This window comes from Pogona vitticeps, chromosome ZW-PAR (genome assembly GCF_051106095.1).
Source record: "Pogona vitticeps strain Pit_001003342236 chromosome ZW-PAR, PviZW2.1, whole genome shotgun sequence".
NCBI lineage: Eukaryota > Metazoa > Chordata > Lepidosauria > Squamata > Agamidae > Pogona > Pogona vitticeps.
In genome coordinates, this window is record NC_135800.1 from 8,251,648 (window position 1) to 8,394,736 (window position 143,089).

Genomic DNA, 143,089 nt, shown 5'->3' on the forward strand with positions numbered 1-143,089 from the left:
AATGTAAAAAGACCAGGTCAAACAAAACAGTCCAGGTTTTCACGGACTCCAGTTCCCATTATCCTTCACCAGGACCTCTGCCGACTGGGAACAATAGGAGTTGCGGTTGAATAAGATCTGGAGGATGAGATACCGCCAAGCCTGGTTTTAGGAAATCCTTTCATCATATTTTATTTCATTCTAAATTCTGCGCTGGGGACCTGGTTAATGCCTCTCCCCCCTCTTGCCCTTAGTCAAAATGGATGCCTCCACTTCCCGCCCTCTCACTGGCGAGGCCCAGGGCGCCCGCTCGTTGGCCTTCCGTCTCGCCTTCCGCGCAGGCGTGCCCTGAACAAGCATGGCGGCCTCACCCGTCCTCCTCCTCCTCCACGCGCCGGCTCCTCCCCTGCCACATCTCTTTCCCTCAACCAAGATGGCGCCCAAAACGCCCTCGAAGGGCGTGTCCCCGGCGGGGAAAGCGGCGGCGCGGCCGCGGCTTTCCCTCGGCTGCCCTTCTCAGGGCGGCTTCGAAGGCTTCACCAAGATGGCGGCCGCCGCTGCCGTGAGGGGCCTGTTTGCGGCCGTTTGAATTCCAAAGCCGGGCGCTCGAGTCGGACAAGACCAGCCGGCCGCCGCCGCCTCCTTCCTCCCTTCTCCTCCTCCTTTCTTTCTCCTCCGCCCGCCATGGACTCCTTGCCGGCCGAAGACCCCTCCTTACCCTTGGGCTTCAACGGCAGGTACGGCCGGGGCGGGGGGCGGGCGGGCGGGCGCGCGACGAAAGAGGGCGGGGCGGCGGCCGTTAAAAACCGTTAGGCGGCGGGGCCGGGGGGGGGGGAGGGGCGCGTTAACCCTTTTCTGCCCGGCGGGCTCTGTATTAAAAAAAAATACCTGTATTATGTCGTTCAATAGATGTTCGTCTGCGTCGGTGGGCTAAGAAAGGCTCTACTAAGTCCTACTACGTACTTGTGTGGGTGTGTGTGTTGTAAATATGACACTCACCCACACCCCAGACAAAACAAAACACACACACACACGAACTTATATGTGTGGGAACATAACACAGAAGCAGATATTTAATAAATATTCGGATGCTTAAATCTATGACACGTTTTTGTGGTATATGTAACACTTTAATAGAATATATGTAATATGCATTTATGTGTCATTCATTACTTTTTTTTAGTATATCCTATATTTGTGTGCATGTCTACACTAAACATGTTTATATACGTACGTGCCTTGTCATTCATGCATACAAACACACACATGTAAAAATGTGTCTGAATACAAGATATGTATGCAAACATGTATAGTATGTATCTCTCTCTGACTGAACAACTAAACAACAGCAACAATATACACTGTATATATAAAGAGAGAGACACGGGGGAGTTGTTTGTGTTTTTATTTCAGAAAGACAGGAGCGGCTTTGGGAAAGCTCCCCTGAAGAGGCCGTGAGACAAGCTATTTAAAGGAGAGCCTCCCAGTTTAGGGGCAGTCTAGCTGGGGATGCCATAGGCTGCCTTTGAGCGAGTGGATGGAGGGGCTTCTTTGTTGTACTCTTGAGGCTAGCCGGGGTGGCGGGTGACCTGGTTCCTTCCTCCCATTTAAACTTTTGGATTATTTATTTAATTTGTCTCCCCTCCCGACTTTCTCTCACATAATGGGACCCAAGGTAGCCTGGAAAAAAAAAAGGGGTGAATAAGGAAATGAAACAGAAACGTTTTTAAAAACAACAACACAAATTTGGATTCCGGCTCCCATCGTCCCCTCCCTTGGGTTTAGGCCTCACGGGATGTTCACTCCAGCACTTACGTACAGGGCTACAACGGTGGCCTCTTCTCCTCCTCCTCCTCCTAGTAGAGTTGATGTAAGTGAGCTTTCTCCTATATCCTGTTCTTTGTGCGATTTCACACATGCATCTGAAAAAACATGGGCTCCCTGAAAAGAGGGATCCTAAATCTTTTTGGGAACGGGGTTGCCATGAGGCGGTGTATGTATGACTTTGGAAAGCATGCCATAAAAGAACCGTCTTCTTTCTTCACAGCGTCAATTTTTCCCAACTTCCGGATGTCTCAGGGGATGAAATTCGTGGACGCCTGGGAGGTGGCGGAGGTAAAGTTTTCAGAAAAAGCCACTTTTCCCTCCCTCTCCTTTAAATTTCCTAAGTGCTTCTCTTCTTCGAAAAGCAAAACTTGAAATGGGAGAGTGGATATGGGACACAGATTTGATGCACACCTATTCTTTCTGGCGGGTTCTTTCACTGTGTTGGAGTCAGTGTAATAATCTGCAACTCATTTTTGTGTAATCTGTTGTTGGACTCCTGTTAGGTCCTCAGGTTTCATATGGTGTGCTTTCTGCAGTTTTACTGTGTGCATTTTTATTTTTTTGGAGCTCAGCACATGAAGCAAGAGGATCATCATGGCCAAGATCTAAAGCAGTAGTTTTCAAACATGGAGCCCCAGGTATTCTTGGACTACAGTTCCCAGAAGCCTTAGCTGGCTCAGCCAAAGGTCAGGGCTTCTAGGGCAGTGGTTCCTAACCTTGGTTCACCCAGGTGTTCTTGGATTATAAGTCCCAGAAGCCTTCCCTGCCAGCTGTGCTGGTTAGGATCTCTGGGAGTTGTGGTCCAAGAACATCTGGGGACCCCAAGCACTGATCTAGAGCAGCGAGGGAGAAAAATGAGGCCGCGGAAGCGAGGCAAACGGCTCCACTGTGCCGCTGTTAACTGTAAGAGCAGTACGATGATGGAACCCATTATCTCAGGGGTAGGTGGTGAGTGCTGCAACACTGGAGATCATCAAGAGAAAATTGGACCACCCTCTGTCCGATCTGCTTGGACGTGGATTCCTGCCTTGAGCGGGAGGGTTTGGACTCTATGGCCTTCGAGGCTCCTTCCGACTCCATCATTCTAGGAGTCGATGATCCACAACTCTGCAGTGCTGCTCACGTTGAGACCACGTTAGTCCTTCAGCATGCTGGAGGGGTCTTTGTGATTACATTTCCCAAAGGCCACTGGACCCCTTTCCCCTCCAGCCCTTCAAAACCCCCAAACGGCTTTCAAAGCCGAGTGGGTGAGGTGGTTCAAAACCTGGTTTCCGACAGAGATCAGGCGTCTGTTATAAAAGGAATAGAAAAACATCGAAACGTATTGTTTTATTTTTATTTACATGCCACATTTCTCTCAACGAGGGACCCAATACTGGGCGAACCAATGCACTTGCACTAGCTCTAGGCATTGTGACCGATTCAAAGCTTGTGTTGCAATCAGAACTTGTGAGTTTTGAAGGGCGGCAGGAGATATTTTTTGGTTGCTTTTGCTGTGGCAGACTGACATGGTTCCCCTCCCACCTTGAAATTTCTGCTAAATATAGAACACGAATTATGGCTGGAGTCCAGCACGTTTTAATTGTTTTGTCCATCTTCCAGCGTTACCAGATGTGGCGGAAGACACTGTTTCACCCACGAGGGCGCGGACCATGAAGGATTTTGAAAACGTGAGTTCCAGAGTCTTGGAGACCTATTTTCTAGCGCCTAGGTGGTTCAGCCTGCTGTAGACTGAAGGCATTCCCTGTTCACCCGTCGCAAGAGAAAGAGATTTTCAAGGCCGAAGTTCATGGCCGAAGCTGAAGTCCTGGAGAGCTGCTGCCAGTATTAAACCAGGTGGTCATGAGTCTAACTCAGCCTCTGTCCCTGCTTAGTTCATCCTTTTTATTCAGACCCATGAGGACTACAACCTTGACTACTTTTAGGTGAAAAGACCAAAGACCAGTGGTTAGAGCTGTGGCCCTGTTGCGTTGTAGGTAACATTTTATACCTGCTCATTCCTTTGATGGCCCAGAAGGCGTCAATACTTTATGAGCGTCGTATTAGATTTCTCCGTTCGGAAAGCACCTGGAAAGCCGAGGGCGGAAGGGGGGGGGGCTGGTTGCTTGATTGGAATGAATGTTTCATACTCTTTAAAAATTTAACAGGCCGTTTCGCTTCCCTCGAATGCAGCTCTCTTGATTTGCCTCCTGTCCTGGGAGAATGTTAAGTTACACGCAGTGCAAGGCAGTGGGATAAGAAGTCCTCTTCGGTGTGTGTGTGTGTGTGTGTGTCTTTATCAGCTTGTCATTGCTGTTGATCTTCAATGGGATATGATCAGTTTACTTGCTGGTCTTTGCCGTTTCCTGTCTCCCTCTCCCAAGGATCATCCGGAGTGTCCTAAAGTGGTTTAAAGTGGCGAACCCCTCTCAGCTCTTTTCTTCCCAAAAAGAGGAAATCCCGTCTCCCTTGTGAAATATTTTCTCAGTTTCAGAAAGTTTTATTCTGTGAAAGCGATGGAAAAATTGGCTCCTTTCTGGGCGGAAGTCACACTTGTGAGGGGGGGGAGCCTCCTCTTAGCTTCCATTGACGAGTTGTTTTAAAAAAAGATGTGTTAGCTGCAATGGGCTGGCTGGATAGCTCGGTGAGTTAGAGGTCTCTGGCTGTGGAGCCAGAGGTCACGAGTTCGATTCCCCCCCGGGCCCTCCTGGAAGAAGAACCAGCCAGGGTGGCCTGGGGCAAACTGCACACTAGTCCCAGGGAAGGGGAAACCATTTCTGAGAATTCTCTGTATGGAAAACCCCGAAAAGGTTTTAAAAATAAAATAAGAATTTTCAATGGGAGGCTTTTTTCTTTTTAAAGATGATTCCCATCTAGGGAGGATTATTCTTTAGTCATCATTTTAGGTTATGGAAGTACTGCTTTTCCTTCTGTTTTTAATGTTTGTGTCCTTACTGTAAGAGGCCTTGAGTCGCTTTAAGAAAAAAGCATTTAACAAACAATTAACAATAACCTTGATCTGCATTTGTGTGCATCAGGTGTCATCTAGGGTGGGCGGATGTTACCAGAGGACATTTTGACAAGGAATATTCTCAGAGCTGAAGCCACCCATGCTGTGAAAAGCAAGAGGCAGCAGGGGAGGTAGAACCAAACACACTTGCTATGCAAAGAATCCAGTAGATATGAGAGATGGATAAATAAGTGTGTGTATGTCAGTGGTTCCCACCCTTCGGTCCCCTGATGTGCTTGGACTGCAACTCCCAGAAATCCTGGCCAGCACAGCTTGCGGTGAAGGCTTCTGGGAGTTTTAGTCCAAGAACATCTGGGGACTCCAGGCTGGGAGTCACGGATCTACGATATTAGCATTGGACATCTTTTGAACTGTGGCAAAAAGCAAAGATAGTTATATAGGTCATAAGAATGATCCCCGGTTTTCGAGGGATCTCTTCCCTTCTTTCCAAATTGCGTGTTTGCGGGGCGTGGGGCTGTCTTTCACCCCGTCTTCCTTCCTCCCCTGTAGCAAATCACTGAGCTGCGGAAGGAGAACTTCAACCTCAAGCTGCGCATCTACTTCCTGGAAGAGCGCATGCAGCAGAAATTTGATGGCCCCAATGAAGACGTCTACCGAATTGTAGGTATTCAGAAACGGTTGCGATTTGCTGTAAAGCCCAGAGGTGGTGTCGCCGTTAAGAAGATGGCGCCCCTTGGAACTGCAGCTCTAACCAGTGGGTGTGATGTCTCAGGATGATGGACGTTGAGGCAGGGAATGCTCTTCCAGCCTTCTTAGAAGCACAGTTGCCCCATTCACCTGATTGTTTAAATCACTGGCCAAAATCCTCTTGCTTGATGTAATAAATCACACTAAGGAAGGCCCCTGAATCCATAGGGATTTCGTAAGATTTTCAGTTGATTCAGATAGGCCAACTTTGTGACTTATTTTTCTGTAGTAAGTCACAGTTAGAGTAGATCCATTTGAATCAAAAGAGCTGGTGCACCAGATTCCCCCTCATTCAGTGGGCCTGCTCCAATGCAATTTGCTACACACGGCAACAAGATTTGCGTCATGGTCTCATTTCATTTTTCCGAACTCAGCAATATTTTATTTTATTTATTTACAATAATTTACCTCATCTTTCTTCTTCTTAGAGAGGACCCAAGGTGGCTTCCATCATTAATAGGCAAGATTTAAAAGCTAAAACCAGTAAATATTAAATATTAAAAAGGGATCAAACCATACCATGTTAAAAGTATCCTTTTGCCAGTGGTAGAGATGTAAAGCCCTCGATGTTTTCCCAGCTGGTGGATCCATAGAAGGGCAAACCATCCTGATAGTCTTTGAGTTCAGTCCACCTAGACCTAATTAGTGTAGCCCCATGAAATCAATGGAGAGATTCGTCAAGTCAGAACTCAGGGGAGACCCATTGATTCAGTAGGTCTCCTCACATTAGGAGTATCTGAAGAGTTTGGCCGCTACCCTTTTGACGTTGTGGGTATGGAGAGGCATAAATTGCCACCACAGAAGGATTTACTTCTAAATACCCTTGTGTAAGGTTGCGCTCTATGTGCTTCTTTTGCACCCCATTTCTCCCCCCCCCGCATTTTCATCCTGGATCCGCGCGGACCCTAATCCTTGGGTATCCGAGTTTTCGAGGGAGTGACTTCTTTCCGTTTCAACTGTGAAACATCCAGCAATAAAGGGTTTGGCGTGACCTTATAGGGTGTGTGTGGGATTACTTCTTAAGCGACACTTTCTTGATGCAGAAACAAAACACTTGCATTAGTAGGAAGTCCTAATCAAAGGGCTGCCTTCCCACTTAATCTAAATTGCTTGTTCGGCGTGACTCTCTTATCAGTAAGACAAAGGCTCTCTGAAATTACATTATAATCCACCCACATCAAACCAACTGCAGCAGAACGACGATGCGTGTTAATAGAAGCTGTCAGCTTCTCTTGCGTGTGTTTCTTGGGCTTCTTAGTTCTGGAAGGATGTAGAAGGAGGCGATGAAATGAAGGCTAGAGATAGTCCTCTCCTTCCATTTTTTTTGGGGGGTGGTGCAGATGTTGATGGGGAGGCTCGAAGGGAGTGCCAAAGAATCCAGCTGTTTATGCATAGCCTTTAATGCCCTCAGAAAGCTGAGGTCTCTTCCAGATGTTTCGAACGAGCACTTACTCATTTATTTCAATTATTTATAGGCTGCCTTTCTCCCTGTAGGGGACCCAGGCTGGCTTCCAGCAGGTAAAATAAGACATTTAAAAACACTATATAAACTCTGCAGCCAGACAACTGATTGGAGCCTGCTACAGGGAGTATATAATGCACCAGTTACAAGAGCTACACTGGCTACCAGTCTGTTTCTGGGCCCATTTCAAAGTGCTGGACTTTACCTATAAAGCCGTATACAGCTTGGGTCCACGCTGCCTGAAGAACCCTATCTCGCCATATGCACTTTCTCGACAATTAAGATCAGCGGAGGAGACCCTCGGTCCCGTTGCCAGGCCAAACCCAGCTGATGGGGACACAGGAGAGGGCCTTCTCGGTGGTAGCTCCCAGGCTATGGAACGCTCTCCCTCGGGAGATCAGGAGGGCCCCTTCCTTGTTATCCTTCTGAAGACTCATCTCTTCAGGCAGGCTTTTAACGATTACCACTGAATCCCTGAACCCGGTTTCAGCAGACAATTCTAATCTTTTCCATGTTTTAATCTTTTAATTGTATTTTAAATCATATATTGTTTAATTTATCTTTTAATATTTAACATTGTGTTTTAAAATTATGTGAATTTTAATGTGAGCCGCTTTGGGTCCCTTGTTGGTAAAAATGCGGCATATAAATAAAGCTGATAATCATCATCATATTTAAAGCACAGTGAAGCATCCGCGAAGGTTAAATCAATCAAGAGTAAGAACAACGAAAATACATTTCACGCCTGTCAGTTAAGAACCAGCATTGCTGAGATAACTTTACTCCCTCCCGGAAGAGGAAGGTCTTTGCCTGATGACGGGAGGACAAAAGGGAAGGGGATCAACCTGGCTTCTCGGGGCAGGGCATTCCGAAGCCGGGGAGCCGCCACCGAGAAGGCCCTCTTGCGTGGCTTCACCAAGCAAGCCCGGGAAGGTGGTGGAAGGGCCTCCCTAGAAGATCTTAAAGGCGGAGAAAAGGCTCCTGGGATTTCAAGACTGGCCAAAGTTTGCCCTCCTCCCTCAACTTTTATAACAGCTGCTTATTCTTTTCTGAGGGATGCTTGTCGTTCGCGCCAGATGTTTGCTCAATCCCAGGTGGGATCTCCCTTCAGCCTCCGTGAGCAGTTCCAGTTGTGCTCTACTAAAGCCTGAATTTTGACCTGCAGGCCTCCTTTGATTTCTGTGTTCTTCTAAGCCTCACGGGCTGGCCGAGCTCTGTGTGATTATGGAGCAGAACCGTGGCCGCGCCAGTTGCCAACGATGGTTTGTTCAAGGCTGTTGTCCGGTTCCTTGACCCACAACCTGCTTCGTGATCACTGCTCCCCGAGTGAGCGGGACTCAAAGCAGCCTGCTTAAGGATCTCTTATTAGTATCTGGGGAGGGGAAGGATCTGTAGATAGCAAAACAGCCGAGGCTGTGCTTTCGTGAAGTGTCATTGAACAGAAAGAATGAGGTGGCCCGGATGGGAAGGAAAACGGTCCCAAGAGGCTGGCACGGAGATAACAGAAGGGATGACTAATGACCAGGCGATTAAATCGGTGTGGGAATGAAGGACATCCATCTTAAAATACTTTGCAGATGGTACCTTCTGACCCCTAGGAAATGGTGTGGAGCTGTGTTTGGGGAGAGGTGGGCTCTGGAGGTGTGATGGTAAGAATGATGACTACCTTCAAGAGGAAATTGGACAACTACTTGGTAGATATCTGTTAATTTCTATTCCTGCCTTGAGCAGGGGGTTGGACTTGATGACCTCGTAATCCCCTTCCAACTTCACTATTCTATGATTGTCAAGATGTATTTCCTTTTATGTTTCCTGAATCTTCCACTTTGGCAGACAATCTCGTTGGGGTCTAGAATTATGAGAGCAGGGAGAGGAGCCCCATGTCAGTTTTCTTCCCACCGTGCATAGTCTTGCATACCTCTCTTGGATTTCCCCAGTTGCTGGACATGAAACAGTCAATCTGCACGCTCACCGCCCGTTCTGGCGCTGGGGAGGCAGGGGGAAAATCGTAACCTTCCGGAGCCAAGCCAGCTGACGGGGTTCCCCCTTTTTCTCTTTCCCCACCAGAACATTGAGCTGAAAGTCGAATTGGAAAGCCTGAAGCGAGAACTGCAGGAGCGGGACTGGCTGCTTGTCAAAGCTTCGTAAGCGCTCCCTTGCTTTGCAGTGTTTTTCATTCTCATTCCCACCAAAGATGTGCCCGTCTCTCCGTTGGGTGGCCTTTCCCTCCTCACTCCGCCGCTTGACTTAGATCCAGGCATTACCCTGTGCCCTCTTCATCCAGTTGGGGCTGGTGCCTGGATTTTCTCGTGTGAAAGACACCCTCCTATCCAACGAGCCGCATTTCCCTCCTTGGAAAGTCTGGCCAAGACAGCCTCAGGCCTTTTGCTGGGAGCCACTTCCTCCGGTTGGCTGTTGGCGGATCATCTCCCCTGACAACTTGGTTATTTCTGTCCGTTCCCCCAGATTTTTACAGCAAGAGTCAACACAAGAACGCTTTTGTGGGTGGGTGTACAGGGGAATCTGGGATAGGCTGGGAAGGATTTTGGACTCTGGTTATGTAATAACCGCCCAGAGTGGTCGACCAGACCAGATGGGCGGGATATAAATCAAATAAATCAAATCAAATCAAATAAAGAGAAAAGAAGATGAGAAAAAAACAAAACAGTTCATGTTGATGACAAAGAAAGCTTGAGCATAGCTGGATAGCGTGCCTAGGTCATTTCCTCACTTTATCAATGTTACAACAACCTTTCGAGGTGTAACGTGAGGGCATGATTAGGATGTAATCAGATTGTCACAGAGAAAGTGACAAAGAATCTTGTGATACCTTAAAGTCTGCTCTCTTTTGCTTGTTTGGCATAGGTTTCCGTGACTTGCAGCTCCTTTGCCCAATGCAAGCTGGCTTCCTAAGGCCGTATAGGCGGCTGTGCCCAAAGCTTAGGCCGAATGAAACATGGCAGTCTTTCCGATGTCAGTAGACATTTGTCGCTTCTGGCACTCCATTGTATTCTTTTTTGTTGCTGCCGCTAGCTAGTCGATCAGCACTGTTGGCGACTTTCTGCGCTGAACGGGGATCTGTGTTTTGGTTCTTCTAGCAAAGCGTTGGAGAGCTTGTCGCAGGGCGGCGATGCCGAGATTCAGCGCCTGAAGGAGGAGGCCCATCAGAACATCCAGCAGGTGGAAGAATCGTTGGCACGACGGATAAGCCTTTTAGAGGAGGTGAGCCTCTTGGTGTCTGTCAGGTTTCTGCCGGAAATTTTATTTATTTATTTATTTATTTATTTGATTTTTACCCCGCCCCTCTAGACCATGTCTACTCGGGGCGGCTTACAAAATAAAACAAAACAGTATAAAAATATATAAAATCATAAAAATTACAACTACAGTTTCAATTTAAAACAATTAATTTAAAGAGAGGATTACCAAGATGGAATAGCAAAGAAAAAGAAAAAGAGAAAGACTTAATTGACTGGAGGGAAGGCCTGCTTGAATAACCAAGTTTTTAACTGGCTTTTAAAAACACCCAGCGAGGGTGCCAGCCGAATTTCTGTTGGAAGGGCGTTCCACAGCCGAGGAGCCACCGCCGAGAAGGCCCGGTTTCTTGTTTTTTCCTTCCGGGCCTCTCTCGGCGTCAGACCCCTCAGCCGCCCCTGCTGGCTATGTCGGGTGATTCGGGTAGATCTGGGTGGGAGAAGACGGTCTGCCAAATATTGAGGTCCCAAACCGTTTAGGGCTTTATAAGTGATCATTAGCACTTTGAAGTCAACGCGGAAACGGATGGGTAACCAGTGCAAAGCAGCCAGGGTGGGGGAGATATGCTGGTGTTTTCTCACCCCACTAAGGAGCCTGGCTGCTGCATTCTGGACCATCTGAAGTTTCCGCGTCAGCCTCAAAGGCAGCCCCACGTAGAGTGCATTACAATGGTCTAATCTCGAGATTACGAGCGCGTGGACTAGAGTAGTGAGGGCCCCCCGATCAAGATATGGTCGCAGCTGGGCAATCCGCCATAGATGAAAATAGGCAGAGCGGACCACGGACGCCACCTGGGTTTCCATGGTAAGCGCCGGGTCCAGATGTATTCCCAAGCTGCGGACCTCACTCTTTGCGGCAAGGGTCGTCCCTCCAAAGGAGAGGGAGTCACCTATGCCGCTGACGGAAGGGCCGCCCACCCTCAAGACCTCCGTCTTGTCCGGATTCAGCCTCAGTCCATTTGACTGCATCCATTCCAGTACAGTGTCCAGGCAGCGCTGCAGGGACCGGACGGCATCCACTGAAGTTGGTGTAAAGGAGATGTAGAGCTGTGTGTCATCAGCGTACTGATGACACGATGCCCCACACCCCCTGATGACATCTCCCACACCCCCTGAAGACATCTCCATAGGCGTCGCGGGACCCGTCTGCAACCTACAGTATCGATGGAGGTCTCTTAACGTCGCCGTTTGCCCCTAAAAGTTACACTGTCGGCAGCATGGTGGGACAGAATTTCAGCCCAGTTACGGTACTCTAGTTGGGACTAGCGACAAGATGCTGGGCCATAGGGCGACTGGAGGGCTTCAGCTGTGTCTTCTCTAGAGCAAACCATTAGATTTCACTCTTCTTCTATTTCCTGGCTCACCCATCTTCTACTTTGAGGAATGGGGTTCTGGAAATTCATTCTCTAGGCTGATGTAGGACACTGGATCACATCTTATTATTATTTTACTCACTGGATACCCACCAACTCACCCCTGAGGCCTGGGAGGGGTGATGATACCTGAAAAAAAAGTTACGCATGATCCTGGCCTCAACAGCTTGTTGACTGGGCTGTTTTCCTTTCTGGACTCAGGAGCTAAAAATGGCGCACGAGGAAGCCGCGAAATCCTTTGCGATGACGGAGCGGGAGAGGGTGCTGAGGCTAGCCGCTGAGCAGCAGCTTGCGCTGATAACAAACATGCAGGCGAAGGATATGGACGTGGTGGCGGCGCTCGAAGAGAAAAATCGGTGCGGATCTACGTGGCCAAAGAGCACGGGTTACTTTTTCATCAGGTCACATTGGTTGGTTCTCTGGGTTGTCCCAGAGTCAGACTGTTAGATACCCATCCCGTTTTTGACAGAGATGCTTCCTCAAGTGGGGGATACGGTCATAGCACCCAGTTTTCTCCAACTAGATATTTCCTTGCTTGCTTGCTTTGTATAGACTCTGTGACCTGATTGGTCATTGAAGGGTAAATATGGACTTAATTTGCAACTCTGAATGCAGAGGCATGTACTTCTGAGGATATCCCATAGTGGGAGGAAAAATACATTAACTTGAGAGAAAGATGCATTTGTCCTTAATATTAATGTGGACCTTTGGTCTTTAGTTCAGAAGTAACAGGAAACCATGGTTTCTCACTGTGCATGTAGGTTTAGCAAATCCTGAGCTTTTGTGCTGTTTCTTTTTGTTTGCATGCCACAAATAAAATATCAGCAGCGCTCCTCTCCACTTCTTAACCTGTTACAGCTGGGTTTTCTTTAATGTTCAGGCTTAGTAACTTTGGCATATGTAAACCATGGTTTGTAGGAATAAGCCAGCATCTGAAACCATGGCTTGATCCTGGCTTCTTCGTACCAACAAGCTCCATCCAGGTGTGTCAGTTGAATGTTATGCTGTGATGTGTCAGTCCTGCCTGTGTCGTAACATTTCAACTTTGTTGTTTTAGACAAATAGAGCAACTGAGTCTGTCGCTGAAAAAGCAAGAGGCCCTAATCCAGCGCTTGGAAGAGGCTGCATCTCAAACGCAGCCGTCGGAGGAGAGTTTGTCAGCAGAGAAAGCCCATGCGCAGCCTGTCACCTGCGTGCGGGAAAAAGAGGAGGAACTTGAGGTGAGGTGACTGCTGGGAAGGTTTAGGGGTATTTCCAAAAATGGTGGATCCTTTTCCTAGAGAAGACCGCTTTGTCTTCACCTCCTCTGTTCTCCTCTTTCTGCACCCTGTGAAAACTTAGCTGAATTTTCAAGTATCGTTCCGTATCATTCAAGGATAGAACGGTAGTTTCTATGATTATTTCGCTGGGACTTTACCATCTCTGATGACCGTTTCTGGCTGGAAGATGGGATAATTGCAAACAAACACATCTGCTCTCGTTCAGTGTTTTAAATCTGTTTTGCAAATACAGTTTCAAAACAGAATGACAGTTACGACTCCTATGTTCTCTCCAGCGTTTACTGCAAAGCTGCAGGGTCTACAGTCAATCCAGAAGCCTCTTGTATTTTACCCTCCCACTATCACAGCTTTTAGGGCAGGGGTGAGCAACTCTGTTAATGGACATAAACCTCAAACACTCCTCGCTTGTAGTTATGCTGGCTGGGGATGGTAGGAATTGTAGGCCACAAACATCTGGAGGGCTGTTAAGATCTTATAGAAGAAGCCCCTGTCCCACATAAACTGTTTAATCCTGGATTTTCCTTTTCAAAGTTCTAGTCCTCATGATCTTCTGTCAACTGTTAAAGATAAAGAAAATGATTTCCCATCTCAGAGTTTTTGCTGTGTTGGTGATTACGAATGCACAAACCTCATGTGTGATGCTGTTGTCATTTGCAATTTGGGTGGGATTAAAAACACAACATTGCGATTTTTTTTTTTTAGGCTCTCAGAATGGAATTCTGCAATCAAAAAAATGACTTAGAAAAAAGAATTCAGGTGTGTTTTAAGCTCTTCCCCTTTCTTCCATAGTTTTTAAGTATTATCGGATGCTTCTAAAATTTCTGCTTGCCGTTTTTTGGGCTGAGCAAGGTCCAGTATTTCTGGTTTCACCTCCCAGCATCTGTGCACACCTGTGTTAAAATAAAAGGGGTCAGAACATCTGGAGCCTTCCAGGGTAACAAGGGCATTGATTCAAATACGTAGGATGCCTTCAAGTTCAAAGGAGCGCAGCAAGGATGATCAGGGGTCTGGAAACCAGTCTCTGTGAGGAAAGACGGAAAGAACTGGGCCTGTTTAGCTTTGAGAAAAGAAGACGGAGGGAAGATAGGAGAACACTTCTCAAATACTTGAAAGGTAGTTATTCAAAGCAGAAGCAGGATCTCTTCTTGATCGTCCCAGAGTGAAGGACAATCAACAGTGGGGTGAAGCGACAGGAAGCCAGATTTAGGCTGAATATCACAAAAAAACCTCTTAACTGTTAGAGCCGTACGACAGTGGGACCCGTGACCTCGGGAGGTGCTGAGCGCCCCAACACTGGAGGCCTTCAAGAGGACACTGGATCACCCCCTGTCCAGTCTGCTTTGATGTGGACTCCTGCCTTGAGCAGGGGGTTGGGCTGGATGACCATACAGGTCCCTTCAAACTCCATTATTCGATGATTTTAAATTTGCAGTCACTCCAGGAGGAACTTTGTGCAAGGGAGACGGAGCTTTTGGAGGAGAAGAGAAACGCTTTGAAGCGGGACAAAACCATCCAAGGGTTAACCCTGGCTTTGAAAACGAAGGAAAGTGAGGTATGTGGGTTAGGTTTTTCTGTTCAAAATACTTAAAAGCCATGTGCCCCTGAAAAGAGACTAAGCAGAAGTCCATGGCAGACCTGTGATTCAGTCCCAGAGGTTAAGGATATCTGAAAAAAGGAAAGAGGGAAGTTGCTGACTCAGTCTTTATTCAGCATCCTCCCCTCCACCCCCATGTTGGCTAGTGAAATGGGAAGCCTATGATCAGGAGTTGAGGGCTATAGGCTTCTCCCACTGTTTCTTTCTTGTAGCTGGTAATATGTGGTATACTGCTCCTGGAGATGGAGGCTTCATTTAGCTATTAGAGCTGCTTAGAGCTAGAAGGTGTGCAGTTTGTCAGGACAAGCACAGAGGGTGTGTGGGAAGGTAGCAGGAGGTGGCCGTCAGCTAGAAAAATAGCATTTCCAGACTTGAAACAGCTGGATCAGAGAAGAGACCGTCAGAATTCATCCAAGGGTACCGGACATCTGTGCTTGAGTTAGAAGGGAGTCCGGATCTGTTCTGTATGTCTCGTCCTGAAGTCTTTGTTCCCTGTTCAGTTCTTCCATGATCCGTATGGTGGGTACCCCCTTTCTTGTCTTGGCTTTGCCTTCATCTCCTTCCTTCCTGTTTCTTAAGTAAACTGGCGATGATGATGCGCCGCGGAGACCCTTGTGAGGTGGAGGGGGGCCTTCGGGTGTCCGTCGGTGCCCGCCTCTGTCCCACCTCCCAGGCTCAACTCGCCTCCCTGCCCCTCCCTCTGCAGGGTTAGAAATGGGACATGCCCCTCCCCTACAGAAGTGCCGAGATGGGTACAAACCAAGGCCACCCTGCTTGAGAAGGACGTCGGGCAAGGCTGGTGCCTCCCAAGGATATCGGGGACACAACAGCCCCAGCAGGTCTTGACAGGGGAAAACTGGGGTCCTGAACATGCCGAGCCCTGACCTGTAGGACGGGAGTCCCCGTTTCATTTCCCCCTATGGGATTGCTGGACCCCCATCATTTTTCCCCCTTTCCGTCCTCAGAATGAAGAACTCGCGTCTGAAATGGAAGTCTTCAACGCGTCCTTGGCCAAAGCCCGGGAGGCGGCCCATAAAGCCCAGCTGCAGAAATACAAGGTAAGACGTTCAGGGCGGCGCGACTCTTTGGAGCCCTTCTGGGCCGAAGAGGGTCTGTTGTCTGACGAAAGGGTTTGTTCTCGAATAAAGCCATTAAATGCTGTCGCTTGGCGGTCCCGCAGATGCTGTGCTTTCCCCTCGCCTCCAGAGAATGTGCTTTCCGTGGGCACATGTCTTCAGAGAGAGCCCACGTGGCATCTCCTAGCTGGGATTCTGGGCAACACGGATGGGACTGTAAGCAAGATCTTGACCCGTGTTCCCATGCCTAATCAGGGCAGCATTTTTAAAAAGGCCCCATCACTTCCCTGTTTATGGCTTGCCTCTGCCGTAATTTGACCTGGAAGGCATTCATGGTCTCCCAATGAGATTACTTTGGCACTCCAGCGTGTGTGTGCCTGGGGTCTTCGGTTAGCTTGACGATTTGCATCGGTGTATGTCTGAGGCCGGGCTCTTCTCCGAGCCAAGGTTGGGATCCTTGCCCCCCGCCTTGCATTGGGTGACTTTCACTACCGCTCACACGCCTGCTTGTTTGCTTGCTCGCTCCAGGGGGCGGAAGATTCCCAGGTCCTCTTGATGGAAAAAGAGAGCCTGCTGGCAGACCTGCGGTCCGAAAACCTGACCAAAGATACGGAGAACCGTAAACTCCAGAGGAGGATGAAGAGGACCGAGCAACAGCTGAGCGATCTGCATCTCGAGAGGGAGAAGCTGGTGAAGGAACTGGAGGAAGCTCAGCTCCAGAAGAACAAAAGCGACAAGACCATTAATGTAAGTCCTGTATCCGTCCCTGTGCTTCCTAGTCCTCCTGGGCAGGAGGAGATGTGGGTGCTGGAGGCGGCCGACTCGTGGCCTTCCAGATCAGCCCTGGCTAGCCTTGGTCTGGGTAGGATTTGTAGGCAGATACCGGATCTGTAGCGGCCCACGGCGGCCTGATGGCTTCTTCTATGCAGAAGGTCGTGGATGCAGGACAAGAATCCCGACTTTGCATGCGGAGATCTTAATTCCAACCCTGAATTTGCCTCCCAAACAGCCCGGCTGCACAAGCCACAACGGCTTCTCTGCCATTGGCTGCCTGACGGTAATGTGGATCTCTAGATGAGCCGTAAAGACTTAGACAAGAGAGTGTGGCATAAAGTAATTCAACTGCCCTTACTCTTCTTTCTCCCCCTTTCTCAAGGTACAGTTACTCATCCTCGCTCTGCTTTCTGTGTAAACAGGCCAGGCCTCCTGCACTCTTGTTTCCCTCCAGCAGAGGGAGGTCTCCATCCACAGATGAGCGGCTGGTGATCCCCTTCGCTCTGCGGCTCTGGGTTGCTCTGAGACGCTTCCACCATTCACCCAGGGTGGTTTTCAGTGGACCAGGGGCTGCCCGGCTCCCGAGACACATGTCCATCCTTGATTGCAGTTTCTGTTCTTTGCCTTTTGCTTGTGAATTTAGAAATCTGCATTTGCGTGGACTTGGCGCTTCCGGTCCTGCCTTTCACGCCGGTTGGAAAAAGTAAAGACTTAGCAGCAGATATGCCAAATGCTAAGGTCGGGACGGGGGCGGCTCGGCCCTCTCTGTGTTGCTGGACGACAACACCCATCGGCCACACCATCAGAGATGGTGGCGAGGGATCATAGGCATTGTAGTCCCAAGTAGAACTGGAGGGCCGTGTGTCTCCTTTCCTTGCCCTGAGCCAGAACGAGGTGTGTAAAGGTTACTGTCCAGACTTCAAGGCCCCAAATCCCCCTATTTGGGCACATGGCCTGATCTACAGAGTCCCTCCCGCAAGCAGAAGCAGCTGACCTACAGGGAGCAGCTGATCGGTCATTCTCCAGAGGTTGAGGATGACAGCGGTTATCCTCCCTGAAGAATATGAGCGGGCTGGGACGCAGGAGCTGTATAGCTTTAACAGCATTCCCCAGGCACCCGGTGGCTGATCCCAACATTAAGCTTACCAGAAACATAACTGAGTGAATAAGGTTAATGTTAAGTTTGAACATCTGCTTTCTCACTCCTTTATGTAGCTCACCTTACTCTAGAGCAGGGATTCCCAACCTTGGGAACATCCCCAGGTATCCTTGGATGACCACTTCCAGAAATCCTGGCCAGCACAGCGAGCGGCGGAGGCTTCTGGGAGTTGTAGTCCAAAAACACCTGGGGACCCAAGGCCGGAAGCCACGGCTCTAGAGAATCCCGAACAATCACATTGTCACTGTTTGGTAAGATGGAAAGCCCCTTAAAATAAAATCTTTGGCTCGTCCTGGAATACTTTCTGAAGTACCAGCCTCTCCGTAGGTTCGTCACTGGCATGTCCGGTCTCTAGCTGATTTAGAAGGGGACACGTATGAGGGCCAGTCAACCCAGCTGGAGCAGCCTCTTAGAATGGGGTTCTGTCGTGGAGGGTGGCGGGGTGCCGTAGAACGGGGAATGTGTGATTCAGTCCTATGGCTCTTTGGTTGCTTCTTTTCACAGCATCAAAGCAGCAGCGGTAGTTAAAGTTCAATGTAAAAATAGCCCAAATGCCGGAGTTTTGCCATCTGATTTAGCTAAGCTTACTGATGTGGCGATTGCTTTGTGAGATTACATGTATAAATCTAGGGAAGGGCATGGCCACTATCCTTCAGAGGCTTCCTGCATTTCTGCTTGAGAGAGGACACGATCCTGCGATGCTCTGTTGATTAAATGATTAAAGAAGGGAGGCTTCCGGTTTGAAACAGCTCTTCCTATTCATTGGGTTCTAGAAGAGTTTCCACATTCTTTTTTCAGTACTTGGTCTTAAAATCCGTATATAACAAGCTTCTGAGGGCACCCACCCGCTCAGCTAAAGTCAGTCCGTGGGCTCATCAGCTGACTGCAGGGATCCCAATTAGAGTAGATCTGTGGTCACTTGATAACGCTTGTGCCAGCCCTATCGATCTAGTGGGTCTACTCTGCTTAGGGCTAGCGGTTAGGTTTAGCTCCAGATACCACAGAATTGCTGGATCGCTCAGGGGCTGAGGTCTCTGGCTGTGGAGCCAGAGGTTGGGAGTTTGATTCCCCCACTAGGCCTCCTTGAGGGGCTGGAGTCCATGATCCATTGCGGTCCCTTCCAGCAGTGCAGTTCTGAGATTACGGTGATCATGATGATATCATTTCCCTTTGCATGAGGATCATTTATATAGGCAAACTTCAGGGAAGACATATCGTTGATAAGCTGGTTAACCAGTTGATCTTTAAAAACCTTAAGACATTTTTTGTTATCTGTCTCAACCTTGCTCAGATCTGCACTCTGATGGCTGTTCCTTTGGAAGGAGGCTCAGAATTTCCAAGTATGGGCAGCGTCAGGGAGAGAGCCTCGCCCAAAAATGCTTTGTCCCTCCCTTAAATTAGAATTGCAGGAAATTTGGGATGGGGGTAGGGCAGGATGGGACGGTTAAACCATCAGACAGTGATAATGTAAATAGTGGGGAATAGGTAGATGTGTTTGGAGTAGACCATTTAATTCCATTTGGTTTAATCCTGTTGACTTCAGTGGATCTACTCTAAGAATATGGCTATCTGGCTCCCGGCCGTTTTCATTTTTCTCCATTCCTTTTTCTCCTTCTTTGACTTTCTCTAAAAGAACGATCAGACAACTAATCCCAACGATGACGGTCCCTGTCCTGTCAGTTCCCAGCGATGTGTTGGAAATCTGACACTCCCCCAAGACTTCCCCAAAGCGCTGTCGCGATTTGAAGATTTGCTTTCCTTTAATTTCATTCCCCCCCCCCCACCTACCAAGTGCTAAACATTTCAAGCTTGGACTGGATTTCCTGCATGTGGTGTAATACTCCCACCAAGACAAAGCAACTTTGAGTGAGGGTTTTTTTTTTTAAGGACAGAGCGGAAAACACGAGAGGACCCTCTCCGTCCAGGGAATAGTGCTTAAGCTTTTCTTAGACAAATCCCCTCCATCCAGGCGTTTTTTCCCCCCAGCTTCCAGGTTGACGGTTCCTTCACTGGCTCTTTTCCGTTGACCCAAATACAGCCGATTTAATAAAGCAGCTGTCGTCCTTGAGCGGTAAGACCTGGCCGTACGTCATTGGGTTGGATGGCTAACCCAGTGGGGTTCTCCTTGCCGGGCCTTCTCTTTCAGTTAAAAGGGGTGTGTGTTTTATTTTGATTATTCATACTCCCATCCGCCGCCCCCCTCCAGTTTTGATTTGACCAAGGGTCGGGCTGTCTCTGTGACCTTCAGAGGGCATTCGTGGAGTGCAACTTTTCCCATTCATTTACCCAATCTAGTAGTTATTAATTGCCGAGGTGGATTGTCTCTGGAGATGGGGACTGGGAGAGTGGGGCCAAAAAGTGCCTCTGCACTGGGTTGGCGAGAACCGTAGCCGCCTCTCCCTCAACGTGGGGAAAACCAATTGACTTTCTCTTAAGTGCTTCATGATGGATGATTCGGCTGGTTCCGCAGGACCTTGGATCAGGGAGAGAAAATAATTTTTCAGCCGAGGTTGAAGAGGAGGGAGTTGGGGAACCGTGTCCTGTTAGCGTTTCCAACAACCCGAATTGTATAACTGGGATTGTAAGGTTTCTTATTCCGGGGCCCCTCATTTCGCTGTGTTGCTCATCCTTCAAGCCCGGGCCGATTGATTTCCATGGGAGATGCTTCCCGATCTCACACGTATCAGAGGAAGTTTGGTTCTCCATTGACAGGGTTTGGTCCCTCTGCTGTTTCGTTCAGTGTTGTGGGTAAAAAGTGAGACATGGAGAATGAGTGAGAATTCGTATGGAAGAAATAAAGAGTTTATCAGAGGTAATAGGATGCAGTGGTTGGTCTGGGGCTCATGTTCTTATCCCTGCTCACCGGGTGACCTGGGGTCCTTTCCCCACCAGTCTGGTCTACCTCGCAGGGTTCTTATGAAGATCAAGTGAAGGGGAGGGCTCTGTACGCCACCTTGAGCTTCTCGAAGGAGTATAAGTGTAACACATATTCAATCATTTTAAACACATCCGCTCACAAGGCGGTCCCACTGATTTCACTTGTGCTTACTCCAAGTAAATGATTCTGGGATGTTTATTTTGGTTTCCGAAAGACAAGGGCTTGAAAGCTTTCTTCGGAACTTGCGAGAATATAAAACAGGGGAAAGTCAACCGTAAAATAAACTGTGACTTGAAAGGATTTTTACAACATTGTTTTTAACGTAAATGGTTGTTAAGGGTTTTGGTCTTGCTTCACATTTCTCTCCTCCACTCTTTCCCTCTCCCCGCTCCTCCCCGGCCAGGACCTTCGGAACCAGCTTGAGAAAATGCACGACGAAATGGCGGAGAAGGGAAAGGCCATGGAGCGTCATTACAGCATCCTCTTGAGTGAAGGCAATCAGAAATTGCAGAGTCAAGAGGCGATCATTGCACGGCTCATGGACAGCGTGGCTCAGAAAGATGAGTTGCTTCAGGTACCCTGTTGTCCCCCAAAATAAGACACCTAGCCTTAAAAATAAGCCCTAGTAGGATTTTTCAGGATGCTCGTCATGTAAGCACTACCCCCAAAATAAGCCCCAGTGAAGTGAAACCCCGTCCTCCACTCTTGTGCAGCAACCAGATCAGCGTAGATGGTTGTACATGAAAAAAATAAAACATCCCCTGAAAATAAGCCTTAATGCGTTTTTTTGGAGCAAAAATTAATAGAAGACCCTGTCTTGTTTTTGGGGAAACATGGTAGCTAATGCGAAGGGCTAGCTATTGTACGAGGGGTGTTACTCATGAGAGAGAGAGAGCTAGGCTTTACACCTCAGATTTTCTGTGACGGCCTGTGAATCCTGATGATTTTTCAGGGCCCATTTTGTAAGTTCTCGTCCTGGAATCCAGGATTTCTTTATTATTACAGTGGTACCTTGCAAGACGAACGCCTCGCGCCACGAAAAACTCGCAAAACGAAAGCGTTTTGCAATGTCCTAGGTGCTTCACAAGATGGTTTTTCCTCTGGCCATGCTTCGCAAGATAATTTTTTTTGTCTTGCAGTGATGCTCGCAAGACGAAAAAATGGCATTCGTCTTGCAAGGTGTTTCATAGGAATGCATTGAAGGCAATTTCAATGCATTCCTATAGGAAACCGCACTTCACAAGACGATTGTTTTCGTGATACAAAGGGACTCGTGGAACGAATTATTTTCGCCTTGTGAGGCACCACTGTATTATTGTTGTTGTTGTTGTTGTTGTTGTTGTTGTTGTTGTTGTTGTTGTTGTTGTTGTTGTTGTTGTTTGGCAGGTGCTCCTCTCAAGGGGTTTTCTTCCTCCACTTTGGCCTGCCTAATGAAAACTGGGCTGAGGAATTGTCTGTACATTTGCCCTCTTTTATTTTCTTTTCGGAAATCCACGCTTAGAGCAGAACGTAATGGTCCTCTGCTAGCGTTCTACACTCAGAGATGGGATTGTGGTACGCAGGCGGTCCTTCCTGTCTCCGCTGAAACGACATTTCTCTGCTTGTGCTCTGCAACAAGCCTATGTGCAGATCTCAGCTGTCCTTTTTGCTTGCCTGTTTAGAAACTGGACGGAGTGGTCAAAGAAAAGGACACAGAACTTCAAGGATGGTGTGCCAAGTTTCAGAGTCTTTTAAAAGATCAAGAGCTTCTTCGGAAGGAGAACGAAGACTTGATCAAGGAGAAAAGCACTCCTTCAGACCAGCGGCCAATGTCCCCTGAGATGGAGGCAAGTCATGACACTTTCCCCCATTGTTTGGTCCTTTGAAATAGAAGCAAAGTCTGATGGGGAGGAACATTTGGAAGATAAATCTATGTTACATGCTAGACATGCCCCTAGCTGGGTGTCTGCCTGCTTCAGTTTAGAGCAGCTTCTCTCATGGACCACAGACAAGAAGATATTTCGGCTCGAGCTGATTCTTTCATCCTTCTAAATCAGGAGGTCCCAAAGTCACGTCTCCAGATGTTTTTAGACTCAAGTCTTCGAAGTCCTTGCCAGCATGGTCACTGTTGATGATGTTTGGCACCTGTCATGTAACACAAGTTAGGGATCTACTGTATTTTTCTGTGTATAAGACGCCCCCATGTATAAGACACCCTCCACTTTTCTAATCCAAAATTAAGAAATCTAAGTGGGGATTAGCAAGTGCAGGGGGAAAGGGATCAAAGCACTGCAGGATCGCTTTGATGCCTGCTTTCCCCTCCACTTGTTTCTGTTCTCTCCTCAGCTTACTTCTGTGTATAAGACGACCCTCAATTTTTAGTCTAAAGATTTTAGACAAAAGTATAGTCTTATACACAGAAAAATACGGTAAGTTCGGGAACCACTTGTTCTCATTCAAAGCTTCCAACAGCCGGGATAGTTTTTGTCTTTTGGTCTGATCTATTTTAGAAGGTTGTGAGGCGAGAAAAGTTGGAAGGCAATGAATGAGTGCTTAGAGCAGTGGTTCCCCACCTCGGGTCCCCAGATGTCCTTAGACTGCAACTCCCAGAAATCCTGGCCAGCACAGCTAGTGGTGGAGGCTTCCGGGAGCTGTAGTCCAAGAACATCTGGGGACCCGAGGTTGGGAATCATGGATAAAGGTTAGGTACTAGCCCAAACTAAGCTGTGGAACTCACAGGCTGATCTTGGGACAGTCACACTCTTTCTGTCTTGCCTACTTTATAGGATCATTGTGAGCTAAAAGGGCAGGAGGAGAACTCTGCATAAGCTCATTGCAGGGAAGGAAGGTCACGCAACTGTAACTTATAAACAGTTGAACCACCAAAGAGAAGACACTTTGTGGGCTCTTGCCTTCCCTGCCAGACAGAGGGGCTTCCCCCCTTTGCAAACCTGAGATGGTCTTGCATTCAGTGACTTGCTAACCTGTTTGATCCAGGAGAAGAAATCTACACTAAGTAGAACGAGGCTCGTTTTGAAAAATGAAGAGGCCTCTTCCGGTCTCTGGACTGGGGACAAAGCTGACGTCAATGAGCTGAGCTGAGCGTTGTGGCAAATGAAGCCTTTCACGGCAGGGCCCTAGCCGAGTTCAATAATCAGGAGCCATTATCTCCTGTGCCCGTTCCTACACGGTGGAGACAAAGGGCTAATCACAGCACACTCTCCGCAAAGTGCCTCCATCATCATCCCTTAATGGCCCACAACGGCGTGTTCATACACCCTTGGCGGGAGCATTAGAAACTCCCTTGGGGTGAGCCAGATCTGTGCTCTGCCCTACCCAGTACGGTTGACTCTTGATTCTTGGGTTGACTGACTTGACTGTCCAGGGATGGCCCTCCAGGGTTGCAGGTGGGATTGTTAAATAGGTCTCCCCAGGCCCATGGTTTTCCTTAGTGGTCTCCTTGCTTCGCTTCCAAAGTTGGTTGTGATCAGGTGCAACCTGGGCCAGCTTTCTCACGGCTCGGTGCCTTGGTGGCCTCGCCAAACCGTGGTCTCGGTGCAATCCGAGTTTGACCAACCAACATGCTGCTTTATTTTAAGTCAGCTCATTGGCTGTTCCTTCCACTCTTGTCTTCTTCAAGGGTTGGGAAGCCTAGAGCTCTCTCGATGTTTTGGACATCCTCTGTCATCAGCCCCCATCCCACGGCAAGGGATTCTGGTCTTTGGAGTCCAAAACATCTAGACGGCCCACGGTCCCCACCTCTGATCTTTCTTTACTCTCAGCTGATCTCTGAAGAATTGTTTCCAGAAGTTGAACCTGGGAGCTCCTGTGCAGAAGCCTGGGCTGGGTCACCGAGAGGTGGCTTTTTACAAGCCTTTAGCAATTATTCTTAAAGGCCTAAGGCTTTTCGGAACAGAGGCTCAGACCTCCAAATGTCTCTAGCTGCTGGGGAGGAGAGTCCCCCTCTTGCAAGGGGAATGGGGCCGAGAATGTCCTGGTCAGGTTTTGGTTTCGCCCAGCAAGGCTGTGTCTTCAAGCCAAGATTGCCCCTAAGTAGAGGATGGGTTGGACCTCTTTGGTCTGGATGGCCACCTTTGATCACGGGGAAGTTCTCGGGGGCCACGTTCCCTAGGCGTCTGAGCCCCAAATGCCGGGTTCTTATAGCTTTAGGTTCTCATTGCTAGTACTGAGTCTCGGGAAGAGCGTTTTAGGGTTGTAGTACAAGGGAGAAAGGTCGCCCGGAAGCTGGGAGATCACCAAACCGTTGGTGTTGCGAAGAATTCCTGTCCCTAGGATTCCAGGGTCTTGAGGTTCTTCTCTGTAATGAGGACGGCCACAGTGGACTGTGTGTTGGAGCCCCAGCGAGTACTCTGTCTCCTTCACCACTGTTTCCTTGGCAAAGGTGCGCCCCAACACCTCTTGACTCTCGCTGTGTTCTTGGAAGCCAAAGTGCCGCCACTGAGAAGGTAGGAGGGAGAGTGGTCCTCGTCCTTTGTGCTTTAGATGGGGGAAGATCAGACAAGGGAGCATCCATGTGTAGGCGACTGTTGTCGGAGAATTGACTTGGCTAGAGTCAATGTAAAATGTTAAGGAGTCCTGCTGGGTTGGCCTGTTGGGGTAGCTGCCCTAGTGGGGGAGCCTACACCCCCCCCGGGATTCTTCCCCAGCAATTCCCGGGTAAATAAGACCTTGGCGGATCAGATCAGTGACTCCTGTTTATCTGCTTTTCCCCAATAACTGGTGGCAGTGTGCGATCCCTCATTTTAAAGCACCCTATTAATCATCCGAAAAAACCAGCGAGCCTTAAAACTGAATATCTTTGTCAGCCAAGATCCATCATCTTCCATCAGCTGCACCGCTGGGTCACTTTGAGCAGCCTCTCGGCGGGAGGAATCCGTGGAGATGGCCTCTGAGAGCTTGCTTGGATCTAGGGAAGGAAACCTCGCGTCCTCTGTGAGCGTTTCGATCTGCGGCGCCCGCCGACCGAGCCCGCCGGCAGGATTGGCTTGGCCCTGCCATTTGGAGACAAAAACATTCTCTCCTGCCGTGTTCCCTAATGATGATCAAGGTGTGTTTTGTTTCCGATCCAGAAATCGAAGGAATCTCAATACGCCGACATGCTGGAAGCCCTCCGGAAAGAGCGTGATGTTTTTTCGGCTCTCATCGAGTCCCTGAAGGAGGCGGATGGGTGAGCGTCCCATTCCGTCTTTGAGCCTGACCCGGAAAAGGCTGCTGGGCAGCTGGTCCGCCAGCCGGCCGCTCCACCGTTTCAGTGGAATCTTGTGCCCATCAATCTAGAACTCAATTAAATAAAGAAATGAACTGGAAGCACTCCAGAATGTAATTGCGGGCTGGCCTCTGCTGCCCTGAATCTCCAGGTCTTTTGTGGAGAAAAATATAAATGTTGTGCGGTGACATAGCTACTGCGGTTTTATAACAGAGGGCCAGTGTCAGCACCAGCAGAGTTATGGTTTGGCTCCATTTGCATTGTTGATTTCTGAAACCCAAGGAGAAAAGGAGGAGGGAGCGAGCAGAAAAATGGGCTCTGGGTGTCTGGCCTCTTTTTCCTTATTTCACAAGCATCCCCTCGATCAATTTGTCCTTGAGGTTGACCCCTAGATTTCTGATCCTCCATCTTCCAGAGTTCCAGGTGTCACCTCCAACAATTCCTTCATTAAGCAAATGAGTTTTAGGCAAAGCCGGCGGCCTGTTTTTGATTTAGCTTTTAGCATCGCTCCCCCATCCCCCTTTCCCGAGAACTTCCTGTAATTCTGGAATCCATACTTTTCACGCCGATCTTCCCTCCTTTGGCCTTCTCCGGGCTGAGGCTTTGATGCCCGCAGCCAGGGGCAGCGCTGATCTCCAAACGGTGATGGATCCGTGCCTTTTCTCGGCGAAAGCAATCCATGTGAAGGATTGACTTCTGAAGAGCTCGTATTGTGGTTTTGCTTAGACTTTTTAAAAATTATCTTCCTGCTTGCTTGTTTTGAGAGCAGAGCTTTTAATAGCATTGAATAATCTTTCTGCTTTGAAGGTGCCCCCCCACCCCCAATAAGTGAAGGAAGCTTGCATTAAAAAAATCTACTCCATCAATTGTGCTGTGAGCGTCGTACTTTTCTATCTGGGTTGTTACTTAGACTGTTCTGTCTAAGAACGAAAAATTGCACTCTTAAACTCCCCCCCATCTCTCTGCATGTACTTGGGACTTAATGTCTTTAAGATTCTGGTGAGGAATTTTCAGCCTTTCAGGGTTGTCAAGTTCAAGTTTATTATATTAGCTAAAAGCTGTCACAATTGTTTAAAATACAAATATGATCAAATAAAATCACAGACATATAAAATCTGTCAGTGAACAACAACTCCCATTATGTTTCACTCTTGGCCCGGCCAGCCACCGGACTGATGGGAATCGAAGTTCAATTAATTAAAAGTAATTAATACATATAAATAAAACACAAGTTTGATCTGATTAGTTTCCCCCCTACATTTATCCCCAGTGACTTTTTCGTCTGGAGTTTTGTAACCTGGCTCCATCTGCAGGTCCTTTGCGTCCAGCACCCTGAACGTCTATTAGAAGTCAAGCAGTGTGGTGTAGTGGTTACAGCACTGGAGCCGTGTAGATTTAAGTCTCTGTTGGGTCATAAAATAGATCCTGGCCTCTTTCTCAGCCTGATCTTCCCTGCTAATCATGTTGTGAAGATAAGCATCACAGAACCTGTATGGACCAGGTTGTAGGACTAGATGATCTCTTAAGGTTTTCCCGAACTCTGTGAGTCTATAAGACACAAACACCACGGTGCTGGTACTCCAGTTATTTCAGCCTCAACATGTTTTTTTAAAAAGTGCACACAGATTCAAGTTGGTTCTGAAAGAATCATCTTCAGAAACGGCTTCAGAAGACCCTGTCACTGACGACACGTCTTGTAATCCTGCAGTTTCTCTATATCTGCTGCCTGGGGGATTGTGGGAGCTGTAGTCCCACCCCACCCCTCCCCATGTTTTCCAGTTTCTGGTCTGAAATTACCTTGGAGGTTCTGGCTGATGCACAAAAGAGAACCCCGCAGGCCTTTTATATTTTTTTTTCATTTTTGTCTTATGTAAAGATTTGTTTACGCACCATATCTCCAAGATGAGAGGGTTCTGTGATTTAAAGAGTGTTTAGGACTTTTCTGCTTGGGAGCAGACTCGTTTATGGAAGCCTTGATGTATAAAAGATGCGAGAGGTCCATCAGCAAATGCTCTCAAGTGTTTGATGAACCTTGAGCTATATATCCTTACAACTTGCAGCTTACTACATATATATGTAGTGTATATATATAATTCTCTCTCTCTCTCTCTCTCTTAAAGCATAAGTAACCTGCAAGAGGAGATGAACAGCATCATCTCATTGCGGAAGCAACTGGAGGAGGACATCTTGGCTACCTGGCATTTGCGGAAAGTTCTGGAAGAGCAAATCAAGGAAAACAGAAGGGAAGGTAAGATGGCAAAGGTGCTTTGCGTCCGCACCAGGAATGCTCTGGATGTCACCTGCTAAATTAGAAGCAACAGCATGTGAATAGCTAAGCTCCAGCCCATAGGATTGTTTTTAGAGGCTCGGTCAGGACTGACATCAGCTTTCAAACCATTCTGAGCGTGGGGGGAGAGGAGGTCTGTGTGCCTGTGCTTTTTTGAAGAGGTAGCCCAAGGAATCTCTGGTTCCATCCACAGTTCTTCTGGTTCACAGTCCATTTTGTTTAATGGTGCAAATCTGTCCTTTATGTGGACTTCAAATTCATCACAAATGTTGTTGAGATTATATTTTGGCACTATGATTCTTACAGTGTTCTTCTTCAGCTTTACTGTAATGTTGGCTATTAACAGTTCCTCATCAGTTTCCCGGTCCACTCCTGGTCTTGTTTTGGCTGAGAGAATAGAGCTTCTCCATCTCGTGCTTCCAGTTATATCATCTATTTGGTTTCTCTGTTGCCTTCTACTAGTTCAGAGCATGGTCCAGACAGCCTAGTATGGTCAACTCTGATTGAGGACAGCAGCTCTCTAGAGTTTGATACAGGATTGTTTCCTAGCCCTGTCTTTGGAGGCTCTCAGTATTGGTCTCCCATCCAGTTTCTGAACAGGCTTGACTCTGCTTAGCTTCTGAAATCAGATGGGAAGCGGTGTGTCACGGAGGTGGCATCACCTCACGTTCCAGGTTGTCCACGTTGAGCCCTTTTCATCTCTTGGTCGGCCACTCAGCACCCAAAGCAATAATGAAGAAGTCAACATAATGTACGAACGTTAACAGTTCCATTCGGAGAAGGAGCCGGGTGGGCAGCGGACTAGCTTTCCTATAGCAGTCCTGCTCACTGGGCTGGATCCTGGCCTCCTTGACTCAGGATCTGGGCCATTGCTCATGCTAGGCAACTGTGTGGCTGGATCATTTCAGCTCAACCTCCTGATGAGATACTCTGCGGAGTGGATCATTTGGGGGAGCCCGTGTCTGTTGTAAAATGCCGTCTGCCCCACCCAGCGTGGCTGGTGGTTTAGGATGATGGATGCTGCCGTCTAACAATTCCCAGGTTCTTACCCTTGGAAAAAGCAAAGGAAAAGGGGAGCTGATGGAACTAAGGTGTCCCTCGCTCATCATCCTGATGCCCTGCTGAGCGTTGGGAACGGATGTAAAAAGGATTCTCAGCTTCCATCCATTCCCTGCCTCCCTGTTTTGCCTCAAGAAAGGGATCTGGGAAGTTGGAAATAAGTCCATCGCAACAGGCTTCCTTCCCCCAAACGGCTCCTTTATATAGCCAAAGCCTCCCCCCTTTTTTCTTCTTCTTCTGCTACTGAAATCTGTGGTGCCGGTAGCTAAAATAAAAAAATTCAGTCCTGTTGCTTAACCTGGCTTTTTCTTCACCCTCGAGACTCTTGGTTGATTTTCGCCAGATCTCGACGACAGCGGAATAATCCATGTCTCCCTTTGCTTCTCCTCATCCTGCCTGAAATGGTTTCAAAATTCAAGGCTCGATATGCAAATGAGCCTTCTGCATTCGATGCGTGCTGATAGCGGGCAGGGATGAAAAGAAGCTTGTACAGTAAATGGGAGATGGGAGAAGAAACTGAAAAAAGAGTGAGAGTGCATGCTTTAAAGTTGAAAGGATCAGGTTGCGTAGAAATGAGAAGACAGCTTTACGGTAGTATCATGGTATCTGCGGGAAATCGGTTCCAAGCCCCCCCCCCCCAATGCAGGTGCGATAGATAGATAGATGGATGGACAGACGGATGGATAGATAGATGGATAGTTAGATGGCCGGACAGACGGATGGATAGATAGATGGATAGTTAGATGGACGGACAGACGGATGGATAGATAGATGGATAGATAGATAGATGGATAGATGGATAGGTAGGTAGGTAGGTAGGTAGGAAGGTAGGAAGGTAGGAAGGAAGGAAGGAAGGAAGGAAGGAAGGAAGGAAGGAAGGAGGACCTGATAGACAGATAGATAGGAAGGAAGAGGGAGGGAGGGAGGGAGGGAGGGACAGACGGATGGACCGACCGAATGACCACATAGTCCCTGATTCCCTCTACTTCTGTTAATGCAGCTTGGACATTTCTGGGTTTAAAAAAAATTATATTTTCAGCAGAGTGGATAAGTGAAACCGCGGGTACCGATTCCACAGCTCTCTGTGTGAAGGAGGAGAAAAGGTAAAAATCTTGAGGTGGGAGAGACTTGGCAATAGTAAGAAGGAAGTTAAGATTTGTAAGTAACATTACACTGAAAATGTTCCGTTGAGCGCGGGCTAGATACTGTATGTGGTTTTTCTTGATGTTTGTGTGTGAGGGCGGGAGCTTCTCCTGCACAAAGTGTACAAAGTGATCCTCTTCCTTTGTTTTTCTTTCCGCTTCTTGCTAGAGGAAAGTATCTCATCTTGGGGTGATCAGACATCTTACATGAGCATTTGTTTAAGAGCACGGGATTACCTGGTCTTAGAGATCGATCAGCTTTCTCTTGAGGAACTGAAGAAAAAGGTATGGCGGTGTTCTTACTTTTCTAGAAATTCAGCCCATACGCTTAGGCGTGCTTTCTATGAGAGCGTGTCCCGCCAAGCCTGTGAGCCTTCCATCTGAGCAGGAGTCTGAATGCATGTCTGTTGCCCCATAAGGAAGGCAGGTCTGGATAATGGTGGGAGGAGATCCACATGTCGGCATGAGCAAAATATTTCACGATAAGAGAGAGATGGGTGCAAAAGGTATTTCCACATTCCAGGCGGCGGGAGAAAACCAAGACAGGGAGGTCTCTCTAGCTCATTGCTCCACGCTGTTCTTGGGAACTTCTGCATGGGAAGTGGGTGATCTCTCTCTAGCCGTGTGCATTTTTACTGTTTTGACTCCAAACCCCAGAATCCAGCAACCTGGGAGTTCCGTCTGCCAGGCAGATACCTGAATTGCGCTCACCTGGCGGATAGCTGGCCTCGGAGGCCTGATGGCCCTGGATAGGCCGGGCCCGGGCCTAGCTTCCTGTTGGAAAAGGAAGCTGGCCCCAGGGCTTGCTGGGAACCCAGCAAAATAAGTGGCAAGGCAGCTACTTGACTGTGTCAACCTTGCGTACAATAATAGGAGCCTCAGCAATAGCAGAAATATCTGCCCGTGGGCATCCCCCATTCTTTCAAGAGTCTACTAATCAATCAGAACGGGAGGATTTCAAGTTTCTTTTAGTCAATCAGAGGACTTCGCGTAGCCCTGTTGTGCAGATTCGCAAAAATTTCTCCCAGAGCCTCTGAGTTTTTTCTTTTGCCCTTTCAGATCACAGAACTCGTCTCAGTGGTGAAAGAGTTGCATTTGGAGAACGAGGACCTCCGAAGGAAGCAGCTTGAACTCTCCACCTCGGATCCTCTGGCCGAGGAAGGTCAGAAGTCGTCAGACAACAGCGAGGTGAGGGCCGGCTTCCTCGTCTGCTTCAGGGTGGCTGGGCCACCCTGCAGGCGTTTTTGGGTGGAGATCTCAAAGATGGAGAAGGTGCGGGACCCACCGCTATGTCTAAACTGACATTTTTGGAGAGGAGATCTGGGGCATCAATCCTCTCGGAGCCCCCAAATTATGGGTAATCAGCATCATATATTTTCTTGATAAATTACCGGGGAGTGTTATTTAAAACGAAACCATCAACTCGGTAGAACAGAGCTGGCAACTTCTGGCCTTCCAGAGGTGATGGGATTTCCCCTCCCTGCAACCCTAACCAGAGGGGCACGTGATGAGTAATGATGGGCACTGGGATCCATCAGCCTCTGAAGGGTCGCACCCTGCTAGCCCTGATTCAGAAGGACATGTCATGCTGAAGAAAACCGCCCCAGCTCCTGGAAAGGGAAAATCCTGTCTATGTTTTTATTTAGCCTTTGTCTTGCCTTTTATAATTTTTTGAGAGCGTCAAGAAGATGGTCAGCTGGGATGTAGGCTGGCTTTAGGGTCGTAGGGCTGGCTGTTGTTCTTCTTAACGTGTCTTCTTGTCAGGAGAATCCGATGCCCTGCGCCTGTGGGCCCGAGATTCTGTACACAACCCGCTCCTCGCTTACCTGGTTCAGCTGCAAATCTTGACTTTGTAGATCTACGCTCTTTTTTTTCCGGGCGATTTCTGGGTCTCCGTTTTCTTTTCCCTTCTCCCCCTCTCCCCATCATCTTTGGTACACATGCAGCCCGTCGCGCGGCCATGAAAGACAAGCAAACCACCCCGCTGACTGACAGCTCCTATCTCGAGTCCCGAAATTGGCCTTCTGCCTCAAGGAACCGGAAAATGGGATGTTTGAAGAGCTTGATTTGGGTCTGCTTTTAGCCGGCTGAGAGCCGGGGGAGCAAACATTGTGTTTGCCGAGGTTTGATGGCCTCGTGCTCAATTGAGGGGACGCCGTCGCTAAACGTCCCTCTTCTCAGGCATTAAGTAGGCCATTTGTTAATGAGAGATGCCTCTGCAGCATACACCCTCCACCCCAGCTTCTACTCTTGGGGAATTGCAGGCAGCTTGTTGTGGAAAAATCACCCAAACCACACCTGCTGATGCAACGGCTAGATCACGAGAGGACTTTCAGAAGGTTAGATCTCTGTGCGTTTTTCCAGGGATTTTTCCTTAAAATCCTTGGGCCTTCTCCATGCCCACCTTCTCTTCAGCCTCCCCGGCTTGGCAGGGGTAAGGCCGCACCGTTGGCTCCAAGGGGGTTACCGCACTTACGGGCTTCAAAAGAGATAGAAAACATCATCTCCACTCCCTACAAGCCCCATCCGCTAACCATCTGCTTTCACCCAGAGAAGTCGTAGCCTTCTACATCTGGGGCCTCCTGAGGACTTCAGAAACTGAGAGCATCAGCGATTCATGGAGGAGAAAACACGGCCTTCAGATTTTCAGGTGCTGTGGGGAGATTTACAAAAGGCAGGTTTATCCTCTGTGGGCCTCCGCCTGGCCTTTAGCAAATGATCTTTTTTTTTTAAACTTGCCTGTCAGACATTAAAGCCTGTCTCTTGGGGTCACAGATTCTCCATCAGGTGGCAGCTGACACTCTGCATCTTTTCTGCAGCTGCCTGTGTTTGCCTGGCTTTCTTTTCCTTTCCGTGTTTTCAGTTTTAGATCAGCAGTATTTTCGCTTAGACAAAGAAATAGGTAAGTTGGATGGAAATACTGTATTTTTCCGTGTATAAGACACCCCCACGTATAAGACACCCTCCACTTTTCGAATCCAAAATTAAGAAATCTAAGTGGGGCTTAGCAAGTGTAGGGGGAAAGGGATCAAAGCCCTGCAGGATCGCTTTGATGCCTGCTTTCCCCTCCACTTGTTTTTGTTCTCTCCTCAGCTTACTTCTGTGTATAAGACGACCCTCAATTTTTGGTCTAAAGATTTTAGACAAAAGTATAGTCTTATACGCAGAAAAATACGGTATATAGGATGGTGCATTAGACCAAGGCCAGAGTGTTTATTTAATTATTTTATTCATATTCAACCGTTCCTCTAATGAGCTGGCTGGATAGCTCAGGGGTTTAGGGATCTCTCTGGGGATCCAGAGGCTGGGTGTTTGATTCCTCCACTGGGCCAGATCCAGTCTGGGTGGCCTTGGGGCCATCTCTGCAGGGAATGGGTTCCAAGCCTTTCCCCACAGCTGCTCTAATACAATGGTTTCCAACCTTGGGTCACCCGGGTCTTCTTGGACTGCAACTCCCAGAAACCCCATCCACCACAGCTGGGGGTGAAGGCTTCTGGGGATTGCAGTCCAAGGACACCTGGCTGACCTAAGGTTGGGACCCGCTGCTCAGAACGCTATTTGAATGGTGAACGCTATGCATAGCATGATCTCTGGCTCCATTTAGTGGCCAGTTCTGGTAATGACATCGTAGAAATATATATTTCTATGATTTTTCTTGCAATATTTTCAATATTTTCAGGCTGTACGTGAATCAGCGGATACTGATCCCATGTATACAGGGGTTCCTGCTGTATTGTGTGCCTGGAAAACCTTGAAGAGGGTTGCCATAAATCGGAATTGACTTGACAGCACGTGGCTATTATTGTTCCTCTAAGGAGCGGAAGCCAGTATGTCTGGTTTGATTTTCTACTTCGCCTTCACAGCAACCCAGCGAGGGATGCCAGTCCGAGAAAAAGCAAATTTCTAGGCCAGATTTCTACATTATGTGGCATCTTTCTCATCTAATCATCATCATCATCATCATGTGCCATAAAGTCAGTTCTGGCTTATGGGGACCCATTTTCTGGATCTTCCAGGTAGAGACTACGCAGAAGTGACCTAGCGCTCCTTTCTTCAGGAGGTAGCCCTGGGAGTTTGTGCAGCTGGCCCAAGGCCACCCAGGCTGGCTCTTCTCCCAGGAGGACCCGTGGGGGGGGGGAATCGAACCCCCAACCTCTGGTGATGCAGCCAGAGACCTAAACCACTGGGCTATCCAGCCAGGCAGGACAGTCTTATTTACTGACAATCCCAGGTAGAAATCTCTTCCATCCGCTCCTCCGTGTTTGAGAGATGGATTTCCCTTTAACAATGAAGAGCCTGTCACGGGAAAGAAAGAGATGACCACCATCATTGAGCGTCACAAACACGTTTTGAAGAGAGAAGGATTGAAGAGCAAATTGCTATGGATGGATCTGTCCTTTTCACTTCCTCCTACGTTTGATTTCATTGAGCCTCAAGGTCTTTCTCTGCCATTTAGGAAGAAGCTTGGGATGTGCTTCTCAAAATGTGAACCCAATAACATTTACGCCTATTCTCATCTGGAACAATCCCTTTCTCCTTAAGGCTCTGTTTTCCCCTCGATCTTTCTTGAGCTAGCCTCCCTGCTTCTTCTTGGCATCTGCTTTCTTCCCCAAACATCCTCGCCATCTCCCACGACCATTTTCTGTTACCGAACACAGCAACTGGCGATGACGGTGGTCCTCCATCCTTCGGCATTTCTGCCCCCTCCTTGCTCCTTCGTCCCTCTTTTCCTGCCAGCAACCAAAATGGGGGACCCTTCGCCTCCCTTTTTGCAAGATCTGATCCATGGGAAGAGGCTTCCCGAAGGAAGATGGAACCGTTCTCTCGTGACTGGCCGTAGGCAGCTGCCAACAGAACTGTGACATCCTCAAAATATCTCCGGTGCAGAGTGCCCATAAAGAGCACGAGCTGGAAGCTGAAATGCCATGGATCTAAGTAGACCGAATCATTGTGTCGGCTGTGATATGGCTGAGGAATTGGAGACCGAGCTGACATTTTATTCATTTTTTTTTTATTGGCAAGTGAATTGAGGATAAGTCTGAGCTGGGTTTATCACCAGACTTAACCCCGGGAGCTGCTTTTTGACAGCCGTGATCAGTTTGTAGAAAATCCCATAGTTCAGAGAGACTTTATGACTCCCAGCTGCTGGCAGATGAGCTTTCTCAAGTTATCGGTGGTCCTTAGGTGGGCTTCCGGGCGTGACAATGTGCTTTGGTGCCCCTTCCCATCTTTTGACCAATTGATCCTCTGATTGACACTGTCAGTTCTCTCTTCAAAACACTGCTTTGCCGTTTGGTCCATGCGTTGTTTTTGAGCTATGGCGTTGGGAGGAGGCTCGTGCGACTTCCGTGGACTGCAAAGATAACGAATAAAGAAGTACTGAAGCGCATAAAACCGGACATGTCCCCGGAAGAACAACCTTCAGAACACGGCCAAAGAGCCCGAAAAACCCATAACAACCAACAAGACTTAGACTTAGTTATTTTGGCCATGTCATGTGATCAACATCGTTGGAGAAAGACGTTATGCTTGGAAGGGTTGGTGGGAAAAGATGGCAAGGATGCCAGAGAACGCGTTGGTTGGCTGTAACCAAAGCAGACACGGCCCAAAATATAAAGCAACGGAAAGGAGCTGTTCAGGATCGGAAATCATGGAGAGAGCTGGCTCCTGGAAATGCCAGCGGTCGGATACGACTGAATGAATAATTTGACTCCTGCATTGTTGAAGTCTGGTGACCTGACACAGCATTCAGGAGTTTCTCATCAGCAAGTGTAAATAAAATACAGTGGTGCCTCGCATAGCGAGGTTAATCCGTTCCGGATTAACCTTTGCTATGCGAAAACATCGCTAAACGGGACTAAAAAAGCCATAGAAACGCATTGAACTTTGTTCAACGCGTTCCTATGGCTTGAAAACTCACCGTTAAGCGATGTTTCTTCCATAGCGCCGCCATTTTCGCGCCCTCGGTAAGCGAGGGCAGGGCGCGAAAATGCGGCGCGGACCTTCCGGCGGCCATTTTGGAACCGCCGATCAGCTGTTCTCCCCCGCTTCGTTTTGCGAAGATCGCTAAGCGAATCGCTTAGCGATCATCGCAAAGCGAAAAATCGCCATAGGGGCCATCGCTGAGCGAACGCTCAAGCGATGGCCCGGACCCCCTCGCTATGCGAATTCATCGCATAGCGAAGCACTCGCTAAGCGAGGCACCACTGTAAAAATGTTTGTTAGCGGGAGCATCGTTGGGTGAAATGAAATTTAAAAGAAACCAAGGATGTCCCTGGAGTTAATTTTTATACCAAGAAAAACAGAGACTGGCATTTGAGTCAGCCAATGATGCAGGCATGAAGCAATATCATAAGTCTCTCCAGGTTGACTATCAGCCTTCCTCTCTGACAGAAAACACTACCAGAAATTCATATCCAGACCGGGACTTCGTGTCGGCCACCATGGCCTTGACAGCCCTTGGCTCCTGGCTTCTTTTTGGGTTCTGACTCCCGGCTGTGACTCTTGGCTTCCCCTTCTGCATGTGGATCCTCATTCTTGACTCCTGCTTCCGTTTACAGTGTCGACAGCCTGTCTCTGATAAATGTTCTTGGCCCCAAAGCTGGCTGTGCCGACGTACAAGGCATGGGCATCTCGGAATTCCTCAGCAGACCCGCTTGTGGTCTTTGCTTTGCTCTCCGTGCAGATTCTACCCACCAGAGTGGCCGCCTAGAGTAGTCCACCACGACTAGATAGGCGGGATATAAATTAAATAAATAAATAATAATAATAATAATAATAATATCAGGTGGCACCTGTTCAGGTGTTGTTCGCCATCAGGATCCATAGAAGCATGCCTTGGGAAAACCTTTCCGGTTGTCTTGGAAAGGTGGGCAGCCTCAGACTACAGCCAGCTTCCTTTCTGAAGAGCAGGTGGTTTGAAGACAAGCATGGGCGAGAAGACTAGTCATATGCAGCTGCACATTTGGATCCAGAAAGAGGAATGTGCACACGGTCGGTAGAATCGGAGAATCACAGAATAATGAAGTTGGAAGGGGCCTGTAAGGTCATCGGGTCCACCCCCCCTGCTCAAGGAAGGAATCCAAATCAAAGGAGATCTGCCGGGTGGTTTGTCTAAATTTCTCTTCACTGCCTCCAGTGTTGGAGCGCTTGCCACCTCTCGAGGTAATGGGTTCCATTGTCGTGTTGCTCTAACAGTTGGAAAGTTTTTCCTAATTGTCAGCTGAAATCTGGCTCCCTGTCGCTTGAGCCCTTGTTGAGTGTCCTCAAGAGATCCTGCCCCTCCTCTGCATTAATAGCTGTGCAATTAAACTCACACAAGAGCTTGTCCTTGTGCAGCTGCTCCTTGATCAAGGTTATGTAGGAATTGTAAAGCCTTTACGCGCCCTCCCACGCTACCAATGTTGGGTGTAATTGATGGGCCAAACAGAAGATCCTAGCATTGTTTGATCCTAAGATCTCTCCGGGTTCTCGAGAATCAGTTCCATGCCAGTCTTCCCCTCTCCGAGGCCTTCTAAAAAGTTTTTTGATTCCGGGTCCCATCTTCCCCACCTGTTGTGGTCAAGAACGCAATGCATTCTTATTTCAAAAGATCCGGAGGGCACCCGTTTAGGGACGCGTCTCCTACAAATGATAGCCGGGCCTGGAGGATTGTGTATATTATTTCCCTTTGTCTGCAGCCGAACTTTCTTCCAGCAGACTTTCGGAGAAGACTTGATATGATTTTTATTGCCCCGTCATTAAGGATCCTGGGAAGATAAGTCCCGGGAGAATCAGTTAAGCTTAAGCAGAGATTGGCAAGATTGTTGTAAACCATAAACTTTACACAATATCGAGGAATGCCACGTTGAAGGAAGCAGAAAAGAGAGTCTGCTGGCAGTTTAAAGACCAGCAGATTTACAGTGGCATCCGATGCATTGGAGAAAGTGGGTTCTAGCCCTTAAAAACTTGTGCCATGATAAATCTGAGTCTGTAGGAGACTGGAGGGGCGGGCAGAGTCCATTCGTAACCCTCTTAGACAAGCACTGAAAACAGCTTGTACTTACTCTGTTTGCTTAGAAACAGGAGGGGAGGCAACCAGCAGCCTATGGGGCTGGCATGTGCCCAGATTGGCCACTGGCCATCATGCACACCAATGAACAGCATCGCACACAGCATGTTGACTCTGGGAGGATCCCTTCAGGCTCGTGATGTAGCTGTTTTATGGTGTCTGTATGGCCATAGCCTTATTTCCAGGGCCCTCGAGCCGAGCAGTAGGTCAGAGTGACAGTGTTTGAGAACATCTAGAGATGTCAACAGGATTTGACTTTCTAGGGGAGCTTTAACATCTCTTGGATCGTTGTGTGGTTTTTAATTTCATCACTGCTACGCTCTCAGCTGTACTTGATCTGGCTCATCCTCTCTTCCCGTCCCCACTTACAGTACAGTGGCGCCTCGCTAGACGATGATAATCCATTCCACTGAAATTGCTATTTAGTGAAATCATTGTCTAGCGAAAAGCATTTCCCCATTGGAATGCATTGAAACCTGTTTAATGCGTTCCAATGGGGAAGAATTGTCGTTGTATAGCGAAGATTGGCCATAGGGAAGCCGCTTTGCGAACCGCTGATCAGCTGTTTAAATTGCTGTCTTGTGAAGCTTAGATCCCGACAACACCCGTTTTGTGAGTGCAAAGGGAGCTGTCAAAATCGTTGTCTAGCGAAAATTGGTTTGCGAAGCAGGGACCAAACATTGTCCAGCGAAATTCCCCCATAGGAATCAGTGTTTTGGGAATAGCTATAGCGATCGCAAAAAGTCAATGTCTAGCAAAAAAACTGTCATGCGGGGTAACTGTCTAGCGAGGCGCCACTGTACCTGGCTGGACATGGAATGGCTCTTCTCACCTCCTCCCGCTGTCTGTGATTGGTTGATTGACTGACTGACGGATTGATGGATTTCATAGATGTTTATACCACTACTAACTATTCTAGTTGGCTGACAGTCAATAGAACCAAACAGAAATGACAATAAATCGAACAATAACAATGATACGATAAAAGAACAACTCAAAATCAACTTGAGTGTCGCAAGAAAAAGATGCCGTGAACATTAGCCCATCATCAGGCAGGCAGAGCCAGTGGTGAATGCATATGGCGTTGCCATCCCATGCCTTTGTAAAAAGTCTGGAGTAAACGTCTTAAAGGGAGGCAGGGAAGTAGACCAGGGAAACGTTGCTTTTTCCCCAGGACTGCTGTGGCCAGGTTGATGCATATCTCTCTCTCTCTCTCTCTCTTCCTCCTTCTCCTCCTCTGTTTCTTCCAGCTGGAATCGGAGGCAAAGTGGAGAGGGTTGTTGGGTTGCCACCAGACTCCATTAGCTATTGGAAACCTCAGAGTCCAAACGGATTCAGACTTCTCGAGATTATGCTGAGCAATGTCCTAGGCTTTTCTATTCCTTTGTGGGGCTGGGGCAAGAATAGCTCCACTGAATCCAAGTCAATGCCAGCGTTCTGCGTTGCTGAGAAAATAATGCCGGCATCTCTGAATCGCAATCACATCCTTTTAAAAATATATATATATTAGTCTTTTTCTTGGATCTGTGAACATCAGCTAACCCCATGTTTGTTATTCTGTTGCAGGCATTTTTTTTAAAAAAGATTTTCCTTTCTTTGTTTTTTTTAAAAGACACAACTTATTTGTACATGTTTCATATCACCTGGTTTTGTTTTGCAAACACCCTATTTTTCACCTCATTCCATACTTCTGTGTAGTTTCTGGAAAGCACGGAAGTTGACAAAACTCTGACGGAAGCTTTCGATGAAGAGTCAAACACGCTGAGTTACCCGTGTCCCGAGACCGTCAGCGAGGTGCGATTGTTGTCAATATCTGCAGTGTTGATTTCCATCTCTCTCTCTCTCTCTCTCTCTCTCTCTCTCTCTCTGTGGGGGAATTAATGGCTTGGTTTTGCTTCCTTACCTCTTTTGATTTGGTTTGGGTGGAGCCCTCTCTTTTGCTGCCAGCCCTCTATTTCTGATCTGAATTGCTCTTCTCACACTGCGATCTTCTTGGTCGTGCAGGAAGAGATGCTTTTCTTCTCTTATCCATGACTTGGGATGGGATTTTTTGATTTTCTGGACTACAAATTGCCACAGTTCTCCATTTTTGCAATTCTATCCTACCTTGTAAACACCCCAGTGGGTTTGATACAGTTGGGAGAGAAGCCTAAATTAGAAAGCTTTGAGGTTGAGCTTGGCCAAGCTCCACCTAACCTTCCAGTTCCTGCCCTAGTGCTAGCTGGGAGCTTTCTTTTTGAACAGGAAGCTAGGCAGAGCTCGGCCTAGCTCAGCCTCAGTGTCTTCCAGTCCAGGCCTTGCTACCAGGTGAGCCACACTGAGGAGTTTGTAAGGTGCCTTCAAAGTAGATAGAACTCCCAGAATGGAGAATTACGGCATTGGTTGTCTAGAAAAATCTGAAAATCCCATCTTTAACCATCACCACAGTGGTGCCTCGCTTGACGATGTTAATTCGTTCCAGCAAAATCGCTGTAGAGCGAAAACATAGTCAAACGAAATTTTTAAAAAACATTGAAACACATTAAAACCCGGTTAATGTGTTCCAGTGGGCTGAATACCTGCTCATCCAGCAAAGATCCTCCATACAGCGGCCATTTTCGGTGCCTGTAAAGCAAGAAATCCGTCCTAGAAAACAACGGTGGGCCATTTTGTTTGATCACCTGTTTGCTGATCGTCGTAAAGCGAAAATCGCTAAGCGAAATTCCCCCATTTAAACCATCATTTTGCGATCGCAATTGCGATCGCAAAAACCTCATTGTAAATCAATTTCCTCGTTAAGCGAGGCAATAGTTAAGCGGGGCACGACTGTATTTCTATTCTAGATACCTTGCGATTCCAACTGTTTGAAGCCCTTTGCTCGTAGATTGATGTCTTCTGACACCTGCTCTGGCCAACCTTTTCTAAGACGAGACCAGCTATTTCTTATCTAAGATGGTTACTTTTCCTTATGTACATGATCATGAAGAGATGCTGAGATGGCTCTTGCGTGCTCCACCATGGAGACCAGTCCACTTCGCAGAGACCCTGAGGAGAGCTTTCTTGGCTTTCACACCTGATTTATGGAACGCCTTTCCCTTAGAGGCTTAACTGTTGCAGACACTAATCTCAATTGGTACCAGGTTAAAACATAATTATTCACCAAGGTCTGGGGGTGAAGGATCACAATTTTAGTAGACTGTGGAGGGTTCTTTGTTATTGCTAGTTTTAATGTTTTCTGTAGCTTATTTAGAATGCTTTTAAACAATCGTAAACGTGTTTCTAAATCATTGCATTGCTTTATACTGTGTTGTTCTTGCAACTTTGCCCCGAGATCCAGGAACATAGGGCAGCATATCAATGTTTTAAAGAAATAAATGCATATGTAAATTTGCGGCCACCCATCTAGAACCAGAAAACTCACAAAAAAGAAGAAGAAAAAACTTTAGAATGGCGGTCGATTTTTCATATGCTAATTGATGTCAATTTACTCAGTCGCTTAATGAACTAAATCACAGAAGATTAATCGATGTGAGATTTGTTTAATTAAGTGACAGCTCTGCTAAGGGAGCATTGAGGCTTTTGACGTTCTCGGAAGAGGCCTCTTACGGAGACGCCTTCAAGGAAGCCGTGCTTCCGATTCCCTGCACAAGCCGGTGGCTTTTTTTTTAACCTATTTTCGGGGTCCAAAAAGCAGATCAAACAGGTGTTCATTAGTCTCTGTAGTCACGAATCGCTTCCAAGAGACAGCAAGAGAGGCTGGCTTTATAATGTAAATTAAGTTCCTCCAAGATGATAAAAGTCTTACTATGTAAAAGATTATAACCCACGAAGCCAGAGAGAACTTGGGTATGCCGGTCTTTGGCATGGTTTTTCTGAAGATAACATGTTTTTTTTCCCCCTGCAGGTAATTCCTTCTGACTGTTCGGATCGACAGCACAGGAATCTAAATAAGCCCGAGCCGGAACATGAGTCGGCTGTCGGCAAAATCTGCAGCGCGAGCGTGGCGGGTGAAAAATGTGGCGCTCAGGAGAGGAGTGTTCTCTTAAATGAAACCAGCCCAGCGCTACACGGATCGCAGTAAGCAGCCGGCTTAGGAATGGCACCTTTGATAGCGGTTCTCTTGGGCCGGGGGGGGGTGTGTGTGGAAAGGGAGAAGGAGTGCAGTTTGATTTAAAGCGAATTTAGATAATGGGCCTCTGCTTCATTTACCTGGGAGATTGGCCGGCTTCCTTTGGAAGTGGGGACAGCCTGCAATTAAGTAATTAGGAGGAGAAGCAGAGCCTAGCATGTGAAATAAAACAGCCAAAGGACATTCCCCCCCCCAAAAAAACCTCAACTCTCCATGGAAATCAAAGGTTGCACAAGTGGACGGGTGTGACCAAAGCCATTAGTTGCAAAGACGGGAAGTGAGGATGGTCCAGAAGGAAATCTCATATATTTTGGCCTCTGCCGTTGTCACGATGGGGTAACCTTTGGGCTTACTTTTACTGGTAAGGGAGGGAAGACTTGGAAAACAGAGGGGGGGAGACCTTAAGCCTCTTCCAGCTGGGCAGGACCCCCGGCTTGTCAGTCAGGCCTGGGCATCTATCTCTGCAGGAAGGATGCTGCAAAAGCGTTTCTTCCTTCCTTCGCATTGTGGGTAAATGGCATTTATATCTTATCTTTCTCCTAAGGCGGTGATTCCCAACTTTGGGTGACCCAGGTGTTCTTGGACTGCAATTCCCAGAAGTCTTCGCCACCAGCTGTGCTGCCCTGGGGTTTCTGGGAATTTTTTGGCCCAGATTACCTTACCCAAAATTGGGAGCCCCTGATCTGGTGACTCAAAGGCTCTTTGGTCTCCCTCTTTTCTATAAAGAAGTGGTTTCCCCAACCTTGGTCCCCCAGATGGTCTTGGTCTAAAGCTCCCGGAAGCCTTCGCCATGACCTGGTGCAGGCCAGGGTTTCTGGGAGTGGTAGTCCAAAAGTTGTGACCATCCCAAACATCATACAGTCAGGTCCATGGTTAAAGTAGGTCTTGATCCCGGATCTCCTTAAGTCCCTCTGCGGCTGTTCTGACGTGGCTTCTCGTGAACCGAGAAGGATTTGCATTTTGCATTGAAGGATTTGCATTTTGAAAATGTGGGGGTAAATAACTGCTCACCTGCAGTGCCCCTAGGATGTCCGAGATCTTTCTGAATGGACCTAGTTGCTTTTCATCCATCTTCAGGCCACTAACTATGAAAGTTGGTCACCAAGAAAAGTCAAGTGGCAGAGGAGCAACATCTTAAAATCAGAATCCCTAACATTGGCTGAAATCCTGTTGTGAGACTTAACATTTAGACAGAAATTGCTGTAAGTTAAGAAACCTGATCTGTTGCCTACTGATGTGTTCAGCTTGGCCTGCGATAGGTAGTGTCTATGGAGATTTCTTAACTTGCTGAAGTTTACTGCTAAAAGTTAAGTTGTTTGCGTAACCATGCAATAGGATTTCAGCTGTTGGGTTCCCTTTCTGTGCTTTGCTTCAAAGTTTGCTAACGACTGTTTCTCTCCCACTCTCCCTATGTTTTTTTAAACACACAGTCCTTCCTTAATGCCTCGCTGTAAATTCTCCAGCTTGATGGGTGCCAAGACGGTAGTAGTGGGGTAGCTTAATTCCCGCGAATGGCATTAGACGCCAGCGTGGAGGCATTAAAACACACTTAGCATTCTCCTTTTCAAATGCCAGCCTCCTAAATGCCTCTGTTCTCAGCAGCTGATTGTAATTCAAATGGCACCAAACATTTCTTTATTGACAACGCACGAAATTAAGAAGCGGGATTTGTTTTGGAGGGTGGAGTATCCTTTATTTAGTTTCTGTCGGATGGCTAAATGGATTCCTGCAGACAGTGGTCCTGGAGCCATTAGCAGCACGGCTGGCCGTTCTTATAAGTTGGCTGCCGTGGTATTCTTGCTTCTCAGATGTTTTATATGTAGCAAGGAAAGTCTTCCTGAAGAGGCTTAAGCTGTAAGCGGAGAGAACGACCACTCCCTCCCTCCCTCCATCAGCCTGCCAGCCCACTCGCCCACCCAACCAATGATTGATTGATTGATTGATCGATCGATCGATCAGTCAGTCAATCAATCAGTCTATCTATCTGTCTGTCTGTCTTAGAGATCAGTACTCAGAATAAAGCAAGACTGTTAGTGTTCTGATACTTGTGGTTCAGAAAGACACGTCACAGAAGGAGAAGCAGATGGGGAGGGAAAAGGAAAACAGCGTCCAGTTATTTGTTGCTAGGGTTCCCTGTTCTCCTCCTTGTCCCAACCCAGGGTAGCAAATATTCCTGCGATTCAGAGGCAGCAACTGAGGAGCAGGCAGCTGTTTCCTGAACGTGGGCTTTGCCAGCTTTGTGCAAGGGATTAGGAAAGCGTTTGGCGAAATATTCCCACCCTGGATAGAGGGTGGCTTGGAGAGAGGGCAGTGCCCTGTTTCCATTACGTCTAGTGTCTACTAATTAGACCTGAGCACAGAGGTTGAATTTCCGGTGATTGTGGATTATGCACACCTACAGTGGACACCTGATGCTGGAAAGTGTGGCTTCCGCGATGGTAGGGCGATGAACCCGCTCCGGGTTTTTATCTGAATTTTATGGGAGCTTCTCCGAGTTGCTGGACCACATTTTGGTGTTCACTTGAAGTAGTCACTTGAAGTTTAGGCTAAAACCCACAGTCGGTGCCCCACCTCCCCTGGCATCAGACCCAACATCCTCCTTTACAAACAGGCGCAAACTTCTGTGGTTGCCTTCTACGGTTTCATGCCATTAGGTTGATCAGGTTCAGTATCACCAATGCCAGGTCCCTTGCGCGGCAGAGGCGGGCCCAGTTCTCACCCCCAGCGCCGGCTGCCGGAAGCGCCAGAACTGTAAAGGCTCAAAATTTAGAAAGCATCAAAACTAGAAGGGAACAGATACCCAATTCTCTTTTTTGGGTGGGCGGGCAGGCTCGAAGGGACCCTGTAATCTTCCCAGCCAAATATTCTCAGAAGGCACAAGTGGGAACCTCCATTTTATGGTAAAAAGGAGGTCTGAGGTTTTCATTTGAGAAAATTTGTGATTATTAAAATAAACCAAATAATTGCTTCTATTTTCCTGCACTTGTGCAGACTTTAGCCGACTGTAATCTTGTTTTCTTACAAATGCTGTTCTTCTTTTCTTTTCTTTTCACCCTCCGGGTAAAAGCAGACAAGCAGAAATAGAAATTGCAAATATACCGTTAGATCATCTGAGCCCGCTCGAGCGAGGCGGTTCAAGCGACGACCGTGGGGATAAAGATGAGAAAGGTCTTGAGCGACTCGTTATTCAGCAGAGGCCGGAATCCAGGAAGCCGGCCCAAGTACGCAAATCCCCCCAGCCTGGAGCCACGTCCCAGCCCGCTTCGACGGAAAAGGACGCGCTTGACGCCAAGCCAGCACCGCCGATCGGCGTTGACGTGGAACCGTCAGAAGCGGAAGCAACGGAGACAGCTAGACAAACAGTGACTTCCGAAGGGTTGCTGGTGAGGCAGCAACATGAAGGCAGTACGGCGGCCTCGGGAGACAGAGGGAAGTCTTCCAGATTCGACGAGGACCGCTGGCAGAGGGAAGCCGACACGAAGAGCAAAGAGCAGGAGACCCCCACGCGGACCCAGAAGGCCAACAAAGTGAGTTCTCGAGGTACCCCTTGGGATCGTGAAAGTCAAGATCCTTTTTATGTAGCTCTGAAGCACCACCCGAAGAGTTGGGCATGAGCCGTTTTACAACATATTCCGTCACAGTCTGAATATTTAGGCTGTATCCCTACAGGGGTTTCTCACTGAAGGCTTTTGGGGTCGGGCGATGGGTTCTGGGCATGGCCACCCCGGTGGGAGATTCTTGCGTTCATAGACCCTTCACTCCTGATGGGGATTCATACATTTACAGTAGCAGGATAGGGAGAGAAGCCAGCTTGACGTTGTATCACCATTTTCGCCATTATGGCTAATAAGCCATTGATCGGCTATGTTCCGTGAATGTGCTTAATTTAAGAGCGAGGAATAAGATGTTATGGTCCGGCTATCACAACACTCAGGAACAATTCCTAAGGTAACGACGCATTGTGCGGAGAAATACCTCCTTTTCTTTTTCGTGCATGGATTTGCAGGATTCTTGGAAGGATGCAATTAGATAAGAATTACTTTTTAAAACCTATAGAAATCTGATTTGGTCTATCTACCGTTCAGAGCCTCAGGATAACAATGGAGGTGATTGCTAACCACAATGGGAGGAGATGCCTCTTGGCATGGTTTGAGGTTTCTCTCTTCTTTTTCCTCCCCCCAATCTTTCACACCTCCCTCGGCAAAGAGGGCTGAATTCCATTATTGGTGGGCCCTTTTTCGACATGGAAAAGGTAGATGCGGCCAAAGTTTTCTCCAATGCTGACTTTTTGTTCCCTTATTTTACTTGATGCCATTGTCCTGATGGCAGTTCTTCTCACGGTGGGCATGATCTAGCCGTGAAGCTACTGTGAAAATATTGTGGCCCCACGGGCCGGGTCAGATTTGGCTCCATGGTAAAGGTAAAGGTTCCCCTTGACAATTTTTGTCCAGTCGTGTTCGACTCTAGGGGGCGGTGCTCATCCCCGTTTCCAAGCCATAGAGCCAGCGTTTTGTCCGAAGACAATCTTCCGTGGTCACATGGCCAGCGCGACTTAGACACAGAACGCTGTTACCTTCCCACCACAGTGGTCCCTATTTATCTACAGTACTTGCATTTGCATGCTTTCGAACCGCTAGGTTGGCAGGAGCTGGGACAAGCGACGGGCGCTCACTCCGTCGCCTGGATTCGATCTTACGACTGCTGGTCTTCTGACCCTGCAGCACAGGCTTTTGTGGTTTAGCCTGCAGCGCCACCACGTCCCTCTCGGCTCCATGAACTCACCCTAAAGCCAAATTAGAAAGAGGATAATATCTCCCTGCCCTTACTCCGAATGGACAAAATGTCTTCATCTTGTTTCACATTGCACAGCACCTCGTTGTTACAGCCTCGTGGGGAGACTCAGAGCTCTTTCAGAGTGGAAATATTTCCCCCTCTGTAAATACTTAGCCCCTTTATTTCTCCTTCCAAAATGTTTGCAACTGAATTTCAGTCTATAACTTATCTACCGAAGCTTTCTGGTGCCCTTCTGATGAACTTAACACATGTTTTATTCTGTGTTATTCAGAGCGATCTTTGTTACGCCACCAAGAAATCCCGTCTGCCTGTTTTGCTCAAACCCTCAAGATCCTTAGGAAGTGTCTCCTCAAGTGCCTCCTCCCAGAAGCCGGACATGCACCTCCTGCATCGCATGTTCAACCTGGACGAAGGTCTGAAGGGAAGATACATGGAGGCCCAGCCGCTGAAGGATGAATGTCCATCCAACGGGACTGAAAAGGGCACCTCTGAGCAGGAAGGGATATTAGCTGGAGGTAAGCAAGCAGTCACCATTGTCAACAAGGGGATATCTGTATTTACTGTAGGACCCACATATCTGTGGGGGATTGGTTCCAAGCCCCACCCCCATGGGTGCTGAAAACCGCTGATAATAGCTAATGCTATATTTCTATATAGCTGAGTAAAAGAGAAAAATCCAGAAAAAAAGTATGTTCACATGTATTAGCAGAACTGGACACTAGGGGGAGCCAGAGATCACAGTTCAACAACAAGAATACATAGTATGGTCTCTGGCTCCCTTTAGTGGCCAGTTCTGGTAAATACATCATGGAAATATATATATTTAGTTTATTTGCATGGTGGAAAGCCAGGGCAGGGTCACTGGGTACAGAGCAGGTGCCGCAGGGGCTGAATTACATCCATAGGGTCCCTTCCACCCATGAAGTTCTAAGGTGATGGTGGTGGTGGTGATGATGATAAATGTGTGTGTTGAGTGAGTGTTTTTGACTTCTCGACATATCAACAAGGAGTGGCATGTTCTTGTTTTTCTCTTCAACATCCAACATGACACCAGAGAGAGGATCTGTAGTTTGGCTTCAGGGAATCAAGCAACGGTCCAAGGAATCGCTGCGGTGTGGGGCCGTCTTAAAAAAGAATCGATCCATCACCCCCACCTCCAGCACAGCACCGAATGTGCTCTTGTGCACCACTGACGCTTTTCTTCCAGCCGAGCGCACTATTAAATCCATTTCCCTGTCCACAGTGTTAAAATGATCTACTTTCCCTGTCTCCGAGCAAACAAGTGTCTTCATAAAATTTTTTAGTGTTCCGCAACTGTCTTATTTATTAGACTTATTCTCTTATGTGCCACTTTAGCTGCCGAGGAAAAGCACATTGGGAAACCCGAGATAATGTGCATAATAAATAAAGAGGCGGGCTTTAACATTTTATCTCCAGTGGAGCGCACAAACGCTCGTGTGTTGCGTGCCTCTGTGGTGCAATGGAATCGGGAAGTTGGGCTGGTTCCCTCGGGTTATGTAGTCCTTCCCTCTTACCAAGGGGGGGGTGTACAGTTAAGCCTCTCTGGCAGTCCCTCCTGCCTCTTAAGTCACTCCATTCCCCACAGTCAGATCCTTGTTATTCATCCTAGGATCATGGAGTTGGAAAGGGCTTATAAGGCCGTCGGGTCCAACCCCTTGCCCCCAAGGGAGGAATCCAGATCATAGCAGATCTGAGAGAGGGCGATCCAGTTTTCTCTTGAAGCGTTGGAGCTCTCAAACCCCCTCCCCACCCCGGTCATGGGTCCCATTGTCATACTGCTATAACAGGAAGTTTTTTTCCTGATATTCAGCCAAAATCTGGCTTCCTTTAACTTGAGCCCATGGTTGCGTGTCCTGCCCTCTGGGAGGATGGAGGACAGATCCTGCCCCTCCTCTGGATGACGGCCTTTCAAGTCTTTGAAAAGTGCTCTCCTCTCTCTGTCCTCTTTTCTCAAGGCTAAGCAGAGAACCTTCCTGCTTTGAATCGCAGCAGAAAGGCTCCCTGTAAATGGAGAACTATTGAGATCGAAGCAAAGGAGAACCAAAGGGTTCTGCAGAGGAGGAACTACAGGGTCTCGGATTTGACAAACCGAACCAAAAAGGGAGGCTCAAGCTCTGGAGAGCTGCTGTATCAGGCCTCCAGCACCAGGAGCAGTCTATCTCTCAACCCCAGCAGATTTTGTACTTTTGCCTTCCCGCCATCCTTCTTGGATTCCTGGTGGAACATCCGGTTGGCCCCCTGAAGAAACTAGGGTGGACATCCATGGCCCTCTAGATGTTCTTGGCCGACAGCTCCCAACACTGCAGCCAGGGGTGAGGGCTTATGGCAGCTTTGGTCCAAAGCTACCTGGAGGACTAGCATCACCCAACCCTGCTGGACTCAACAGGCCTCTCGCCTAACCCAACAAGGTTCTCCTTCAGTAGATGGTAACCGCAAACCAAGTTCTCTGTGTCCTGTGTGCATTCTTACATTGGTAGCAGCTCCGAATACATCATCACCTGGAACACACCCTGTTGGATCTGATTTGGACCGCTAAGCGGGGATGGGCCTGGTTAAGCCTTGGAAGGGAGGCCACCTCTTATCTTCTCTCAAATGTGTCGGCTTCTTGCCAGACCTTTTAGGCGAAAGTTCTTTCACCGCCTTTACCTTCACGTAGATGGAAAGGCCGGGCACTCCCTACCCACACAGTGGGAACGCGCGGATATTTTCTTTTTCATTTTTACAGCCACAGACTCTTCTTCCTCCTATCCTCCTCCACCAACTCAAGCTGGTTCTCATCCCAGCCCCCCATTTCTCAGCGCTTACTTATTTGGACCAAACTTCTCCCCTGTGGGCATCTGGCATTAGTTAAGAACTAATTACTTCACAGCCAGACGTCGTGGAAGCCCTCGGGCTTCTCCTCCTCCTCATCCCTAGGTTGGCCGCCACAGTTTGGGATCTTAGGGCACTTTGGGGTTTTTAAGAAGAATTCTACTCAGTAGGGCAGAAAATTTGTCCTCCGTCAGACAGAAAAAGTGTGTCATCCGCCGCAGGGAAAAGCATACAAGACTCCTACCTGTAGCATTTCTCCGTTTCTAATCGAGGAGAGCCTCTTGGCTGAAAGCCGTTCTCTGGGAGCAATTCTGAAACCCTCGTTGTGTACAAAAAGGTGGCAGGTAAAAAAATATGAATGCTGTCCCCCTTTTCTGTTTTGGCTGAAACTTCAAACCTCAGTGGATCTCAAAACCCTGGTTGGCAAAACTAGATTCAGGCCACCTTGGGCTTCGAAGGCCAGACAAAGTATGGAAGAAACGGCAAGCCATCCCGTCTGGTTGCCATTCTCCTTCAGGACCAGCCAACAAGGGAGAGGGAGAGAGAGAGCACTTTATTGATTTTTGGGCACACAGATGGCCTTCCCAGGACCCCTCTTGAAAGGGTAATCATCCTTAGGGATGATCGAGTCCGACCCCTCTCAAGGAGGCCCAGTGGGGAATTGAATTCCCAACCTCTGGAGACCTCAACTACCGAGCTATCCAGCAGTTCAATAATCATCTGAGAATTGCAGAGCTGGAAGGGACCCTAAGGGATCATCAAGTCCATCCCCCCATCAGGGAGGCCCGGGTGGTGGTTTCAAACTCCCAACCTCGTGCTCTGCAGCCCGTTCACCAAACCCACTGAGCAATCCAGCAGTGTTTACTAGATGTGCAGATATGCATTTCAGGCCTTTGCTTGCCCTTTCTGAAGACCAGTGTGCTTTTCTACGTTGCTAAAATAATTCCTTTAGAAACCTCGGAAGCTGCTTTACGTTCAGTTGGGCCCTTGATCTGCTTTAGCTCACCACTAAGTATCAGCCGGGACTCCTTCCTCGCCCTCTCTGAAGAGTCTTCTCTTCCCTGGTGGCCTCCCATCCAGAACTCACTGGGCCTGACTCTGCTTAACTGTTGACATCAGACCAGATCCAGCACACGCAACATGATCGAGGGGATCGCGTTTTCAAAATGCATGTTTTGTTTTTCCCGTCAACGGAAATTTGCCTGCTCTTGACAACCCTTCCTGGTGTTTCTTTAGTGGAATCCTTGATCAAACTGGATGACACCGAAGCAGATGTTAGCTTGTCCAGCGTGGGAAGCCAAGACGCCGCATCGGGCAAGGATGGAAGCACCAGCCAAGGTATCGGAGGAGTGCCCGGCAGTTTGCTCTGTGTGTGTGCGGGAGAGGAGCCGCGTCGGCAGAAGCAGCTCAACATTTTGTCAGTTGTGCATTATATCTCAAACAGTTGTTTTGCCGGAGTTAATGGTCTCGTTTTACCCCTGTGGCTTTTAAATATTGCCGACTTTAATTAGCCCAGATGAGCGGCCGCGGAGAATTCTGTTGTCATCTTTTCAGAGTGACACTTTTGGGAAGGGTCGTCCGGATTTATGACAACGCGTTCGGAAGTTAATAACAGGATGATGATTCGCAGGGCTGAGATCGTTGTCCTTTTCGGACCTGCATTTTTGGTTTTCCTGAACTGGTGGGGTTGGTGGGACAGTTTTCTGCTCCAACAAGATGGGTTTGTCTCGTGGACTGCCTGTAATGGAAAAGGATGGAAAAAATGGAATATCTAAAAGGCTCTTTTCAGTTTTGAAACACTGGGGGCGGTTATGATCACATTATAGCACCATAAATTCATTTCCGTTACTAGAGACTAGACTTCCCTTTTTTTTCTGGCTAGTAAAACTAATTTTGGTTGGGAGAGGCGATGGGGGCCGGGGTCCATATATAGTCATCTTCTTTCCACCTTTCCCCCAGTTGATCCATCGCTCAAACTGCAAGGCTCCGAAGCAGACACCAGTTTCTCCAGCAACAGAAGCAAAGCTGACCCCAGTAGCAAGGACCAAAGCACGGGCCAAGGTATCAGGGAGATGCTCAGCAGCACGTCAGATGGAGGGAGCACCTGGGTCTGCAGAATGAGGCCGCTTTGTTACTTGTATATCTTAATTGTGGCAAATGGCTCCTGTGCTGGAGTTAATCCCCCCTTTTTTACCGCTGTTGGTGGCTTTTAAATACTGCTTATTTAATTAGCTCAAACCGGCAGTCTCCAGAGCTCTAGCTACAGCTTGTTAAGATTTTTACTTCTTTTAAAGGGTCGCTGCTATTTATGACAACGGGTTCCCATATAATCAGGAGAAGTGTGCCCCCCCCTCCCTCTGAGCCACAGAAATTCGGTTGTCCGGCTTCTGTGTTTTAAAAGGCGTTGGCAAATGTATTTTGATTTCTGAAGCTTTCCGACCCGTGGCTTTCTTTCGCCCCAACCCCAGTCCGCTTTTCCGAAAATGTAGCTGAATTGTTTATTGCAGATGATAAATAAGCCGAACACCACGAGCCTTACGGCAGAGCCGTGCTGGGAGAACAAAGAGGCCTTCAAAAATTACAGGCTGTGCCTTTCGGGTGGAGATCCCGTGCGATTTCTCGCTTGGCGTTGCGTAAGCTAGAGATCTTGCCGGAATGAACAGGCCTTACGCTTGTACCGTGGGGTGCCGAATCCCTCCGTGCCCTCCCTTGGAAACGGTCAGACGGCCTGCCCAGCGAAGCATCCCAGAAGCAGAAGGAACAAACGGAGGTTTGCCCAGCACCCCTTAGTAAGGATTTTGACCCTCTCTACATGGCTTGATCGCCTCCTTGTGAGTTCCCCAGACTGGTGGTTCCCAATGTTGGATCACTCAGGTGTTCTTGGACTACAACTCCCAGAACCCCCGGCCAGCACAGTGGGTGGTGATGACTTCTGGGAGTTTTAGTCCAAGAAGACCCAGGTCACCCAAGTTTGGGAACCTCCCTAGATCCTTGATTGCAGAAGGTGGGGAGTTTCTGTCTGTAATCACTAACTTTCAGGAGAACCTTTTCATCTAGAATTGAAGGAGTGGTGGATTTGGGAGGACCCCAAGGTTAATCTAGTCCAGCGTTTCTCAACCTTAGGTCCCCGGGCACAGGTAGTTGGGAAGATTTTTGGGCGTTTTAGCCCAGGATCACCTGGGGACCCAAAGTAGGGGCCCGCCCAACTAGTGCTAAGGCAAGAAGGGACAGCTAAGGCCTCTTTGACAGTGGACACCCAACCTCTGTTTTAAACACCTCCAAAGAGGGTGAGGTCACCAACTTCCAGGGCCGTCTGTCCTCCTCTCAACCCCTCAGACCGCCAGGAAGCTGTTCCTAAGGTTTAGTCTTCATCTCTTTGTTCTTGTACATTTGCAGAAATCGAAACCGACAAGCCCGAGTCAAATCTACCGAGTCCGGATCCCGCCCCGGCTGTCCCCACGAAGCTGGATGCGGACACAATGACCACTGCTAGCCTTCTGTCTCTCCAGCCGAGCGTCGCGGGCGTTGAGGCGTTCGACTGCGAAGCCACCGATGACATCAAGGAATTGAAGCAGAGAGTTCAGGATCTGAAGTCCGAGCTGGCCAAGTACCGCACGCTGGCAGCCAATTTTGTCGGGCCTAACAAAGAACTGCCTTCTGGGGATGCCCTCGAAGTGGTCCAGGACGGAGGAGAACGCCTTCCGGACAATGGCACGCCCCTGGTGCCGGACAGCGGCAAGCCTGAGTCTCGGACCTCCGGCGCCCCCCAGCAAGCGGCCGGTCCGATGCCGGTCGAGGATCTTGCCTCCCGCTTGTCTGAGCCGCATCACGAAGCCTTGGTGGAAAAGCTCCAGGAGCTGTTGTCGGAAAACGAGGTGGAGCTAGAAAAAGAGCAGATTGCAAACATGCACCTCCTGGACAAGGTGTGCCGTCTGCAGAGAAGGCTGAAGGGGGTCCTGCTGGAGGGGTGAGTAGCGACGAGGCAGACGTTCGGGGAAGGGGTTTGGAAGGAAGGGCCCTGGAGGCGGCACCAAGAGAGGATCAGGAGATTCTCCCTTTGGCCTTCGGGGTCCAGAGGGCCTCCCTCGATCCCTCCTTACCGTGCAGGCTGGAGTGGACAGAATGATGGACTCGGACTCTGGAGACGAGGGTTCGAGTACCCACTCAGCCCTGGAAATTCACAGGAGGTGGTGTGGCCCTGGTGGAATCTCCTTTACCTTGAAAGTCAGTTCCAACTGGACAGCACAGATCCACCCCACCTTAGAGGCTGGCCTGTTTTACATGGGACTGGCGACCACGACCTTGGTCAGATCTTGGGTCGCCCGTGCACCTGGAGCTTAAAAGAAATATAAATTTCTTTTATAATTTATATATAAATATAGTTCTTCACTGTAAACACATCTGAATCCAAGTGAGCTCCGAGGGGGTCGCAGAAGGGGCTGCAAGACCTCTTTGCTGCTGTTTGGGCTTGAACAAGAAATCTAGCCTGAGGTATCGCTCGTTAACTTGGTTAAAAACGAGTCGCACCTTGTTTGGACGATTGGCCTTTGTTTTCCAGGCCCGACTCCCCCGTCGGATCGCCGGCGCCGGAGGACCAGTGCCAGAAGATCCGAGAGAGCCACACCCTCTGCGTGGCTTACCGCCAGCACCTGACCAACCTGATCCGAGCGTTTGAGGAGCTCCTGCAGGCGAGCGAAGTGGATTATTACGTTGCCGAGGGCTTCCGGGAGCAGCTCAACCGAAGCGCCCGGCTGTTCGAACACTTGGAAGAGCAGTGTCTGTATGGTGGGTGGCCACATCTTCTCCTTAATCAACCATGAATCTTAGCTCTAAAGGCCTGTGTCTGGTCTAGCCTTTTTGAGGTTTGTTCTTGCTCCACTCTGCAAGGCGGAGTAACTTTGGACTGCTCCGAAAGGTAATTGACTCGTTTAGATTCCTGGGAGAGTTTGTTAGCTTATAGGAGACAACAAGCAAGGGATATGAGTCACGCACCCATCTGTATTCAGATAACATGCGACTCCTCTCTTGTTTTCATGTCCTGGTCCAGTTCAGGACTGGGTGAGGCCAAACAAATAGCAGCTTAATCTAGACATCTGCCGTTTTCGTAATTAAAAATATTAGTCACTCGCTTTTCCGCCCACCTTCAAAGCGATGCACCATGCATATTAAAAATCAGTTACAACACATTTTAGACATTATTTAAAAGCTTATTAAAATGTCCCTTAACAGCAGTTTGGAAACATTCGTTAAAAGCTGACTTTAAAGAAAAAATTGCAGTTTGTCCTGCCTACTCAGAAGCTCAGGGAATGGAGCCGAGCTGACTTCCCCTGGCGGGGAGTTCCACAGGTGAGGTGCAGCGACAGAGAAGGCCCCGTCTTGTGGTCCCGCCAACTAAACCTCTCTGGGTGTCACGGTGCACAACGTGGTATCCGTTGAACATCTCTCAGGTCCGGGGCGGCCACCTGGTGGGTGGTGATGCCGTCGGTTCTGGGTTCGGATGATCTGGAATTAATTGTCCAGCCCGTTAAACCTCCCTGTAAATATATGAAGAAATCTAGGAGCAGAATCTCTGCTTCGTGGCAGCTGGTGCCAGCAGGAAGCGGTGCTGAGGCTTTGCCGCATCCGGCCACCAGAACCGTAACTTTGTGGGTTTACAGAACACTTCGAGATCCGATGCCCTTCTGACTGCAGGTAGCAAGAGGTTTCAATCCGAGCCGCAGCCTTTACGCCTTGCGTGCCTCTCCAGCAGCCTCCCAAGACTGAGTGTATTCAATTATCATATATCAGATTCTTTGCATTGGAAATAAGGTTCTCCAGCGAATAAACATTAAAACGTCTTTCCGTTCGAATCAGCAGATGGTATCATATATACTAATGAAGCTGCTGACAACGGAGACAACCCAATATATCTCGGCGCAACAGGGTTGCGCTGAATCACAAGTTTAAAAATAAAACGGAAGGTTGGGGTAGAATATTCAAGCGTGGCGGGAACCAGACCGTATAGAGTCAACTGCAAGCAGAAGGGACTGGGGGCCCTTCCAGGTACAGCTTAGGGGTCATGGTATGGAGCCAGAAGTTGGGGGTTCGATTCTCCACTGGGCCTCTTTGAGAAGGGCCAGACACGGTGATCCATAGGGTCTCTTTCCAGCTCTGCAGTTCCAAGATGATGATGATTAAATTATTGGTGGATTGCAAATTCCATTGCTCCGAATCCCCAGCATGCAGGTTAGGACTGATGGGAGATGTGTTCCAACCAAACTCAGTGTTCCGCCTTGTAGGGCTGTGTTTGGACCCCAGAGTTCTCCTCCATTTGGGAAAGTGGCTTGTTAATTTGAACAAAGCAGCTGGGAAAACCGGCGCCCTCTTGAGCTGGCTTCGCAAACCATGTGTCTCAATCCCCCTTTGCAGGAGGACACGTAGAGGACGAGGCGGCTCAGCTCGGGGGCCTGACCCGAAGGTACGTCCGGCGTGCGCGTTTGCTCCCCTCGCTCGCTGAATTGGTGGCAGCTTGAGATGAACTTCCAGCACTTGCACATTTTAAAATGACCTTCAGATTGGGGTTGGAAGGCCCACCTGGCCACGATCCGTGGTTTCCCTAAACGTTTAGTTGCCTTTCTTCCCCTGGGAGAGAGTTAAGAAATTCATACTTCGCAAAACTCTTTAAGGCGAGCGAGCGAGAAGGCCATGATTTTTCCAGCTTAAAGAATCAATGCAAACACTGAGTGAATATATTTGTCTTTCAGTTTCCCCCCCCCGCCCCCTTTAATGGGATACGTAGCAGCAGTTCCAGCCTCCCCAGGGCGGGGGTGAGGGCAGGAGATCCATTTTGTTAGGGAGCGGGATCTTGCCCTGGGACCCCCCTCTGTCTCCCAGAGCTGGTTTAGCAGCCGTCTGTCCCTCTCGCAACCTCATCCCGTTGGTTTTTATTATCGGTGGTTTATGTCGAGGGTGGGTTATTCTTTCTATTCTGTTTCCTGCTTTTAGCTGCCCAGAGTAGAGCAGAGCTGCTCTGGGCAGCTAATATAATCAATCAATTAATTAAATAAATAAAATGTCCTCGGGTGATAAAGCTGGATTGCGGCCAGAGTGGTGATTCGCCTTGTAAACAAGTCACAGCCTCTGCTTCTCTGCACCGTTCATAGATTCGTGGAAGGACGGAGCGGGAAGGGGCCTTGAAGGACATCTAGTCTAACCCCACCCCACCCAAGGCAGGAATCCAAATCAAAGCAGATCGGATGGGGGGGGGTACAGTTTTCTGTTAGGCACTCCAAAATACCAATTTTTCCAAAGTTGGAAGTCGTTACTATTTGAAGGGGTCTTTTGGACAGTCCATGTGGTCCCTGAAGAGTCGTCCTGGCAAGAAATTGTCCTTAAGCGAACCCTTTCTCTCCCCCCCCCCCAAAAAAAACAGTGCCTTCCAGACTGTAACTGGGGCCTTCACGATATCCACCCATCTCTTTTGCTTCTCTAGCTTGTCTTACTCGGAGATCTCCCAAAAATCATCCTCTTTGGAACCGCCCGGGCAGGACAAAGTCGCGGCTCGAGGCGGAAACGAAACGCTGCCCGTCACACCGTCCAAGCTTCCCCCAGGTAAATGGCTTACCTGTTAGGGATTTCTGGCTCCAGCTGGGGCTGGACTAGATGACTCTGAGGGGCCCCCAGCTCTGCCCTTCCGCTGCAAAAGGCACTCGAGGTGCAGAGCCAGCGGAACACGACTGATGGCCTTTGCTGGAGGTGGGGGAAAGGGTATTGCACGAGGACCTGAACCCAGAGCTCATGGGGCATGGATCTCCCCCTCGTTGGAAATGTTTCTCTGTCCCCTCTATTGATTTCATCCTGATCCTGTTTAATTATTCTGATGTTTTTAACTGTTCATAGTTTTTAAATAGGGTTTGTGGTCACCCTGCTAATAGAGAAGATTTACTTATGTCTTAATAATTTTAGAATTTGGAAGCATCATGGAGTCCAGTCCCTGTCAAGGAGGCACCACGAGGAATTGAACTCCCAACCTCTCTGTAGCCAGAGATCTAAACCACTGAGCTATCCAGCAATTTTTATTTAACTAACTGAATTAATTAATTGTATGGCTTTTGCCGTGCTGGTGGAGAGCAGACAGTGTTCTCTATGTGGGTAACTCCTCACCCCCAGCAAGCATCCCATGCTGACCTTAGACTCAGAAAGATCGAGCACCTTTGCTACATATGGGCAATGCGCTCGCGTGTTCCTTCCACGATTTCATCCTTTCTAGTTGTCTTTTCTGTCTGGGTTTGTTTTTCCTTTCTATATATATTTTCCCCCTTCACAGCGCGAGGAGGAAGGGAAAAACACTCCTAAGGTTTGACAGATGATGATTAAATTATGTGGTTTGCCGCTTTTCTAAAAGCCAGGGTAGTGTTTCCTCAGGATGAGAACATGCTACATAATTGATAGGAGGAGTGTGGGTTGACCTGGAAATGTACACCTGGCGGAATCAATGTTTGCTACGCAGGTTCTACTAGGAGCTTGAGTTGAAAGCCGACGGCGCTGGAGAAACGCGCCAATAAAATAAAGGAGCCCGGCGGTTGCTCTTTTTATTTTTTTCCCTATTCTTTTTTTTCCTTAATTGGCTGAAATGGGTAAAGAATAGAACGCCTTTCCGATCACTGTGGGAATGTACAGCCAGTGGAGGGAGACGGGTCTCTCTACGAAGGAAGGCCTTAGAGGTACTCAGTTGGAGCGAGACGGAGGTGGCATAAAGTTCTTTATTTATTTGTACATCAAGGGGGAGGGGGGGAGGAAAAACCGGCATCCGTGGTGCCGAGCACGCCCGGCTTTGCAGAGCGGAATCGGGGCATCTGTGGTCCAGCAAAGCTGCATTTGAGAGCCTTTCTTGGTAATTCTGGGGCTCACCCGTTGTAATCTTTCTCAGGGATCTTTGGGCATAGAGCGGGATCAAGTGGCCTTCGCTCAGTGGTACTGCAACTTTGCAACCGTCTTTTCTAGATATGAGTGCAGCTGTTATCATCTCAAGTTGCCAGGCTCAGCGGCTCTCGAATAAGCAGCAAAGAGGAAGCAGAGGGGGACCCAGCCCCATAGTTTCCATGTCTCTCTTTAGCTGCCTTTTTTAGAAGACGGTAGAGGGTTTAATTTGCCTACAGTTAAAAGAATCCGGGGTGATCACTGTTGATGCTCCGAAGGGCCTCTGCGTTGCTCTCTACCTGCCCCTTTTAAGCGGCAGGGGCTAAATCTATTTCCGCTGTAGCCGTGTTTGACTTGTAAGGAGTTGTATTTCACTCACATACAAATACACACACCCCACACTTTTGTTCCGGACTGACCCGGTCCCTTCCCTGACCTTTCCGTCTAGAGCTCTTAATGGAGCATCTCCACGAGATTCGGATGCTGAGGCACCAGCTGGAGGAGTCGATCAAAACCAACGACCGTTTGAGGAAGCAGCTGGAGCAGCAGGTGACGGACTTTGCACGGGACCAAGGTAAAATAAGAATAAGGATAAAAAAAGGCTGCTAGTAACTGTTGACTTGCCAAGTTGGGTCAAAGGAGGAGGGACCCGAGTGAGGAAGAACCACCCGCTTAAGGGGAGAGGGCGATCGGTCCCTGACAGGCGTTCTCAGCGTTGGGGCCGAGGTACTTGCGGATCAGATCCAGTGCTTGAACGCCTGGGATGAAAGATGGAGGTGGGGGAGAGAATAAACCTTCTTTTGTTTTTGGCACTATTTAAAAATCCTTCCGCTCTTCTGGAATTGGCAGCCCTTTCGCATCATCTGGCCATCCATTTTGCCGCCGAAAAACGGGCGCGCTCTGGAAACGCGGCAGCTTCCCCTCGGGAGCGATTTACGCTGATGGAAAAGCCTACCTCAACGCCTCTGACTTGGCGCGCGGAGTATTATTTACGCGCAGCTGGAAAGATGTCCCGGGCTGGCGAAATGACCACACCTGAAACCGTTCCAGCACTTTTATGGCCTCGTAAAGAGGCGAGGGAAAAAAAGGACATCTGTAAATGCAGGAGGCGTCGGTCCTCGCAACGCCTTCCCCATCCGTCTTCCTGGGTTCCTTTTGCACATGTTGTGCTACAGCGAGCGGGGTGGGCAGGGGGGGGGGGAGAGAAACTGGAAGGCAGTAAGTGGCAAAATGGGGGCCTGTGGAGACCTCCTTGTTTTTCTAATATTCCAAAGAAGATGGCAAGAACTGGGTGCCCAGATCTTTTATGGTTTTTCAAGCTTGAATGAGATATAGCTTGGGAGCCCGGCGTGGAAGGGCCGGGTGCATCTCCTCTCCTCCACACTGGGATTCGGTTGAGTTTTTTTCCTTTGGGGCGAATTGCAGCCTTGGTGGAAGATGGACCAAATTTGGGGAAAGAGTGCGGGAGAAAGGGGCTTGGAAGGCTGGGAGCGACCTGAATATTATAATCATGCCTTCAAGCCAGTTCTGACTTATGATGACCCTTTTTGGGGTTTTCTGGGTAGAGAGTAACTCAGAAGTGGTTCGTCATTCCCTTCTTCCAGGGGTAGCCCTGGGACGATGCAGCTGGCCCAAGGCTACCCAGGCTGGCTCTACTCTGTAGGAGGCCCCGTGGGGGAATCGAGCTCCCAACCTCTGGCTCTGCAGCCAGAGGCCCCCACCACTGAACTATCCAGTCCTCCGAAAAAGGTGGAACATCTTGACCATTGGTTATTCGTCCATCTCGAGAATTGGACTCCTTTGTCTGAATCGTAGAAGGTGGACCCATGCGCTTTTCTTGGAGGAATAAGAGCGTATTTTGCAATGTGTTTTTTAAAAAAAAGGGGGGGGGAATTCCGTGCTCTAGGAGCAGAGATTCACTTTTTAAAAGAGGCTGCAAGTCCTGTCTCCCCTTGTCGGGGTACAACAGCAGCACCCCTTTTCAGAACTGGGCGTAGACATCCATGTCTTATTTCCTTTAAAAATATGTATTCTTAAATTCTAATTTTGTCTGGCGCTGGGAGGCACAGGTGACGGCTGGGGACTAGAAAAGTCTGGTGTATAGTCTTAATTTCCCGAGTGGCCCCAGCCTCACAGGATCCTAGGATCCTGGAGCTGGAATGGAGCCTATAAGGCTGTCGAGTCCAGTCCCATGCTCATGTCAAAAGTGGGCTCGCTCTTGAGGGCGGGTGGATCTCTTAGACGAGGCAGGAGTAAACCTCAGACGTTCTGGAATTCACTGCTAGACGCACGCCCTGAGATGGCCAGGGAGAAGGGAGGACAGGAAGTGGTAGCCAGAGGGCTTAAGCTGGCAAGCCGATTGCCCAAATAGATACAATTCCACCAAGCATCCAACAATCACCCTTTTTTTCAAAGGTGGTAATTCACTGGGGCATTGCAGATGGCTACGGATCTGTCTTCGTGCAACCCCCGGCAGGATTCCCAAGAAAGAGTGGCATCATCTGCAAGGTCCCCCGCCCCCCCATTATCTTCTGCAGATAATTTGCAATGTTGCCGATACTAGCTCGGCATCGTAAGCTTCATTGGGATGGCTTGCTCCGAGTCCACCTGAATTACTCCAGAGTGATGATAACCTTCAGAATACATTGGGGATAAATAGCTTTTGCACCGTGTCTCTCTCCCGCCTCCCCCTCCCCTCTCCCGAATTGCATTGTTTAAATTGTTCTTGTCTGGAAAAGTTTAATCTTTACTGACCTAGAGATGGCTCATAAATCATTTTTATGTATATATTTGTAGGTTCTGCAAGCGCTTGTATCCACGGCTTGGAGCCACGTAACTCCCGGTCTTCTGAAATTCATTTCCTTAGAGACCAGAATCAGCTTCTGAATGTAATGCTGGCAAAAGGATCTCAGGGTAAAAGGAACCGGATGAAAGACAAGGGAAGAAGAAAAAAAATTGGAGTGGGAGAATTTCTTGCTTTTTTTTCTTCTTTCCCTTTTTAATTTGAAGGCAGAAACCAGTAGAGTCGTATTTTTCCTCCATGCTTAACGTGATGCGTGAGAGCGGGTATTTGTACATATCCAGCTGTTTTAATGTTTCTGCTGCTTTCAGCAGAATAATCAAACTCCCAAGTTCTCATTGTTTAATGGCATAATTTGTCTTTCATTTCCTGGCAGCCAAAGGGAGAGAGAGATTTAATAGGGAGAGGGGCATTTGAGCCATTTGTAGGGGGTAGAGGGTGGGGGGAGAGGTCAGTAGCAGGAAAGAGGCCGTTCCTCAGCCCTGTGGAGATGCAGTCGAGATGGGGGCAGTATCCTCTCAAGGAGGAAAATGAGGCAGCCAGAAAGAGGAGTTTTCCTTTTGCTGCCTTGGAACAAGACTAAGAAGTCCTACTGCTCTCTTTTGGGCCCCTTTCACTGGGGAACCTACTGCAGCCCCCCCCCCCTTTTGATAGCATCTGATTTGCTGCATCTTGAGCAAATATCTCTTCCCCCCCCCCAACCCTTTTAAACCAGGGCTGACTTCCCAGATCGCATGGGACAAAATTTCCCGCTATTTGGGGCCCTTGGATATGGGGGGGGGGAAGGCTGATGGGAGCTGGAGTCTGGGAAGGGCTGTGGATTTTTAATTTTATTTAAAAGACAATGTCGAAAACTAAAAACGAGAAGTACGCAAATGCTAAAAAAGATCAAGAGGATTCCAGTCTTAAGAAGCAGGAAACAAAAGAAACACCAAAAACACATTCAAAGCAGGCACCACCATCCGTTTAAACCCCCAACTCAGACAGCCCGTCACCCAGGGAAAGCCTGTCTGAAGAGAAAGGTCATGGAGAGCCAAGAGTGGGCCAGTCTGGCCTCCAGTGGGAGGGAGTTCCAGTGGGAGGGAGTTCCAGAGTCTCTGGGAGCAGCCACAGAGAAAGGCCCTATCTCTCACGTCTCCACCAAATGCACCTGTGAAGGTGGTGGGAAGGAGAGGAAGGCCTCTCCTGAGGGTCTCAAGACCGGAGCCAGCTCATAATGGGAGATGTAGTCCTTGAGATAGCTTGGACCCAAGCCATTTAGGGCTTTATAGGTTCAAACCAGTTTCCCCAGCTTTGCTGTGGATGAACTAATAACTTTATATCCAGCTGATGTATGTCATCCTGCTTGGGTGGAACTCTTGCTGTGGGTTGTTGATCATGCCAGAATTCTACCTTTTTGATCTGTGATAAGAAAAAAAAAGCTTTTTTTTTTTTTAAAGCATTTGTTAGAATCATTTCTGGAAGCCTTGCTGAATTATATTCTCAGGACGACTTCCAGAAAGTCTAACACCATTAAAATGTAAATATCACAGAAAGAAAGAAAACACTGTTCCTTCTGAGAAACCGACAAGGGAGGGTATGTAATGGCTTTTCCCTCTTTCCTCGCTGCAATGCCTGGTATAAAAGTAAGAGGCTATGTTAGGGGTAGGTCCCCCCTCCCCCTGCTCTCTTTCTTTCCGACAACTTTTCTCTTCCGGCACAGCAGTAGAAAATTGGAATGCGGAAATGGTAAAAGTCAGATGAGCGTCTCATTTTGGTTATTGCTTCTCTGTGCAAGGGTGCGCCTGTGTTTTAAGTGCGGAAAGAAAATGGAAATTGTGAATTCCCCAGGCAGCTTGGTTTAGGGCACATTGTTGGCATTACTATAAACAAATAAACAAATAAGCAAAAAGGTGCCTCATCTTCTTGCAGACAGACAAAAGGAAAATGAGAAATTGCGCGAATCTTTGGGGAAGAAGAGCGTGACTCTTGAGCACCTTCACAAGGCATGTGAGCTCCTCAAGAAGGAAAACCTGAAGCTACAAACCCGGGTGGGAAAGCAAGAAGGGGAAAACGGCCGCCTGACGCATGAAATTTACAACCTCAGGAATGAATTGAACAGGTATCAATCCTCATTTGTTTTTCAAGCCTCTGCCGCTGAAACTGTGTTCCTCCGCTGCTAAAAATGCGTTCCTCCGCCTCATTGAATCTGTCCTTTTTGACAAACTAAAAAAACCTTCCCCTCCCCTTTGAATCCTATTTCTTCATAAACCAAAATACCACGATGAAGATCAAATGATCTTCCAGAATCAAGGGGGAAGAATCCATCGTTCTTTCCGTCTCTTTTCCGAAACGGTGTTTCCGTGAACAAAGGCACCACCAGGAGTTTGCAAGCAGACATCGGCGAGTAGCTTTTAATTTGGCTTTTAGCTCGGTCGCTTGAGTTGGGTTCTGACACCATCTCCCTGCCCTGCCCAGCCCCGTCTCTGACATGGAACGTCATGTTCTTTCTTGAGTTTTAACCTTTCCTTGTAATGAATGGCTTGAGTTTCTGTAGCAGTCGGTTCTGCAGGAGCCTCAAGAGTGCTCCGGTTTTGTGCCACCTCTTTGCGATCTGGAGTACCCAGGATCCTCTCGGTGGAGCTGATCACGTCCAGGATCATCCTTCAGGGCAGGAGATGGTCCCTTTTTCCCCCAGAGCTGGTCTCTCCTGGGCCTCTCAGCCTTGGTTCTATATATGTTTTCGTATACACCTTATTGGAAGCCGTCCAGAGTGGTCGACCAGACCAGATGGGCGGGATATAAATCAAATAAATAAATAAATGATGGGCTTTTCACCCCAGCCAGCGTGGCCTTAGTCCCGCCTGTTCTCAGATGATTCTGCCATTTCCTGGAAAAACTGTCCCTCACCGGTATCCTTTGGGATGTCACAGATTGCAAATGGAGCTGAGCGCCACCCAGCACCAGCTGGCCGAGAAGGACCACCTGCTGCCCGCCCTGCAGATGGCGCTCAAGATGTATGAGAAGTTGGACAACGCAATCAGAAGCCAGACAGGTACAAGCGAACACATTCCCCTGGCTGGAATCGCAAAGCAGTCGCTCTGTCTGTTGCTTAGCTAATCTTCGGCAGAACTTAGAAAACATTTCTTTTTTTAAAAAACCATAATTCTCAGAAGGCAGTACAGTGGTGCCTCGCTTGACGATGTTAATTCGTTCCAGCGAAATTGCTGTAGAGCAAAAACATTGTCAAATGAAATGAAAAAATCCCATTGAAATGCATTGAAAACCTGTTCAATGCGTTACAGTGAGCTGAAAAACTCACAGTCCAGAGAAAATCCTCCATATGGCAGCCATTTTTGGTGCCTGTAAAGCGAGGAATCTGTCCTAGAAAACAGCGGGGGGCCATTTTGAAAGCCGGCGGCCATTTTGAAACCCGATGATCAGCTGTTTGCTGATCATTGTAAAGCGAAAAATTGGTTCCCGAAGCAGGGACCCGATCATCGCTAAGTGAAATTCCCCCATTTAAACCATTGTTTTGCAATCGCTTTTGCAATCGCGAAAACGTCAACATAATGTGGATTTGTCGTAGAGCGGGGTAATCGTCCAGCGGGGCACGACTGTATATGGAAAAAAAGAGAGGAACCTCTAAGCACTAGACTCCAGGTTTTTTCTTTCTTTCCCTGAGCTGGTTTCCAAAAGCACTCTAGAATGTATAAATGTCTCTCATCCCAGTCTCTTAATACACATAATTTTGCCTTGGGTATGCAACATTAGCTTTTATGGACAAAATGAAAAATAATTTTTGGCTCTTATTAAATCTTTGGAGGCTAGAAGCTATTAAGACAGAGGGGTTGTGTGTTTTTTCCCTTTCGTTAAATCACGATCTGTCTGCTGTTCGCCGTTCGCTCCAAATCTTTGGGCTCAAAAGCGTTCGCTCAGCGTTTTAATAATGGCTGTTCTAATTGTTTGGATGTGTAATTAAAAAAAATACACCTCAAATCTCCTCAGATGGCAGCCGGGAAGAAGGTTGGAAAGATCAAAATCCTCCCCTTGACTTGAACCCGGTGTTGACCGAAATACAGACTCTGAGGGCACAGCTGGAAAGAAGCGTCACAACCAGCCAAATGTGGGACGGCAAACCGGCGGAGCCGTTTTGGAGCGGAAAGGCCGATAGCGGCGGCTGCAGCTCCACCGTGACTATCAGCCGCCTTTTCAAACAGGAATCGCAGCTGCACGCTGGGCTGAACGGTACGGAGTGTAGCGTAGCGTCCGGTCAGAGTTGGGCCTCGGTCTTTAGGGGATTCCTCTCCACATCTCGTCCTGTCCCCCAGAAAGCACGGGGGAGCAGGACGGACATGTGGGGCTTTCGGGGAAGAGCGGAGCAGAGGAGTTGATTCCGAATGTTGTTGTGGGGGGGGGGAGAGGAGAGATTTTTCCATGGGACCTTGTCGAGCGCTCAGCCGTTTCTCCGTTGTCGGTTCTCCGCTCAGAGCCAGCTTCTCGCTCAGCCTACTTCCCCAGCCAGAAGCTGGGGCTAGAAAAACCACGACCGCCAATATTTAGCACAAAGTGAAAACGATGACCGAAATGATGTTTTATTTTGTTTGTTTATTTATGCATTTTTAAAATCCCACCCAACATGCAAAAAAGACAATCTCTAAAAATTAGGATCACTAATACTAAAAGCAACTCTTAAGGGGAACAAAAAATATTAAATACAATCACAGGCGGCAGACAAGAGGAAGTGAACAGGCAAAAGATGAAAAAAAAAACACCCCATGTGATTACTGAGTCAGGAGTAAGGCCATAGAAAGCTTGTGAGAACGTAATCGGTCTTAATCTGTCTCCCAAAACCAAGGAGGGACGGGGCTGATCACGCCTCAGATGGGAGCGAGTTCGAGGCCGATGTGGCCACCACAGAAAAGGCCCGATTTTGGGATGCACAGGTAGTTGTGTGCCGTGCAGATATGAACGAAGGGAACCTAGCACAAGGCATGGCCCTTAGATGAACAAATACAGCAGGACTGCAGCATCTGCGGGGGTATCAGTTCAAAGCACACACACCCCTGAAAAATGTGGAAATGCTATGTATAGCATTCGCTACTTCCACATATTTCAGTATCAGCGGGGAGACTTGGAACCAATCCCATGTGGATACCACATCCCTACTGTACATTTGTCTCTCTGTCTCTGTCTATCTAATCTGTCTGTCTATCTGTCTGTCTGTCTGTCTCTCTAATCTGTCTGTCTGTCTCCCTCTCTGTCACTGTCTGTCTAATCTGTCTATCTGTCTATCTGTCTATCTATCTATCTATCTATCTATCTATCTATCTATCTATCTATCTATCTATCTATCTATCTATCTATCTATCTATCTATCTATCTATCTATCTATCTATCTATCTATCTATCTATCTAAGTGGAATAAGTGAATCCGTGGATGCTGATCCAGCGGATAGGAGGTGCCTACTGTACACAGTTTTCTTCATATTATCTTCTACTTTGCCTTTATTAAATAGAGACAGAACAACCAGAGACTATTTGCTCCCGGCTCATATATGCAAAAATAGGTGTGCAGTGTTTTGTGCTGTGAATTTTTCAGATTGCCGCTGATTTGAACCTTACAGTGTGGATTTGTTTTCCTTCCCAATAAGTCCAAAGAGATTCTGAGCCTCGGCTCCAAACGTTTATTTTCATATAAATAAAAATATTAGTGGCTTGCACCCTGCTCGGCAGCCTCAGGTGGGCCACAGATTCTCCACTGCGGCCAGCCCGATGCCTCTGAGAAAGTTCGTGGACCGGAGGTCCGTTGTCCCCATGGAAGCTTGCAGAATTGGTGTGTGATATTTCGGGAGATTTCGGCAACCTTCGTTTCTGAGATCAGGAAGACTGAGAAGTTTTTTTCTGGAAACAAAGGATTTTTGAAAAAGCAGCCTTAAACCAGGGAAACTTGGGAAAGGGGGCTTCTAGGCTGGAGTATTTATCTCCTCTGTGTCCGCGACAAAATGAGGGCAGCAGAATGCCGCAACTCCTTGGCCTCTCATTAACCCTCTGCCCTTCTTTTGATATGTAGAATTCAAGTTCCCCACGGCCGAGGGCAGCATCCTTGAACTGCAGCAGAAGTATGGGGACCGCCTCGCGCCTCTCAAAGCAGGTAATGCGCCCCAATCCCAAGGCTGTGACCAGAGGTGGACAGCAGGCGGCTAGCTAGATGTTACAGGACTACAAATCCCATCAGCCCTAGCCAATAGTGAGGAGTGCTGGGATTTGTTGTTGAAGAACACCAAGAGGGCCCCAGCCCAGACGGCAAGGTGTTGGGGACAGGAGGCAAAGGATAAAAAGAGGTTTTGTTTGAATGCCACTTCTGGAAGGGTCAAGGAATTCGCTCCGTCAGTGGGGCTGAAACCTGTGGAGGGTAACGAGGCCTTTTGATCTTGCGCCCCAGACACAGAGCCGCCTCGGGGCCCTTCGGACGCCTTCTCCCGTTGCAGTTCGTCCACCGGCAGGTCCCAGGACTCTTCCCTCGTCCCCCGCCATTGCGTGTGGGCAGACAAGAACGGCCGCCACGTCCTGGGCTCCATCGAAGACTACAACTCTTTACGGGAGCAGATCACGGAAGGGCAGAAGCTGCTGTCGGAACTGGAGCTCCCAATCAAAGACACGGCGCTTCTGGAGCCGGGAGCGATGGTACGCCCAGCGTCGTCCGGAGCGTAGATTGAGAGAACGCTTGCTTATAATGGTAGATTAAGGATCTGTGTAAGCTGCCCTGCCCTCTTGAAATCTGAACAGCGGTTCCCAACCTTGAGCGCCCACGTGTTCTTGAACTACAACTCCCAGAAATCCTGGTCGGCACAGCTTGTGGCGAAGGCTTCTGGGAGTTGTAGTCCAAAGGGTGGAGGGAAACCTCCGCATTAGAAGAGTCTTACCAAGCTGTAGAGATCTCAACTGAGGGATCACAAGAGCTTTTATCGGTGCCTCGCCTGGCCAACCGGGCGTGCTCTTGCCAGAGGGCTCAGCACCCGTGTGAAAAAGGCAAGCTTGTCTTGTGTTCCGATGGTGCGAACGTCCCGTGCAGGAGACATCATCCCCTTCTCTCTGAGACATTTAAAAAAGCCCTTGTTCATTGGAAAGCTGCTTTCCGTTCGCCAGATGCCCAAAAAATTTGCCCTGGGCCCGGTGCTCAGAACATCAGCCGTCCGTTGATTGGTAGGGTTGGTGGCCAACGGCTGGGTCCATGTTGCTTTGTCTGTTGCCCTCATGGGACGTGGTGTATGTGGTGGTGGTGCTGGGGCTCAGACCCCCCCCCCGGCTGATTAGGGAATGAATTCACCGATTATCTCCCTAATTCTGCCAGCCCACTCCAGGTCCCTGGATACAGTCCATAGTATTTCCAGCTCAACCGATGCCGTAAAACCCAGACATGAAGTCATACCGAGCTGGTAGTTGTGTGAAATGAACAAAAACACATCCTGGGGAGGTGAAACCGGAGAGGAATGCTTACGTTGACCATCAGGCCAGACTTGGGGTTTTGTGTGAAACGAGAGGGCTTTTGGAGCCCTAAGAGTTGGCCCCCCGCAGCCTCAGCCTTCTGCTCGCTTCTGTCGTCCCTGTGCCAGCTTCTTCCATTTGCCTCCCCATCCGCTGAACGTTAGCGTGCCATTAAACGCAGCCATTTTTAACGGCCCCCGCGCACAGAGGAGCATCTATATTGCCGAAATTAATGTCGGCCGGCATTTGACTTTCAAATCGCACGTCGCGAGATGCAAATGGGGGGGGGGGAAGAGCCTTTTCCAAGTGGCCCTGCAAGGGTAGTAAACGTATTAATTACTGTTATTGATTAGACGCTGCCCCCCCTTCCTTCCCCGTCTACCTCCATCGCTTGAACACTGCATAATTCAGCTGCCTTTTTAACCTAACAAATTAGTTTTCCTGGCACCCAAAACACTTGCTCATCAACCTCGAACTGGAATTTGTAGCAAATTGGATTTATGCCGTTAATTAAAGCCTGCGTTTTCATCATCTTCTAAGGATAAAACACAACAGTCTTCTCTCTCCCACCCACTCCTGCTCGTTTCTCCCCTTCCTTCTGCCATGTAGGTTTTGCACCAGGCCTCTCTGGACAGGCTCTCTGCTGCCGTCGGCGCGATCCGGCGCAACCTGGAGGAGGCGGCCCGCCTACTGAAGCTTCTCTGGAGGGTCTCCCTGCCTATGAAGGTTGTCCACGGGGCTGCTTACTCGCTTCAGGTAAGGGAGGGACACACACAGTAACAGGACTCAAAGAGATGTCTACGGCATCAAGGCAGCTGGAGGCAGGGATTTCTGCTTTTTCACGCGGCCGAAAGCCAAAGGCAGACAAATGTAGTGTTCTGGATTGTCTGGGAGATGGCAAGACCCCATTCCCCCCATCCAGGGGAGGTTCTTGGTAGTCTCTTTATGGAGATGTGGCCCCTAAGCCTGGCGTGGGCAACGCGTGGCCTTCACTTCCTTGCCGCTGGTTCTCATGGCATCGTGGAGTGGGAAGGGGCCTCGGAGACCCTGGAGTCCGACTCCCTTCTCAGGGCAGGAATCCAGATCCAAGCAGGCCTGGATCTGGGCGGTCCAGTTTCCTCTCGAAGGTCTCCAGTGTTGGAGTGCTCACCACCTCCTAAGCATTTCCGTTGTCATACTGCTCTAACAGTTAAGAGGTTTTTCCTGGCTTCCTGTAGGCTGGGGCCAGTATGACGTGTCTTTACACTCTGGGAGGATGGAGAACAGATCCTGCCCCTCCTCTGGAGGACAGCCTTTCATGCCTTTGAAAAGGGCTGCCCTATCTCCCCGCAGTTTTCTTTTCTCAAGGCTAAACAGCCCCAGTTCCTTCAGCCGTTCCTCCGAGGGCTTGCTTTCCAGCCCCCTGATTCTCCCGGTTGATCCTCCTCTGAACTTGCTCCTGTTTGTCGGCAGCCTTCTTAAAGTGTCGTGTCCAGAACTGGACATAGTCCTCCAGAGGAGGTGAATAGAGAGAGAGAGAGACTCGCACCTCACAGGATTGGGAGTTCTGCATTGTAGGGCTAACAGGGACTGCCGGCTGACCGCATGTTGCCGACCCTTGGCATTTCAGGCCAGGGCAGGCAACTGCTCGTAGACCAAGGTTCAAGTTTAGATTCTGCATTTCTTGGGGGCTACATTATGGCAATAGGTAGGGGCAGAGGTGTAGGGAGGAGACCAAAAACGCCCCCATCATTTAGCTCCACCCTCTCACTGCCAATAGCCAGAGTCTGAGCCCCAGAGACTGACTGGTGATTTCCCCACCTTCTCTGCCAATCCTGAATCGGAACCTTTCAGTACTGCAGGGAAGGGCGCATCCTCTGGCCATGCAGGATTCTGTGCCCATCTGTCTGAGTGCATGACGTGTCTGTTGATGCTGGAGGACGTCCAACAGTTGTTTGGGTGTGGCAGCTTTCACAGGTCCTGGTTTCCCCCTTCTCCTGTTGCAGGACGAAACCTTGAGAGCCGAAGTGCAGAAGCTCCGTCGGAAACTGGCCGAGCAGGAAAAGAAACTTCACAGCACCGTCAAGCACTTGCACTCGACCAACCGTCTAAAGGAGAACATGGAGAAGGTCATCATTGATCAGTGTGAGTGATCTTCCTCTTTCTACGATCAGGGTTGGGTCCTAATGTATTGGGGCCCTAAGAATAACATTCCATAAATAATCCCATTGACACTCAGCCTTCATATGTTTTCACAATTATGCCTTTTTTGTCACTCAAGGGAGCACTCCTTCTAGATACAGAATCAGCCACAACACTCTGGGTCCGCAAAACTGTAATGGTCTGTTTCTTGCCGGTGCAGGGAGGTCTCTGTATGATAAGATGCTGTATGTTACTGAGGTGGTGGGGCTCTGCCTATTCTGATATTATACCAAGCCAGATCCAGGAGACTAATTGTTGCGAATCGGAGTTGACGATACAAGGTTAGTTGGGCCAGGAGTCTGAATCAGTGTAAGATAGCTCACTATGTTCCTACATTTTGAGACTTCTTGATCTTCCTTCAAGGACTCAGGCCTTCTTCTTTGGTCCTCGTCTCCACGAAGTACAAGCAGCTTTCTGCATTCTTGATTTCCACCTCCCGGGCCAATTAAAACTAAAATTCTGTGTTTCAATGCTTTATGCATCCACCGTCTTCCGCAACACCTCGAGGAAGGGAGAAGCTCACTCAGTAAAACGGGTCTCGTGTGCAATTATATATCCTAAGGAGTAATTAATCTGGCATAAAAAAGACCCGGTTAGCTCCCTCCCCCACCCCCCTTTTCCGAAAGGTGCAGGAAATGGACCGGCGTAAATGTCACCAGTTACTCACATCACCAGAATGATGCTTTTGATTTCAACCATTACATTTCCAACCTTCACAAACAACTTTTTTTAAAAGGTTAACACACATTCCTTTTTTTTTTTTTTTTTGTCTTCCGGCTCATCGTTTACAGCTTATATTCTAAAGAGCAACTTCTGCCTGAACAAGTGACGTGTGAAATCGCGGCGGTGCTTAGCTCGCGCTGGGGGTTGTGTGGAGGTTCCCCAGCACCTTTCCCGAAGTCCTGTTCTTAGCCAAAATGGATTTTTTATTTTCCCCTTAGCTTTTTCGCCACGCCAATGGCGGAAGGAAGCCCGCCTGGCGCTTCCCCACCTCCCAGCGCTGCTGACTACGCAGCCTCTAGGCGCGGGAAGACTCGTCATTCTGCTGGATTGGCCAGCACCGCAGGGAGGCAGGGAAGGCCTGGGTGGGCTCCTTCGGTGATCGGCGCGATACGAACAATGACAGGCCACGCATGCCGATGGTGCTCTCGGATTGCTGAGAGGGTGGGTGCGAAACCCATGCAACACACACAGTCCCAACACTGAACCGACAGGAAGGTTTGCCCTCCCAGTTGCAAGTTGAACTGGTGGTGTGTGGGTGGGCTGAGAAAAATGAAGGAATTTGGTCGGGGACATCCCCGCGCCGAGGGCACACCAAGCCCTAGAAGGAGACACCGAGCGCCAGGCTCACCTCGCATGAACCTCTGTAATCTGACACTATGGCGCAGTGGTCTGGCAGTTGAAGCTGGGCGTGCAGGGGGTTCAAGCGGGGTGAAGGTGCCACTAGGCGAGGAGCAAGACCCTGTCGGGCGTGGAGGGCATCTCCTGTCCCGGTCCCTCCCTTGACCCAAACTGTCGTTCTCCTCCCCTTCTCCTCTCTGATGAAGACGGCTTCTTTGGCACGCTGGCAGAGCCTCGGGTGGTCTCGCCACGTGGGGGTCCAAGCAGCAGAGGATCCCCTCCGGCAGCCCTGTCTGGAGGTTGGGATCTTGAGGCCTTTTGAGAGAAAACGGGACCACCACCTGGCAGATCTGCTTGGATCTGGGACCCTGCCTTGATCAAGGGGTTGGGCCGGATGGCCTTCAGAGGCCCCTTCCAACTCCATCACTCTAGGAGTCTGGGGTCTTTAGAAGGGCTGCTCTTGAGAATATGCCCCCCCCTGGTCCTGTCCTGCTTGGGGGGGCAAGTGGGAGGGGGGGCTGTCTCCTCGGTCGCTCTCAGACGGGAAATGCACAGCTCAGCCGTTGGGTCCTCTTTCCATCTCTCGTGGCTGGCAGGAAAGTTGTGAAGGCCGTCCTGTTCAAGCCAGAAACGTGTTTCCATGTTTTGCCGACTGTTTGGGATTATTCTAACGGCTGTGGTGATTTGGATGGGTTGATGGCCTGGGCTTCTTGGCCTTCCGGAGTGCTGTTTTTGAGTGGAAAGACAGGTCCAGAAATCTAGTTGTCAGTAAGCAAAGGGCGCCGTTTTCACTATTAGAAGAAGTGACAAAAAGGCAAGTTGCTAGTCCTCATGGAGCCGAGGACTCAGTAATGATTCCCCGTCTTGGGGGACAAGACTCATCTCCCCATGGCTACCTGTTGCAGCTTCCCATGGACCCCACGACCACTCTCCTGCTTCCCAACTTCCCATAAGAACCATCTCCCCCCCCCACTGCACCTTTTTGCAGGCTCCGCTCCCAACGCAGACTCAAACTAGCAGCCCCTGGAACGACCGTCTCCATGTTTGCTCTGATATTTTTGATTAGCGGGGTGAGGAGGAGGAGGAGGCGGAAATGCAGGCGAAGAGGAATTTATTCACAGCGACGTTTCTTAGCCGCCTGCGCTCACCTACGTACACGGCGCGCCCGAGATGCAATTTGCTGTAAAGTCTCATTTGATTATGGGGATTACAGATGTCACTGCCTTTTCGCTTTTAGAGCCACTTCAGAAAATAAAAATAAAGTGCAGATTGTATTCCGTCACAGATGCCGCAGACCTCGGCAGAAAGCAAATGAGCGTTTCTCGGGGAAATCTGCTCAAGTCCCAGGTTTATTAGGGTGGAACATTTCCACCGTGGGCCTGTTTTTTGCGAGGTCCGACGGGATAGCTCACCTTATTCTCCTCCTTTTGGGGGGCGGGGGCGGCGGAGAAGACGCGCAGCCCCTTCCCTTGTGACGATCTCATTCTTTTCTATCTGCGGCAGCCCCCGAAAAATAGAACGAACCTGGATATTTTAAGCCAACTCCCCGTATTCTCTTCTCTTTTCAGTGGCTCTAACGCACGACGTCTTAAGGAAGGCGCGAGGCAACCTGGAAGTAAGTAAAAAAACAAAAAACCTCCATGTCCATTAATTAATCCTCGTTAGTATGTTCCCCCCCCCTTCTCGTGCACTCCCTGCTCCTTGAAACAAGCAGCATAAATTGCATTGGTAGGAAATACGCTGTTCCACAATTACTGTTTTAGATCAGAACCACAACACCTAGTGCAGTGGGTTCAGACTTAAATTTTTTTATGCCCCAGTGGGTCTCCTGGCTCCTTTCCCCACCCCACGTTCTTGGACCATCGCTCACTGCTTGTCCTGAGATCTATATCCAACTTGTGAAGCTCAAATTATAAAAATATGTCCCTGCCTGATGCCATAGCCAGCTGGTGGTCCGCCTTCTTTAGGATGGTATCCTCGTAAGCAGCCATCTGCGCTCGCATTTTTACCTCTAGGAGGAGAGCTGTTGAGCCAGCAACCAAGTGACATTCCCTTTGGTTGACGCGCAAGTTTGAGTCCTAATCCTAATCCTTGAGATGCTAGATTTCTGTGTGCAGGGTTTTATTTTTTTAAAAAAACTCTTTGTACAGAGATGTCTCTTGTCTCGCAAGCTCCTTCCTGCGGACCGAAGCAATAACCACGTACAGGAGGCCTTTCCAAACCAGACGCCCTCTTCTCATGCCGATGGGCCCTTAATGCCAACTTTTGCTTTCTTTCCCAGCTACAGCCTGCAGAAAACAAAACTTCCACCTTCAGCCCTAGCAAGAAGAGAGTTTTGTGAAGGCGACGCTTCCCGGAATAAAGGCCACTCCCTTTCTTGCTAAGAAAAAAAAAAAACATATTGACTCCTCCTTCACTCCTAAAGCCTTAATGAATAATGTTGGTCATCCTTCACATAGGTTGGGTCGGACCGCCATTCCCTGACCCCCCTCCCTGGCCCTTCCCCATGCGTCTCTCCTGTCTCTCCCCCAACCCACCTGGCCCACATTGTCCATAGTGATGGGGATTGTATTTGCTTCCTCTGTCTTTTCCTTTCTCTTTTGTTTTCTTGATTATTTTTTTAAAAAGAAAATAACATAGGTACTATTTTTACTTGTAGGGCTGGCTGCTTAATTAGTCGCGGTACTTTGCTAATACCAGAAATCGGAGCTTAGAAAATTTGCTTTTTTGCATGCCAGCTGTCAGAACCTGGTGGTCCAGAAAAGCCCCCCCCCCAAAAAAAAAACTCTGGAGAAATCACAGTGCAAAAGGGTGTGGTTTTTTTGGGTGATTTTAAGAAGGAGCTCCACCATTAATGGTACGAGACAGCAACAAAGGTACGGGATTTTTTTTGGGGGGGGGGAATATCAACAACCTCAAACAACCGTTTCTTAAAGTGTTGGGCGTTGCTGCCTAAGTGCCAGACACCCGGATAACAGCACTTGTGTCTCTTTCTGATTTTGGTCGTCCGAGCAAGCCGGTCTTGCGTTTGGGCAAAGCGAAATTGAGCCAAACATGGCTCAGCTTTCACAAGATGTGTTTCACCTTGGTGTTGGTGCTGAATGCAATGCCCGTCTTGTTTACATTTTTATAGTCTTTCAATCTGCAGGGACTCAGAAAGGCTGCCTTAATAACTGACCAACAACATGTCCTTTCTCGGGAGCCCTGCCCCGTTTGGGGGCTCCTCTGCGCACACTTAATACGTGAATGCGGGCGCTTTCCCATTCACGTAACTTTGTAAGCACAACCAAAAACCCTTTACCTCCATGGAAGCGAATTTGGGAGGAGGGTGGATCAACGTTTCCGTCCAGAGGAGAAAGGTGGAACGTCATTTCCTTCCTCTGTGAGCGCTGCCCGCTTTTTATGGCACAGGTGGGCAACCACGACCCTCCAGATGACCTAGGTGGCATAGTTAATGCTGGGGGATCGTGGGAGTTGTAGTCCAGCAAAGGTCACAGGGTTTTACCCTGGTTTTCTGGCCTTCAAAAATTGCCCCGTTTCCTTTACCTGTGCCTGGTAAAGTACAAGAAGCTGTAGAGGAACAGAAGGGCCTTCTTTGGGGTGGCTCCTCGAAAAGGATATACTTTGCCCTGGAAGCCCATTCCATTGTAGGTCTTCCATGCCACCATTCCCAACCATTCCTTTCTATGCATTCCTGCCCCGTAGATGCGTTTTGGAAATCTTACGGAACGTTTCATTTATTCCGCTGGGTGTCCGTGTGAAATGTTTGCCGTTGATGTGGATGCTGTCTTTTTATAATGTTCTTATTAGTGTTGTCAACAGCCATGGACACGGTCTTTTGGCCAAGGAGGTGACACGTCTTCTAAAGCAGGGCCCCCCCTCTCAAACCCATCCTCCCAAGACCACCAGCCATGCTGACTGCGGGGTGGTGGGCATTGTAGTTGAGAACATCTGCAGTGTTGAGGGGAGGTTGCCTTTCAAGTGTTTCATTCCATAAAATAAAAAAGAATCCATGGAAACTGCAAGGGATCTAAATATTTAAAACACAGCTAATTTCCTTCCACTTCTGATTACGAACCTATTTAGCATCTCTGCTGAATAATCAATGGGGAAAAAAAAGTAAGGAGTGTAGAAGATTTCCCGTCATGAGAAATCTAGGCTGATACCAAATTGCTGGTCCCAAAGAGAGAGTACATCACTTTGAGTACATCTCCTGATACGATTCGGTGGGACTTATACAAGGGTTGACGTGCCCTTCAGTGGTTCGTTCAGTGGGTTCATCTTCTAACTAACCGTTGGATTTGAGGTTGGCCAAGGTTTGGCACCAGGGATGGAAGAACATTTGGTTTTGCGATTCCCATCCATCCGTGGCTCTTGACCCTGGTACAGATAAAAGTTGAGGTCTGGAGGAGAAGGAGGAAGGGACCAGTTTCTCAATCCCCGATTTGGCTCGATGTGTATGCCAGCCTTCTGGGAAGAACTGCAGTGGATGATTCCTTGATTCACAAGTCTTGTCCTTTTCAAGGGCTTTGTGCGGTCAGTTGCTTCCTGCTCCTTCATCTTGGTCCAGCCCAGGAGGTGGTACCTTCTCTTGCCATCCTTTGATGCCCTTTGACCAACCAAAATAAAATCAGATGCTCTGCATTTGGGTTGAGGCCATTTTTGTTAAACACCAATAGCTTGGTGTTAACAAAGATGGCCTAGACCCAGTTGGTAGTCCCAGCTGGGGCAGACCCACGGAATCATGGGGATTGACCTGCATTTTGATTTCCTTGTCCTGTAGCCGTTTTTGGCGGGTCTACTCTGGTTGAGATGAGCAAATGGACTTAGGGCAGTGCACATCTGTAGGACCCCAGTCTTCACTATAAACGCAATAATCAAAATGAGGACCCGCAGCATCAGCAAAGTGGGCCACCCAAGCTTCTTGCCCCTGTGTGTGAAATGATGGGCTTCCGTCTGAGATCACGGCTGATCCAGAAGACGGCTTTCCGATTCCTTCAGAAACCACATGCCCTCCTTAGCTTTACTTTTGCACCTCTCTGGATCCTGCAGTCCTCATTGGATCAAATTGTACGGTACATCTGTGGCTGTAAAGGGGGGAAAAATACGACTCGGACCCCCTCTCGGTTCAGTGTTAAACATCGGGGTCTATGTTCAGCTTGAGTTGTATGTAGCAATAAACAGAGACTTTGGTTGAAAAAGAAAAAGAAAATCAAATGGTGTTCTTGGTATTTTCGTCCCTAAATCTGCCCCTCTTCAATCTCTCAAAGTCAACGTTTTCACCGGTATCTTCCCTGTCACTCATTTGGTTTGTGAATGTTGATTTTGTATCTCTAGCGTTCCAAGGTCACGAGAGGGTTGGGCAAGAGAGATGGACAAGGGACATGCTGTTTTCTAGAGCAAATCATTCCAGAAGCTGGTTGTTTGAGATGGAGGGATTCTGGACCTTGTCTTCTCCTGGAACTAATTCAGTGGAGGAGGTGTGGTCATCTCGGGTCTCTCTAGATCGGTGTTTGCCGACCTTGGTTTCCCCAGATGTGCCTGGACTGCAATTCCCAGAAATCCTGGTCCGCACAACGAATGGCAAAGTTTTCTGGGAGTTGCAGTCCGAGAACATCCAAGGACCCATGGTTGGGAACCACTGCTCTTTATGATGTCAGACTTAGGCTCCCATCATGACTGCACTGTTGGCCACACTAGCTATGGCTGATGGAAGCTGTGTGCCCTTATTTAGCTCACACCAAATAAAGCTAGTCCGGCCAGGGTCTTGTAGGGAGTTATTACGCTCAGAAGGGGATTTTCCAGTCCATTTCCCCATTTTTGGACCAGCCCCATGGCTCCCCGCGCAACTGGGACACGGCTGGGTGCGTTTGCTCATCACGCACAAACCATCTCTCAAAACTAGTGCCGGAATGCGAGTTGTGTTCATTTCCTCGCCCCTTGCGGGAGATGAGACTCCTTTAGAGCAACACCTTTGATAGCGGAAGCCAAGAAAAAAAAGATTTTTTTTTTAAAAAAAGAGAAAAATTAAATAGCAAATTGGAGTTTAATTTTAGACATAAGCTAATCAAAGACGGGGCCATGCTCCTTACGCCTCGCATTGTCTCCTTACCTTGGAAGCAACGTCAAGTTAATTTTCCTAAGCAGCTAAATTACAGATACTCGGAGGTAATCAAAATGATGTAAATTCCAACTTTTGGAATTAATCACGCTTTGGTTTCTGGGGGGGGGGGGAGGAGTTTGCAACACCTGAAAGAAACAGCTGGATCGCTATAAATAGCACGCCCATCTTGCACAGCTTTTTCTGCTGCTTTGATTTACGCCATCTGTACTTGGTTCTCCCGTCATCATCCTTTGGAGGGTTAGGGTTACTGTGTGCTTTCCCAGTGCAGTTGGGTGTGGGAAGAGCACCCTGTCCCCTTTCGAGGATCCCGTTTTGAAGCGGAACAAAGGAGACCGCTTAAGAGGGAACGCCTAACGAACCGAACCTCGTTCAGTCCGCGAGAAATGGAAGCAAACACCTTGCCGATGGGGGAAGCTGGCGTGAGCAGCTACTCCTCCCTCCGCCACAAAACTTTTCATCTAATTAATCCAAATGGAGCTTTTAAAAAACTCAATTAGAGCGCTAAGCAAAAAGAGAGGAGTTATTTTTAAAACGAAGAACATACGCTTAATTAGCGCTAACCTAGAATCATTTGATGTTTGGAGAACACAATGCTGTGGGTTACCCAGTGGGTCACATCTGGAACGAGGAGACTGAGCTCCAGAGGGGTCGTGCGGTGGTTGCAGGTGGAACGGGGACCTTGCAACCACAACTTGTTATTGAGATAGATGTCGTGTGTGCATGATGTGCAAAAACGAAGCACTCTTGATCAGCCACACCGAACGTGCGGGTTTTCCTAAGCTGTTTTCTCTTGAACTGTGTGTAAGCTGCCGGTTTTGGCTATCAGAGTATGGGTGGGGACCATGGTGGTCTCCCAGGTCCTGAGCTTCAGTTCCCATGATCCCTTGGCCTTTGCTCTGTTGGCTAGGACTGATGGGGCTCGGAGTCCAAAAACATCTGAAGGACCAACAGTTCAGAACCGCTGTTCTGAATTCCATCGATTGGCCTTAGTAGAGCTACTGAGCCAAACAGGAACAATTGGGTGGGCCATTGTGGTCTTCCAGGTCCGCTGGGACTGCCGCTCCCATCATCCTTCTACATTGGGTCTAGTGGATAGCTAGGAATGGTAGAAGACGTCAAGGGGCCCACCTTTGCCCTTCTCCTGTATGTGCTTTGCGGAAACAGAGGAAGGGTGTCTAAGAAGACCATGCGATGAATCAGCTCAGATGCAGAAGAGCTTCTTGTTGTTGCCACAGGTCCATGGAGTTCAACCAACAGATCAATTCTTGGGTACCTCTTACAGACAAATCACGGCATGGTCAGAAGTTGCCTTCATATATTGAGGCCGAGAGGCTCCTTGAAAGGATGTCGGGACTGTGAGCACACCTGGGCCACGAAAACTCTTTGTCAGCTGATCCCTCCACTCTGGGAGCATCGTGGAATGAATGGATCCCTGCATGAACAAAGGCGAAGGATGGCCAACTCTGACTGATCGTAGTGGCTCTCCAGAGTATCAGGGGCTAATCCTTTGCTAGCCCTATCTGGGGAACCTCGAGTATTCCTATCGAAGCCCAATAACATGACCAACCTCTGGCTTCATCTCTGACTTCGCATCTTCCAATCCATGTTCTTATCTAGCTAGCTAGGGTGGCTCCGTCAACGTGTGACCCAACTCTCCTTTTTAATTGAGAAAATAATAATAACCATGTCCCGTCAAGTCAATTCTTCTTGCAACCCTTTCCAATGTTTTGCAGGTAGAGAATAATCAGACGTGATTTCCCATTCCCGTCCACTAGGGGGCAGCCCTGGGACCACCGTGCAGCTGGCCCAAGGCTACACAGGCTGGCTCTTCTCCCAGGAGGCCCAGAAGGGGGAAATCGAAATCCCGACCGCTGACTCCTCAGCCGGAGACCTAAACCACCGAGTTATTCAGCTAGAAAAAGTCTTGCTTTCTTAGATGCAGAAAGCTAAAAATGGGGCAAAGGGTTTTATGCAACCTCTAGGCTGGTTGGCGGGTGATTCACGCGGTGCTGAGGTCGAGGAGCACCTGAAAGCTGGCAAAACGGATCACGCCGTCAGCCGAGGCTCTTCTTGGTCCAGCATCCCACTCCGTTTTCCCGCTTTGGCCACTAGATGATGCTAAAATGCTAAGCTCGGCTAAATTCAGTGCCTTTCGTAGATATCGTTTTAGACCAACACGGCTGGCTCTTCAAAAACTGCAATTATAAAATGCTCACCTTTGTGGGGTAAATCATGGGAAGAGGAGAGAAAAGAGAGCAATTCCGCTTCAGAGCTTGCTGCACTGCACTTCCCAAAAAGTAAAAATCTTATTTTTAAACACCCCAATCGTATGGGTCCCCAGCAACAGGGAGCAAGAACAAAATGTATTCCTTCTGTGCATGTGCTGCGGTCTGGGATGCTATAATCTTTGCAATTTTATTGAGAATTTTGCCAAAGATTTTGTCCGAGCAAGACAGCGAGAGCAGCTTTATCTCGTTTCGAGTTTTTCTTTTCCTCCATAAAAATCCAGAATCGTCTCATTTGCCGGAGGTCTTGAAGAATTCCCCTCTAGCTATGAAACCACCCAGCCTGCAAATGATCCGTGCCGGGTTTATGTACGAACTAAAGCAAGTTGGAGTTTAAGGCCTCAGATTTTACTAGAGGAGTACTAAGTACGTTGGTTACTGTGCCTTATAGCGAAGGGACAGCTGGAGGGGTGGTTCAGTGGTTAGAGGGTTGAGAACTCCAACTGAAGCCTGGCCTACCTCGCAGGGACGTCGTGCGGAAGGGGTAGGGAAGAGGGGAAGCATGTAATATTTCAAGTGTAATGTTAATAATTCTTTTAAAATATTTGAATAATTTACCATTTTGAGCTTTTAATGCTATGTTTTTAATAATATAAGCTGCCTTGGGCTTTTTTTTAAAGGTTAAAAGTATCTGAAAGATAGAACGAACTAATGAACGAACTTTTGGAATTGTTGCCAAATAGAATTGCATGAAATAATTCCTTATTTAACCGCCCCCCCCTCCCCTTGAAATTTCTGTGGGTCTAACCTTAGTCAGGCTCTGGCTCTTTAAATTATAGATATAAAACTCGACTTCTGTCTTGGCTCTCCAGCTATGAGGGGAGTAATTCAGAAAGCATGACAAAAAAAGGGGGGGGGAAATCCCCCACAAACTCTGCTTAAAAATTCAGGTTGCTACCTGAAGAGATTAGGTATTAAAATACCCCACAATTTTATGCAACTGGTTAAATTAAATCTAGATTCCTGTTATTAATCAAGTAACAGCAGACGGAGAAAGCACTTCTGGTTAGCCTATAAAGGGGAAATTAACACCGTAAAAATGACCACCCCACACCTCGCTTCATGCATATTCTGGAGCCCTAACGTTAAAAGCCTTTGCTCAGGGCGATGTAAGAGAATTTTTAAGAATTAAAGCTTTGCATGTTGGTGGGAGGAGAGCGGTTCGGTTATCTATGGGGCGCAAAAGTGTGTGTGTGGAATTAAGCCGTCCTTGGTGCAATTGGAAGAAAAATAGGATTCCTGAGCTAGGCTGCCAGAAGGGGTAAAGAATGTAACTTCCATTATGGCAAAAACCAAAAAATTAAAATAAAGTGATTTAAAAAACCATTGTTATTTTTCAAGGAAGATATATATATATTTAAAAAATTAAAATTTTCTCCTTGTGTGTTTCCATTCCAATTAAAAAAAACTGGAGGCACCTATTAATGTTTTTTTTTTTTAAAGAAAACCAGTTCTGATGGGTACTAATATATTCCGTGCAACTTATAGTTGATGTTTTTAGAGGATATCTGGAGCCAAGATGCCACCAAACTTTGGACAGGATTAATCAGCCGCCTCGCAGCGCCTGATGAGTTAGCTGAATATCTTTGGCTTTCAATATTTCCTCTTAAAAATAAAATAAATCCTACAACTTCCAGTTGATAGGTTTCTTATCTTAAGAGTTGCAATTGGTGGAAAGTTGCTTTTAAAAAGTAGGTAATTATAGTACAGACGGTATTTAGTTCCCTTTACAGTCACAATGTTTGAAAAACAGTACATTATTCAGAAGTAACTGAAATGTTACTCTCAGTTACTTTCAATTTTTTGAAAATAATACATTATTCAAAAGTAACTGAAATAGTTACTTTCAGTTACTTAAAAAAAACTGAATACTTCTAGCTTTTTGACTGTGGGCCAAAACATAGTATGTTTCAACAGTATATGTGGGCTATAGTCAAGCCTCGCAGCTCTGAAAGGAACTGTGTGAGTTATAGTTACATCACAAAGTGAGTGAATGTAATGCTAACTTAGTTATTTTCAAGAGGATGAACAGGTTATGTATTATGAATGGAAAGGATTCATGTATCTGTTTGTTTGCTTATTTATTAGAGATAGAGAGTACATCGTGCAAAGTTTGCCTTCTAGAAAATAAGAGTTAGGGGCCCTGAGGGATTTTTATGCAAAAGGGTGTGTGTGTGTTTTGGAAAATGAACGCCTGTCAGAAAAGGGAAATTCACAACTGCTCCAGTAATGGATCAGCCGAAAGCAACACGCACAGGGTGGCTCGCAGTCTACATAAAAACACACCATTAAAATCCCGCGCCGCATCTCACATCCTAAAATGTCAAATCCCCCACCTCGCAAAATTGTAAGGTGCCAAAATAGCAGGTTGCAAATGTTCGATAAACTCTGGGGAACGCCAGTCAAGTAAACAGCAGCCGCCGAAAACAAACCACAGCTTTACTGATTTGCCCAAAAACCAGGCCAATATATATTGGCCGGGTTTGGGGGCAAATACAGCGGTGCCTTGCTAGACGATGATAACCCATTCCACTGAAATCGTTGTTTAGCGAAATCATTGTCTAGTGAAAAGCATTTCCCCATTGGAATGCATTGAAACCTGTTTAATGCGTTCCAATGGGGAAAAATTGTTGTCTAGCGAAGATCGGCCATAGGAAAGGTGCTTTGCGAACCGCCGATCAGCTGTTTAAATAGCTGTCTTGTGAAGCTTAGGTCCTGAAAACACCCGTTTTGCGAGCGTGGAGAGAGCTGTCAAAATCGTTGTCTAGCGAAAATCGGTTTGCGAAGCAGGGACCAAACATTGTCCAGCAAAATTCCCCCATAGGAATCACTGTTTTGCGAATCACTATAGCGATCGCAAAAAGCCAATGTCTAGCGAAAAAACTGTCATGCGGGGTAATTGTCTAGCGAGGCACCACTGTATATGTATATTAAAAATAAAGAAAACAGGATTGTGAAAAGCAGTTCTTGGGGGCCTCCTGAAAAGCTGAATCATGAGGGTCAAGATGGCAGCCAATTTTAATTCCAGCCAGAAGCATCTTCTCGGTTTGAGGGTCTCCGTAGCCGTGACCCTAAAAACTCTTCCAGATTGAAAACAAAAACAGAGGAGCGTATCTTTTTTAAAGTCAATGGATCTTGATTGCCCATTCAAGACCACGTCATAGCCAAAGACATGGCACTACTGTAAGGATAGCTGGCAACAATAGACTGTTCAGGGAAAACTCTTTTCTCTCCCAGTTAGCAGTAGATTTCCAACTAAGCTGGGAGAGAACAGGGAAGTGGGGGGACCGATGAGGTCACGATCCTTGCTTGTCTGGAAGTCCCAGAGCTTTAATCCCGGACCGATTGGCTACGTTACACGACGGCCACTCTTATCAAGGAATGTCGAGAAAAGAAAATTGGCAGGCAGCGGTGGCAGTTCTTGTCCACAACCTAGCGCCAGCTGTTTTCATGCTTTTCTTTTTGAGGAGCGGATCTTTTGTAAAGCTAATGGGTCTTTATTGCCGGTTCAAGACCGAGCCACCACAACCCTACTTGGTGTGTCAAAAGAGAAACTACTACACCACTGGCTAAAATCAGCTGAGAGAGAAAAAAACTATCATTTGTGGCCACCTTTCTGCTGATGAGGGGACTCGAGGAGATTACACAAGGATTCATAATGTCTGTGACAACACACACACACACACACATACGGCCCCCCAGTTCCGCTGCATCATCATTTCAGCATCAGTGATAGAACCAGAGACCCTTTATGTCCCCCTGCAGGCAAGATTTCCAGTGGAAATAAAGAGAAGATGGTAGAGATGTTCGCGGGCAGAGATGCAGGCTTACAGGTAACACAGAGTGCTGTGCATCACATCCAAGATTGCCTCTGCTAAGAAGATCAGGCAAACAGAAACTCTGATGTTTTTTTAGATCGGCCCAGGGTGGGTCCTGTTTTCGAATGCCGGCCCAGCAGGGCAGTCATGGGAGGGAAGAAGCAGCGCTCTCCATCTGGAGGTGTTCTGAGAACAACACAATCGTGCCGGAATCGCAGAGCGGCAATCTTTAAATTGTATTCCAGAAAAGATGCTCCAAGCATATATCATCGAATTATAAAGAGGTTTGGCAGGCTTTATTGATGAGGCTGGATGGGGCTGACAGGTGCATTTTCACCAGATAAGCAGTTGAGACGCCGGCGTAATTGCTTATTAGTCTAGTCGGGAGGCAAAACAGCAAACTGGAATGAAGAGGAGGGTGTGCGAACAGAGGATTTTGCTGGCTTTTGTGGGTTTTTTTGGTACCCCCCCCCTTCTCCTCCACTAAGCTCACCATCTGTTAAGCATCTGGGACTGAAGGGGGGGGGATAACAAAATCCACATCACGCAGGTGGGACCGCTGGATGGCACGCCGACCGGAAAGAAGGGGAAAAAAGAAAGAAAGAAATCATCCACAGTTCCATGTCGAGTGTAATGTAATTAATACTGTATTGTGACTTGTAATGCACAACATTCCACACTCGCATGCACGTATACCCCAACGGGTGAGACCGTGGCCATCAGCTCTGGAAAATTTCCTAAGTCATTAACGATGGCTTGATTTCAATCACGGTTGGGGATGAAGAGGGTCCCAAAGCGGTAATGGAATGCAATTTGAGCCCAGTATTTAAAACGTAGATTATTTCTTTCAAAGCTGACTTGTAGGGTGGAGTGGGGGAACCTCGGGGTGTTTTCAAGAGGTCCATCTCTTCTCTCTGAAAGACCCACCATGGGGCTGCCCCCTAGAAGAAAAGACGGCAAAACCCTTGCGACAAACACACTTCTTTTTTACCTGTGAGAGGAGCTCAGATTCTAACAACGTGCTAACTGTACTGACTTTGCAAAATATATTCACCTCTGCTGTGTTTAAAAGGTTGAGAAAATGCTTATTTTTCCATGCATAGTGCTCTTTTTCTATAGGATATCATTTCCTAGCATACGGGGCATAGATATAATGGCAAAAATTATACAAGGGTGGGAAGCCTGTAGTTTGTGTAGTGTGTTCATCTAGAAACAGGTTATGCTGAAAATGTTTAGGAACAGAGAAGCGTTAGGATGATGTAAGACTCTACACAAAATGGTTAATTTGTTTTTTTAAAAGGGTTTAGGAATCTTAAAAAGTTGACTACCTCCTTAACTACTGTCATCTTTATTAATCCCTCGAGATTGCCACAATTACGTAAGTAGAGTGTTTATGCTTCTTGATGAGCGTTTTATACAATCGCTTAAGCATGCTGTTAAATTTTGTATGTATTGTATGAAATATTTATTAAAGATGTACACACACTTTTTCTGACCAAAAGAAACCCCAACCCATTGTATCACATGTTGCAGTGGTTCCCAACCTTGGGTAATCCAGATGTTCTTGGCCTACAACTCCCAGAAGCCTTCAGTACTAGCTATGCTGGCCAGGAATTCTGGGAATTGTAGTCCAAGCACATCTGGTGACCCAAGTATGGAAGCACTGCTTTAGATGAAACACGTTTGCAATGCATAATCTTAATCCTGGACAGTTGACCAACCAGTGGTTAGTGAGAAAGTCCACTTATTGAAAAATTTCTTATTTTTAAGGCATTGTAATGCTGGTATCTGCTTTTTTTGAGCCGTCAGGGATCAAACCTTCACAATGGGGAGGGGGGAATGTAGGTGTTTTTTCAAAAACCAATTTAAAGAATTGTGTTTGGGACATGATGGATTAGTTGTGGAACCTCTGTTGTGAACTTCTAAGGACTTTGATTTTGAATTGAGATGGCATTGAGGAAAAATGCATTTATTATCCCAAAGTCTTGGGATAATAATAATAATAATTCAAGGAGTGAACGATGACACGACGCTGGAAAACAATTCTGTGCTAAAACCCAACATGGATCATTTGTCTGTTTGCGCATTTGTCCGAATTATTAGACGCCGGAGGACAAATTGGTGCACAGAGTGATTTAAATCAATACAAATAGACAATAGTGCTAGCAAAAGGTGAAGGCAGCAGGAAAAGAGGAAGACCCAATGCAAGATGGCCTGACTCCCTAAAAGGAGGGTTGAGTTGGCAAGAACTGAAGAGGGCCGCTGAAGGCAGAACATTTTGGAGATCGCTTGCTGTAAATCGGGGGCTACTGGGTGGCATGTAACATCACAGAGGAAGGGGTGAGACGGAGGGGCACGCTTGACCATCCTTGGCTTGGCTGATGCGGAAGACCTCAGCGTGGCCGCTTCCTCCGTGGCCCCTCTTGCGAAAGTTAGCCACAAAGAACCAGGAGCCACCTTGAGTCAGAAGCGGGGCTCATCCCTGGGCATTCAACCTGGACCTGTTCCCAAATAGGTCGAAGAGGGCGTCATTCGCATACAGGCCCTGCTGAACACGGACGGCGTGCAACTCATCGCCCTGTGCTGTCTTCATTGGGCATTTCGACCCCTCTGGAGGGCCACCAGTGGCCTGACCCCATATTAAGCTCTGACGGAGAATTAATCTGAACTTTTCTTTCTCCCCCCCTTTTTTTCTCTCTCTCCCAACCAGCCTGCCGAGAGAGTGAAACGCCAGGTCGATCAGCAAATACGCAAATCCGAGGGGTATCTTAGCAACCGAGGAAATATCCCATATTCTCCCCACTTGAGTTGCAAGGGCTCCTATCACACCGTGGCGTGCTTTATGATGAATGGCGGTCCCTTTCAGGCCGGGCGGTGTGTTGTCATCAACGGGGATCGTGTCATAAGAGGGCCGGATAATTGCGGTGGGAAGAGTCTGGTGTTTGAAGATGGTTTGATTAGGGAACTATACAAATTCAATTTCGCTCAACCAGATTCAATTCTAATCTAATCTGCAGAGAGAAAACTCCAGTGTAACAATGACAAAAGCAAAAGAACAACGGACCATTTCAATATGTGTCTCCCCCCCCCCTCTTCCTGGAGAAGAGAAAAGGGCTCGGATGCTCTCAGGTCTCGCTGTTGTGGTGTGTGCTTGTGTGTGTGTGTCTGTGTGTGTGTGTGTGTGTGTGAGAGAGAGAGAGAGAGAGAGAGAGAGAGAGACAGCTGGTAAGGAATTATGCCTCAAATCCTGCTAAGTGCTGAACATACAATATTAACATTTAGTCATTTCCGGGCAGTAGTCTTGTAGGGGCGGAGGGAATGGTCAGTCTTCAAGGCATCACAAGACTCTGTGTTACTGTTGTTTTAAAGGCAATTCTGGTACTCCTGATTGCTCTGCAGGAGCCAGGTAATTGCTACGATTTCTCCAGCCATCAACGTATGTGTTTGGGTTGCGCATGGCTCAGCTCTGTTTTGCCTGCTGCCGGCAGGCCTGATCAAAACAAAAGAGAGCACTCTCTGCTTCCCCCTAGTGACCGATTCTGAGATGGCACCTTAGCAATAATGACAGACAAAACACTTCCCTTTCTACCTATGATTCTTCAAAGCTTGACAGGTAACTTGGGGAAAAAAAGTAATGCCACATCCCCTGTACAACACAGAGAGTGCAACACACTCTAACCAAACAGTGCACCTGCCTATTTGTGTAAACGATGCTAATTCCTCCAAAGATTCCATTTAATTTGCTTCGCCTAATGTCTTTGCTTGCCTGTGGTCATTTCTTAAACTTCCTAACCTGCTGTCTATGGTAACGGATTAACCCGGGCAACCTTGTCTTCTCAGCTTGCACAGTTGCATCTCCTTGCTGTCTGTAATTTTTTTCCCCTGACTTCTGTCTGTTGCACCACAAAGCATTTTGGGGCAACTGGCTCTTGAGGGGGCCATTAAGAGCCATTAACTTTGCAAAACATCCTTTGCAATGGATTCGTTGGTAAAAATCCAGGCAGCTGTCTGTGGTTCTTTGAACTCTAATTCTTTGATGTGCAGGAGAAAATATTTGCAGAGGAGTTTTGGTTCGAGAATCCACTTAATCTTGGTACTCCGAAAACCCTGAGCCATAGGATCTGGAAAGGGGGGGAATTTGTCAAGGCTGCATGATCCATGTACACATGAATGCTGTTTATAAAAAATGGGTTAAATGACACTTTCATTTGCATATTGATTCCTCCTTTTAGTAATTATCTGTAAAAAGTCAAATATTTGCTTTATCTTATAATTCAATTTCTGAAATGCCTCTGGGATTCAAATTAACTCTCTTGTAATATCTTCATTGAGAAAGAAGATTAATTATGCTTACAAGGAACCTAATTTAACTTATCAGACCTTTAATGTTTTCAGGGATCAGTAATGCATTTAAAATTTAGGATTAGAAAGGGCGATCCGGTTCCATTAGCTTGGCGACTTTCAAATGTGCCATTATTTTTATGCGTCTGGGGATTCTTGCCCCTCTCCAAATCCTGTGCCTTTCGCTTCCAAGTAAAATTAAAATATCAATTACAAAGATAATAAACATTATATATTGACATTAGTTATTATGCTTCTGGTGTTTTAAGAGTGCATAAAAAGGAATTTGTGAATGGTGTTTTAAAAAAAATCAGAATTATTAATGCTGGATGAGTTGGAACTGGACTCTCCCAGAAGCTATGATTTGCTAAATGGTTTCTCGCTCACATATTCGCATGCAGGGAGATAATCACACATTTCTGCATGCTCTCTCTCTCTCTCTCTCTCACACACACACACACACAGAGAGAGATATCCATATATAAACAGAGTACAGTGGTGCCTCGCTAGAGAGTTACCCTGCATGACTGTTTTTTCGCTAGACATTGGCTTTTTGCAATCACAAAAATTCCCAATGGGGGAATTTCGCTGGACAATGTTTGGTCCCTGCTTCGCAAACCGATTTTTGCTAAACAACGATTTTGACATCTCCCTCCGCGCTCGTAAAACAGGTGTTTTCAGGACCTAAGCTTTGCAAGACAGCGAATTAAACAGCTGATCGGCGATTTGCAAAGCAGCTTTCCTATGGGTGATCTTCGCTAGACAACAATGATTCTTCCCCATTGGAACGCATTAAACAGGTTTTAATGCATTCCAATGGGGAAATGCTTTTCGCTAGACAATGATTTCGCTAAACAACGATTTCAGTGGAACTGGTTATCATCGTCTAGCGAGGCACCACTGTACTCAGGTCTTGCATCTGAGTTGACTGGTGCCATCTGCCACTGGCTTTGCCCTGATGCCTGGGTCCGAGCCCCAGCCACCAAAGAAAAAGGAGGGTGAGAATGTGGTGCCACCCCTCCACAAAAAAAATAATGTTTAATCTTTCAAAGAAAGAAAGGCAAAAGAAAGCGAGAACAAAAGAGGGCCAGAACTTGCTAGGAATTGGATTTTCAGTTTTATTGGACTACAAATCCCATTGTTCCCCATTCCAGGAGTTCTACCTGACAGACAGATGTCAGAATGTGGCTCAATGGGAGAAAAACCTTACACTGAAATCATTCGAGGCTCAGCTAGGCCTAGCTCTGCCTGGCTTCCTGTTGAGAAAGGAAGCTCCCAGCTAGCACTGGGGCAGGAACAGGAAGTTTGGATCGAGCTAGGCCGAGCTAGGCCTCTGGGTCTTCCAGCTGAGGCTTTTCCCCCCAGGCGAGCCGCAGCCAGATGTCTCAAAAGAGTCCCTCCCGGCAGAACTCTCAAGATGGAGAATTATGAGATTTGCAATCCGTAAAAATCACATGCCTCGAAATAACGTTCTAACATCCATCACCTCTAGATTTTGCTGCCTTCCAAATGTTAGTGTCCTGGGTTGCTGCCCCAGATGTTCCACCCTCGTGATGGAAGAGGCTGCTCTTGTGGCCTCCCCACCTCGCTTCCTTTCCCCACTTCCGGGGTGTGTGTGTGAGAGAGATGTTTTGACCTACCAGACCGTCAGCTTCATCTAATATATGACCCATGGTAACAAATTGAGGGGTTTTTGACTATAGAGCATCTGAGGAGCTAAAGCGCCCTTGTTACATCTCTACTCCAAAAGAGTCCAAGCTAATGTTCTCATTATAGCCTGGGGAAGGATGATGATGACGGGCTCTGGCTACAGGTATCCCCCATATAGGCAGGAGCGGATCAAAATGAGACGAGGCGCATGAGAAATTGGCGACCAAGGCTGGGACAGGAACCCCTAACCAACCAACAGCAGAAATAGGTCCTTAAAATACCTAGCATTGGGCAGCCCCCAAATTTTTCGTTATAGGCAGAGGACATAAGAGGCACCCGCTAAAACATTTGCTAATAAGACAAACCCATTGCCCTCTTGGTGTTTTTCTTTTTTCTTTTTCTTTTTGCCATAAATGAAGTGCCAGGAAAAAAAAGTGATACTTCACAGAAAATTATCACACCTACTTAAAAAACTAAGAGGGGCAGCAAAACAGGGTCACTCACACATTAAGGGTGTTCTGAGTGTTCCTTGCAATTAACCTCATTTTCTTGCCCATCGTCGTCATTGGCCAGAGACTGTTGCCACGACAAAACAAACCCAGTGTTCTAATTATAAAGCAAAGCACGCTAAATGCAAGATGTGCAGGTGAGGAAAAGCAAATGCAATGACAAACGGACATTCCTCACCACTAGGGGAGCTTCTCTGCAAAAACTGAGATGAATATATTGCTTTGTTTGACCCATAGATTGTTGGGGATTGTTGCAAAAACACTTATTCATGTTTCCTGTTTTCTAACCCCTTCCCGATTCAGCATTACCCATCTCCTGATCATTCCTTCCTAATATCTCAGGCAAGTCTACCTTAGATAATGGCTTCAATTTTAGCTTCCTAACCCCTTGAGGGGACGGAGGAAAGGCAATAAAATTTCCCTTGTTACACAAAACCATGAACCACCTCCATGTATTATGCTTATCCAGCATGGATAGCTAGCGTGTGTTTGTCCAACTGTGCAATGCACTTAGCTTGTGTTTAGAAGAGGTGCTCCCTTCATTGGCAACGGCATCTGTTTGGACACAAATATATCTTGCGTTTGCTGTGCCTTGTTTCATGACTGGATCATTGGAAGGGGACAGCATGGGCTTAATGTTCACTAACTGCACTAATTGAAAATAAATGTTTAAATAAATAATTGGTGGGAGTGGCTGTCTTACCAGAAATTCCCTTGTGGCGGGGGCATAGCTTAGTCACATTCCTTTTAATGTCTAGTTTGGGCCTGCATATCTGTGTTCTCAGGGTGTCACAGTAAATGCGCAGAACTAGTGGTAAAATGATAATAAGCCGTGAGTCTTTCATGATCTTATGTCTTGACCACAGTATTGTGCTTTTCACGCGTCCAGCGTGGACAAACCACAGGCATTTCTTTCCCTTGCAGTAAAGTTTGCTGACTCAGAAGCGATCCAGCTGACTTGCCATCTGCATCTGAGCTCATTAGCTTCCTCCCCCAAATTCTCAGCGCTGCCTCTTAAAAACCAACCCTTTTTGAAACAGAAGAGGCCAGAGTGTGGCATACGGGCCTGGAGAGGAAGTTGTTTGAAAATCACAAGTCAGAAATAGCAGATGGAAACTGGAGCGCTCTGTTCTTCCAAAAAAAGCCTCATTAACAAGACACACTCTGTGCCAGGAAAGCTGAGATCTACAAAGTCCTGATATATCACGCCGAAGTAAATCTAGAAAGGAACATGGATGGGACGCCTTCCTCAGTTAAGCCCCTGTTGTCCCCTTCCAATAGCCCAGCACAAAACAATGCACAATAAATGCAAGATATGTCGCAGAGGACAATCTTGTCTAAACAGATCTCGTTGCCACTGAAGGGAGCACCTCTTCTGAACACATGCTAAGTATATTGTATAGCATCATTCAGATGATCAGTCATTTACCTCTTATGCTCTGGTCAATTCATGGGTTATGATTTAACATCAGACACGTGGTGAGCAACATCTCAAAAAAGAAATGCGCAGAATAACTGCATTTTCATCTCAGCCCTACATCTGCAACTGAAATTTAAAACAATGACTCTGAGTTCTTTAGTGCAGCTGTAAAAGCCGCCCAAGAAACTGAGGAAGCTGCTTTATTTTGTTATTGGCCTCTTCCCCCTCATGGGATTTGCCCGAAATCGTGTGGTTCCTTCATGAGTCTCCAACCAAACCCCAAACCCGTTTCATTCCAGATCCCCATAACTTAGAAACATCTGGCCAGGTTTTGGGATTTCCAAGCTTTTTCTGGTCTCCTACTTCCTCAATTTTTATTACCAGGTCTTAGGAAAAATTCTGGAGAACCTGTGAGTTTATGAATTTTGTGACATGGTACCATGGGATTCTGCAAAATGTAATTCAGAAAGTAGCTTTTGAAAGCTCTGAGCATTTCTTTATGTCTTACTCTGATACTCAGTGTGTCTAAGTCATCGGTAGGGATGGGATTTTTGGATTTCTTAGACTAGCAAACCCATAACTCCTCATTCTGGGAGTACTACCTGATTTACATACACCTTACCTGGCTTACCTGGGAGAAATAGCCTAAACTGGAAGGCTTTCAGTTTGAGCTAGGCCTAACTTCCTTTTCAGAACGAGAACTCCCAGGTAGCACTGGGGCAGCAACAGGAAGCTTGAGTGGAGCTGGGCCTCCCAGGTTTTCCATTTAGGCCTTTCTCCCAGGCGAGCCACATTTAGGTGCCTGTCTCAGAATGGGGGATTATAGGATTTGTAGTCTCAAGTGACAGATTTTACTTTCTTGGGCTCCATGACCACTGCAGATGGGGACAGCAGCCACGAAATTAAAAGACGGCTGCTTCTTGGGAGGAAAGTGATGACAAACCTAGACAGCATCTTAAAAAGCAGAGACATCACCTTGCCGACAAAGGTCCACATCATCAAAGCTATGGTTTTTCCAGTAGCGTATGGAAGTGAGAGCTGGACCATAAAGAAGGCTGACTGCCGAAGAATTGATACTTTTGAACTGTGGTGCTGGAGGATCCTCTTGAGAGTCCCCTGGACTGCAAAGAGAACAAACCTATCCCTTCTGAAGGAAATCAACCCTGAGTGCTCACTAGAAGGACAGATCCTGAAGCTGAGGCTCTAATACGTTGGCCATCTCATGAGAAGAGAAGACTCCCTGGAAAATACCCTGATGTTGGGAAAGTGTGAAGGCAAGAGGAGAAGGGGACGACGGAGGACGAGATGGTTGGACAGGGTCATGGAAGCGACCAACATGCATTTGACCCAACTCCAGGAGGCAGTGGAAGACAGGAGGGTCTGGCGTGCTCTGGTCCATGGGGTCACGAAGAGTTGGACGCAACTTAAGGACTAAACAAAAACAAAAGTTTCAAGAAATCACAAAATCCTCGTCATCAATGAACCATAAAGAAACAACCTCAGATTTGCACTGGGGGTGGGTGGGTTAAATTAACACGGTGCAATCTATGGTTCCTCCCCACCCTCGAAATGTGGTAAGATGTTAATAAATGGCAGGCGATAACAGCACCCACAGCCGTATGCTCCCCTTTTCTGGTTCTTTTATTGCCGGAATGCTTCTTTACAGTTTGTTGCTTCCGTGGGTTTTATTAGCACATTTTGTTGGAGTAGATTTGTTCTGAAGTGATAAAAGCTGAGTATAATCAGAAAGCTTTTGTTATCGGCCTGCAACCACTGGTAAATGCCACCTCGGAAGGCCTCCGTTCAATGCCTTTATTACGGTGATTAGTCTAAGACGCTGTTAAGATAGCAACAAACTTCAAGCTTAACTGATAAGACTTTTTAAAAGACTGCTATCTATGGAAAGACAGAACAGGGGGAAACGCTTTGCACAGGTCTAAGATTTCAAGGAGAAGGCGACGGTTTGGAAAAAAGCTGTGAAATCTTCCCAGGGAGGATCAGGAGAAAAAAAATCCTGGGTCTAATCTCACAGCCCTTAAAAAACAACCATGATATCTGTTCCAGCAGAAACGGCTCGATAGGGTTTAAGTCCATGATGGAGGAGGACATTACGCAGGGTGAGAAAATGTCCCAGTGGGTAAGAATGATTGTTAGCCCCACCCACTTAGGCTTGGCCCTGCCCATTTTGTGTTGGCCCCACCCCTTAGCTTTCCTCCTTTGTTGCATGTGGCCTCCAAGAATTCCTACCCACTCGCTTCATCCTAAGGATTGGACAACATAATGGAAGAGAATGGGGCTGACTTTGTGTTTCCACATACAGTACGTGGTGTGCTGACAGTTGACTTGATGGCTGCATGAGAAACACAGACCTGATACACGGTGAATGGGAGGATCTCCTCAAATTAAGGGCTCAGCCAAGTTCTTCCTAGCCACAGTTTGTAAAAGTTGTCATTGGAGATCTGATCAAGGAAGCGGCTAATACTAGAAAGATGAAATCTGGAATAAGGAAACCTTATTTAAGTAAATCAATGATTCCCATCTTGGGTCCCCAGATGTTCTTGGACTAAAACTCCCAGAAGCCTTCACCACAAGCTCTGCTGGACAGGATTTCTGGGAGTTGCAGTCCAAGAACATCTGGGGATCCAAGTTTGGGAATCACTGGTTTAGACGAGAAGGCATAGAAAGATAGGACCATGAAAAATATTTGTCCGTTCGAGTCTCGTTAAGAAAAGGGAATTAAATGCGTACTGTATATAGGACACCCAACATTTGCCATCCAGAAGGTTTTGGACTACAGTTCCCACAATCCACCACCATTGTCTGTGCTGTCTAAGGCCGGTGGGAGCTGTAGTCCGTAACTACCCAGAGGGCCACTGTTGCCCAGCTTTAACCATGAAAGTCTTCAAAAGAAGAAACAGCAAGAAAGAGTGATTTAAGAGAAATAAGATGTGGACATTGGCCCCAAGCCTTATTTGATATCTGTTAATATGCATAATGAGCCCACAGAACTGACGGGACAGGTGACAGGTGGGACCCCATCGTACAGGGAGGTGGTGCAACAAGGTGTCCAAAATTATATATATATTTTCGAGAAAACACTAATGTCATAGGTCAGACCTTAACTTGCCATGCTAAATATGCCTCTTGCTCGTTTCCCTTGTGCAGGGATGGTTCAGTGGGTTGGGGCACCCGGCTAGGGAGCCAGGGATCAGGGTTTCTAATCCCCTCTGTGCCTTCCGGAAGAGGGGCTGACCAAGCTCAACCTGTGTGTGTTGGACTGACGGGGGGGGGGTAGCATGTCCTGCAACGTGGGCAGCTTTGAGCAAGCCGTGTGGTGGTCTCAGAGCACCTCCTGACATGGGAAAATGCTTTTGAGTATGTCATACTTTGGGGACCAAGGCTGAGATGAGTACCGGGCTAGAGATTAAAATATTAGGCAGCAGATTGAAGCATCACCATGGGGGAAATGGATTCCTGGGCACCCCCTCTCCTCACAGGAACAAAAGAAATGGCCTTCCTGGGTCGTACCCTCAGCCCATCAAGCCTGATATTGCCAACTCTGGCTGGCAGCTGTGGCTGTCCTTTCCTAGCCCTATCTGGAGATGCCTGAATTTGTCTGACCCCTTGTCCATCTAGCCCAATGTTGCCAACTCTGGCCGGCAGTTATGGCTCTCCTTTTCTAGCCCGAGTCCGATCCTCAGTCCATCTTGCCCAGTATTGCCAACTCTGGCTGGCAGGTAAAACGCTCCTGTTCCAGCCCTATCTGGTGATACCTGGCTTTGAACCTGGCACCTCTACTGTTAAGCCATAGCCTCTGCTCAAGCTTGCCCCTCTCTTGAGCTGGTCCTACAGAGCTGAGCACATGGCACATGGAATCACCCACACCGACCGCTGAGCTACCCCATTTCTTCCCACCTTGCTTTCTTTTCCTGAGCTGCTAGGTTTCCAGGACCGGCTTCTTCTCCCCCTCCTCCAGCCCACTTTAGAAGTTCAAACATCTGCTGTTCACGAAGCGTTTCTGCACACCAGGCCTCGTACTCTCTCTGATCCACGCGGAAGATTGGCATGAGCTTATGAAACCATAAAACAATACAGAATGGGAGAGACAAGGCGGGAGGGAGAGAAAGGAAGGACGATGTAGCTGCTTAGGGTTTCCACCGGGCCACCCAAATTCTGCTTTCTGGATTTATTTCTCCAGTTTCCACTGGAGGTCAGTGCAACCTTACAAGTTTTTTTTTTTTGGGGGGGGTGATGTGTCTGAAAGTGTGGGCTTCTTTGAACCAGTAGGGTAGTCAAAACCAAAATTCTCTCCACCCCAGTCTTCTGTCCACCCCGTAGAGTTGTTTTTCTAAGTCTACATTTGGACGGCCGTAAGTATGGGCTTTAGAACGGCAGGGCCCCTCGGTTATCTTTGCAACCGCCCGGTTCATCGGTGAGAAAAATGCTCGGCTCCCTGGATTTGGCTGGGGAGGAGGGGAAAAACGGCTGTTAATCATCTTTGTGCTTCTCTCCTATGCCCTCTCTCTGCTCGGAGACAAATGTTCCATCTGTCTAATAAAAGGGCCAGGAGCGGATGACTCAGGGATGTGGGATTGACGGGTGGGAGGACAGCGATGAGTAAGCTTTCCTCTAAGAACGGAGCACTTTGCCAGGCAACGAGGAGCCCACGGTTCAAATCCAGGGGAGAACACAGCTATTTCAGGATCCCCAAGGCCATGTCCCCCTTTCTTTTCCCTTGTGGTTGTCATGGGCTGTCAAGTTTAATGTTTTTCAAAAGTTTTGAGATTGTTGTACGCCTGAGACCCTTGGTCATGGCGTGGCTGAAAAAAAATCTTGTAAATAAATAAATAAGTTGCCTCTGGCTAATGGCAACCCTGTGATTGAGCCATCGCCAACACGTCCTGCCGCCAACAGCCCTGCTCAGCTCTTGCAAAGCCAAGCCTGTGACGTTCTTTAAGGAGCCAGTCCATCGCGTATTTGGGCTTCCTCCTTTCCTCCTACCTTTCCCAGTATGATGGTCTTGCTTTCTCATGATGTGCCGAAAGTAGGACGTCCTCAATTTCAGCATTTGTGCCTTCAAAGACAGTTCAGGCTTGATTTGATCTAAGACTACTTGTTCATCTTTCTGGCAGTCGAAGGTATCCAGAAAACTCTCCTCCAGCACCACGTTTCTAAAGAATCCATTTTTTTTTTGTCTCTGCTACCTTTCTTTGCTGTCCAGCTTTCACACCCATACATGGTGGTCCGGAATGCAAGAGTGATCCTATGATAACAACACTTTAATTTCACATTTTCCCTTTCTCTGAGCCTTGCCATTCAGAGGCGCATCATTCGCTGGACCTCAACAAGGTTGGGAGATGATGTTACTGAGGCTAAACAAAGCCAAGAGGGAACGATGGCAACTCATTCTGAATCGCACTGCCCGGATTTTGGGTCAAGTAAGCATCACAAATAGGATTTGGAGAATAACGAATTTTAAGCGTCAGGACGAGACTTGTCACTGAGGACAAACAGAGCCTATTAGGAGAGAGAGCAATTTATCCTCCACTGCAATGCCCTCACTCGGAATGCGCTGATGCTTGTGCGTTCATTCTGCTTCATCAAATCACAGAGTTTTCCCAGGGAGAGACACCTCCTTCCAAGCAACGAAGCACTGGTCTCAAGGGATAGACGGTGTTTGTGGGGAGATGGCACACTTCCTTTCTCTTGAGGAGGGGGCATCTAACTGTGTCGCACCCCCTAAGCTATCCTTGATGCCTTCAGGTGCAGTGACGGATGATGCCCCCTCCCCAGTGCTGAACCATGGCATTGTGGTAAAATGTGGAAGCTCAGGCACTCATCCTCACAGTCCCCACCAGCAGCACTTCCCGAAGAAGGAGAGTCAAAAAAAAATGCAGGCAGCAGGATTGCTTCAAATCCACCCATGAGAAGCAGGTCTTTTGTAGAGCCAATGGCTCCCAATTGCCCATTCCAGACCAAACCATGCTCAGACCAGTTGCATTCCAGCTGGGATAGCTTGCAGTCATACATCACTGCAAGGAGAACCCAGTATTCTCCAAGCTACTGTGAGGATTGCATCTAAGCTCAAGGAGAGCAGGAAATAAGGGTGGTAATGGTGAATGGTATCATATAACAAAAATACAGCCAGTTCGCTGACAAACTTCAAGAGTGGAAAACAGTAGAAACTCCGGATTCTTATTTCTTTCAAGAAGACAATACTCTGCCTTTAGCTGAAGAGTACAAGAACTGTCTCCATAACCATAATCTCTCGTATACATTTACACTTTCTCGTCTATTTGTCTCCCTTTTCCTTTTAAAATTTTACTTCTGTGCTAATGGTCCCACAAAGTGTTATAATCGGATTCGTGGTTTTTTTTTTTTAAAAGAGAAGTTCTTGAAAGTTAATTAAAAGTTACCCGCTTTTAATTGTGCCAAAGCAGACTTTCTCCTCTGAAAATTAACTCTCATAATTAAAATACTGTATCTGTTTCCTGATATAAATGGGTGTTTATTACTCATTTATTATTATTATTGGCGACCGCGGGTAATCTCCAGAAAGACACAAAGCGGGAGCCTGTTGCTGCCGTGTTTTTATTCCATCTGTAGCGTGCTCTTTCTTCCCCCTCACATCATATTTCTCCACAATTGGAACATTAATTCCTGGGGTGGATCTGCCCCCTTTCCTTAACAACCTGTCGCTTCTGGAAGAATCGCACATGAAAATCTTTGGCGTACAACTCATGCGCACAGACTGGCTTAGTTCGTTCAAGAATGGCAGAATGACTGGCATCGTATAGCACCAGTGTGTCAGGTTAGGTGGGAAACAGAATACTGGGGAAAATTCTGTTGCTGTTACCTGCTGTCAGGTCACCTCTGACTTATGGCAACCCTACGAATAAAAGATTTCCGAAATGTCGTGTTTTCAACTGCCCTGTTCAGTTCTAAACTCAAGCCTATGGCTTCTTCCCTGGTAGTTAGCTGAGTGTTTTCCAACCTGGAGGTCTCTTCTTCCAGCTCTATCTCTTGTTTCATTTTGGACTGTCTCACCATAGGGTTTCTGTGGTAAGCAAAGTTCAGCAGGGGTTTACCAGGGCCACCTACAAACGCAGTATTACCAGAAGTCTCCTCCACCAGTGTTAGCTCTTTCTTGTGATTCCAAACGCTAGGAGGAAAGACGGAAAGAACTGGGCCTGTTGAGAAAAGAATACTGAGCGGAGTTAGGAGAGCACTTTTCAAATCCTTGAAGGGTAGTCCTACAGAGGCAGGGCAGGATCTGTCCTCCATCAGAGTGCAGGACATGCAACAATGGGCTCAAGCGACAGGAAGCCCAATTTCAGCTGAATATCAGGAAAAATGTCTTAATTGTTAGAGCAGTACGACAATGGAACCGTGGGAGGTGCTGAGCGCTCCGTTGCTGGAGGCGTTCAAGAGAAAATGGGACAGTCATCTATTAGATGTCCTTCGATTTGGATCCCTGCCTTGAGCAGGGGGTTGGACTCGATGGTGTTAGAGGCCTCTTCCGATTCTATGATTCTATCAGGAGTTGGGGAAGAAAAATCACTTTTTGGGGATGCTAACTAATCAAATCCCTGAATCATCATACGGAGTAACTTCCCAGATGTCTGGTTATATCAGGTGGGTCTCTAGCTGGGGGAACCCAGTCTGCGATCCTATCAGCTCCTTTCCGTCCCTCTGAGGCACATTCCGGCATTTCTAAACCAAGCATCCCTCTGCACTGGATGGTTATCTCAGATTGATACCACTTCTGTTGCAGTTATAGACAAGGAGTGTATCTGGACCGGAAAGTTATAGCAATTTGATTCTGGTGCCAATGTTTGGGTGCTATCTAGAGGTAGGCTGAGATTGATTGATTGATTGATTGATTGATTGATTGATTGATTTTCCTGGAATTCTTCACTTTGAAAAGCATCCCACCTTCTCTGACAGCCTTGTCTGTTCTACGCAGGAGATCAGCCGCTCAACCATTTTTGCTGTCCGAGTTTGGGATTTCGACGCTGTACGCATCCATCTTTTTTTCCCCCTGCCAGCAGGGATCACGGCTCATATTTATTCAAAGCCCAGTTAATTGGGGTAGAGTCCAAGGCAGCACGGGAAGCGAGATTCTCCCATGGGTGGGTGTATGCGTTTGAAGGTGCCGTTAGCTGACGTGCTGTGCTTTGGGCCAGAAGCCATGCCGAAATGGCTCTCAAGGTGAGCACGAGAGCATCACCTCTCCCGCAGCAGGTGTGCGCGCACAAACGTCTGGCCTCCCACCCCTCCCTAGGGGAATCTCCTGAGAAATCTAGTAAATCAGTACACAATAAGCCTGGACTTCCATGGGCAAGGTCTAGGAAAGACAGAGCTGCTGACTTATAGACCCCCGTCTTCCAGTTAGCCAAGATCAATGAGTATCTCATGACCTTGACATCTAATTTGGAGAGTGGACTCTGGACGCGGAACAGCCTGGCTGACGTCTTCTTTCCCGCTTGGCTAGTCCTGCAGGTGAGATCTGGACAGGCGGAGGTTTTTACCGGACAGGAGACACACGACAAAGAGGTGGAGCAGATGGGGGGGGGGGAGTCTACAAACAGGGTTAGAAAGCCAGGCAGAGATCGACCAACGGAGTCCTACCAGACCGTCGGCTGAACCAAGGGCCATCCAAAAGCAAGGTCCCGTCGTGATCAAGCTGGTCCAGTTGTAACAGCAAGCCCTCCAGGGAATTTCAAGAGGTGCTGTCAAATCCCTCAAAAATCACCTGGAGGAGGAGGGTCTCAGAAGACGGCAGATGCCACCAGTTTGGAGTTTGAACCAGGTATCATCTCCAGGAAATCCATAGTCTGAAGGGGTGAGGCATCTATATTGCTGAGCCCCACCTAGAGCAGACTTAGACACATTTGGATTTCTGGTTTCCCTAGAAAGAATTTCCTTCCTTCCTTCCTTCCTTCCTTCCTTCCTTCCTTCCTTCCTTCCTTCCTTCCTTCCTTCCTTCCTTCCTTCCTTCCTTCCTTCCTTCCTTCCTTCCTTCCTTCCTTCCTTCCTTCCTTCTATCCATCATCAACTCCTTCCTTCTTCCCTCCGTCCCTTCCTTCTATCCAACATCAGTTCCTTCCTTCCTTCCTTCCTTCCTTCCTTCCTTCCTTCCTTCCTTCCTTCCTTCCTTCCTTCCTTCCTTCCTTCCTTCCTTCCTTCCTTCCTTCCTTCCTTCCTTCTATCCATCATCAACTCCTTCCTTCCTCCCTCCGTCCCTTCCTTCTATCCATCATCAGTTCCTTCCTTCCTTCCTTCCTTCCTTCCTTCCTTCCTTCCTTCCTTCCTTCCTTCCTTCCTCCCTCCCCCCCTCCCTCCCTCCCTCCCTCCCCTGAAGGACCCATCATTAACAGCTCCAGATTTGGGTGCTTGCTTCCCTCGAGGAGAACGCTTCCTCTTGAGGAACCCTCTTCTCACGAGGAGCTGGGCCACCTCCGGAGCAGAGCAGCCTCCCTCTTGTCCCCCCATAGAACCCCAAGGATTCGGGGCCCGGGGGTGGTGGTGGCCCCTCCAACCCTCGCCATCATGGGCTTTCAGGGTGTCGGGGCTTCCAGCCCTTTCTTACCGACAGGCAGCAGGACACCCGATTCATTTAAGGCATTGCCTTCAAGGCCCACCCAAGAGAGTTTGTTGCCCGAGGCAACCAACACAACGGCTCCCCCTTCTGTTTCGGAAGGGAATTACTTGTGAAACTTTGTTCGGTGCTTCTGATCCAGAGATGTCCTCCTGGTCACCAGTAGGGAGGCGGACAGGGATGGGGCTACTGTGTAGGCTGCCTACCCCCCATGTCCCTCCACTCCCATCTTTCTGCCACCCCTCAGCATCGACCACCTGAAGTTTACCAGGATGGCCAGCTCAGAAATGACCTTTGGAAACAACAACCCTTCGAGGTGAATGTAGGAGGGAAGCATTGGCCTTGGCCAATATGACCTGGGCACAGGAGGAACATGGAAGGGGTGGCATCTGTCCCTGCCACCCTCTCCAGCCACTGCCGCCTGAAGCGGAAGGTCTCCTCCTGCTTTCATGATAGGTCTGGGCAGAAGCTGGTGCCGCATTATGGCGTTCATAACTTTATAACGCCAATGGCAGAGCGTGTAGCCGTAATTACACTTCTGATATTATCCAGGTAAATAATTTATATCTCCTTTTTTGGGGGGGGGGTGGTAAAAAAGAGAGAAAATCACGCTAGCGAAGGAAGAGCTGCTTCTTAGTCAAACATTTACTGAATAAACAGACTGCATTTCCTATCTCGCTGAGTCCTTATCCTTCAAGCCGGCAATAAGTGACCTTTTAATCCCAGACAACACACTGCGTGAGCAGCTGGAATTGGAAAAAAAGAGAGTGTTATTTTTTTCCCCCCCACCACCACTTCACGAACCCAATATCCACTTTATTTCAAGCAAGCAAGCAAGAAATACACAGTTTTGTCTTTAAAAAAAAATAAGAGAGGAGGGAAAACGTCACTATCACTGTTAGATGGAAAGGTATGGATTAAGAAAGATTTCTGAGCCGTTAAAGAGTAACACAATTTTCACACACTCACACACACAGTCTTAACATTACAGTCCCTGTGTTTCTAGACGAGAGGCACCAACTTCTTAATGGCTAGGCAGTTACCCCGCATGACAGTTTTTTCGCTAGATATTGACTTTTTGCGATCGCTATAGCGATTAGCAAAACAGTGATTCCTATGGGGGAATTTCGCTGGACAATGTTTGGTCCCTGCTTCCCAAACCGATTTTCGCTAGATGACGATTTGGACAGCTCCCTCTGCGCTTGCAAAACAGGTGTTTTCGAGACCTAAGCTTCGCAAGACAGGGATTTAAACAGCTAATCGGCAGTTCGCAAAGCGGCTTTCCTATGGCCGATCTTTGCTAGACAACGATTCTTCCCCATTGGAACGCATTAAACAGGTTTCAATGCATTCCAATGGCGAAATGCTTTTTGCTAGACAATGATTTCGCTAAACAACGATTTCAGTGGAACGGATTATCATCGTCTAGCAAAGCACCACTGTACTTACCCATTCCTGGTTACTTTTTGGGTCAATGAGTGATGTTAGTAGTAGTTGCATTGCTTTTCAGGTGTAATAAGTAACCCCTAAGTTACTTAAATTTAGTAATAAGTAACACATAATGGCCAGAATTCCCTCATGTACCTACACGGCCATAAAAGCCAAGCCAACTGTGCTGCTTATATACACCCCGAAGTGCTAAAAGCACAATCATAAGTTAAACGGCGTAAATCTCAGCGCTAAATTGTTACTAATTCTAGTCCTACACCAGGCTATGTAACTGGGACATGATGAGGAATCTATTTGACTCACTCCAGCGTTTGTAAGTTACATCCTTCTGGCCAGTTCCTTTCAAAGGTTACTTTTTAATTGACTTTTTGAGACCAACCATTCTCTTTCAAGATAAGCAATTTTGGTCTTTTCAGCGTATTTGATCTGTTTTAAATCTGTAGACAGAAAAGCTCACCCATGTCTGCATGAAGGGAGGAGGACCTGTTTTTTTTAAATCAAAACTAGAAAACCATTTGCCCAATCATCCCACAATTTGGCACAGAAGAAGAGCAGGCTATCTGCTACACCTGTGCCACGTTTGGTGCTGATCCAACTTCCAGGTTCAAAGTTATTATAATCTTTTTGTTTGTGGCATTCCCAGGTTTTGAGTTGCCTTATGGAATGCAAATTTGCTCTGTTGCTAAACACTCTCATGCAGCAACAATGAGCCCAACTCTTCCAATCACCCCCCCAGCCCTCCCCAGTTATATATTTCGAATCAAAATAAATCCCGCTCTTGAAGTCCTGATGCCAATAATTTCTTGGGATGATGGACAAACTCAGCAATACCTTGATCTTCAAATACACTGAATAAACACTTCAGCGTTTATTGTATAGACGCTAATGCGCCTCGAAGTAATTGCTTAGAGAGATTCCCATGTTCCACCAGAATAATGCATAGGTTGCATTTATGTTCCACACAAGGAAAACAGGGTAACAAAAATGCTGCTGGAGAAAATTTCAGTTCATTCTTTCTCTCTCTCCCTCCCCTCCCTCCAAACTGTGTAGAAATACAGCTTGTTGAACAGCATCTGGAAAACTTATGCGGTCCAGTTTTGCAAGCATTGACCACCTCCTGGCATCGCCCCAGTCTTGGCGCATCTCACTCTGTTCTGCATAGTATTCGGAAACCAGGATTCACATTCAGGGCTCACAAAATTTGGCAGTGGTCCTGGACGACAGACTTCTTGGGGTGACATTGAATTATTATTTTTTAATTCCTTTACAGTGGTACCTCGCAGGACGATTATCCCTCAAAACGACAAATCCACATGATGATGTTTTGCGACTGCCATTTTGCTTCACAAAACAGTGATTTCTATGGGGGAATTTCGCTGAACGACAATTTGGCCCGTGCTTCGCAGACCGTTTATTTGCAAGACGATTTAAAACAGATGATCAGCAGTTTGATCTTCGCAAAACGGGTGTTTTCGGGCCCATTTTTCACAAGAAAGCAATTACAAACAGCTGATCGGCACTCGCAAAATGGCTGCCCTATGGGTGATCTTCGCAAAACGACGAGGTATTTTCCCCATTGGGACGCATTAAATGGTTTCAATGCATTCCAATGGGGAAATGGTTTTCGCATGACGATGATTTCACTAAACAGCGATTTTCATGGAACAGATTATCATCATCATGCGGAGCACCACTGTATTAGGTACATTTATACACCACTCTTCCTCCAGCCGGTTCAGGCTCAGGGGATACAGCCCCCTTGGGTTTTTGCCCCACAATGAAACCTGATTTCATCCACCTGATCTGGTTTGAGCTCAAATTTATGGGCACACGGTTCCTCTTCTTACTTGTTCATTACAAAGGAAGTACAACAGCGGGCTAGCTTTCCATCAAACCCTAGGACAGCGTATGGCGCATCAGAACACGATAAGCCTAAAACATTTTTAAAACACACGCACACACTACAAATTACACACAATTAATCAGACTGAAATATTTGGCAGGATGAAATGCATGCCTTTTCACTTATCTGCCGCATGGCGTTAGCCTTCGCCCAGAATGCTCCTCTTTTAATAGCGCTTATTAATTAGAGACGGCAATATGTTTTAATGGAAAACTCATTTGGCTCGTTTCTCAATGACGAGCATTTTTTTTTATTTTCAAAAAATATTTCCTCCCCCACTGGCATGAAACTGAGAAAAGTTTGGTTGATTCTCCACCCCCCCTTTTCATAGACCAAATGAAAGCTGTGAGCAATTAAAGTCCGATTAGTCTTTGCAGAAGAGTGATGTTGGCAGTTATATATATATATATATATATTTATTTATTAATATATATGTATATTAAAACGAGAGGAAAACAAGATGCGAAGCCTCTGCGCCTTCCACATCGGAGGAGGAAAATAAAATGAACATCCTGGTGCAGCCGATGTATTATTAATACCGATAAATGGGAGGATGGCAAATTTAAAAGCCAGGATGCAAAGTGTTTTCCCGCGGCCAAGCCTTTAAACAAGTTCCAGTTACTGAAAAACGGGTCGTAAAAGAAAAAAGAAAAAAAAAGAGGGAAAATGAAATATCTTTTTTTAAAGGTGGGGCCATAAAAATTCAGGTATATTAACATGGTCTGCTCAGAAAGCAGGTCTAGGAAAGCACCTAGGTTTAACATTTTTTTCGGTACTTTGCCTTTTATGGCTTTGGTTGGGGAAGGAAAGGCCGGAGGCTCTGGGAAGGAAATACAGAAAGAGAGCAGCGCTGCAACAGCCCGTTGCAGTATATTCTCAGCTCTTCACATAAGGAAGGTTGCTAAGCGTCAATCAAAATCTTTGCCCCGGCTTGAGCCGAGCTGTTAAATCCTCGGCTGGATTCCTGTCGCCTGGTTAGGCAAACAGCGTATCTTTTAGCGGCAGATAGCTCAACGTTAAGACCACTTCGCAGCCATGATCCGTCGCCTGCTGCGTTGTGTTGGCGTGCAAAAGAGGACATCTACGGAGATGCCTTAGCTCGTGCCTGACAGTTAAGCCGTCTGCGTACCTGAGCAACAGGATTTGGGCACATTTATTTTGGCAATATACAGATTTTAGTGCGGTCGTTTTCTGTCAAAAAAAAGAGGCAGATTAAGGCAGAAATGGGAGGGGAGAGGCTTTGAAGGAACCCGGCAGGGACTAGAAAGAGAAGTATACCGTATTTTTCGCACCATAAGATGCACTTTCCCCCCACAAAACAGGGGGGTGGAAAGTCTGTGCGTCTTATGGAGCGAAGAAAACAGATTATATTTTCCTGTTTTTTTCTCCTAAAAAATTGGTGCATCTTATGGAAAGGTGCGTCTTATGGAGCGAAAAATATGGTACCTAAGTGCCGGATAGCTCAGTGGTTCAGGTCGGGTTGAGAGTTCGATTCCCCACAGTGCCTCCTTGAAGGGGCTGGACTTGATGATCCATTGGGTCCTTTCCAGCTCTGCAGGTCTCAGATGATGATGATGATGATGATAACCTGTGGAATTCTAGACAAGAACATTGTCTGAATCCTAGCGAGCAATCCTTTCTTTTTCCCCGGAATGATCATGTCTGGGGAGGGTGGGGGGAAAGATGTGGATTCTAGAAAGCAGTGTAGTGTAGTGTTTATAGATATCCCCACTGGCTGTCCTGCTTCACAATGTTGTTGTGGAAGAAAGTAGGGAGAAAGATAGCAATGTGATCCCCTTGTGAGCTTGTTGGAGGAAAAGCAGGAAATACAAGCGGGCCATACATAGATAAAGAAACAACCCTACTCTGATATTCAGAGGGGAGGTGGCTGTTCGATCTTGCCTTCACTTTACTAACATGTAATCGGACAAACAAGGAGGAAGAATAAAATTCATCCACTCCAACAGGACATGATCGGCTCCATCCAGGGTACGTGTCAGACATGGAGCAACTAAGCCATCAGTTTTCAACTGTGTGTGAAGCAAGAATTAGTCATCAACATGAGTCAAATAATTTTTGTTAAAACACATACTTTCAATAATGAATGCAATGGCCTTAGGGGGAAAAATACCATCTGTTGGTGGGCAGTTTGTGAAGAGAAATTGTGAGCGCACTGATTGGGATGTGTGATTTGTTATGAATTATTTGCCCAGTTGTCAGCAACAATATTTTGATCTCTTCTTTCATCAAGCAGGACGCTAGTTTAGGGATGTGTTGCTGCCTTCCGGCAACCGGTTTCCCTTTAACTACTCTTCACCCAAAAAAAGAGGAAGGGTTCATTTTGGAAACATTTTTAAGAACTGCGTATGTAATACTTTTCGTACTTATATATGAGAACTTGCATTTAGGAGATGTCTGTAGCTCATTGATAATCCCTGAAATCACCAGATAAGGCATGAAAAACTAGGCAGGTTGCTGATCCCGTATCTAGAAGCAGTGCTCTCTCAAAGCAGTGAAACTCATCTGATTGCAAAAGCACATTAAAGCAAAAGCTCGGTCAAGCTCTGGAATGTAAACACCAGTTTGTTCTGCAGGTCAGTTTGTTTTGCATTTTGCTGAAATGCAGATAGCAAAGGAAATTGCTGGACAGAAAATGCTACATGAGTGGGAAATACACATTTTAACCCTCACGTTGTGCTAGCAATAAGTTAGATGTGACTAGCAAATTCTGTTCATTTCAGAGGAACGATTCTATGTAGGAGTAAAATCAGGTTTAATTTTGCAAGCTCCAATTTGATGTCGTTTGTTTTAAATTAAAAATACAGTAGGACCCCTGTATCCACAGGGGATCGGCTCCAAGCTACCCCTGCGGATGCTGGAAAATGTGGAAATATATATAGGATCTTTTAAAAATATTTTTAATATTTTCTGACCGTGGAAGTGAATCAGTGGATACTGATCCCTTGGATAAGGGGAGAGGGGGAGTCCTACTGTAATTGGCCTTATAGCCATCCTTCCAAGTGCTGTTAGTGCATTGCAGATGCTATGAATACCACATATAACGGTGCAAGAAGTAACTGGATCCTGTGACGAGGAACACCCTTCAGCTACTTTCAGAATTCTTAGCCTACCTCGTGGGACTGTTGTGAAGTTAGAAGGGACGTGGGGGAGAACTCTGTGCCCCAGGAGGTACCCCTTCGAAGAAAAGTGCCATTTCAAAACACCGAAGAGCCAAGTTAGACCAAGACCTCTTTGGTTTCGTCCTTTGACCAAGGGAATCACCCCAGAAATGAGCCTAAATATTTCCGCCCCTCTCCCCCTCTTTCCATCTGAAACTTGAAACTGACTTTTCGGCAGATGGACAGACGGGGCCACCCGGCCACACACCTCTTTTCTGCCAGCAACAATAACCCCATCGATTCTTGCTCGCTGTTGTGGCGTTAACAGACCCCGGCCCCTGAATTTTTCATGAACAAAATGTTCTTGTGCAGTTCGGAATTCAGGCTCTCTGGGTTTTGAGTTTCTTCATCCATTAAGGAGAAGGAGAAGGGAGGGAAAAAAGAAAGGAAAGCAGAGGAGAAGAGGACTCGACACAGCTCCCAACTGCTGAGAGCATAAATCAGGATTTCTTTCGGGTCCATGGTTCCGGGATTGTTCCTCGGTGTTTCAATTTTGGGAAGGGTTTTTGAACCCTGCCAGAATCTCTCTCTCTCCCCCGCCTCCCCATTCCTTGTTTGTTTCAGGTTACAAGATTTTGCATTTTCTTTTCTCAATGAAACCCCGCCTGTGTGCATTTTTCGGCACTGAGCGAATTTGAGCCAACTTTCTCAAACGCGTCTTGGGGTGCCGGCATTTTTGCACCCCAGCTGCTTGCATTTCGAAGATGCCGGCCTGTGGTTTTGCCTGCTTTCGTTCGGAGAAATGCCTCACACCGAAATGCAAATTTCGTGGAGGCTATCCAGCTTAACAAAATTCTGTCCTTTGTGACGAACGGGGAGATGGTCAAGCTTTGGAGCGCGGGAAAAGAGGCATTTCTGATTTGCTCAATGCTTGGCGGGATGATTCTTTCCTAGGTCTCGAAACCAAGCGCTAGGGGGAAAGACTGAAAGAACTGGGCATGTTTAGCCTTAAGAAAAGAAGACAGGGGAGAAAGGAGAACATTTTCCAAATATTTGAAAGAAGCCATACGGAGGAGAGGCAGGATCTGTTCTTGATCATCGCAGAGTGCAGGACACATAACAATAGGCCCAAGCTACTGGATTTTGGCTGAATACCAGGAAAAACTTCTCAACTGTTAGAGCAGTACGACAAGGGGACCCATGGGGTGGGGGCACCAAATGCTGGAGGCATTCGAGAGAAAATTGGGCAAGCATCTGTCTGATCTACTTTGATTTGATTGTCTGTCTTGAGCAGGGACGTTGGACTTGATAGCCTTGGAGGCCCCTTCCAAGTCCATGATTCTATGATAAGGACATCTACTCCAACCTACTGCTTGATGCAGAGAGAGGATGATCCCAAGAGATAGTTCTCCAGTTTCTGCTGAAAGCTCTCATTCCTTGATTCATCTGGCGTACAGTTTATCTTTCTCCTAAGAAGGGAATTCAAGATACCTAACAAGAAACCTTTACAGCAATCCTGGAGGTCAAGGGCCCTCTTTGTCACCACTTGCCATTGTGAAAACCCATAAGTTGGGGGAGCTATCTGTGTTAGGAACAAGTTTCATGTTCTCCGTTAGTAAGAAAACAAGCAGGGAAGAAACGGGAAGATCTGAAACCGTGTCCAGATGTTGTGTCTAAGTAGCCCGCAGCTAAACTACATCACAAGATGTAGACTCGGAGACAGCCTTTCATTTTCTGGAGAGACAACACTGGCTATAACATGGAGATCATTCCATGATTTTGAGAGGAAATAAGTTTGGAGATCCTGCTTGCTTTCTTCGGAGCACAATTTCCAGAAACGGCCAGGCAGACGTGTGCCAATTTATACGTACCAGTGGAAAATCCATGATGGATTTGATGATTCCATCAGAAGTGCAAGATATGAACAGCTGACCCGGTCCCCCCAACAATGGCATTGCACGTTCAACCTAAAGTTCCCTATCTTGAGCAATCACCTTTTCTGTCCAACTATATGCTGCTGTTTTATGGAACCTTGCATGCTGCCTTTACTAGGTTTGGCTGGGCGGGACCTTTCTGGGCTGGGCTGACTGTCCGTCTATCTGGCACTAACCAATCAACCCTTGCCTGCCTCTGAATTCAAAGAGAGCCCCACCTCTCTGTTCAGTAGCTCTTTCCCCCTCCCTTTCTGGTGGAGTCAGTCGGTCTGTTGAAAGCAGTGAGTCCGTGGGAGGTCCATCACTCAAAAGAGGCTTGCTGTTTCATCTGCTGTAAGTAACAACACTTTTTACTCTTTCTCTTACCCAAAGTCTCAGAGTGAGATATTGAAACTTAAGTGCCAGTTGGGGAGAGAAAAGGGGTGGAGCGCTATTCTGCTTGGCGAATCCCTGCCCTTCTGCTGCACGCTGATAGAAATTGAACCAAATTCAAACCTCTGCAACTCTACAGACCCCCCCTCTTCCTCTAACCCAAGTCTCAGAAGTAGTGTGTTTTTCCCCTTCCAAAGAACCTCTTTAAAAATGTATCAGCCAAGAGCACGGAAATTGTCCGCGCCTTACGACAGTCCTCGAACGCATATTTGGATATTTATTCACGAGATCCAGTGGATAAAGCAGGTCCCTTCATGCTTGCTGATTTATCTGCGCCTGCGGTTATCGGAGGCATATGCACCGGCTCGCTATAACTGTCATGGATGATACAGGGATAAGATGAAAAACCTCTACAGATTTCAGGTACAGGGAGGAAAATGTAATCATAACTCACTTTAGGAGCAAGTGATACATATTTATACCCCGCCGAGCACCGTCGCACGGCCCTTTTGCCTCTTTATATTTCCATTGCAGGATCTCTGCTCTGGATCCATCATGTTTTCTGTTGGTTAATACTATTGTCAGTCAGGAAGAATTTATCGGCCTCTGACTTATGACCAAGAGTCGCTTGGCTGGGCCCGCACCGTTTTCTCCGCTGAGCGGATTTCAATTGACTTTCTTCGAAATTTTAAAAGGAAAATTGAGCGTCAGAGGCCCAGGTCTGGACATTAGACCAATATAAATGCTTCATGCAATGATCCCGTTTAACTTATTTCGAAACCCTCCTTGGGCCTCAGTATCGCCTTCTGTGAAAAAACAAGATAGCGGCAGAAAGATCCGAGCCCTTCTGTTCTCGAGTGTATTTCTCTGTTCGTCTCAGAGCACTTGCACAATTTGGAATTAGGGATGTCGGTGAAATACAGGCAAAATTAAAAACAAAACAAAATGTTAAAATGATGAGACCGCTTTTGACCAGAAGCAGTCTACTTCGATAAAGGTTATCTAGGCTGCTTTTTAGACTTTCTTTTGTACACAACGTGGGGCATAAGCCACAGGTACGTTAAGTGCTGCCTTGATTGAACTTCTCCACAGTCACAGAAAGTTTGTCCTGTATCAGCCCCATTTTCTTTGATTTTCCGACTTTGCTTCTCCAGCGTAAATCCTGTGCATTTCCAGGAAGCTGTGGCAAGTAGCTTTTCCTCTTCTTGATGTTATGTGACATCAAATTGCTTCTGAATTACAGTGACCTTCCAGCGGTTCCTGCCCTTAACATCTGTACACCAGTCCTATAAAAGGCATCCTGTGGCTTCCTTTATGGAGCCGATCCATCTCATGCTTAGCCGTGTTCTTTTCTTCCCGTGCTTCTCTGTCCCACTGGCCTTTCATTGTCACATTTCATCCCCAGGTCAGCTTTCCTGGGGATTTATTTGAGGTATTTTTAGCCCACCTTTCTCCTTAAAAGAAAGGTGGCTTACATCATCGAAATGCAACCTTTAGAGCTAAAAAAACGAGTATAAAAATGCAGTTTATATAATTTTAAAGCTAAAAACAATAAGTATATACAGATATTAAAAAGCAACGCTTTGAGAAACGGTAAATACAAGCAGTACTAAAAACCCGGTCAAAGCAGTCCTGCATAGCAATCCAGTTAAAAAAAACCCACACAGGAAGCGAATCTGGCTTGCTTGAAGAGAAAGGTCTTTGCCTGCTTGCGGAAGGAGAGGAAAGATGGCGCCCACCTGGCTTCCAGTGGGAGGGAGTTCCACAGTCAACAGGGATGCTGATAACCAGCTGCCCCCAGTGATGCCAAAGGAGGGGTGGTGTGAGAGGTTGACCCCCTTGGCAAAGGGGCATTCCCATGCGTTGTGTGGGTGATGTTTTATAGACAGGAAGAAAAGGGCAGAGGGGGGATGATGAGGTGGGATGAAGCAATATTGGGACGATGGGCGACAGAGTCCATCTCTGTGGCAACTGATGCTTAAAGCAGCTGCCCCAGTCCGCCTTACAGGTGGGCCATCTCTGTCAGGGTGGGGTGGGGGAAACCTTCTTGGGACTCCTTGGGATTCCCTTTGGGATTTTCTACGGTGGAGAATAGCCGTGGCGTTAATTAAAGAAGGGAGAGCCCGCCGGCCAGGACAACCGGGAGGCCTCAAAGCATTGTAAATCTCACCTGATACATCTTCGGAGAGAAGCATCCATTCACTTTATCAGACTTTACCTATAGATTTATGAAGCTCTCAGACCTCGAGTGATCACGTTGGCATTTTCGGACTCCGGGACCCACGTTCCAGGTGAAATAATGGAATTTATTGATGGAGCAGCCGGCGCCTGCAATTTTACTCTTGTTTAGAAAATTTGACCATCAATAACATGTTGGTGGAAGGAAGGAAAGAGAGAGAGAGGAGAACATATTGAAGTAGACTAGCTATTTCCCTCCTCTTAAGGAACCGGTTGAGAAAACCATTAGCGGACAAAACCCCGGGAGGGAGATTTCTTAACTCAAGGCCAGTAGCCACCAAAAGTTATACCTTTTGTGTAGCGGCACAACAAGGTGTCGCACTGGGGGACTAAGCTGCCCCATTATTTTTTGAAAAAAGGAAGATTTGGGCTACCACGCTCCTATTTCTTTCAATGTGTTTCCCCTTGGTGCCAACCAGCTTTCTAATTTAATGTTCACTTCTTTTTTTAAAAAGCTCCTTGCAACGATGCAATCTGGTTTTTAAAGTTCAGCTTGTTTTATTTCTTATTTTCTGTTTATGGGTCTGGGCGTTCGGGTTTACGTCCTCCCCCCCCGCCCTTTGGCACTGTGTCAAAAGTGCGTCAAATTTGCTTGCGGCTTGTGGCCGAAACCAATAAAGCAGCTTACGAGTAAAAATAATTGCAATATTGCACATGGATTCGGGGAGGCAGGAAAGGTGGCAGCTGTTAATACTAGCATGGAAGATAATTTAAAAAAAAAACAGGATGTGTATGCAAATATACTGTTGATTTGGAGAGTTAGATTGTTTTGTTAACTCCAAATATTGCAAGAACAGGACTGTTCATTATGCTGTTTTGAAGAGCTAGTTTTGATGTCAGTTGTGGTGGAACATTGATATCGTATCCTCCTTTTTAAAGTTTAAAGTTCAATTTTTAAAAAAGATTCCTGTCACTCATGGGGCCCTCCCCTCCTCTCTTCTTGGTTTAAGACACAAGATTGTTTTTAAAACCCTTGCCCTAAATCGGTTGCAGAGTTTTGAATATCTGGCAAAATTCCTTTGCTACGCCCTAGAAGTACAGAGATTCGTAGAGGAGAATAGCTACAACTTTCCCAGATAGTCCACCCCTTTCTCAGTAACTGGCACTTACAGTCTCGGTGACTCACTCTGAGACACTGGTAAGAGAAAGGATAAAAAACATTTCATGACTTACAGCGGAGAACACATCAACGCCAAACTAGCAAACAGTGATTCCGACAAACCAAAGAGAGGGCAAGAGCGCATAGCAGAGAGGCGGGGCTCTCTTTGAATTCGGGGGGGCGGGAAAGGAATGATTGATTAGTGCTGGATAGATTGACAGTCACCGCAGCCTAGAAAAGCCCCTCCCAGTCACTCAAACCACAGGCGGAATGCAACAGAGTCTTAAAATCTCCCTAACCCAAGCCTGCAAACCAGGTTATGTATTATTATTATAATTTTTTAAAAAATGCATTCCACATATCGTCGTCCTCTGGGTCAACCATCACCCATATTAATTCTTCCATCAACTATCTGTCTGGCCTGCCTTGTTCCCCCCCCCCCCCCCGGGATCTATCCAGGCATTTAAAAGGATTTATATCTCCCCTAATGTGGCTGAGTTGTCTGGTTTGTTTTTAATCCATTCTGCTTCGCGTCTGCAATTACGGCTCAAGCCCCGTCCATCACCCAGGTCGGAAAGTCGTAAACAGGGAAGGACGCCCTGGCTCAGCCTGTTGTGTTCCCTAAAATTGGGTCTCTGTGTTCGTGTGTGTGGCGTGTTTTCAGGTTGCACTCCAAAAAGGCACAACAAGCCAAACAATGATTGCGGGCTACGAGGGAACAGACGGATCGTTCTGGAGAGCGAGGGGGAAAGTGCTCCTCAGCCAGAATATTATTCACCAAGTGTGATGTTTTCTCTCTACCTAATTTGTAGGTTTGCAAAGGACACGAGCAGGTTGCTAATTCGCGCGTGATGTCTGTATCTTGCAATCAATGGACTGGCCTCGGTAATGAAAGAACAGGGCTAGGAGACCATTCTTTTCTGTTTTTAAGAGTGGAGATAAAAAAGCATTAGGATATTTGTTTCTCGGTAACGCAGGAAAACGGGCCAGATCCAATGGGCTTGGTCCTTCACCTCACTTCTGACAGGCTGCCTGGGTGAGATTTTTTTAAAAAAGAGATCGCTGCGCCTTCCGGCTTTGAATGTGTTTTTAGTATTGCTTTTTGTTTACCATTTCTTAGAGTGGCATCTGTTCGATCCTTTTTTTAAGCATTTGTAGACTTACTGTTTTTAGCTTTAAATATAACTTTTAAATTATGTCGGTTGCCTTTGCATACAGTTGGACTCCTTTATCCACAGGATCAGTATCCACTGATGCACTTCGCCATGTTCTGAAAATGTTAAAAATATTACAAGAAAAATCCCAATTATCTATCTATCTATCTATCTATCTATCTATCTATCTATCTATCTATCTATCTATCTATCTATCTATCTATCTATCTATCTATCTATCTATCTATCTATCTATCTATCTATCTATCTATCTGGCAAATGCTATAGGTAGACCATGCTACCTATAGCATTTGCCAGAAAACAGATTTCCATTATGTCACTATCAGAACTGGCCACTAGATGGCACCAGAGACCATGTTATGTAGAATATTTGCCTTTAAAAGAGCGTCCCACATTTTTCAGCATCCACGGAGTAGTGGGGGGGGGCTTGGAACCGGTTGTCTACAGGTAGGGGGCCCTAAAGTACTTGTTGTTTTTAGTTTTAAATATTGCCTTTTAATGGTGAGAGCTGCCTTGGGTCCTTTTTAAGGAGAAAGGTGGGGTAAAATATTTTAAATAAGTAATAATAATTTGTGTTCATGCTGGCTGGGAACAATGTGACGGCCTTGAATGTTGGACAGCAAACACCATCTCCCCTAGGTTACTAGCTCATCTGCTTCCCAAATCCTGGAAATTTCAGGATCAAAATCTGAGATCTGAAGGCGGGACCTTGTGAGGTGATGGGGGCAGGACCTCTGAAGTCAAAGAAGCTGGCAAGCCCATGCTGGACCAAGATGGGGCCGATTCCGGCTGAGCTCAAACCTGGAGGAGATCCAGTTGAATAGGCGTCAGGTTCCACGAAATAAAGAAAGGGGGAAGGAAAGAAAAAAGTGATCCGTTGATCAAAAAGTTTGAAGTTTACTTTGTCGTTCTCATAATTTGATTTTGTAAACGAATAATCATTTACATAATTCGAACGAGCATTCCTTTGCATAATTTGAGTTTGCAAACGAATTTTCACCACCTTTAAACAATTATAAAAGACTCATATCACAGACAGGACGTTAAAAGGCACCCCATCTCCAGATTGATAGAGAGATGGGGGTTAAAGGACTGCTTTTTCTGTAAAGAAAGACAATCTCTTTCTTCACGGTTTTAACAAAGACAAAGTTTCGTTTTTGGAAATACGTGTGGTGGGAAACAGAACTGGGCAGTGATTTGGGATGCAAGGGCATAAAGACAACGAGGTCACATGTCTAATTAGAGAGGTTGTCTGAACGGATTGGAAATCTATGACACTGAAAGGTTGCGGATTGATTTCTGAGAAAAGCTTGGGGGCCGAATGGGCAGGATGACCACGAAATGTGCCAAACAAGGGGAAGAACCCGGTCCCAAGGGGCAAAACAGGAACATTCCCAAGAAACCTCTTTCTCGTCCTCCTTGAAGCAGAATAAACAACACCGAGACGGACGAACAAATACTCATGTTAAAATTAAATTCAGCTATAGGATCAAATCACAATTAAAGCTTAAAAATTGAAAAATCACTTGGTTAAAAATACTAAAAAAGCCCACAGTATTATCCCTCTCTTTAAGCTAGTGCCCATATTTGTGTTTTTCACCCTGGCTTGCAGCATTCAGCTTTTGTAAAATGAGAAGTAACACTGTTAGTTATGTTGAGAAACAGGAAAGGAAGATGTTACATTAAAATGTAGTTCGAAGTATAACTAATTACTTTTGGATCTTGATTTGTAACTGATTACTTTTAAAAGTTACTTCCTATGATTGTAGTTCCTTCCCCTCCTTTTTCTCCTGTTCTTCTGCCCAAATGCCAATGTTTCAGATGAAGCCTGTTGTATCAGAATGACGGGAGGCGAAGGGAGTGGGGTGGGCAGTGAATCAGGAAAAGAGGCTCAGACAGAAACTCGGCACTCAGCTCATTAGCCGGAGTGAGAACTTGTCTCTTAGGGGGCTTCACGAGACTCCTGTTACGAAGCCTAATGGGGCCCTGCCGCCCTGGTGAAACTGAACGGTATATGCTGCCCTTTGCTAAGTAACAGAGAGACCTATTAAGGGGAAATTTTTAATAAAAGGCTGATTTGTAAACATGAAAGAGACAGGCCTCATCCATTAGGGAGGCAGGAGAGAGTGCTTTCGGCCGGCTTAAACCCTCTAAAAAAGCCATTTCCCCCATTGTTTCTCCAAGCATATCCTTAAAGGCGGTCCCTCCGGGAACATCTGCGGTTGGAAGGCTTCTCGTCCAGTTCGCTCCTGTCTGGGAATCGTCCGGCTCCGTCTAGACAATAACCTTAGAAGCCTAGATAACGGGAGAGTTTGGGCATTGAGGAATTGTAAATAAGGACTGGGAAATCATTCCGTTTCATTTCTCCTTCCTTCGTATTTTTTTTTCAGCCTCCAGTTCTTTCCACCCTCAATATGTGATCTGGCATCCATTGCTCGATTCGCCAGAGGCGAAGTACATTTTCCGCCTACCTGCACTGGCCAAATTCAACAGGTAGAGCTCTTTCAAGGGGGAAGACAGCCATGTTCTCTGCTGCTTTGCTATATTCGTAGTAAAGATTAGGAGCTTCTCATAAAGAAAAGTGCTGGCAACTAACAATACGGGAGTTTCGGCTGTTCTGGACTACGAATCTCATAATTCTCCATTCTGGGAGTTCCACCCACCTTACAGATACCTTAAAAACCACCTCTGTGTGATGCACTATGAGGAAACGCCTAGATTTGAAGGCTTTGAGGCTTAGCCAAGCTCCCACCCAACTTCCGGCTCAGGAAGAAAGCTCCCAGCTAGCACTGGGGCAGGAACAGGAAGCTTGGGTGGGACTAGGCCTAGCTAGACCTCGAAGTCTTCCTGTTTAGGCCTTTCTCCCAGGTGAGCCACAAAGAGGTGTTTGCCAGGCACCTGCGTGGTAGGTACAATTTCAAGAATGGAGATATCCTCCCCTGTTGGCAACTCTGAATCAAGACCACCATGGCCGAATACACAAAAATACAAACACAGATGGCATTGAGGACCATTCTCGATTTTGATGTCTTTGCATCTCTCAGGTATGATGAAGTCTGGTGTCAGCAATGTGTCTGGCTCTCCAGTTTCCAAAACCAGAAGTCCAGGATTTTGACCCTCATCCTGCAGGGATTGACAAGAATTTTTTTTTGATCCAGCTAAACATCTAGAGTAACATTTGATCTCCTAGTAAAAAAAATTGTGGAATCTGGGCTGTAGGAAGGATTCAAGGATAAGTACATCAGTCATGGTGGAGCTTGGGTTGAGATAAAATGGTGGCCGTGGGAAGGGCGATCCCTCTGTAAATGAACAGATCTAACCACAAGACCTTGTGCGTGTGGAATTTCCCAGCATTGCTCCCATCCGCTGTGCAGCCTTATTCATAAGGGAAATCTCTAGACATGGAAAAAGCAACCGCTTTCCCCAGAGAAACCCCTTTCGTTGTTTCCGTTGAGGACAAGCTGTTGTTTTCTCAACGATGGCCAACGGAGAAGTTTCCAGAACTGGCAAAGAGCCACGGCAGGGTTTTGGGACTGATTCTGCTAACCGGGAAGCCACAGAGTGTGGGTCGGGTGGAATTTCAGAGCAACAAAATCCTTGGTTTTAATGATCTTTGATTGGCAGCCGATTTGTTTATCCTGAACTCCGGGAGGCATTTTGCCTCGTTCAGATGAAGGAGAAAAGAATGAAAAAAGGAAAAGAAAGAAAAAATAAAAGAGAGAGCAAGAACAATCTGATCATCTGCAGAGAAAAGCAAAGGTGGGCATCTCATTCCTTGAGAATCGGACCATGAAACTAGGGGGTGGGGCTTTGGGATTTCTCAGGGGAGGGCCTTTCTGGCACCAGGGGGTGGGGCTTTGTGATGTCACAGAAGCATGGCAGGCAGGAGCTGGGAGAGTAGCAAGCACCATATTCACACAGACACATTCTTCCCAAGATGGCGAAGACGTGAAGAAGGACATCAAAGCTTTGAAGCTAAGCTCACATATATTGATTTTTCCCCCCTCTCCCAGTGCCATTCCCCCTGAGTTTTTCCTCATCATCTGGAGATCTGGCCAAGCTTTGTGAATCCCGGTGACACCTTGGGACCTAGCAATGCTGGTTGTGAATCGATTTTAATGGACAAGGTTAGAAAACGGTTGGGCATCAATGCCCATCTCTCCACCATGGAGAAATCCTGGGCAATTTCATAGAAGTCAATTCAAGCATGGATAGATGGCCCAGGGAACGATCAAGGAAGGACTGTATCAGTTCAACGTTGGTCAAACTCTGGAGTATATATAAAGCAGTTCCTCTAAGGTGTCACAGAGCTATTAAACACAGAGGAAACCAGTGTCTGAATTATGGAGGCAGATGCTTAGTGCAATGAACGCCACCAGAGATGCTTATGGGTTCCTCAATGCCACCAAACGCTTTCCGACATATAGTGACCCTAATGGCATTTTGGAGGTATGGAAGATGTTCGAAGAGTGATTCGCCGTTGTCACCCTCTAGCATGTCCCTGTGGCTGTGTGAGGGTTTGAACCCAGGGCTTCTGAGCTCCAGTCCGACGCTCTATCCACTCAACACTAATAACTATCCGTAGGCTTCACACTCTGCTTTTCAGAGCAAGCCAAAGTAGCTCACAAGCTGTGTTGTTGCGGGAAAATAGGACACGTTTGAGTGGGAGAGAGGCTGATGAAAAGGCACTTGGCAAAATCCCCATCGCACAACAAGAGCTGGAGAGTAAAACAATGCCACAGGTAGACTGAATGCAATGTTACAACGAAATTACCAAAGCTTAATGCACAGAAAACAAAATCAAGGATAGCAGCACATGAACGCCGACAACATTTATCTCCTTGTCTCTTCTTTCTCTTCTCCAGTTGGAGGCTGGGCGTCATCCTGGATCTACTGAATTTCGATATCCCTGCTCTAATAGATGCTGCTGTGCTGTATTCTCCCTTGGACATTTATTTGATTATTTACTTGAGATGCATTCTGCCTTTCTCCTAGGCGGTTGTCTCTAGCCACGGGGAAATCCTCCCATAATGCCCTGGGGCAATGTGACGGCAGGGGCATGCTGGGAAATTGGCCTAGTGCTCAGAACACCCTCCAGCCTGGAAAAAATCATGCAAAGAGCAGGGACAGAGAAGGGATTATGGGAGAACCTTCTGGATGATCAAGATCCCCATGAAATACAAACACGGGCTGAACTCTGAACCAGATTGTCATACATGTGCCTCTCTGATCAGGCATGGCTGGTCCCTTTCCATTCCTGAGGACAGCTAATTGCTCTGAGTTTTAGCTCGAACTTTTCAGGTACTGCCAAAGGGGCTGAGCCCGAACCTCCCCCCACAATAGATTAAGCTCCTTGGATGGTGATGTTCGGATAAAAACCCAGTGTGGATTCACCCGTCGCCCCTCCCTGCGGCCTTCGCCTCGGGGCCCCCACAGAGGAGTGAGACTGCCTGCTCTCTCATCCCCCAGTGATTCCTCTCTGTCTCTGAGCCCTGCCATTCCGCCCTGCGGGAGGAAACAAATTAAAAAGCAAAAATCTAATTCCTTATATACATCATCAAGAACTGAACAGAAGGCCTGAGCTGCCCAAAGCATGGGAGGATTTATTTATCAGCCCTTCCAGCACGCCGTGTACGTGTCAACAGAGAGAGTTTAAAAACAGGCTTTTTTTTTTTGAGGATATCAGAAGGCATGAAAGCATCTCAGGTAGGATCTGTCTGTCACCTGGCTGGCAGGAGGCAGCTACGCCATCTACATCCGCTCCCTCGGTTTCCTCTGCGGCACAAACAGAGTTTGCTGTGGGAAGAAGCCGTCGGTTCGGCCGGGCGGAAAGAGGGAAGGCAGAGAAGGGGCAGCCGATCAGCTCATTTCAGTTGCAGCCAGAGGTGGGGGAAAGAAGGTTTTACGAATTGCGAATAACACCGTAGAGTAATGGAAGGTCCATAACTTTTCTCTAATGACAAGTAACATTACCTGGACTCTACTTGATTCTTCCAGATGGAGTAAAACCATTAAATCCATGGGATTTACATTTTGTTGACTCCTCCTTCCTCAAGTAATGGTTTCTCCATGGAACCCTTAATCAGATTTCATTTCCTAGTGACTTTCCTGGGGATAGTTCAGTACCCTGGACAGTGGTGGAAGTCTCAGGATGCAGAGCCAGAAAGTTGGGAGTTTGAATCCCCTGCTGGACTTCATGATCCATACGGCCCTTTTCTAGCTCTGACGTTCTAAGATGATGATGATGATGATGATGATGATGATGATGATGATTCTTTTCCTTTTCCTTTTCCTTTTGATTTCCTTCTGAGAATGAAAAATGTTTCCATGGAATATCATGAGTTTTTCCCCCCCTGCTGAATTGAAGGCTTTTTCTTATTTTTAAGGTGGGATTTTGTTAAAGGAACAGAAAAAGAACAGAACTACCAAGGAATCCAGAAAGTTACTTCAACTGGGAATGGTTTCTGCGAAGGCAAGACCGTTTCTTTCTGTGGCTCTCGCAATGTGGCTTGTTTGTTTTTGAAGCAGATTTTGAACCTCTGGTCAAAATGTGAAAGAAAGCCCACCTCATTTCAACTAAGGTTCTAGTCCTCAGTGAGGTGGCTTGTCGATCTCAGGGCTGGGCTAATGACTTCAGATTGCATTTGTCGAAACTTGAGATTTGGAATCCTCTGGAACACAAAAAACAATTTCCTATCCATAGCAGACAGCTGAGCTAGAACTCCCCCCCCCGGTATCTTCCATAGGAAGAGAAATCTGCCTTGAGCCATGAAAAAAAATCCAGATTCATGTCCATATTGAGCCATCAAACCCGTTGGGTGAAATCCAAGTTCAAGACCTCATAGAGCCATCAAACCCATTGGGTGAAATCCAAGTTCAAGACCTCATGGAGCCATCAAACCCGTTGGGTGAAATCCAAGTTCAAGACCTCATGGAGCCATCAAACCCGTTGGGTGACATCCAAGTTGAAGACTTCATGGAGCCATCAAACCCGTTGGGTGACATCCAAGTTCAAGACCTCATGGAGCCATCAAACCCATTGGGTGACATCCAAGTTCAAGACCTCATGGAGCCATCAAACCCGTTGGGTGACATCCAGGTTCAAGACCTCATGGAGCCATCAAACCTGTTGGGTGACATCCAAGTTCAGGACCTCATGGAGCCGTCAAACCCATTGGGTGACATCCAAGTTCAAGAGTTTGCTGCCCTAGAAAACTCATTAGGCAACCTTGGTCTAGTTGCTCTCTATCAAACTGAACAACCTCACAGGGTTGTCCAAATTGTTAACTAACTACACCCATCTTGAGCTCACTGAAGGGGATTCTGAGTCACATCCTTGGTTCATTGAGACTAATACAGTCAACTCTAGCTGGTCAACTGCTGTCTAGGACTTCCTTCCTTTTTCCAGCCCGAACTCGAGTCGCTGAGGGTCAAAACTGGGTTCTTTTAAAAGCAACACTTGCCTCACACCATTGATCTGACTGAATGGGGTGTGGGTTTTTCCCCCCTATAGCGTCTGTCATTGCTCGTTCGCTTCTTAAAATTGATGTTTTATTCATTTCGCTATTAAACTATACACACAGACATAATCCAACGCCAAAAAGCAAACAGAGAAGTATTGCAATCTATCAAAAAGGCGATAAACCCAATATAAAACCCACTCATTGGGAAAAAAAATTCATCTCAAACATTAAAAATAATTTCAGTAATATAAATAATATAAAATTCAGCAATATAAAAGGCAAGCACATTGCGTCCAATGAAATCTTGATTGAGAAGGCTCAACAGATACTTCGACGGCTGAGTATTTTACAATTGCCTTCCTTCAAGGTAGGACCATAAAAAGTTTGATTTCTGAAAATGAAGTTATTGCTAATTTGATAAATTGCATCTAACTTATCTGAGCATCTTTCTTGAGATGATCTATGGGTTTTGGAAATGTACTTCTTGAGCTGTATTTCCCTTTAGAGTTCCTTCCTTCCTTCCCCCCTCTCTTTTTCCATCTCCTTCCTTCCTTCCTTCCTTCCTTCCTTCCTTCCTTCCTTCCTTCCTTCCTTCCTTCCTTCCTTCCTTCCTTCCTTCCTTCCTTCCTTCCTTCCTACCTACCTACCTACCTACCTACCTACCTACCTACCTACCTACCTACCTACCTACCTACCTACCTACCTACCTACCTACTTTCCATCCATCCATCCATCCATCCATCCATCCATCCATCCATCCATCCTTCCTTCCTTCCTTCCTTCCTTCCTTCCTTCCTTCCTTCCTTCCTTCCTTCCTTCCTTCCTTCCTTCCTTCCTTCCTTCCTTCCTTCCTTCCTTCCTTCCTTCCTTCCTTCCTTCCATCTTCCATTCTTTCTTTCCTTTGTTCTTTCTAATTATCTTCCTTCCTTCCTTCCTTCCTTCCTTCCTTCCTTCCTTCCTTCCTTCCTTCCTTCCTTCCTTCCTTCCTACCTACCTACCTACCTACCTACCTACCTACCTACCTACCTACCTACCTACCTACCTACCTACCTACCTACCTACCTACCTATCTACTTTCCATCCATCCATCCATCCATCCATCCATCCATCCATCCTTCCTTCCTTCCTTCCTTCCTTCCTTCCTTCCTTCCTTCCTTCCTTCCTTCCTTCCTTCCTTCCTTCCTTCCTTCCTTCCTTCCTTCCTTCCTTCCTTCCTTCCTTCCTTCCTTAACAAATAGAATTGATTCAATTGCCTTTCCCTTATCTAATTTTCAAAAAAATCAAATTTGAAAGCAAAGTCTCAGCCACATGCTATTTGACTCAAGAAGCCGAAAAATTACATGATCTTAAAAGCTTCCTGTCCGAAGCCCAATAAAATGCCAGAGATGCATCGTCAGAAGCTCACCTTGGAAGACACACTCTAGATCAGTGGTCCTCAACCTTGGTCCTTCAGATGTTATTGAACTACAACTCCCAGAAGCCTTCACCACCACCTAATCTGGCCAGGATTTCTGGGAATTGAAGTCCAAGAACATCTGGAGGCCCAAGGTTGGGGACCACTGCTCTAGATGGACCTCCTCAGTCTTGGTCCACTCTCAGCATGAAAGACCCCCAAGAGTCCTGTGACACCTCTAAGGCTAATGTGTTTATTTGGCACAACCGAATGTAGCCCAGCTTCTTCAGCTGCATAGAGGGAAGAGATGGCCTGCTGCCCTATTCCAAAGCACATGTGCAAGCTTTACGGGCGACACAGGTCTATTGGCTGCATTGGTTTCAACAGACGAACACGGCTATCTCCTAGAAAAAGTATGTTTTGGGAGCCACACAGAACACGATCTATTGTATGGCTTTGTCTGGATCATATTTCTGTGCGAAAATCAATATGGCCCTCGGGATGAAACAGTCTCTTTCATTTAGTAATCTTCAGGCGGCTTGCGCATGTGATGAAAGTCCGAGGCATGTCCATGCTCCTGTGGCTGCATTAAAACTTAGAGAGCATGGTGTGGGCAGCCCCATTCTCTCGCAGAGAAGAATGGCTAAGACAGGAGCTTGAATCCTAGAATGATGGAGTCGGAAGGGGCCTCGAAGGCCATCAAGTCCAACCTCTTGCTCGTTTCAGGAATCCAAGTCAAAGCAGATCTGACAGAGGGTGGCCCAATTTTCTCTTTTGTGCCTCCAGCATTGGCGCGCTCACCATCTCCTCCCGAGGTCATTAGTTCCGTTGTTGTACTACTCTAACAGCTAGGAAGTTTTTCCCCTGATATTCAGCTCAAATGCAACTTCTTGTAACTTTAGCGCATTATTATATGCCCTGCACTCTGGGGCGATCGAGAAGAGATCTTGCCCCTCCTTTGGAGGACAATTTTTCAAGTATTTGGAAAGTGCTAGGAAGCGGTGGTATTTGCTCCCCCAGCTGTTCCCTAAAATGGCGGCTTCACTCTGTCTTACAGTAGGGCCGGCCCGACAGTTGCACGAAAGAAGCAGGAGGCCAGGTCGTTTGGAAGAAATGCACGCCGCTAACGTGACTCTTGCACTCACAGGCCCAGTACAACTCAGGTGTGGGCGCTCGGCGAAAGGCCGTCTAGCTAATTTTGCATTTCTTTATCGGCTCCGTGCAGACAGGTGACCTAGAATTATTAGCTCTCTCGATGTCATTAAGCACACGGTGAAAAAAAAAAGAGCAAGGAAAGAAAAAAGAGAAAACCTACATAAGCACAGACTTCGCCACATGTGGCACTCAGCTCTCCGGCTTATTCTTGCCTTGTTAATCAAGTTCTCTGGAGGTTCTGATCTTTTCCTTTGGTTAATCTGGTAGGATTTTGTTAAGAGTTCCGATAGCTACTTCTGGCTCTCTGTAGTTTAATCTGTGCAGAAAGGTGTGTGTGTAGGTGTGTCAGGAGCAAGGACGTCCACGACGAGAGAAAGATCAGGAGAAAGATTCATCAGACCGAGAAAAACAAAGCTATATATTCTTTTAAATTCTTGCAGAACTGCATTTCCAGCCATATATATACAGTGGTGCCTCGGTAGACGATGATAATCTGTTCCACTGAAATTGCTGTTTAGCAAAATCATTGTCTAGCGAAAAGCATTTCCCCATTGGAATGCATTGAAACCTGTTTAATGCGTTCCAATGGGGAAGAATTGTCATTGTCTAGCGAAGATCGGACATAGGAACGCCGCTTTGCGAACCGCCGATCATCTGTTTAAATCACTGTCTTGCAAAGCTTAGGTCCCGAAAAACACCTGTTTTGCGAGCGCAGAGGGAGCTGTCAAAATCGTCGTCAAGCGAAAATCGGTTTGCGAAGCAGGGACCAAACATTGTCCAGCGAAATTCCCCCATCGGAATCGCTGTTTCGCTAGTCAGTGTCTAGCGAAAAAACTGTCATGCGGGGTAACTGTCTAGCGAGGCACCACTTGTATGGCTGGAAATGCAGTTCTGCAAGAATTTAAAAGCAGGGAGGGGAAAATAACCACGTGGATTGTGAATGCAATCCTATGCATGTTTACCAGGAAGTAAACCACACCTGCCTGAATCTGGTCCATCGACATGGTCATGAATGGCGATCATGCACACATTTTGCCAAACTGTTGCAGGCTTACATCTTGCATCTCGCATCTGCCTGCCTGATTTCACTTTGGCCTGCAAAATCAGGCGTGTGGCCTTGCGCAAGACCGATTTGTGGGGAAAAGAGCCAGCAGGAAAGAAAACTTCCTCAGCTGCTGATGTGTCGCCTACTGGTTTGTGTTGCTGTGGAACCAGTGGCTGAAGTCCGGTGGCTTATTTTCCTCCATGGATTTTGGCTGCTGTGTCTTTTATGCACAGAAAAATGTGCTGGGGGTTTAACGATCTATGTGTTTCATTTCCCAACATTGCCACCATCAGCTCCTAGAAGGATCTCTTCCTCGTGTTACCACCAGGATAACCCTGTGGTCAGGGCAGAAAGAGTAAAACTGATGAGACTCACGTTAGGCAGCAAATCTGATGCTTGTGAATGGGGAAAAAAGACATTTCGTGTGATTTTATGGAAAGTTGTGGAAGTACAAGACATCAACGAAGAGGGGTCTGTCAATGTCTTTGAGAGGAAGTATCTCATGGGGCTTCAAGGCATCTGGTCGTATCCAGGCAGCCCCCTTGTTCTAACAGATGAGGAGTTTTTCCATCCTTAGGAAGACCAAATACGAGATGGAGTGACTCAAGGAAGCCACGAACTTGAGTCTACAAGAGCTGAGGAGGGCTATTCAGGACAGGACATTTTGGAGATGGTTCATTCATAGGGTCTCCATGGGTTGGAGGTGACCTGACAGCACAGAAGAAGAAGAAGAAGAAGAAGAAGAAGAAGAAGAAGAAGAAGAAGAAGAAGAAGAAGAAGAAGAAGAAGAAGCGGTCCTTGTCTGTCTTGGCTAGTTAGGATTCCACTGGGAAGGAGCACCCGAGCCAAAATGAATAGGAATGATCCCTCTCTGGTTCAGCTTAGTGGGTTGGGGCACTAGCGTTGGGAGCCTATCCAAAATGACAGGGAGTGTCTCCTGCTGATGGGTGGGTCGGCCTTGGGCAAGTTGATGGTGTCTGGTGGCAACCTTGAGCAATCTGACTGGTTGATCTCAAGGGCCACCAGAAGAAGGGACCAGCCCAGTATCTTGTTCCTAGGAAGCCCCAGGAAGGTCATGCCCGAAACCCGAATGTCCTTCACTAAGCACAGGCATATTTGCTAATTGAACGCAGTGGTCCAGACGGATGGCTGGGGTCAGCAAGTTTGATCTCATATTCCCAGTTTCGGCTCACTCCCACTTTGCTACCCGTCACGTCCCAGATCAGATTCAAGGTTCTGATGATCCACCTGCAAAGTCCTTCATGGTTTGGGACCATATTACTTGCCAGAGCATCTTTCCCCAGGTCACTCCATCATCCCAAGCGATGTTCCTCCAGGTGGCCAATCCGAAGGAGGCCATCAGAAGCAGAGCCTTCTTCGTGGTGGCACCAAAACTCTGGAACAAACTTCTAGGGGAGCTGTGCCTGGCCTCCTCCCTCCCAGCGTTGAAAGCACTGCTCCCCAGAGAAGCCTTTCTGTGTTCAAGTTGCAGATTACGCCTCTTTGAGTTTTCTGTTGTTTTCCGTGTGTTTTTATTTCAATTTGGATTGCTGTGTTCTTATTGTTGCAAGCCACCCAGAATAGTGTGTTGCATGAATGGGGTGGTATATACATTTAAGAAACAAAGTAAAGTGAAATAAAATAAATGAGCCAAGATGTATTTGCAAATTACCAGCAATGGTTTCGGAAAAGGTGTTTCCGAGCTGAGATTTGGCTCTTCTGCGTTCTATGGGTTTGGCAGCCAGCAGGCCCGCTCATTCCAGCCCTTCCCGCCTCGACGTGCCGGACTTGAAAAGTTTTGAGTGATGTTTAGCGGTGGCTGATCCATTCCAGGGAATGGCCCCCTGATTCCAAAGTTGACACTGATGGAGAAGTGGAGCGGGAGTGACACCAGATCTCACAGTAACCGTTGAGACATTGGCGCGTGTTTTCAGAAAAGAGATGACAACTCTGTAGTTTATCGTTCAGTTGGAGGGAGATGTCACCAGAGAAGGGAGAAGACTCTCTCCCTTCCTCTGTCTCTCTGATTTTTAAATAAATAAATTAAAAGGTGTCTTTGCCTCGGGCGAGTTTCTGCAGAAAGGCTTGGCAGCCCGGTTCACCGCAATTCGCTGCGCTGTTACGGATGTATTTAACAAAGGAGGGAGAGTGGGAAAAAAATTCCCAGCGACTCAGAAGTAAACCAGCTACCATTTGGGGGGGGGGGGGGAGTCTCAGAACTGATCTAAAGTCAATCCGGGAGGAGACGTCAACAAGAATGCTGAAGCCTGCGGAAAAAAAAAAGAAAAAAAGAGAGAAAAAAATATATGCATTTTTGAACTGACAGGTGTGGAAGTACAGAAGAATTTTGCAGGCCAATGTTTTCTTCGTTAAAAAGCTGAGGCGTTTAACACAGCCCCTCGAGGTCAATGTTCAGGCAAACTCTTTCTGTTTTCAAAATGGCCACTGAGTTTCAGATTCTGTGCAACCTCTGGGCAGGCTTATTTTCGGCCATGCCAAGAGGGAGGGACCACCTGTTCCCCCCCCCAAGAGCCATACTAAATTTCAGCGCCTTCTCAGGTAGGCAGCACCAGAGTCAAGAGGGCGAACCAAAAATTCGGGCACATTTTAGCTTAGCGTGCTGGCTCCCGGTAATTGTAAAGAAGGAAAGGAGGAGAGAGAGAGAGAGAAAGAAAAGCTGGCGCCAAGAGAAGATCCGAGATCACTCCAGCTGAAATAGAAAGATTGGATTTTATACCCTGAATGCATTGATGTTGACTGATTTTTGAAACTAAACAGCTAGGGCTTGGATAGGACACTATGAGGGAATGCCCCAGATTACCAGTTAGGACTAGGAAAGGACCCTCACGCGAAACCTGCTGGTTCAGGTTGACCATTCGGAGCTAGACGGATCTGACACAGGTTTCTAGATAATCCTCATGGCAACCCTGAAGGCATATCACTCCGACTGGTGCCATATCACAGGTGGGAGTGTGGAGGCCAAGAGTAAGTGACTTGACAAAGGCCATGTACCAAGCGCAGAAGAAACAAGACTCTTACTTCAGCCTGTCTGCTGCTATGCGAAGCTTGCTGTGGATTGGCAAATTCTTCCCCAAACATCTTGTGCTCGCTTTGCGTTCCCCATCTCGTCCGAGTGTTTTCAAGGCAGCCTGCGATTCTGCCGGGAGAAGCCAGCCCGCGAGATGTTCTTTCATGATATTTGTCCTGTTATCATCCTGTCAACTCAGGAGACAGCTGTTTGCAGGATCCCTCTTGTTATTTGTTGTATCGTGAGCTCGCACCCCGAGATCCGAAAAAGGGGGTTTGTATTTTGTCGGCTCCGGTCAACATTCTGAAAAGCTGTACTCGTGCCGACATATTTAGTCACGCAAGAAATGCTTAGATCTGGCAGAAGGCATTTCATACTTTGTCAAGTGGAGACGCTGGCACCTTTTTCTCCTAACAAGGCTGCAAAACTATAGAAAGAACACCCAACAGGCTCACCTGCTGGGCCCTTCTCTCTCCATTTCTCTCCCTGTCTTCTCAGCCCACCATCTTGTCCCCAGGAATATCGAGGCTTTCAGAGTACAAGGCATGATCTAATGGAGATCAGAAAGCGCACAAATTCGTTTGCCACTGGCATTGTTCAGGGAGGGACCGTAGCTGACAAGACTGCAGCGTGGCCTAAATGGCTGATTTATAGAACAGAAGCTACTGTTGATCAGTCATAGATCCTTACCGGGAAAGACTCTCTGGTTCCCCCTAGTGACCAATTATGATATTGCACCTTAGGGGAAAAAAAAACCTCTCTAAAGAATAGTTATCATTTCCCTGTCACTTACTATTGATAAAAGAATGGCAGAAAACCGGGAAATAGAGCTGGTTTTGAATGAATCCAGAATTTTGATTTGGTTAGTTCAATCGGGAGATATAAAAGTTCAAGAAATGAATCAATACACCCACAAAAAGCCAGGAATCTTTTTTTTAAAAAAGGGTTTTCTATGGAGACCTTTGCTTCCCCTCACCCCTCCAGTCTCACAGAGTTCATCCCACTCTTAGAGAAACAAACGAACATGTTGCTAATTGCAGAGAGCTTCCCAGTGCCTGCCTAGTTTATTCCCCTCTCCATGCAAAGGCCGTTCGAAGGGAACAATCAATATTTCATAGAACTGCTAAGGTAGTGATGAAAGATACATGACTCGCCAGGCGAGCAGGTAGGAAGTTGCAGATGGAGGGGAAAATGAAGAGAAGGAGCTCAGAAAACACAGGCAGGCAATGGAGTTCGAATTGCTGATGTGATCTACCCATTGCTAATTAATTCTGCTTGCATCATCTTGGAAGGTCCAACTGCATGGATGGGCCATTCAGATGAGCCTGGGAACCACAGTGGACTGTCACTCTGCACAGAGTCAGTGGAAAACAGGTGAAAGCCCCCAATTAAGCAACAACAGAGCTTGCTTTACCTGTATTGCAGGTTTTCATCATCTGCCACTGAATTCCAGCAGTAAATGGCAACAAGGAGTTTAATGAAATGGGGGATTTTGGTGGCCACTAAATTTTGAGAGCAAAATTTGCTGGTGAAATTCAGTGACACATTTTTTTGGGGGGGTCTTTAAGGCTCAGCATGCCTTGAATAAACCCCATAGTTGCTATTCTGGTGTAGAATTTAGGCTTAAGTAGCATGGGAGCAAGATGGGAAGCATGGAGACTGCTTGATAGCTCTGTCGTTGAGGTCTCTGGCTGTGGAGTCAGAGGTTGGGAATTCGATTCCCCCCCCCCCCGGTGCCTCCTTGACAGGGGCTGGACTGGATGATCTATAGGATCCCTTCCATCCCTGCAGTTTCATGATGATGATGATGATGATGATGATGATGATGATGATGATGATGATGATGATGATGATGATGATGATGATGATGATGATATTTTGGCTGCAGATATGATGGAGAAACTCTTCAATTTTACTTTTGCCTGCTTTGGAATTTTTTTAAAAAAACCAAAATCACAACAAATGTTCTTGCTTCTTTTTTTGTTCTCCTCTTGAGCAAGAGGGTGAGGGATTTTCTATAGCACCATTGGGTTCTTTTTAAGAAGAAAAGCAGGATAAAAATAAATAAAATAAAATGACAGTTCTCAAATCTGCAAGAACACATTTTGTGCATATTGTGCAAGTTCGCAAACCTATGATAGTTGTTGTCTGGCCACGCTGACTTTAGAAATTAGAAGCCTCTGATGGGTTGCTTGCATCTTTTGATCCATCAGCCCATCCTCTTGTGCCTGATCTGTGTGCACGCTTTCCTCCTTTTCATAAAGGGAAAAGACATGGATTTTTCACAGAGGCATCCTCGATGAATTGTGAAGCCCTCAGCTGGAAAAAAAATAATCACGTCAAAGAGGACGACTTGCAAGGAAGTAGAAGAGAAATCCTTCAGCCAGAATGGATGTACCAAGATCATCTGTCTTGTTGAAAACAAGAACTGATGCAACTGTTTTTTATACCCTTTTTGGGAATAGAATTCCCATGATCCCCAACTATGGCCCAAACCAGTGGGATGTGATGGGGTCTGTTTTTGAAACATTCAGATGGTAGAGAGCTTTGGGGAAACGAAGCTATGTAAGATTGCTTCAGAACAAGTTCTTGAGAGACGTTTCTCAGTTATTTGCTACCCCTGAGATTTTATAGGTAAAGGTAAAGGTAAAGGTTCCCCTTGACAATTTTTGTCCAGTCGTGTTCGACTCTAGGGGGGGGCGGTGCTCATCCCCGTTTCCAAGCCATAGAGCCAACGTTTTTGTCCAAAGACAATCTTCCGTGGTCACATGGCCAGTGCGACTTAGACACGGAACACTGTTACCTTCCCACCGAGGTGGTCCCTATTAATCTACTCGCATTTGCATGCTTTCGAACCGCTAGGTTGGCGGGAGCTGGGAGAAGCGACGGGAGCTCACTCCGTTGCGTGGATTCGATCTTACGACTGCTTGGTCTTCTGACCCTGCAGCACAGGCTTCTGTGGTTTAGCCCACCAACAAAACTCAACAAAAGTAAAGAATTGCTTCTGGATTCACTAGTTTTCCATAGATTTCAATTTCTGTCCTAGTGGGAAATCCATCAAGGACATCTATATGGAGACCTAGGCAATTAACAGTGAAAAAGAGGAGCCATTGAAATGTTGACTGTTGAATAACCAACTCAGAGCAACCAAGAAACCTTTTTGTTCCGGCTCTGAGATGCTGTTGACAAAGCAAAATACACCTCCACCAAAAGAGATTAGATACAGAGCAGCTGACCCAAGAAGAAAGCGCGGAAGTGGAAGTAGAGCAGAAAATTAAGGATATATTTAAATCCTCCAAAACGGGGCATGGCAGAAACCTGTCTATCTTGCACTCACTGTCTTACTGATATTAGCATTGTGCAGACAAGGATGGACGTTGGGCCAGAAACCCATATCGAGCTGTTCAGTAACTCAAAGGAGGCAAAGATGGTTTCTCAGATATCATATCAAATTTTTGAGATCAAATGGGATTCGTCTATTGCAGGGGTTCCCAACCTTGGGTCCCCAGATGTTCCTGGACTACAAGAAATCCTGGCTGGTGCAGCTAGTGTTGAAGGCTTCCAGAAGTTATTGTCCAAGAACATCTGGGGATCCAAAGTTTGGGAACCACTGGCTTATTGAATTCCACTTTACTATCTTGATTGCACTTCATTGACATGATCTGTTGGCTTTGCCCTTCTTCATTATGTGTATGTGTGAATCACCCCCATGCCCCACTCTCATGCCTTAGTTTATCATGCATCCAAGCTCGGAAATAAGACCAACAATTGGCCATGAAAACATGGACTGGACCCAAATAAGGCTCACCCACTGCATTGACGTTGACTATCAATGTCTTCAAACTTGGCCATGGTCTCCAAAGGCCCATTATATATTTCAATTTGAAGTTTTTTTGAAGTCTTCAAATTGACCAGAGCACAGAGTGCTACTCCTGTCCTCTGAAGATGCCGGCCACAGACACTGGCAAAATGTTAGGAAGAACAACCTTCAGAACACGGCCAAAGAGCCCGAAAAACCCACAACAACCATTAGATCCACAAATACTTTTTGAAGATTTTACATATAAGCTGGAATGTTCTTTTGGGGGCTTGAATTGTGAAGTGCTATGAAAGCCCATTTGGAACCAAGCTTATGATCCTCCTGCTAAATCCACCAGAGATCCCAAGGGGGACAAGAAATGTCTGAATTTGACTGCAGCTTCATATATCCCAATTAAACAAAAGGCGCCAGCGATGCGGGTTGGCGTTGATGGACAGAAAACCCCAAAACGAAGCTTTTTACCATCTGTTCCTCTGTGCGTTTCGAAAGCCAAAGAGAGCATATTTCATGAGGACGTCAGTGGAAAGTATGATAAATGCTATTTTAATGCATGGTCGGCATATGTTCTCCCGCGGATGACACATTTCCGGGGTAGTTTTCTCTCTTTTATCCCCCAGAAATGTAAATGAGTGGAACCCTTCCCCAAATATATTCCTCTATTGTGATATCAGATTGTTGCAAGGCACGCCGAGAGGTGCCTGGATGCTGGAAGGGCTTTGGGGTCCATCCATCAATCCATCCATCTAGCAACATTTATTTATATCGCTTTATCAATCTATTTCCCTTGTAGAAAAATGAAATATGTCCATGCAAAAACATTTGTATTATTTTTAACAATGTAAAAATAATAATCTGAATAAAGAGCAGCATCGCCTTGGAGAGTTCGATGCGCTCAACCAATGTTGCTCAAGTGGGTGTGCAGTTTGGTGGAACATCTGTTGTGTGACTGGCACAACCCATTTCGTAAGAGGCATTTCTGCAAATATGAAGCCTTGCTCAGGAAATGCCTTTGGTCAGACTTCTCCAGTGTGGCATTCTCAGGCTACGACAGGTGGGCAAAACTGGTTGGCCTCCACGTCCAGTGGGACCTCCAGCACAGCCCTTGTGGCCTTCTCCTGATCTAAGATCTCCTCCATCGGAGAACATTAGCTTATTCTCCTTGACTGGATGAATCTCCTTGTGGAGAAAGTGGAGAAAGAAGCCCTGCCTTCAGACGAGCAGAAGAGAATGGCCTCTTTGAAGGTCTACTTCCCATCTGTTCGTCTTCCAAAGTGATATTTAGAGGAGTTCAATCCTTTCCTGTGGCCATCTCATGAGAAGAGAAGACTCCTTGGAAAAGACCTTGATGTTAGGAAAGTGTGACGGCAAGAGGAGAAGGGGACGACAGAGGATGAGATGGTTGGACAGTGTCTGCAAAGCAACCAACATGAAATTGACACAACTACGGGAGGCAGTGGAAGATAGGAGGGCCTGGCGTGCTCTGGTCCATGGGGTCACGAAGAGTCGGACACGACTAATGACTAAATGACGAAATGAATCCTCTTCTGAGCTAGAGCCAGCTGTGTCTCTGGACTCTGTAGATCAGTGGTGTCCAACCTTGGGCCTCCAGATGTTCTTAGACTACAGCTCCCAGAAGCCTTCACCACCGCCTCTGCTGGCCAGGATTTCTGGGGGTGGAAGTCCAAGAACATCTGGAGGGCCAAGGTTGGACACCACTGCTGTAGATCAACTTCGAGATTGACACTCAAGCTGGTAGACAGGAAGCCTCCAGCCCAGTTCTCCTCAGTTCATTTGCTGCTCTGTGTTGGGGTTTCCATTGCAGAAATGCCAGACTACGTTCTTCCAATTCTATCCACCCTATCCATATAAGCTTCAAATGTACAGGATGAGACCCACATGGACTTCCGAGAGGAGATGCTGTATCCCATTTTCTATTGGCCATTTGAAATCAGGGTGTCAGCTGTCCATTTTGTCCTATTGAACACATTGGGGGAAACACAGTAGCAAGTCACAATTGGAGTGGGGCCATTGAATCAGTGGGGTTTTGGTGAATCAACTCCTCCATGTGTCCTGTTGACTCAATGGGCCTACCCTAGTGACTCACAGAATCACACAATCAGAGAATAGTTGAGTAGCAAGGGGCCTCTAAGCCCTCTGATCATCTTTGTTGCCCTCCTCTGAACTTGTTCCAATATGTTGGCATCCTTCTTGAATTGTGGTGTCCAGAAATGGACACAGAACAGGAAGGTCATCTGAGCCTCCCCTTTGCGTGTGTGGTTGTGAGACTGTTCAGGCAACAAGGGTCTATGTGAGAAGAGGAATGCTTATCCAGTCATCATTCCAGCAGTAAGCTTGGGACAGGGAATGGATCGTCACCCTCTTTGTCTGTCTTTGAACATGCCAAGTTGTTTCATGTTGGGTCACAGCCGGAGCCGACAGCAGACAAGATGTCTACCTGCTGGTCCATCCACAACCCAGTTGGAGGGGCAGCCAAATATTTAAAAACAAACAAATAAATACCAGTGACAGGATAGAAGACTCCAGCGCACTGAGTCTAAGCAGCTAATTATATCTATTTCTCAAGAATGATAATAGATGTGCTGAAAATAGTGAGATCAGGAGGGAGCAAACACATGGTCATTGAGTGGTATTTATAAACACATGGAAAATGATGATGGATGTGTCATCCTATCCTGTGTTTAAACTTCTCATGTCTGTCCACAGACTGTCAGAAAATCTGGAGATGTCACAAGTGTCTGGTTGACAGGTACCGTCTGAGGCTTGTCATGTGAAGAAGTCCTCCTCTTAAATTTAATATTTCACTTTTTGTGTCTAACCAGTTCACTGGGTCCAGAGTTCTCTACACCCTGCTTCTTCCATGAAACCTTCACCAATTTCCCCCCTTTAAGTCATAGCTTTGCTAAATGAAGAAACCCTACCACACTCACTTGAACAAAACTCTCCTGCATGGGGTTGCTCTACTACAGAACCCATCATCCAGCAGGTCCAGCTACAGGTGATTCTAGTGAAACAGCCTCTGGGCGTCCAGGTTAGGAAAGCATTGCTGATTAGCCAGGTCCATCTCATGAATATTTTGGGTTCCATCTTGATTCTCTTCTAATGGGCAAACCCCCAGTTTGGAACCATCAAACAGGATGCGGTGGTATTTTATAACTTATTTTTTATGAACCGTGATGAGCGTGAGCTCCTATTGAGACGTGGAAGCCAGCAATGAAGGAACTATAAAAGATTGTCAAGTCTTAAGTGTGTGTCCCTGGAGACCAAGGTCAGTATCATCCACACTCTTGTATTTCTGATCACCATGTATGGGTGTGAGAGCTGGACAATTAAGAAAGCTGACAGGAGGAAAAAGATTTACAGTGGTGCCTCGCAAGACAATGTTAATTTGTTCCACGAAAAACACTATCTTGCGAAAACATCTTGCGAAACGCGGTTCCCCATTGGAATGCATTGAAGTCTATTTAATGCATTCCAATGAAAAAATAGTCATCTTGCAAAAATCGTCCATAGAAAACATTGTCTTGCGGAACGCAGTTCCCCATTGGAATGTACTGAAATCTATTTAATGTGTTCCAATGGGGAAAAATTGTCATCTTGAGAAAATCGTCCATAGAAAACATCATCTTGCGAAGCGCAACAGCGATCGCAAAAACCAATCGTCTTGCGGATTAATCATCCTGCGAGGCAATCGTTTTGCAAGGCACCACTGTATTTGAACTGTGGTGCTGGAGGAGAGTATTCTGGACTGCCAGAAAGACAGACAAGTGTGCCCTAAATCAATCAAGCCTGAATTTCTGGAGGCAAAAATGGTGAAACGGAGACTGTCTTACTTTGGGCACTTAGACGGCCGATTTGTCTGAAAAAGACAATCATGCTGGGAAAAGTGAAAGGCAGCGGGAAAAGAGGAAAACCAAATAGATGGACTGACTCCCTCAAGGAAGCCACAGTTCTGAGTTTGCAAGAGCGGAGGACAGGACAATCTGGAGATCGCTCCATCATGGGATCGGCGTAAGTCAGAAGTTACTTGACTGCACTTAACAACAATTGTGTGCTTTGAGAAATAATTTTCCCCCTCCGGTCATCCAGGTCTTAAACGTTAAAAAAAAAAAAAGCTTGTGTCATTTTAACAGCTGTAGGTACCTTTCCCTCTTCTCAATCCAAGTTTTTGGGTTTGTTTGAGTTTTTTTTTGGAAAATGTTCTCCTTAATCATATCTCGAATTAATGTGGGCCTTGTTCATTTGGAGTTCCCATTACCCTCTTAATTAACTGTGCACAGACGGGAAAAGTCGAGACTGCTTCACTCGAGTTGTTTAAAACGAGGCAGCAGATGGACAACAAGGCGGGGGGGGAAGAGGAAAGGGGTGCGTCTCGGAGGCAGAATACAGGTTTTCAAGCTGTCACCGAAACGTCAACAAACGCTCCATCTGCTTAGGAGAAGCACCAGGTAGGCGCCGTGCGGTGAATCCGAATTCAAACCCTTCCCGAGAATGAAGGGGAATGGAAACCCCTGCCTTCCCTCCCACAAGCATCACCTTCCTCAGCAAACGAGGAAAGGAAACCCCCCCATTGTTTCAGTTTTCCCCCCTTCTAGATCGGTGTTTTGTGAACTACCGATTTTCTTCACCTCAAATCTGTGCAAAATTTGTCAATTTGTTTCCGTGCCAAATTCATGCCCGCAATTCTTCGAATGAAACACAGAATGATGCTCGTCATCTCAGCCGGCGGGGAGAAAATTTTTTTTTTGTCGTCATTCGTGAGACAGCGAGGAAGGAATTAGACAATCCGCCCTCTTGTATTCCCGATCACCCCATATGGGTGTGAAAGCTGGATTATAAAGAAAGATGATAGGGGAAAAACCTGATTCGTTCGAAATGTGGTGCTGGAGCAGAGCTTCGCAGATACCCTGGACCGCCAGGAAGACAAATGAGTGGGTCCTCAATCAAATCAAGCCTGAATTGTCTCGGGAGGCAGAAATCTTGAAACTGAGGCTACGTTGAGCATATCCTGAGAAGGCAGGATTCTCTGGAAAAGACCATCAGGCCGGGAAAGGTGGAAGGCAGCAGGGAAAGAGGAAGCCCAAATATGAGATGGACCGACTTCCTCAAGGAAGCCACAAGGTTGATTTTACAAGAGCTGAGCAGGGCAGTAGATGACAGGACCTTTTGGAGGTGGCTTATTCATGGAGTCTTCGGAGGCAACTTGACGGCGCATCAGAACCACCGCAAACACCAGTGAGAAATGAATCAAGCATAGCGCTAGAGCCGACAAACACAAGATTTTCTCATGATTGTTTTTATCTTTATGGCATTATGCATCCTGCCATTGTTACTTCATTGATAACTACAAGCCCAATACTAGCCTCTGCTAGTAAAAATACCATATATTCTCCAAAATATTTTCTTTTTTTCCCCCTCCTCCTCTGGCTTTCCCATCATCTTGTCCTATCGTGGTTCCCCCCCCCCAACCCTTGCCTTCCCATCTTCCGCAAACCCTGGCCTCTCAAATCGCCTCTGTGACTAATAAGCATCTTTGCTGAGCCAGTTTTGAGTCAATTCCCTTTAAGCTTCAGGTATCACTTCCCTTTTGATCTGTTTTCCCCTTTTTAAAAATCTCTAGCCTGGCCTAGCAAGGACAGTTTCTTAAATAGAAACCTCCGTCACTGTCAAAGATCCTTTTTCTGTGATTACACTAAATATCTGGCCGCGAGGAAAATAAGAACAGTCCGAGAGAAACTGATCTTTTATGGCCTTTGTTAGAGAAACGGGCCTGGAGCCAGAATCCTACCCTTCTCTTTATTTTTTCTCTCTCTCTGTCCCCAGTCTATTAATGGCTGTTAATTTCCTTGTTCGTGGGGGTGAAAGGTGTTGGAACGGAAAAGCCAGCTGGGTGGAATATTGTTTAAATGGAATTTTTTTACAGATTCACTGAGAAAACAACTTTTGTGCCCTAGGGTTGTGGGTTTTTTTTCCCCCCTTTCAAAGCATCGCAAACAGTCCTGGCAGTTTTTCTCTGTCTTAGGGGAGGACGTGTAGCCTCCAAGCATTAAACGAAAACTGCAAGCGATCCGTCTCCGAAGTTAGATGGGGCATCATCAGCCAGGTATACAATTTTCTCCCACCCTAAACATGACCCTACGTTAAAAGAGACAAGAAGAAAATCCATTGAGGCCTATGTTTCTGGGAAGTATAAAAGCCCACTATCCCATTAAAAGTCTCTCATCAAAAGGGACAACTCTTCTCTGAGATCTGTCCAGGGTCCTGAAATATCTACTGCCTGCTCTCCCTGGTTTCAAGAAGTCTAATCTTGTGCAAGCCAAATGCGGGGCATTGAACAGTGTCAGATTCAGACCTGGGTTCAAATCTCTACATGCCTGTAGAAATTCACTGGTGGTTGGCAATGATAGGCCACTCCTTGAACATCTCACGTACTTTGAAAACTTCCATTCTGCCTCAAGCAGCTCGGTGTGTTGGACTGGCCTTGACCTTGGTTGACCTCTCTTTCTGCCCCTTAATGCTTCATGGATAGAGAACGGATGGACCAGGGCTTGAGGGCGAAGTACATACAATGTCTGATGAGGGACCCATGCTCAATTTCAGATATTTCCAGGAAGGGCTTGGAATGAATGCTGCGGGAAAAGCTAGAGATGAGATTTTCAGATTTCCTGAACTGCCAACACTGTAATTCTCCATTCTGGGAGTTTTTCCTAGCTTGCAGACACATTCCCTGAATGCCTCCAGTACTGGAGTACTCACCACCTCCTGAGGTCATTGATTCCACTGTTGTACTGCTCTAACAGTTAGAAAGTTTTTTTTTCCTGATATTCAGCTGAAATCTGGCTTCCTGGAACTTGAGCCCATTCTTACATGTCCTGCGCTCTGGGATGATTGAGAACAGATCCTGCCCTTCTTCTGCATGACTACCAATCGAGGATTTGAAAGGTGCTCTCCTATCTCTCCTCCATCTTCTTTTCTCAAGGGTAAACATGCCCAGCGTTTTTCTGTGATATGGTCACCTCCACTTTGCTGGGCCTGACCACTTTACTTTCCGTGGTTGCCAGCCCTGCAGGAATGTTCTCCAGAAGATCTCGTAACAATTGACGGAAAGGAGGCCTGCTTCTCTCCTCGTTTGGGGGATCCACGTGATAACACATGGCCCCAATCCTGAGGTTCTTTCTCCAACCGATGATGGCTAACATGTTCACGCTGACCTTGAGTGATTCGGAGAGATGGAAAAGAGAAACATTAGCAATGACAAAGCGTCATCACCCAGTCCTAAATAATTATTTTCCCTCTCCCTTGTGCCTCGGGCTGTTTCGTTCTTTAAATGGCAGGAGCTAATTTAATTAGTACCTGAAAAGTGGGAAAATTAGGTCACCACTTCCCACGTGAAATGCTTTCATGCCAAGATGGGGAGAGGGGGGGAGGCCTCCCTTCCTCCCGTCTCCTTCGGTTGCTTAAGTGGGTAAATATTAATTAGCTGGAATTTCATGTGGAAGATGAAGACATTAAACTGTCATTAGCAAACAGGTCTGTGTCTTCTCATCCCCCCAAACAATACGGAGGGAAGTCAGCAAGGTTTTGTTTTTTTAAAAAAAAGGAAAGGGGGAAAAAAAGAGAGAGAATCTCACATGATTTCTGTCAGTTTTTTTAAGCAAAAGGAAAAGCAATGAACCTCCTTTATCAGCCAATTATCTTTGAATGATACAGGGAATTCTCTCCAGGTTGGGCTAAGAAAGAAAATGTCTCCGGGAAAAAGGTGGGAAGGGTTTACTGAGCACTTCAGTTTTCCAAATCATAAACGATACTGCAGGAATATTTCTAAGTTCTGGAAACTCAGCAGATGATGTGAGAGTATATGCCTGAAGGCAGTTTAGCAGTGCATCCCATAATATCCCACGTGGTATCCGGTCCGACTCAGGACATTTTGCTGCATAGACAAAGGAAAAAAAAATTAGGTTGTCTGGAAGAAGGTACGGCTGATGGACAAAAACATTAACAGGGATTAAGCGCTGCACCATTTTGTTGCAGATTCTACCTGCAATGCCACTGATTCTGCTCTGTGAGGCATGGGAGAAACCCGAGGCAGTGAAAAAGCCATGACAAAACATATCTGAGGGAAGCCTCCATGTCTTATTTCCTTGTCCGCCAGAGATTTTAACGTTCCAGTAACTTTCTCATTCTCTCCGAAATGGGTCCTAAATGGGCAAACCTTGTTTGGTAATATCAGGATAAACATTGCATTAAAGCTGGTTGGGGAGGAAAGAATGAAATCAAATATCAATGAGGAAAAAGAGCGAGCGAGCGAGCGAGTCCTGGGGAGAAAAGAAAAGAAGCGAAAGCGAAAGTGACAGCCAGGATGGTGAAGCTGGAGTGGGGAAAACAGGGCAGGAGTTAAAATCAGCTTTGCGTCAACAGAAATGCAATAAACCCGGGAAATGGAGGGAGCAGAGATCTTGAAACTGAGTGAGAACAAGGGATGGGGAACCAGCTCTCTCTCCCTGAAGCACTGCCAGCCCCTCGTGTGAAGTGGAAGACATAGAAGTGAATGGGGAAGAAATGAACAGCACAGTGGGTCCACACCTGCCAACACTTAGAGGTTTATGGCAACCACAACAGGGGAATGGGGGACTCCTGCCGAACATTACTGCAGGGGTGGCTTTCAATGAAGCAGTGACTCCGTTCCTGGTTTTAGTCCAAACTTTGAAAGGAACTTCCCAAGGATCTAGAACCTAGTGGGAATAGGATTCTGCACCATAGATAGATCCTGTAAAGTTCATGCTTGAACCCGGAATGCAATCCTTGACGGCAGTGCCAGCAGCTTCTACGCTGCAGTTGTACATATCTTGACTAAACAGGGATGTGTCGTAGCCAGTAGACTCCACCTGGACCTAGGCTGGGACCTTCAGAAAGCAGCCTGCTTCAGGTATGAGAAATCAGGATCTACGCTGTTTTGACCTGAGGTCCTGATATATGGAAGTCTGAATGATTGTGACTCCCAAAGGCTGCTATGTCACGTTCCCAGGGGGTTCCAACAGGCAAAAGTCCAATAAACCAGTCCAATATCAGAAGTCCACAAGATGCATAGCGGATAACAAAACACCAAAGCCAAAACACAAACCGTAGTCAGCAGTCAGAGTCCAAAGCCAGGGGTCCAGAGAACAGGGTCCAGGATAAACAGGAGCATAGATGCAAGCCAGAGTGTTGACTTGTTGCTTCCACAAACTTCCAAGCCTCTGGGTGCAGATTTTATAGCAGCAACAGTAATCTAAACACTTCATCCTGCTAGAACTCAGGGCTGGTCGACCTGATGTTCCTGTGGGAAGCATTCATGTGATCCTCTGACCTTCATGTCATGAGTTTTTTTCCTGAAGTTTAGCCCTCACTCTGGCTACTGGGGAAGGAGAATCTGGTGGTGATTCAGCTGTCTGTGCTTCTAATTGCCCAGCATTTTCCTCAGCTGTAATTAACCCCTCAGATTCCAGATCTTCTTCATGACACTATAAGAACCCACCAGATTGACCGTAACTGCTCCCTTTTGGTTCTGTTCGGTTTCAGAAAGATCATATCTGCCAGAGGCATTTAGAATTGCAAGACTGTAGACGCAGATAG

The 143,089-nt window shown here is 47.1% G+C and overlaps 1 protein-coding gene across 1 annotated transcript; it reads left to right on the forward strand.

Moving 5' to 3' along the window:
* The first annotated feature begins 377 nt into the window (after nucleotides 1–377).
* Nucleotides 378–76,626, forward strand: CDK5RAP2 (CDK5 regulatory subunit associated protein 2). The gene is made up of 40 exons (XM_078382855.1): nucleotides 378–716; nucleotides 2,027–2,094; nucleotides 3,409–3,476; nucleotides 5,306–5,416; nucleotides 9,033–9,109; nucleotides 10,064–10,187; nucleotides 11,794–11,948; nucleotides 12,650–12,812; nucleotides 13,575–13,628; nucleotides 14,305–14,424; nucleotides 15,432–15,524; nucleotides 16,071–16,289; nucleotides 20,757–20,927; nucleotides 22,015–22,179; nucleotides 25,423–25,520; nucleotides 27,680–27,807; nucleotides 30,217–30,332; nucleotides 31,107–31,235; nucleotides 39,796–39,965; nucleotides 40,392–40,404; nucleotides 41,981–42,153; nucleotides 45,273–45,732; nucleotides 47,271–47,514; nucleotides 51,068–51,169; nucleotides 51,791–51,892; nucleotides 53,228–53,798; nucleotides 54,390–54,640; nucleotides 56,240–56,288; nucleotides 57,303–57,421; nucleotides 59,178–59,303; nucleotides 61,526–61,642; nucleotides 63,441–63,630; nucleotides 64,442–64,563; nucleotides 65,517–65,756; nucleotides 67,582–67,662; nucleotides 67,954–68,195; nucleotides 69,606–69,752; nucleotides 70,982–71,120; nucleotides 74,087–74,133; nucleotides 74,800–76,626. The coding sequence occupies exons 1-40, from the start codon at nucleotides 664–666 to the stop codon at nucleotides 74,857–74,859; spliced, it is 5,877 nt and encodes a 1,958-aa protein (XP_078238981.1). The 5' UTR covers nucleotides 378–663; the 3' UTR covers nucleotides 74,860–76,626.
* The last annotated feature ends 66,463 nt before the right edge of the window (nucleotides 76,627–143,089 follow it).

Coding starts and splice junctions, on each gene's coding strand:
- CDK5RAP2 (XM_078382855.1), top strand. CDS start 664: ATGGACTCCTTGCCGGCCGAAGACCCCTCCTTACCCTTGGGCTTCAAC. Junction 717..2,026: donor CCCTTGGGCTTCAACGGCAG/GTACGGCCGGGG, acceptor CTTTCTTCACAG/CGTCAATTTTTCCCAACTTC. Junction 27,808..30,216: donor CAAGGAAAACAGAAGGGAAG/GTAAGATGGCAA, acceptor GCTTCTTGCTAG/AGGAAAGTATCTCATCTTGG.